Raw genomic sequence first — 144,179 nt, forward strand, 5'->3', positions numbered from 1 at the left:
TTTAATCCAGGGGGTCAATGTGGACATTGTTGAGGACTATAAATACCTCGGAGTTAAAAACACCACTGCACTTTACAGGAAGGGCCAGACTCGTCTCTATTTTCTGAGGCGGCTGAGGTCTTTCAACAGTCGGACAATGCTTAGGACTCTATATGAGTCTGTTGTGGCCAGTGCTGTCCTCTATGCTGTTGCATGCATTTTTGTAGCATTTGTGTCACGTATTAATTACATCGTGGGACGAGTCGTGGAGATCCATGGCGAGTCGATCCAAGTAGGTACTAATGGAAAAGGGGCTATAGTTACATACTTTTGCGCATGCTCTACAGTGAAAATAGCAAATAACAAAATTTTACATTTTAGATTTAAATGTCAATCATATAATTTTTTTCTCTGTAATAATCTGGATAGTTATAATTGAGCTCTTTGTATATTTTAGAGCTACTTCTTATATTTTGGAAACTTTTTAATATATTGTATTCTTTAATTCAGTTTAGTCTGTTACTTAGGCTTACTTATGTAGAACTGTTATTGTTATTGTGTTATTGTTACTTTTATTGTATTGGAGGAACTGTACTACATATTTTTTAGGGATTAATAAAGTATTCTGATTTTGATTCTGATTCAAATGGCATTGACCTTATTTCTTCCTCTCAAAATCTAAGCAGGTAAAACCCAAATAATCAACATGGTCACAAACTATTATAAGTAAGGGAAATACAGGGAGTATTGTAGTTTAAATGAAACAACACTTTGAGAAATGAGAATTGATACTCACTACACTTTCACTTCAATGTTCAGGCACTTCTTGAAAGTAGTAAAATTAAGTCAATTCTCTGGCTTCTCAAAGAACAGAAAATCCAAATTTTGCATTCACAGCCATAAATAGAGAGACAAACCAGAATCTTTGAGGGGGGTGGGTTGTTTTTTGTTTTACCTCAACTATAGTAATATCACCAAAATGTGTTTCTAATTATTAGTGCTCCTGTGGAAGCTGTAAAGGTTTAGAAATAGAGACTAAATGCCAGAAACAGAAATCAACGTTAGATGTCACAATGTCTGTTCTGCGTCACACCACATTATTAACAAACGATTGCTTTCCACTTTTTGAAAATTTATTTCAGAAATCACTCATGAATCAGAATGAAATGTATATTGAAAAATTACAAGCTTTTTGAAGGACATTCATATTGATTTATGCTATTAGATTCAAGAGTCATTTCATTGTCAATCAGCACAAACTCAAGGGCGCAATGCAGAATGAAATTACGATGCACAAGCTCAGATTAAAACATATAGAAAAAACCTCAGCACAAGGTTTATAAAGAAGTAATAAATACATAAATATAAAATATAAAAACAATGGTACATATTTAAAAACACAAATAAAAAATGAATCAAACATTGCTCGAGAGATGTTGCAGTGCTGATTGCAAAAATTTTTTTTTTTTTTTTTTGGGGGGGGGGGCAGATTTGCAGAGTATAATAATCTACCAAACCTTTTCTAATCACAAAGCTGCTCCGCTGACAAGTCTATAAGGAAAGGACAAGTAAAGTGGGACACTCGTGGGACTAGGGACACTAGGTCACATGACCACACTGTTTGCTAGGCAAACAAACTATCCAGTGCTTATCTAGAGCCCGCCTACAAGCCCCGCAGTGATTGGTGGGGAGATCGAATGTCACTTTCTCAATGGGTTGACTTCCTGTCAATCAGGACACTTCTAACAAGTTTGTATGGACGCATTAAACGCTCTGAGTTGGTTGTTATGGGTTGAGTTGAACCACTAAAAGTATGTTAAAGTTGTTGTTCTTTTGTTATTTTTTATTAAGCAGCTATGTAGAAACATGTCAGATTATTTAAGTTAGCTTTTCCCGCTGATGTCAGGGTCATTTTCAAAATACCCGTTAAATGTGTCGAAGCGAAAGTAACGTCACCGTGACAAAAACACAAAGGAACGTGATTAAGAGTTTCATATACCAGCTGTGTGTCCTAAGGTATGGTTATAAGGGGTTTGGAGAAGCGATAGTGAAGAGTTAGTTACAACTGTTACCAGCGTTTTGAACGTTGTTACCAACAGACTCCCATTACCTGGTCAGGTAGCATACAAATGTAACATTAAACCAAAACGTACGTTGACGACACCACAAATGCTCGTCGTGCTATCATAATGGGTGTTATCTTACATTCCCAAGTTTTAGACACATACAATACTAATTACAAACCAATTACGAAATGCCTGCTGTAACTAATACCCCTGACAGGATTATCACGTTATGTATTAACTTCCTTTGGTTGTGGTTTTCATGTATTTATATACAGCTCAACAATTTTAATAAATACTATAAGCCGATATGCGTCGTTTTCCAGCATACCACCCCAACGAGGTTTACTCTGTGTGTGAGCAACAATCTTGAATTTGCCTTTACAGTTGATCCTTCAAATGTTTGTGCCTTACTGTTTCAATGATCTGAGGCCTGCACTATAAAATAGGATTTTTTTATTCAGATAACTTCACTACTGCTGGATGGTTCCTCTGACCTCTGTCCTCAGATCGTAAGAGGCTCTGAAGTTTTTTAATAGCTTCTAAAGTTTTTGTGTTTGATTTTTTTTTAACCTGATGGCTTCAAACAGTTTGAAAAAAACAATTTAATTTTCCTGTATGATCCTAAAACAGAGCAGCCGTTTGAACTTGCTGACCAAATTTGCACATAGCCTGAACATATTCTTGAATTTTTTAAAATATATTTATTTTTTACTCTCAGACTGTTAAACACCACCTTTGCTGTAGGTTAAAGAATAAGAACTAAAACTGTACTTTGAACATTAATTTAATAAAATTCTCAGTTAAAATCCATCAGATTCTCGTGTCTGTAATGACAGAGACCTGATTTTGATAAGACTGTTAACTTACACAGTCAACAATCTTTCCTGACTTCAGCTAGGTTAAATGTTATTAATATAGCACCTCTTTTCTTCTATTCTTTCAGTCTGTGCTGTGTATTAATGTATTTTCTCATAGTACAGTTTCATCTTACTTTTAATAATCAGCAGCTCTGTTGCCAGTACACGTATCAACAGTTGTAACTGATTAGATGAGCTAACTTAGTGAATTAATAACCAGCTTTGTGTGACTGCTTATCCTGATTGCTAATGTTAGGAGAAGTGAATCCAGATAACAGAAAGATACCGTCCGCGCATTAAACTTGCTTTGTAGTAGAGACCTATGAGGATGTATTTATGTTTAGCCTTTTGTTGAAGTCTGATATCCACAGTATATACCGTGCTCTGTCACAAACTATTGTACCTGTTAGATTGAATTTCTGGCCTAAACTGCATTTGGTGCAAAGATTTTGAGAAGTGTTCTCATCATCACACACGTTTGTGTGGATCATATGTGGCCATAAGAGAATAAAGAGGGAGCTGTGATCCTCCTTTTGTTCCTAACTGGTTCTGATTTTCTGATTCAGCAGACTTTATACGACCCTGTGACCCCTGGTTGCCAGGGAGCGAGAGGTGGGGCCATGGCTGCGGGGACTAGGGTCGAGGAGAACCAGCTCCAGAGGATTATCCGAGATTTGCATGGTTCGTCAGCTTTGTGTGTGTGTGTGTGTGTGTGTGCAATTACACTGGCAGACGTCAGTTGTTAACTGACATGGCCTGACTGCAAATAAGAGAAAGAGTTAGCAAGCTGTGATTTCAGGATGTCTGCCTTAGAGTCAAGACTGAGTACAGTTTAGCAGAGGGAGACTGACTGACTTGCCCTTGCCAACAAACCATTTGGAAGCACAGGCATCTGACCTCATGTTTGTGTCGTAAGGGCGTGGTGGCAGCCTCTGTCAGCATGCAGCGAGACAGAGAATGTGTGCTCAGAGTGCATCCATCACGGGTGTCTTTCCAGTTTTTACGATGGATAAGAGGCAAGTTTTTATGTAAAAATCAGCTTTACTGGAAGAGAGTGACAGTAGAAGTGGTTAGAGTTATCGGTACCAGGACTATTTGAGTTTGTGTGTTACCAAAATGTACACTTTGTATTCACTCAGTTTCCTGTCTTAATAAATTAGCTGAATGAAGACATGCTGCTTCTTTCTGTTTTTAAGTTTGCTTTATATAAAATGTATGAACATTTCCCATTAGATACTTGTGGTTTATGTAATTCTGCATTTTCCAACATAATCTACCTGCTTTGTCAGTGATCGGTTTGGAATTATTTTTGTGTCTATTTCAGAGTCTGTTGCAGAGCTTGCAAAGGAATACAGAGAAACTGGGGAGCCAATCACAGATGACAGCACCAATCTCCATAAATTTGCCAACAAACTGGAGTACCTGCTGCAGGTGAGGTTACACAGCTAGCTAAGGAACAACACGTAGTTTCTTAGATGAAACATAATAAGAAAATTTAAAAAATGGACAGGAAGCTCATTAACTGGAGAAACACAGCATTTCACATGACACATTACTCAATGATCTTATTTGTCCTTAACTAGTGTCTGTAAATACTTACCTTCCCATTTGACTTCTCCAGGCACTAAATTGAATCAAGAGTCAAAAACGCTAAAAAATTCTGCTGCCTTGATATAAAATTTTAAAAAAGTCTTCTTCAACAGGAAGTTTAGGTCCAAAGGGTTTTTTGACAGTGACAACTTTTTGTAATTTTCCCTCTCTGTATTTCTTGAAGTGCAACCTTTCACCTTTAATTTATGGGATTTAACAGAAAATTTGCATTAACTGTTTATCATCATAGACCCCATTTTCAGAAGCTTAAAATTAACTGGACAGACTAACATAATTTTAAATATAAGGATTGTTTGTACTCTGATCAAATGCTTTCCCTGCCTAAAGTCTAGAACCCATGGACATCACTAAAAGCTGTGTTTCCTCCCTTCAGATGCTCTTCTAAGCTTTTATTGCAGCTATCCTACATTTGTTGACGTTTGTGGATTTCTCTGCCTTCAGTTTTGTCTTCAGTTGGATATTGCATGCTCTATTTCAGGGGTTGGGAACTCCAGGCCTCAAAGGCCGGTGTCCTGCAGGTTTTAGATCTCACCCTGGGTCAACACACCTGAATCAAATGATTAGTTCATTACCAGGCCTCTGGAGAACTTCATGACGTGCTGAGGAGGTAATTTAGCCATTTAAATTAGCTGTGTTGGATCAAGAACACATCTAAAACCTGCAGGACACCGGCCCTTGGGTTCCCCCACCCCTGCTCTATTGGGTTGAGATCAGGTGACTTGACTTGACCTTTTAAGAGTATTTCTCGACCTTGAGGAAACCCTTGGGTTGCTTTTGCAGTGTCCTTTTGGTTATTATCCATTTGTACTGTGAAGCTCTGATCAGTTTTGGAGCATTTGGCTGAATCTGCGCATAGAGCACGGCCTTGTACACTTTCTTTCATTCTGCTACTTCTGTCAGCCATCACATCAACAAACATCAGTGTCCTGGTTCCACTGGCAGCCATACAAACCCATGCCATAACTCTGCCTCCTCCATGTTTGACATGTGATGTTGTATGCTCTGGATGGTGAGCTATTCATTTCTTTCTCCATTCTCCATCTTGCCATTATTCTGGTATAAGTTAAATGTTTCATCTGACCAAAGACTTTTTTCCTGTTCCCTAGAACTGGACAGACCGTTTCAGATGTTTTCTGTCAAAGTCCAATCTAGGTTCTGTTCTTGAGTGCAGCTAGTGGTTTGCTCCTTGTTGTGAACGGTCTGTATTAACATTTATAAAGGCATCTCCTGATTGCAGACTTTGACAGGGATACACCTACCTGTTCGAGATTGCTCTTGACTTGGTTAGATGTTATGAAGGTGTTTATCTTATTTGTAATTCATTCATCATCCGCTTTAGTTGTCTTCTGTGGCCATTCAGGCCTTTTGGTGTTAGTGAGCTGGCAAATGCATTCGCATGTATTGGCAACTGTTTCGACCTCAAAGTTGGACAATTTGAATCAACTCCAGAACTTTTATGTCTAATACAGGCTTCATCTGGCTGTAAAACTATTTATCAGTCAGGCGTTCAATTACTTTTGAGCCTTGGAAACTATACACACAATACTTAAAAGTGGCTTTAATTTCTTAATAGTTAATAAAATGCTTTTCAATTAAAGCTGAAAGTCTGCACTTTAATCACATCTTGATTGTTTGATTTAAAATTCCAGGGTTTTATAGTCAAACCGCAAAAGATGTCTTACAGCCTGTGGACCTAACTTTATACTTCTTTCACCATTTTTGCTGCTGTGGAAATCTCATATAGACTTCAATTCAGGATAGTTTGGGTGTCATGTCTCTTTCTTACAGTTTCTGATACCTTTCTTTCAGTTTGACCAGAAGGAGAAGACCACATTTCTTGGCACAAAGAAAGACTACTGGGATTACTTCAGTGAATGCCTGGCTAAGATCAAAGGAGCCAATGACGGTATCCGCTTTGTCAAATCCATCACTGAGGTGAGATTTGTTAATAATGACACCACTAAAGCCACTTTCCACAAATGCACTGAAGCTCTGAACTTTCCTAGACATCACCAGATTGAGGTGTCCAGCACTGTCGGGTCAGACCTTAAACCCCTATAACCCTTACAGTGCACCCGAGTGAGAATAGAGCAGGTAATAGTCAAGTGAATTCATGAAAATGAGTGGGCATCATGTGTCCTCATGCGGCACATTAATCTCAACCATCTGAAGTTGACTATTTACGATTTTGTGCCAGGTGTGAGAAACAGTAATGAGATGTGTGGAAACAGAGTAACATAGTTCTGCTTGCATGGTGACAATATCAGACAGGCCCTTTAAACATTCATGTTAGTTACATACTTTAATTTTTGCCTTGCTACTTAGAATCTGAAGAATCTAAGAACTGTGTTTATCCCGAGGGAAATTCTTTTGTCATAAACATGTTCACTGCAGCAAGAGAGGAAAAAAATGATTATACAAGAATAGAATAAAATAAAATAAAATAACTACGAGTACAAGTGGCATAATGTCAGTGCAATGAATGAAAATAGAGTACCAGCATATAATGGGAGAATGGGAAAAACATTCAGTAACAAACATTCAATAACATACAGATGAATAACGATAATAATAATAATGCACAATCTGAGTAAAAAGATAAAAATTACATTAATATTAATCCTAAAAAAGAGTGAGAAAGAGTTGTACAGTCTTATTGCCACAGGTAAGAAGGATTTCCTGTGGGGGTCAGTTCTGCATTTAACAGCGATCAGTCTTTTGCTGTGTGTACTCTGTATATATATAAATATATAAAACTCAGGACACATTTTAGTAGTTTAAGTATTGTTCATCCCCGTGCCTTTAATTAACAACATATTGTGAATTTTCTTGTTTTCTTGTTTGCTGTTTCTTGTTGTCAATTTTATATTATTTATGCCTGTATTTCAGTTAGACAGATTTTGTATGGTTATTTAGATCATTACTTCACAAACTGAGACTAGAGTTGTTCATTTTGTTTTCGGAAAGGCTAAACAGAAAGATATTTTTCTTTGTAGTCTTTGACTCCCTGCAATGTCAGTACGTATGTTTTTTTTAATGACCATGTGTAATAATCTCTGATTTGCTTTGATAGCTAAAAACATCTCTGGGGAAAGGAAGAGCATTTATTCGCTACTCCCTCGTACATCAGCGACTGGCTGACACGCTGCAGCAGTGCCTAATGAACCAGAGAGTCACCAGGTAAGCCTGTCACAGCCCGATTATTTCTATGCTGACATTAAAAAACAAGAGAACACACACATTTGATTTAAATCGACAAGATTGTTAAAATTGAATAGAGCCCATGAAACACTGGCAGAAGTGAGCCAGCTGTTTATGGCTGACAATCATGGAAACTGAATCAGATGTTGATTTTTCTGTTTGACGTCATTGTTTTCTGTTCTCTCAATGAACATCCTAGAAGTAGCTTTCCTAGGAAATAATAGTAGAGTATGTATAACAGTCCAGTTATTATGAAGTAAGACATTTTCAGTTCAGTCACTTACTTGAGTGAAATGAGTGTGTTTAGTGCGGTAGACTTATTTTAATGAATGGAAAAATGCAAAATTCTCAATCTTAATTTTAAAGAGAAATATGGTTGCTTTTTGATGCTACAGACTATTTACTACAGCCTAAGAAGCTTAACGTGTGTGTGTGTGTGTGTGTGTGTGTGTGTGTGTGTGTGTGTGTGTGTGTGTGTGTGTGTGTGTGTGTGTTTTTTCTAGGTGACATTTCCTTTCTTTAGTGTTTACTTTCAAAAGTATATTATTAAAGTTCAATTTTTAAACTTAATTCGTTTTTAGTGGTTTTGCTGTGTGCTGTCACGATGTCTTTCTCACCTCTGTCTCCACAGTGACTGGTACTATGCAAGAAGTCCCTTCTTGAAGCCCCACCTTAGTGTGGACATCATCAGTCACCTGTATGAGCTCAATGAAGTCCAGTTTGACGTAGCATCAAGAGGTTATGACCTTGATGCCTCCTGGCCGACTTTTGCAAGGTAACAAAATAACTAATGTAAAATTAAAAGAACATTAAAAGGTGATATATCTCTGCCTTTGAACCCACTTAGTCAGGTTGTCTGGCATTAATCAGTATTTATCAATATCTGAATTGTTTTATAATTAACAGGAGGACACTGGGAAGTGCAAACTCACCTGGCCATATGTGGAAACCACCCAGTCGCAGTTCCAGTATTAACAGTCTGGCCAGCTCTTACTCCCAGGTAACTGATGTCTGTCTCTAATAACATCATTTAATTTTTTATTAACTTTCAAATGATTGCAAGATTTTCATTATTCCTTTTCTTCTTCCTTTGTTTCCCTTGAAACCATAAAGCAAGCATCTGAGTTCCTTTCCAGCCCTGACTATGGTCAGGGTCTGCTGAATGACCTGAATGAGTCGCTGCCTGCCTGCAGAGAAGATGTCAGTGACATTGAAGAACTTCGACTTGAGCTTGACCGTTCAGAATTAAAGCACCGAGAACTCCAAGATAAGATGCAGCAGCTTGGCGAGGAGAGTGAAGAGCTGAGAGGAGTTGTTGTAGATCTGCAGAGACAGCTGGATGCATCGCTTACACTTAATGAGCAACAAAAAGGCTTGCAAGAAAACTTTTATGCTCTGCAGCAGAGAGAGACGGCTTTATCCAGAGAGGTAGAAGCACTCAGAACTGGGGAACAAGCCAAGGAGGCTGAGCAGCTGCTGCTTCAGGAAAAGCTGGCTGTTGCTGACGGGAAGAACATAGAGCTCATGGCCAAGTTGGACGGGTTTCTGAATGAGAAGGACCAGCAGACGGCCAAGTCCTTTGATTCTGCACAAAAGATACATGAGTTGCTGGACAGGTTGAAAGAAGCAGAGAAAGGGAAGTTAGAAGCAGTAGCTGAGGTTGAGAAGAAGAGGAGGCAAACAGAAAGGCTAGAGGAAGAGCTTAGAGTCAAAGAGACATCTGCAAAGGATGCTGAAACAAAACTCGGAGCATTACTTTCGTCTGTGTCTGAGGAGAAAGTCAAGTTGGAGGAAAAAGTGGAGGAGCAGTGCTTTACAGTTGACAACTTGCAGGGGGCCTTGGTAGTGAAAGAGAAGGAGGCTAGCAACCTACAGAGGCAACTGCAAGACCTCCAACGATCTCTAGAGGAGAAAGAGAAAGAGGTAGTAGAGGTGAAGAAGAGCGCACAAGAAGATAAAGATGAGATGCAGAAAAATATTGGTGACTTGAAAGAGTCTTTAGAAGCAGAAGTTGCTTCCCTTATAGAACAGCTTAAAGGAAAAGAGGTGGAGCTAGCCTCCAGCCTTGAGACACTGCAACAGCTGCAAAGCAAGAACCAGGGTCTGATCACAGAGAGAGACAAACTGAATACTAGGATTGCTGAGCTGGAGGGGAATGTCAAAGAACAAGCTACAAAGATAGAAAGCTGCAACACAGAGTACTCCGAGCTAGAAAAGGAGATGGCAGAAAACAGGTCGGTGCTTGAGGCTGAATTAGCAGCTTTAAGAGCTTCTGAGAAACAACTTAGAAGCCAGCTGGATGACACCAAGATGACAGTAGATGAAAAAGAAAAGCGACTGCGTGAAGAGAACTGTAAGCTGGATGAAAGTCTGCAGCGAGCCACCATGGCTGCAAAGCTCTCAGAGACCACATTGAAGCGTCTGGAGCAGGAGAATCAGAGTCTGAGGGAGGAGCAGAACACTGGGAAAGCAGCTCTTAACCTCATCCAGGCAGACTTGAAGAATGCTCATGGACAAATTGGAGAATTGGAACAAAACTTAGGAGCTTCACGCAATAATGAAGCCAGTCTTCAGGAACAGCTCCAAGTCAAAGAGGCCCAGCTCGAGAGTAAAGAGACTGATCTTGTTAAGTTGCAGTCCAGGCTAAAAGATTTGGAGACCAAGGAGAAGGAACTTGAGATTGCCAAAGCTGATGCTGAAGCCACCTGTGCTAAACAGAGTGAAATGCTTAAAAGTGTGACCTCTGAGAAACAGGTGATGGAGATGGCGCAGTTGGAGAGGAGTGCTGTCGAAGCCAAGGAAAATCAGGAAATAATCAGAAAACTAGCTGTGGTTGAAGGCCAGTTGGAAGTCAGGATGAAAGAAGTGTCCAGACTCCAGGCAGAAGTCCTGGACCTTAGGGTGCAGGTGCAGAGATCTGAGGAGGAAAACTTAAAATTAAAAGCACAGCTGGAGGTGACAGAAGCCCAAAGAAATGAGCTCAGGACCCTGACTGAGCAACTTAAATCCCAGACAGAGGCGCTGAATCAGAAGCATGTTGCAGAGCTCGTGGAGTGCAAAAAGAAGGAAGAGGCGCTCATTGAAAAGCATGATCACGAAGTCGCTGCTCATGCCGAGCTAGCCATAGCTGCAGCTGCCATGCGAGAAGAGTTGTCTACCCTGAAGGCAGACAATAGTAAGCTAGCTTTAGAGAACAACGAGATCCGTGAGGGTTTGCACAGGGCAAACACTGAGATGGCAGAGCTGGGGATGACCATCTGTAAACTCAGTGCAGAAAAAGAGGAGGTCAGAGGGCACTGGGAAGGTGATTCTGGGAAGATTATAGAGCTGGAGGAAGGGGTTGAGCGACTAGAGAAGTGTATGGAAGAACTACAACTGGAGAATAACAGTTTAAGAAAGGAGCTTACACAGAAAGAGGCACTTCCGCAGACTATCGTGGAGCTCCAAGAAGAACTGGAAAAGACTAAAAACCAAGTGCAAACCATTAAGGACTCAAACAGAGAGGAGATGGAGGCCATCAAGTTCCAGATGAGCTCAGAGAGCATGAACTATCAAGTGCAGATAAAGGTGAGATGAATAAACTTGTTAATCATGACTTGTCTTAAACCAGCAGTAATTAATTTTAATAACTGAACTCGGGGATAGACATGTCAGTCGGTTCATTGCTTTCACCAGAATATCTCAGAAAAAATGCTCAGAAAACCGTTCTGAACCTGTTGTCATTGTTAATTCAGATGAAACAACTTCAGAATATTTGGTGTACATGTTTCCTTCAGGCGTCCTCTGGCTTTTTCATCTAGAGCCATGACTAGATAAAATTTCAGTTGGTCTCAGAGCTTTTGATTTATGATCAAAAACATTCAGCTCCAGCTGTACTTTGCGTTTAGCACTAATGAGCACATTAAGCTTTTTTTTTAGGTAACACCCTAGAATAAAATGACGATCAGTAACAGCATGTTGACATTGTTATTCTAATCTGTTAGCTCATTATTGTTTAGTTCAAAGACACAAGCGCTGCTGTGAAACCCTTCTCTTACGCTCACATTTCAGAGTTTGAACGAACAGTTGGACAAGGTGACGGCCAAGCTGCAGGAGGAGCAGAGGAACAAGTCCAGCTTGCAGGCTAAAGTTCCTGAACTAGAGGTTTGTATTTTTCAAATGGCAGTCTAATCCAGCCATTTATGGCAACAACACAAGTAGATACAAAGTCATGTTGGAAAAATACTAGTTAGATCACCAAGAAGTCTAATATTTAATATATAGCCTGGAGCAGACATCAACATATCTGCATATATCTGCATCAACATATTTGCATAATGATTGGAGCAAAGGAAGCTAAACATTACATAAAATATGACAAATTCTATAATTTGTTTTGTTCCTCAGCAGATTTTTTTAAAGTCTCTTTTACTTTTATTCTTTTCACAGGTAATGACATGTTCATTGTAAGACCAATTTTTCTTTAGTTGTAAAAGTGGAGTAGATACACAAGCTCTGTGATCCTCATCAGATAAATGGCTTACCTAAGTGTGCTTGAGGTCATATGTTTGTGCATGAGGTTAGGTGTTTTAATGCAGTTGTGGCCTTATATTATCAAATATTGGTTTAACACAGGTTTCTGTTGTTGCTCCCATTTGTTTTTCTATACCCTCCTATAGAGCAAGAGGGCTTTGAAAAACAATAAATTATAAATAGGGTTGTTTTTATATGGAAAATCCTTCTATAAATAACGCAAAAATTGCTAATGGATACACTGCATGCATTTGTTTTACGAAGGCTGAGAATGAGGAATACTTGCACCTAACTAGAGAGAAAGATGCTCACATCACCAAGACAGAAGCAACCATTCGTGAGAATGAAAGCGAGATTCAGCAACTCAAAGACGCAGCAACCAGGTACATTCATAATCAGTAATACTTGTGAATTCCAACTTTTAATGGAAAAAGGGATCTCAACTAATTTTCTTGTGTCTAAAGGGCTGAAGAAGCACTCCTGGCTGCACAAAAGACCTGCGAGGAGTTAAAGGAGAAATTGAAGACGACGGAAGCTGACAAACAAAGCAGTCATCTGAAGATGACTGCAGAGATCGATGACCTCAACAGAACCAAGACAAACCTTGAAGAGCGGCTCATCGAACTCTTAAAGTATGACCATTGTCTCTTGTAGTTCTTTGCAAGACTGTCAGTTGCAACAAGGAGAGAAAATTTTAGTGAGGAAAGGTGTCATTAGGTCTGAGGAGCAGGGAGAGGGGAAAAGGCTTCTCTAAATGCTGAGCTAAATTACTAAGGTTGGATTTGACAGAAAGACTTTGATGGAGACAAGAGCAGAAAATGTTGGTGAGAGACTCTACTGACATAAACAACAGCTTTTTGTGTACCATTATTCACTGTATTCAGAAACCTCAAACACTTTCATACTCTGCATAGAATGAAACACAAAAACAGTGATTCATTCAACTTTCATGAGATGTGCCCACGTTATTTCTTCCATTTGTGCTCTTTTATGATGCACGTCTTCATTATTTGTCTTAGTTGCATCATTTCAGAAATGGGGAGATATTCCATGTTTCAGTTTGTATGCATTCTTTTGCATAAAAGCAGTGAAGTCCAACTAAATGACAAATTTTGTTCAGCGAGTAATTGTTCACGATACTTCAATTGCTTTGAATATTGAGTTGCAATTGAGCCAAATCCATCCCACACAAAACAAAATTTAAAGGCTAGACTGAAGACAAGACTGAAATCTGACATTTCATTGTCATTTTTGTGCTTTACATCAGGGACAAAGATGCTCTGTGGCAGAAGTCTGATGCTCTGGAATTTGAGCAGAAACTGCGAGCAGAGGAGCGTTGGTGGCTGGTGGATCAGGAGGCCACCAACTGTCTCGATTGCAAAGGCCAGTTCACCTGGTGGCTGCGCAGACATCATTGCAGGTTTGGTTCTGCACCAAGGCCTACTCTCCTTTTCATGTTTGTGCATACCCTGATTTGATTTTCACACTGCATGTCACGTAGAATCAAATCCACTTTCACACTCGAGTGACAATCAAAATGTGGATTATGGGTAAAAATATTTATATGCATGTATGTTTAATTATTTATTTGTAATGTTGTAGGCTCTGTGGCCGCATCTTCTGCTACTACTGCAGCAACAACTATGTTGTGACCAAGCAAAGTGGGAAAAAGGAGCGTTGCTGCAGGCACTGCTACACCCAACATAGTGCAGTGGTGGAGAGGTTCACGGCAGCAGAGTTAAGCCCCTCGGATGTGCAGCCTCCTCCACCTGGAGCTGGACCTCAACCACCTCCCGAACCAGCTCCATACATACCAACTCCCAGGGTCACAGGTGAGAAGAAGAAACATGTGTTACTCACTAATTTCACAAATGTACACATGGACCGATGGTTTATTGGTGTACGTATCTGACCCTCACTTTTCTTTTTTGTGTAAACAGTAAACATGTAAGCAGAAGTGAAAGTTTAGTTGAGGAAGGAGGACAGAAACCTTTACTGTGAATTCCTGTGCAATAGACAAATGGGGAAGATGATGACATTTTCATTCAGAGAAAAACGCAGTTTGGCTCAAATTCAGAAAAACAAACAAACTGCGTCATTAGTCTCAATTCAGTCCTGTTACATTTTTCCTTTTTAATACTTGCATGATTTTTTATTTATTCCAAACTGCACATTGTTCTTTGTTGCATTTCAGTCATTTAATCTGCTATATTTACCTGTTCGTTCTCAGTGTCAGATCCTAGTAACACATCTGAAGCTTTTGACATCATCACAGAAGAGGAGGTAAATGGTGTGTACGACAGTGATACCACCTCTCAGACCACTGCAGGGTCCCTGGAGGGAGAACAAGACCGCAGGCATCCAGGAGCGCTGGATTTGTGAGTGCAGCGTCTATGGGCAGACAAAGCGGAGCGGACGCCGATGAGTCATTGCTCTGCGTGTTGTTTTCAGAGTCAGCGTGTCACTCTGTCATTAACTGATCAGGGTCCTCAGGTGAAGCTCAGCTGGAGAGATCAGTCAGAAAAAACACAAGATACCACAGTGCTGAGCACCAGTAATTAAGCAGCTTTTAACTTATATTATTAACAGTAACATCATCGTTATCTGTTTAAAACACATAACTGTTGTGAGTGTCTCGCTTTGCTCTTAGAAAAGACTATAAACGTGGCACCAGCCGGCTTGTTAATGTCGAGTTGATACAAAACTCTTCACACACTTCAAAGCAAGCATTTCAGTGTTGAATAAGCATCGGATGGCGTTTTTGTCAACGTCCAGTCCTGGTTTAAAAAACCCCACTGACATCATTTTGAGAGGCCTCATGAGAAAGAGGCATTCAGTAATTATTTTCTAATAATCTTAGTTGATTAGAATAAAACAAAATAAAACATTGTCCACAGCAAGAATAAAAAGAACAAACATTTACCTCAGTGGCGATGAACAAGCCCAGTTCTTATCCTACTGAGCTAATCGAGTTGTTGCTCAACTAGTTTATGTTCCCTGGATTTATTATGGTGACATCACAGATAGAAAAGTTAAATCCAACATGCAACAAATGAAACAGCATTTAGATGGCTGCAAACATAAATAACTTAAAACTGTTTTTGTTTTTTTTTAAAGAGGAGACTCTGATAATGCTTGTTTTTGTGCACAGAGATGTGTCCATCTGTTCACAATCCTGCACTAACCAAATTAGCTGTCAGTTTCTAAAAAAAACAAAGAAAGACAGTTGCATTTAATTCCTTCATTGCAATAATCTGAATAAATGTATCACTTTGTTAAAAACACTCTGTTCTACATGGAAACAGCAACAACATGCTTCCGTCTGTGGTTCGGTGTTTGCAGGCCTACCACGACCGGTTTTGACCAGGGATATTATGTTGGGGTTTCGATCATGTTTGCTGGGTTGTGTTTACAGATAAGAGAAAAGAAATAAAGGAAGCGGTACCACCAGATTACTTTCATTTTTTGGAGAACACGTGTGTGTGTACTGCTCTTAATAGTTCTTAAAATAAAGAAACTTTTATAGCAAAAAAAGTGCTTTATTAGTGTAAAACAGGTTACTTAACCAGCATCATCATAACATTTATGCAGCAAAGATGTGAGCTTGCTGAAAATCATTGTAATTGGCAGTGTTAACATTAAGCATTTGTGTTTGGGTGAAATGAGGTAAAACATGCAGAAATGATCCATTAAAATGCAAAAGTACTGAACCGTGGGTACAAATCTGAGTCCACTTCAAATGCATATGGTGTGTGAGCATGTCCCAGCAATATTTCAAATACAGATTAAAATTAGCTACTCTCTGTGTAGATGCTGTGGAGTTTTATGTTGATGCGAGTTATTTTGTTTAATAGGTCTTTGCCACTGAAGTGTTGCACAACAGTTTTCATAACTATTGTTCTCTGCGTCTCGTTTCGGATTTTGTAGAAGCACAGGAGAAGTGACCCCTGATGACGAGCAAGTTCCCACTGTTCAGGATTCAGAGATCAACCTTCTCAAATCAGGAGAAGTCACGTAAGTTTTCATATGGTCTAAATATATATCATGCCTAAACTTAGCACAAAACGTAAGGAAATTTGATTATTTCTTTGCTGTAACAATCCTTCTTGGCAGTAAATCTTATATGACAGGAAAGCCTGAAGTGAGAAGTTTGCTATTAAAAGGTATCCTTTAAATATCTATGGGTTCTGGTTCTGGTCTCATCCCTAATCATAAACCTTCATTATCATTACAGGGTGGCTGTCCCTCTCAGCATTGACGATATCTCTAAGTTTGGTGAGAGTTCCCGGGAGCTCTTCATTAAGTCCAGTAGCTACAGTGTTATTACTGTTGCTGTGATTGATTCTGGGCCAACTATAAGCTGGATGTTTTCCTCCGAGCCCAAGAGCATCTCCTTCAGCGTGGTTTACCGGGAGTCCACTGACACTCCGGTGCAACAGTCAAAGGTACAGTTAAATTACTGTGAGCTCAGGAAATCTCTGTCTACCTTTTTTTTTTATATAGCTTCTTGTGGGCCCTCAGAGTACACGGTGTAGAGGCCTAAACACTGTGAGCATGTGTTGATGTGCACATCTTGTAAGTCTGCCACTGGAAACGTCCAAAAAAGCAACTGTTGCAGATGACATCATTTTAAATGGAAGGAAATCACAAACCTGAATGAAAGGCTTTCCGGTTGTTGTAAAACTCAAATACCCCACACTCACAGGTGATGATTTAAAAGCAGAAGTTATCACCAGACCCAGTGTGTGCTTTCATGGTCACCCCCTACAGAGAGCGCGGTCTTTTTGCTTTATTTTTCAAACATTATTGACTGAAGAAAACCACTGCAGGAAGCCATTGTTGCTCAGCAGGTTGAGGTGCACATTCTTTACTTAAAATGTCAGAGGTTTTAAATGAGTTGTGACCTTTCATCTGGCGTTCTATCAACTCCCTCCCTTGTCGGTGTATCCTGATGTTTGTTTGTTTGTTTGTTTTTTTAATTTGATTTGGTTCAAATTTGATGACCGTCGTATTCATTATTTATATTTGTTATGAAAACCTGCGGCAAATCTTTCACCTGTGCACTGAGATTATTTTTAAAGGCCTGTTTCTGTTCTGTTCTCAGGTCCTGATTCCTCTCACTCGCTGCGTTTCCCATAAAGAAACCATTCAAGGACAGTTGAAAGTTCGGCATCCTGGTCTCTACACCCTTATCTTTGACAACTCTTTCTCTCGGTAGGTCACGATAGTTTAGAACAGTTTGTTCCTCTTTTTTTTGCAGAAGCGTGTAAATTACAGAAATGCCATTATGTGTGCCAGCATTTGTGTTTGGCTTTTATGTAAATTTTTGAATTTCTTTTCAACCAAAACTATTTTTTAACAGCTTTATCTCCAAGAAGGTTTTCTACCATCTGACCATGGAGAAGTCCATAATCTACGATGGCAGCGACTGCCCATGAAACTCTCACTCTCACTCTGCCCCCAGAGACGTCATCCTGATGCCACTGTCAAACCTAAAGGAGAACTGACATTATGGCTAATCACTGACCACTTCCTCTTTTGTTTCCAAAACCAAGTATATTATTCCAAAAAATGCTCTTTACCACTTTAACAGTGCGGTGTTGGTGTTTTGAGGTATGTTTATTGGTAAACTGTGGCCTATGCAAAATATTGTCAAGAAAGGTTTTAGAAGGAAAAATATCTATGCAACTTTTAGGGTATTTAAAAAAAATACATGCAACAAGTAATATTCATGCCTTTACTTCCAAGTATATTTAGTTCATTAAGCTGTTTTTGGGGGGGGGGGGGTTTGCCAAGTTTGGTAGTCTAAGGTGTAGTTTTAGTTTTGCTTCTGTTTTAGCAAAAATGTTGTTATGTTAAGGAATGAAGGTCACCACAAGTAACACTAATATGACATTTGATAAGACTGTTCAGAAGCAACACATACTTTACTATAAAAGTTGTCTATGAAGACACAGAATGATTTACTTTTTTTTTTTAAATACAATTTGTGGTTATTTTTAAATGTTTCGTGCAATCTTTATGGTGCAAACCACTGGTTTGCTTTTTCACTTTTTTGAACACTGTAGCAAGAAAGAAGTGAAGCAGAAATGTGTTTAGGGGGCCTGGAAAAAGCAGTTACTGCTCCACAACATGCCATAAGCACTTTGTGCAAATCTCAGGAGTTAGAAATGCAATTGTCCTTTAGGGGATGCGTGCCCCATTTTATGTTTTTGGAAAATGTATTTTTAAAAAATAGAAGACTGCCATTTTGCTCTCTGTGTATCCAGGTTATGGAATAAGATGAAGTATATCTTCCTAATTAGTTTGTTTTATAAATTACTTGCAAATTTTATTTGAATTGTGTTGCTTTTATGAGTGAACTGCAGCATGGGGATGGGTAAGTCTTATGAGGTACAAAAGAAAAAAAGATTGAACTAAATTTATGCTGTTTCTTCTTTGTATCAGTATCCAGACTGAGTCTTTGCATGACTCTAACTTTAAATATATTGCTGACTAGTAACAGGCTACTGTACTTTCAAAGTGCCTTGTAATTCTAACTGCCAGGGATGTTTGATGTTCAAATTACACATTTTTAGTTTTGTTGTCAACTTAGAACACATCATCTGGTATGAATTGATATCACTCTGTTAACTGACACTTAACTAACTTTCTGTGTGAAATGGCATCTAAGTCATGTTCTGCACATTATACTATATTTTTTATTTTATCGGTGTAAATGTCTTTTTGCTTTTTTTCCCCTTATGAATCTCTGGAATCCTTTCATCTTAGCTCTGGATGATACATTTTTTCTTGTGATGAAGTAGGATGTTCATTTCTGGGTTTTTTTTGTTTTTTTGTTTGTTTGTTTCTGAGCAAGGCAATAAGAAATAGCAACGTTGGTCACTTTTGAACACAGCCCTACGGTCTGGGTCAAGCAAGTATGCTGCTTTTTGTAGAGGCCTGTTTCCACTATAGTCAGGTCTCTTTTTATCAGCTTTGATGGGTGTAATTGATGCAAAAACTATGCAAAGAAGGTGTTTTCTTTCCAAAGCTGCACTTTGTGAAAAATATATTTAATTTGTTACAAAGTAAATGAAAATCTGTTTTTATTATCTTTTTCAACAGGGACAGATTTTTCTACTAGCTGGTTTTGAATGATTACTCTGGGGGAATAAATTGTGTGGTAACCAATGCTACAGAGACTTGAGTGTAACTAAGAGACCTGTCAAACAGCCTACAAACATGAATAAAATGAGAGAAATGATGTCTCTGACTGCACTAATCTGTGTCTGATTTAGCATTTCAAGGGAACAAGATGAGCCCTTTACCGTGTTTCTTAACATTACATCCATGTACATTTGCTTTCTGTTGGATGACCTCTCTCTAAAGATAAGAAAGTTTTTTTCTGTGTTTGATGAGTAACTGAGTTCAAAAGCTGCTAGTTAGTTCCTCTGTTGTTAATCCTATATCCTCTATTCTGATATGGCTTTGCAAAAAAAAAAAAAAAACCACAGAGAGTGTTTTTCTCTGTTAAAGATGAAATACATAGCTCAAAAAAATTAAAGGAACTCTGAGTCATCACAGTTTTAATTCAATTTAATTTTATTTATATAGCGCCAAATCACAACAGCAGTCGCCTCAAGGCGCTTTATATTGTACAGTAGATTGTACAATAATAAATGTTAGGAAGCAGATACCTATGCAGCTTTAGTCCTTATCTCTCTTGACTGTTTTTTTCTCTAGTTTTGTCTTTTGATAATGTCACAGTGTAATTACTGGCTGCGTGAGATGGCACGGGCAGCCCATTCAGATTGCACAGGTATTTCAGATCCCACAGGATGGCCCGTCAATATGTGCCATCACAAGAAGCTTTGCTGAGTCTTCTAGCAGATCCTCAAGAGTGTGGAGGAGATATGAGGAGACAGGCTGTTACACTAGGAAAGCTGGGCAGGATGGTAGAAGGACATCAGCTAAGCAGTACAACCAATATCGACTCCTTTGTTAGAGAAGGAACATGAAGGGCAATGCCAGAGCCCTGCAAAGTTATTTCCAGCAGATTACACATGTCCATATTTCTGACCAAACTGTCAGAAATAGACTCTGAGGTATGACTTCCCATCCTTTACTGGGACCTGTATTACAGATGACAGCGAGTTCACACTGAGCATATGTGACAGGCATGAAATAGTCTTGTGAAACGATGGCATCTCAAGACTCCCTGTAGAGGACCTTGGGCCCTCATACCTCCCTCAGAGATTCTGCGTCTGACAGTTTAGCCAGAAACATGTACAAGTGCCCCACTGGCAAACTCCTGTGCTAGTAGTCAGAGAAAGCCTTGCAATGGCACGTATGGATGTGCTATACTGAAGAAGTTGGATTTCCTGTGCAATGTAAATGGGCTGCAAGTACTATCTCATGCTAAATCTAGAGAAAAGATCAGGGGGGATGAGGAGAGATTGTCTTCTCGTTTCTTTTCTTTTCTTTTTTGGCAAGAAAACGTGATACAAATTATCAAGAAAACTTGAATAGAATAACCTTGAAGTTTAACTGACTTTGTGTTTATACTGTAAATATTAGAGCTTCCCTTAATTTTTTTTAATTAATTTAATTTAAATTTTTTTAGCAATGTACAATTGCAATGTACTAAGTTTTTTCTCTCTCAAAACAAAAAACCTTAAGACAGCTTGATATGAGACACGCTGTCCAACTACAGTACGCAAGTGATATTATCAAAGCACATATTTATGCGTATTTGGCGACCCAGCCTGGCTCTGGAAGGCAGAGGAGCACAGCTCTAACTGCATCTGAGCTGTAAAGCTTGCAGCTGAAGCTAGGAACTGATGCTGTTTTTCAAAATAAAAGACAAGAACGATATGGTCCAAATTCGCCACACGTACCTGAGACAGGTCAGTCTCCCCTATTCCTGCGTTATTGGCGTTGTTGTTGTTTTCGTGGAGATGTGTGAAAAGTTGTTTATCCACAAGCATTACATAAGAGAAGCCCAGGGGGCGAGGCTTTTATTGTGAAAATGCATCCCGGAATCCCTACATTTATATTGTTGCCATATTGATAAAAGTATTTACACCTGGAAAGAGCGCAGCATCCCGTCCTCTTGCTGGAGAGTGTCTCAGGAAAGCAGTTTGGACTCAGCGGAGAGAAACCTACTGACTGGACGACATGTACAGTGTCCGAGGGATTTTCCTCACTCTGTGTTTGGCTCCAGCTGTGAGTGTCTTTACTTTGACTGCATGCTTTTTTTTTCTTTTTTTTTTCTTTTTTTAAAGAAAAGTCATGATGAACTATTTTTATTAAGTAATAATGAGCTGAAAAGCTTATCAGTCGCCGAATTTCCAGAGATAATTCTATTATTAAATAAATGTGTCTGAAGCAAAGCAGCAAGAAAACAGTGTAATTACCCCTTGTGTTGTCCTCGAGTCAAAAATGACCCGTAGGTGAATGGCAAACAAGTATATGGGAATCCCGAGGACAGCACAAGGGTTACACATCTGAAGCGCATCAGCTCCAGGTCATGTTTTTAAACATTTTCTCTGACTGTGTAGACTGCATGATTTGGACTGCATTACTTAAAAGAAAAGCACATCGGTAACAAATCAATCCGCCTTTTTGAGCTTCTGTGTCTGTTTCCAGACACTTGCTCTTCACAGAGGTTTAAAGTATTCATTTCTTTTGACGTGAATGTACACACTGATATACTGCGTTTCAGCTGCACACTGAAGGAGTTGAAATAATGTCACAATGTTAATGTACTGCTGTTGCTATAAGACTATAGATTACAGAGAGCATCACGGATTACAGTCAGGTACAGTTTTAGGTGCCTGATGCAAATATCATAGCAGTTCATTGTATTTAGGCATGTAGACATGGTCAAGATGACCTGCTGAAGTTAAAGCCCAGCTTTAGAATGAGGAGCAAAGGTAATTTAAGTGTCTGAGGAAGCAGGGTTGTTGGTGCCTGATGGCTGGGTATGTCAGAAGCTGCTGATCTGCTGGTATTTTCTCACATATCAGTCTCTAGGGTTTACAGAAAATGGTCCAAAAATGAGAAAATATCCAGTGAGCAGCAGCTCCCTGGGTGAAAGATTCTTGTCAATGCCAAAGGTCAGATGAGAATGGTCAGTTGAAGAAGAGGAAACTGAGGCTACAATTCGACAGCCTGTTTAAAATTGGACAACGGAAGATTGGAAAAACATTGGCTGGTCTGATGATTCTCGATTTCTGCAGCAGCATTTGGCATAAACAACATGAGAGCATCCAGCCTTGTATCAAACAGTACAGGCTCATGGTGATGATGGAATGGTGTGGCACACTTGGGGCCCCTACATAGCCTACCTGAGTATTGTTGCTGACCATGTCCATCCCCTTCTTGTTGCTTCCAGCAGGATAAAGCACTGTGTCGCAAAGCTCAACTCAGAATGGTCTCCTGAACATGACAGTGAGTTCATTGCACTCAAATGGTCTCCACAGTCACCAGATCTCAATGCAGTAGAGAACCTTTGGGATATGGTGGAATGGGAGATTGTCATTGTAGATGTGCAGCTAACAAATCTGCAGCATATGTGCGATGCTATCATGACATCACACATTTTTGCCTCAACACAGAACTAGCAAGGTGTAACTACTGAAGTAGCCAGTGAGTTTATATGTGCTGATGTGCGATTATGGGTTTAATATGGATAAGATGGAGGATTTCTGTGTGTCTTTGTATATGAGTGGATGTTGTACATGTATTTATGGGCGAGAAAGTCAAACCTTTTCTTTTTACAAATGTGAATATTTGCCAGTTTTCTTAGTTTTCTCTGTCTTTGGTCTGCCACAAAATGCCATATTCTAGACTTGCTCAGCTTTTCCAAACTATATTGAACAATATAACTTTCTTTACATTCTGTATATTCAGCATAAAACAATTCAGTCTTAATTTGATTAAAGAAAAAATAGATTGATGATGATAATGAAAACAATAGTGTACCATTGCACTGAACACTTGTCGTTTTTGGTGCTATAGTAAGTATAACAAACAGTCAGGTAGTAATTGATGGAAACATGTATATATTGTGTTGCTGGTGTATTTAAGGGATGAGGTACAGTATATTATCTGATTTATCATAGTCACCACTAAAATTATCTAGTGAGATCAAAATAACTGAGTGACTTTTGTTTGCCAGTATTATTATAAATTATTTACTCTGTGTTTAGTGCTCAATTTATTTTGTCTGGTCAACTGTGAAGGAGCAATACAGGCAACAAACCATACACACATCTGCGCACATTCATATGCCGACACTTTTTCTTTCCTAATCAACAGATTTTATGGGGATATTATTATACGGCCACCTCGCTAATTTCCATAACGGACTAGAAATATGAAAAGCAGACAAACGGGTGGTGTGATGATCAGTGTGGCAAAGAGAGAATGGGAACAGGGCAAACACTCATCCCCGTGTACCTCTTCATTCTCTTTCGCTACTCAGGACTGCTGAGAATCATAATGAACTACAGACACACACAGACGCACACAATCACGACAAACAAGACCAGTGCTACAGTACTGTAAGGGAGGTCTGTAGTCTGCTGAAAGCTCAGATATGATTGAAAATTTGCACTTTAATCAGGACGTGAGTGAAAAACAAATAGAAAGACAAAAGGGTGGAAAGGAACTCTAGTTTTGGCTGCATAGTTACATACACACATAAAAAATGCATGGCACCCCTTCTGAGGTAAACCATGTTCATTCTGCTATTAGATCGTTTGCTTACGTGTAGATTTACATTCTATAAAAGAAAAGAGAAAATCTAGAACAGACTTTGTTTGATCCAATTATGCTAAACTACACCAGCTCTTTCGTTCATATCCATCTTACCTGCAAGAAAGCAAAAAGGGAAAAAAAAGTCAAACTGTTCCTTTCTGTTGACATAATCTGAACTTTAGAGGCTGACCTTGTTTGTTCTATCTTTCTGATTGAATGACCATGTTATGTTTTTGCACTGTGCCTGAGTACTGCGTAAAGCAGCATAAAAGTGCACCCCATTTGCTTTTCAAAATAGATGGCAGCATCTGCAAAGTGAGCCCATTCCTATGGCCCCTTTTTGGGTAGTTAGTGGATAATAGGCTTCACCTCTCAGAGAACATTTTTTATGGCAGGCAGCATGCTAACCTGGCAACGCAAATGGGCCACTGGCTTTGCATTTAGTTTCAAGGCTCATATTGTTCAGACTTACCTTGTGCAGCCACCCACCCATCTTTAAATCTCCCACTGTTTCTGTCTTTTAACTGCAGCATACTCTCTCCATCATGCTCTTGAAATGCATGAGCACGACATGCACCCTTGGTGCCTGTAACCATCCAGTCTTGACTTGCTGTATTCCTCACCCCCTGCCATTCAAAACGGGTCTTACTTCCCCTAACCTGCACGCTACTCCTATAGAATAAATGTCATCACAGCACCCTTTTGCATGAGAAACAGCTATTTAGTCATATTTATGATTTTTCAACAATGAATATAAATGCCCTAGAACTAATTTTACAATGAATTACCCCTGGTTTAGAAGGAAACAATTTAGCGCTATACAAACTGAAGCGCGACACACTGCACAGTCTTTCTGTTTGCATTCATTATATCTGCAGAAGACAAGGGAAGCCTTTTTTAAAAAAAATCCCCTGCCAGCCTTTGAACAAGAAGAGTAGTAATTGTTGGGTAAAATTCACCATAACACCTCTCATTATATTATTAGCATTGCATTAGGAACAAAGAGGACTGGCAGGGATATGTATGCTCGGGTTGTTTCTAACATTTCCACGTATCATTGATGGAGGGGAGATAGTACTGAGTGCTTGCATGTTTGTTTCCACTTACTTAAAGAAAATGAAGAGGAAACACTTTTTGTGTCCAACAGTTGTCAGTGAGGTTGTGTTAATTTCCTGCGAGTTTCCTGTATGTGTTTATTCTGTAGGTGGTTTTGGCATACATACTAAAGCGGTCTGTTATTTTCCACAGGCATAAGCTCTGGCTTTTTTTGTAAGACTATCATTATCTGTGTGTGTGTGTGTGTGTGTGTGTGTGTGTGTGTGTGTGTGTGTGTGTGTGTGTGTGTGTGTGTGTGTGTGTGTATGTGTGTGTGTGTGTGTGTGTGTGTGATGATGAACTTGTTCACAGTGAGATGAAAATGGCTGAGATGAGTAATAGAAATGAACAGTTTCATTCCCCAAGTTTAGATATCTGTTTTTAAATAAATCCTTATGAATTCTAAGGTACAAGTTTCTTCTTGTTTGGATAAACAACCTTCTGTTTGCCTTTGATAAGAATCTCAAAGGCAGACCTGATCATAAATATCTTATCTAACATGTAAAACTGACACTTATTTAGTGTTTGATAGTGAGGAGATTCATAACAGCACCATTTCACCATTTCTTTAAATGACAACTTTAGAATAACACGTATATATTTGATTTTTCTTTTTTTAAATCAGGTCTTTTGCTACTCATTCATCATTTTATTTTCCATTTCCAAACCAATTTTCATATCTTTCAGCAGAATTGGTGCAACAACCCTGAAAGTCAACCAATATTTTTCAGTAGAATTAAACTGCGTGTTTTTTCCCCCGATAATTTTACACTTCACTGAATTCAAATCAAAGCACAGGTTTATGATATTAAAAACACTGTATTTGTGCAAGACTATGCGCATTTAATTTCATGAAATCACTCCTGGTGGCCTTTCAAATGAGGCTGTTTCCCCTACAGAAAAACTCGTCTTTTTAAAGGCAAATGCTTGTGGCGCACAAACAGTTCATCCTATTGGATGGCACTCAGAAAGGTGGTGACTAATCAGGGTTCTCCACAGGAAGTCTTTGTCGTCCCACAGGAATTTAGCCTCTGAGGGTTTGTTTCATTAAGAGCTTGGTAGCATCTTGTCAGGAAGACACTTGTTTTCCCCTCAAGGATTAAACTGAGATGGAAATGAGCTGAAACAAGGACAAAAGTCTTAGCAATATGTGTGTATCTGTAACACATGTTTTGTGTTTTAGGGCTGTGTGACCTGCTGTCTTTATCTGTGGAGGTTAAATGGATTAAAAGTAAAGAAACAGCTCAAAAAGCTGCCCTGTAACTACTCAGCATTGGGAAGCAAATTGCAAGATAGCCTCAAAATGTTAAAATTAGAGGGGCGTTATGATATATTTGCCTCCATTTTCTGGTTTTGTCCTTGTGCAATGTTTTAAACATACACACGTTTGTTTGATTATCTTTATGAGGGCATTCATTGACACAATACATTTCCTAATGCCTTATCTTGAAGTTAACTACTAAATAAGTGCTGCTCCCATCCTCTATCCTAACTCTAATATAAAACTAATTCTAGAATAAACTAAAAACGAGTCTTCATCTTCAACCAGTGCTTTAAAGCGGGTGTGAGGAAGTGAGGATAGGCCAAAATACCCTCACTCTGATGATTTAAGACTCAAACCAGCCCTCATAAAGATAGTTCTACTACTATAATCCGCACACACACGAGTTGTATATCCATTAATTCAGAGAACATGCTTTTATCCCCATAAGGAAAACACATCCTCATAAAGTTAAGATTAAGGTCAGCAAAACAAGAGCGGTACCTTGACCACACACGTGTAAGTCGCACAGTGTTATTCCTGTGGACATCATCACGTACAGTGTCTTCAAGCGCCACACGGTCAGTGACCTTATGCTTATTAAAAGGGGAGGAGGACTGACTCATTATCTCTTCCATCTGTGATATTTCTGCTTTAATGTTTTTCTTCTTTTATGGCAGATGCTGCAGATAATTTCCATTTCTAAATGGAAGTAACCATATTGCTATGGAATTAGTAGAGAGATTATTAAACTGAGGAATGTAGTAACTGACGTCAAGGAAGCTTTTACAGTAAGAGATTCTGTTGCCTTCATATGGTGAGGCACCATATTGAGCTATCTATATACAGGTGGGTAGCAATAATATGAAGCACACTGTTGCAGTATCTTGTAACGGCTCAACAAGACCCCCTCTGCTGCTCTGACCTTTAGATTGAGACCACATAAGTTTGCTGGCAGGATAAAATAATAATATATATAGATTTTTTGATTTAACCCATAGCTGTCACTGTAGCCCACCCAAATCTACCTCAGTCACTGCCGACCATTTGCATTCCTGTAGAGGGAGAAATTGTTGTGCAGTATATTAAAAAAAAAATGTTCAGTTAAATTTACGTGTGCTTGTTTTGTAAGATAGATTACATAAAAAACATTAATGTTGACCCTAACTGGAGGGTCGGATGTTAGGCTATAAAATAATAGTGGATGTTTTTCACCCAGTATTGCCTATCTAACCCTTTTCTTCTGCATTTACCTGTATGTTACCCATATCACAGAGAATGGTTTATTGTATATGTAGTGCGTTCTCATTCCAAGGGGGTCGCATGTTGCATTTGTTCTTTGGAGTCTTTGCCCTGACTTACAGGTTTATGGCTCCCATTTTTCATTTTCCAATGTGCAGGGTTACTGATATTAAAGAGTACTGCTATAAAGCAAAATGTAACCAAAATTCTAAACCTAACCAATCAGCATTTAGTGCCTAAACCATCCATCCATCCATCCATTTACGTCCGATTATCCAATTCAGGGTCACAGTCCATTCATCGATCTATTTTCCTAACTGCTTATCCAATTCAAGGTTGTGGGAAGCTGGAGCCTATCCCGGTTGTCATAGGGCGAGAGGCGGGGTAAGAGCAAAGTAAGGTGCAAAACGCAAAGCTCGAAAGCTCAAAGCAGCATGGGAACCACAATCCCCTGATGGATAAACAGTGACTTACCTCTTAAGCTGACCTTTGCAGGACTCAGCTGGACCCAGACAGCATCTGACAAAAGGATATTATTTGATGTGCTGGCATGAGAGCGCATTGACCTTTTTTTTTTTTTAAATAAAAAAAACCCAACAACAACAACAATGTATTTTTTATAAAAAATATCTTTTAGTGCAACAGATTGCAGCAATACACACAAATTCATGCACTTTAAGTTTACAGTTTCATGCCACTCTGTTGCTTTCTTCCTGCACTCTCTACCATCCAACACTTACCTTACATCGACCCTTTACCCCCTTATTTGTTGGGCTCCAAAAAACATTACAGTGAAAAATTAGGACACAGATAAAAAGAAGAATGTCTGAGTCGGAGCATGGATGGAGGCCATAGTTGCTCATTTTCAAACGTCTTCTGTGTGATGTATTAAAATATATTTTTGGTAAACGCCATCAATGGAAATAAGTATGTTTTTTTGTTTTGTTTTTTAGCTAGAAAGTAAAATGAGTCACTGCTCTTTTAAAAGAAGGCGTCATTTTTTTCACATACACGGAGAGCCTTTTTCATGTAATGAGACACTAACTTAGCACAGCTTATACCTCTCAGTGTACTAAACATCTCTCCCCTTGCCTTGTTTTGTACCTCTAGGCGTTATCAAGTCTGCATCCTGAATGTGAATACATTTTTCAGCTGGAGAAAGAAGAGCGTCACTGCCTTCAGTACATTGCAGAACAGGAGAACAGAAGCACAGAAGGTGTGTTTTCCTTTTTGAAATCAAACCATCCTGTTCTCATCATTGCAACTGCTCGTATGAATTCATGGGTGGTTGCAGCTGTGTTATGAAATATAGTAATGCTCACATTAAGTGCAGGGGTCTGAGCTGGAATAGAAGCTTCACAGAAAACCATCCATTATCGGGAAATATTCTTGATGGCGTTCTAACTGCAGAATGAAAACAAACTAGGTGATATATCACTTTGATGCATCAGTAAATGAGACCAATAAGGATAGCAACATAAGGATTTATGTATGTAATCTATCACAAGATAAGGCTCTTGCTTGGGGAGCTACAGTACTTTTTTTGTCCTTATGAAATGTACAAGGAGGTGGGCGCTAGGCCGTTGAAGATTGCAGTTGGAAGCAAGCTCATGATATACACCACTTGCTTTTACACTCTATCTATATATTTTTAACTGTGTATTTCAGATATGATTTATGGAATCTCACTCTCTTTCCTTCTGATTCAGCACTCTGGTACTCACCTTTTCTAACCTTCTTTCTCCTCCTAAACCTTTGTCGAAAAGGTTGTTGGCCCTTCTGGGATGCGGTCACCTGCTGGCCTCATGCAGTTGTTGGGGAAACTGTGCACAGAGCTTGTCCTGCAGTCTTCTCCCTCTTCAGAAATAGCACAGGTGACTGCCAGATCACATGGTGGAAATGGGCCATCATTAAGCTAAATTATTAATCCTCTGACGTCAAAGGGTGTTTTTTGTAATACTGATGTCTTCATAAAGTGGTTGTTTTTTTTCATTCGGTGATTAAATTGATCTTTTGGGCAGGCTATGAATTTGTGTTGTCACAGGAGAATGCAATCCAATTAAACTTTCACTAACAGATAAATAAGCAAGTTTGAAAGTGTGCACAGATAGTCAAACCCAAAATGAGCAAACAAGATGTACATACTCAACAGACTCTGACCACCACTAAGAGGCAGCAGCTCAGTGAAGCCATACTTAAGTACATTGATGCCCTGGGTAAAATTCAAGCACCATATTTATGTCAAGTTGGTGAGGAGGACTTTAACTTGCGAGCAAAATCTAACAACTGAAAAAGGTTAATACAATGACAGACATGAGGTTTAAAAGGATTGAAAACATCAGAATTTTCAGACATACAGTAGCAATATCTCAAATTTGATTTATTAGGGCCCGAGCACTCACAGTGTGAAAGCCCTGCTCTAACCCAAACAAGCAAATTCCTGCTACGGATTTAGTAGGATCAACCACGTATTTGGTCAGTCCCAGCTACAGACGCTGCTGGTGCTAAACTGTGAAACCATTTTGTTTCCATTAAAGGAGGCGTCTGTGGCGACAGTCATGGTGAATGAATTTGGATCATTCTGCATGAAATTTGAACACATTTGATACGTCCCCCCCAGAAAATGACATTTTTTTAATAATAGTCATGTTTAACGCTAACAAATACTTAAGGAATTGATGTTACTTTATTTTGAAAATGTAATCAATATATATGATATGATATAAACATAACAGTTTCGTTCTGTTCTTCACACTGTACAACAACATGTGAACTGTGATCATTGTTAGCTGCATGAGCCACTATGTCATTAATGCACTGGTTTTCTTTAAAGGGGATTAATAGCAAAAGATAGGGAATTTTTTTTACCACTATTAAACTTATTTTCAGCTCACCAATTTCTTGAATGATTTTTAAATTTGACTGATTTCAACAGATTAGCATGCTTTAACTAGGCTTAACAGAACTACGCACGTATCAGGATATGGTCAAATGAAACTGCGATACAATAATGCAGATGTTTGTATTGCAGTTTTGGTGTTGGTTTTCAGAATTGTCATGCTCCTGATTACCACTACACACAAGCTACAGTTGAGAATGTCAGTTTTGCAGATGAAGTCTAGATGATGAGTCAGGGGGTCAGCACTAAAGTAAGAAATTTTATGACAATCCACGAGAACTTTTTCTGACATTTCAGTCTGCATCAAAATATCACACATAAATATGTAACCCTGATTATTACTAAAGTCAGTCTCAGCATTGCACAACTGACTCTTGATCTCACATCTTTCGTCTTTAGGGTCAGTGAGCCGAAACTGTACAAGTGGAGGTTGGTCGAGGCCGTTCCCACCATACCATGTTGCCTGCAATGTGGATGATGACATTCCTGAGGTGAGAGTTGCTGAAGCGAGGCAGCTAGGGATGTCAGACTGAGGAATGTGAGACTAGATTGGGAGCACAGAGGTCAGGCAGAAAATTAGAAACAGGAGGAGAAGCACCAGGAACAAAGAGGCAACCAACAGCAATAAAGGGGAAACAAAACAGAAGGACAGAAATGCACCTGTTCCAATTGTGGAAATAAACAAAAAAAAGCTAGCAAAATTATTAACGTATTCCATGTTTCAGGACATATTTGGGACTGTAGTTGAACTACTGTGCATGTTCCTATTTTCGCTTCTTTGGAGATTCAGGTACAGCTAACACATGATAGTTGGCTGTCTGTCAAGAGATGAAAAATCATACAAATATAAACACTTTTGCACAATGAGTGGATCTAATTTGACCTGTTGCATAATAGCTCACATTATCTGGAGTCACAAAGAGAAAATGAAGTCTTTTCTTTTGGAAAGATTCCATATTTGATGCTAAAAAGAGCATCATTTTGTAATATTTTTATTATTATTGTTATTTAAAAAAGACGTCTTAAATGTTCCAAATAGCTGAAGTAGAACATTAGTAATTAAATGTGACAGTGTATTGTAATTAAGTAGCTTTTTTCATAGTTAGTAGATTTAGCTATGTGCTTAGCCCACTCTCTTTCCGCCATTAGGCTAAGACACAAAATATGGAAAGCTTTCTTGCAGTTATTCCACAGTCATCTCCTCAGTGCAGTTTAGTCTCAATCTTGCCTGTAATTTGGACTCATTTTAAGACATTACATTCATTTTGATGCCTGACATCATTTTGAAAAGCTTTGATATTTGAGTATAATTTCCTTTCATTCAAAATCTTCATTTTCATCCTGCTTCCAGACAGAGGAGTCTTACTTTGCCTCAGTGAAGCTCATATACACCATTGGCTACAGCATCTCTCTAGTGGTGTTGGCTGTTGCTGTGTTGATCCTGCTACTCTTCAGGTATAAACCGAAAATACTGATTTTTATTTCGCTTTTTGTCAGTAAAAAGCACATTTTGGGTGACATAAGCAATGGAAATAACAGCTCGAAATTCAGATGAACTGCTTTACAAAGGATGCAACTCAGGGGTGGGGGTTCACAGAACAATAAAGTGGGATTGCTGATGAGTTCAAGGCACTCTCTTCAAGTCTGGGTTTATGCAAAACTTTTAACAGTGCCTGATACTCATCGACACTCACACAGCACATGGCAGTTTTGCAACTCTGCCAACGTCTTTGTGTCCCCATTTGGAATTAGATCTGATGGAATGTGTAAGAGATAAGGGAGTTGGGAAATTTACACTCTTTGTAGGATTTAGATTACACAGCTGATAACACTGTGATGTCTGTACAGTACATGTGGTGCCATAAAAGGCTCATGTTGCATGAAAACTGGAAATAGATGAAATAACCTTCCTGGCTCTTTCCACATTTAAATAAGCCCACCGACCAACACCTATCTGTTTTGTAGGCCTGACACGTCCCTTAGTCTCCTCACAAAGTCTGTAACCAAATGCCAAGACAGCGTTTTGAAAACTTATGCACCAGTTCTGTGGGTTACAGTTTGTTTTTTCCTCTTTCCCGCTGATTGTTTATGAATCTAATCTGATTGCCAGTAAATTGCTTCACGAACAAGATCACTGGCATCAGTTACATCTCTGTCTCTTTTTTATTTTTGTTCTCTGCCACTCACATTTTTGCTTGTTCACTGATCAAAGCTATGAACTAAAACCACAGACCGTGCCAGTTTGCACAGTTGTAGAAATGTGATGTTTTTGCATTTGCTGTTCATGATACAGTACAATGCAAAATCTCGTATTGGTTATAAATGTATTCCTGCTCTTTTACAGGAAACTGCGTTGTGCCAGGAACTTTATTCACATCCAGCTCTTTCTTACGTTCATCCTGAAAGCTGTGGCGGTGTTTATAAAGGATGCTACTCTGTTCTCGAGCGACGACACCAACCACTGCACCCTTTCCACAGTAAGATAATGATGCTCGGGACAAGTGCTTCTTGTTTGTATTAAGAAATTCCTCTGGGTACATTTCCCTGATCTCATATATTTATGCATAATCACATATTGCTTATGCACGACTTACCATACTAATTCCTCCTTACACTTTGCTCTCTGTCCTTTCCCCTCTTCTTGTTCTTTCTGGTCAGTTTGCCTGTAAAGCCTCTGTGGTCTTCTGTCACTACTGTGTAATGGCAAACTTTTTTTGGCTCCTGGTGGAGGCACTTTACCTCAGTTCCCTGCTGCTCTCCTCTTTCTATCATAGCCGCCGATGCCTGTGGGGCTTCAGCTTGCTGGGATGGGGTGAGGACCTTGACATACAATTTCCCCAACATTTGCTACGTTGAGCTGCCTACCAAATTAAAGAACGTGGCCCTACTTTGCAATATCTCAGATTTAACAATAGTGAGAAGACATGTATGATAACATTAGAATTTTCCAAAAATTACAGTTTTATAACTCATCTTTTTTAGAGATACTGTAATACACTTTAGAGAAAGAATCAGGTTAAAAAAAAGTTTTACAATACTGTGCAAAAGTCTTGAGCAATAAGTCTTCAAAAGGCTTGAAGATACCAAATATTAACTTTCGAGCTTGTTAGAACTCAGATTTTGCCTGAATTACCTTTTGTTCCATTTGTGTTTGCACATGTTTCAGTAAATTACTCCACCTGTTTGTACTGTTGTATGTGTGTTTTTAAACGAAGAAAATACATGAATACATACAGGAATCTGAAAAGAATCCCTGTTTTTTGTTGTTCTTTTTGGATTGAACAAATACTGGCAGTGGGGATTTTCAATTTTTAACTCCATCAAACTTGCAGGTAGTTTGGAGCATTTATTTCATTTTGGAAAACTTCTGCCTCGTGCTGTCATTTTTTTCAGTTAACATTCAAGTGTCTGTAAATATAGCATAGCAAATACCAAAATAACATTTTTACCTTTTACTTTCCCATTGGGATTTTATTTGGATCGCACCTAAAGTGCTGATTAGCAGTTTAGGTGTTCATTACACATGAAGATGTGTCATCCTCAGAATCGAAGGAGTAATTTGAAGCCATTTCCAGCCTACTAATAAAAATTTCACAGCAGCCTTCAAGGTCAAAAAGAACCAGAAATGGTAACATCAGCCAACATGTGCATATTATTATAACAGCTAAAAAGTTTCCTGGTTCAGTGGCATGTGCAGCATTGAACTATATTAGCCTCCTAGTACCTGGCGTCCACATATGTGGACATCACATTTTGGGTTATTTAGACCAAAATACTCAATTTTGCTCTACAAGGGCCTCATATCCACTTACGAGGACATTGTACTGCTACTGTTCTATCGAAATTTTAAATGAATATCCTCATAAGTGGCTCTCATTTTTCTTAGAAACAAAAATTAGGTAAAAAAAAAAAAATCTGGTAATTCTTTGGGACCTGATGAATGTAAATACAATCAGCCCAAATATCAAAGAGAAATTAAAAATGCATGCTGTGGAAGAGTCTTAGGAGGTTAAAGTTTATATTGATAATTTATTAGATCTGCTATAGATTGAATGTACCTACGTCTCACACTATGAGATCTTGGATAGAATTTTGTGGGTTCATTGTACTTACCGTAAGATGTACACTGTAGTGCACACAACCTTTAAAATAATTCATTTACATTTTATTCCTTCTGCATGGTGCAGATATTAGGAAAATTGATACTCGTCCAATCAGTTCACACACTGGTAGCTTCCTAACTCTGATTCAGCCATTTTCGTGTGTAATGATTACATCTCACTGACGCTAGTTTTGATTTCTGTAACAGGTGTGCCGGTGCTCTTCATAGTCCTGTGGATTGGATCCAGGGTGTATTTTGAGGACACAGAGTTTGTATAAACTTGAATTACAGCTTCTATAGCCACAATCATTATTATTTCTCATATACACTTCAAGCAGCAATAGGAACTAAGGTGAAATGCTAAATTGTGCTAAATTAATGAAAAATGATGCATATAAACGCATTAGAGGGGAATGTGAACGTGAGTCTGCTGTACATAATATTGTAAGTGCATTTACATGGATAATTTGCACTCACTTTGTACTCAGCAGTAATTGTGGGGGTGTTATTTTTAGGACGTCGATTAAATTTACTGCATGCGATGCTTGAAGAAATCTTCTAAAGTGCACATTTCTTGCACAGATGTTGGGACATCAATGAGGACTCGCCCTATTGGTGGATCATCAAGGGGCCGATTGTTGTCTCTATAGCGGTAAATGCCCCCATTCTTCTAAAACAAACAATAATGATGAATTTTTAATTATGCACTGATTAGAGATTATTACGTAGATGATTTGTTTACCTTCTTTTTAGAGACAGCCTCTGAGAAAGGACTGGGATGAACTTCTTTTGTGCTATTAGAGTAGAGTGCAAAAATTGGCACCACACCAGTCTAAGTTAATTATACGCTTGGCTGCTCATATTGTTGCCATGACATTCAATAATCATGTTGCTGAAAGCAGCATTTGGTGTAATACTGGTCACAGTTTTTAAAATGTTTATTATTATTATTATTATTATTCTTGATTTTGCATTCTTGCTTTTTCTTTCAACAGGTCAATTTTATGCTCTTCATGAATATCATCAGAATTCTAATACAAAAGCTCAATCCACGTCTGATCCAGTTCAATAACTCCTCTCAGTACAGGTAATCCTTTAGGTGCAGACACAGTTGTAGACAAAGGGAACTCAGCCGTGACACAGAATCTCATATTTTAGTCATTATTGCATTTTGAACACAGAAACGATTGGAGAAGTGAGATCAAATTCATCTCGTTTCTGATACAAGACGTGTTTATCTTCAATTGGTAAACTTTTTCAGACATTTTGAAATACTTTTCTTCACTCGCTGGTACTTTTTTACTCTGATAGTTACCCTTTGATGCTGAGAACATTGCAAGTTGTGCCAAAAAAAATAAAAACTATTGTAGGCCATGAATAATTCAGTAATTCAGTCTGGCCACGTCTGCAGTTCCGCTTACCAAGAGGCTCATTAGAATTTCTAATTGAAATAGACTCACTAATTGACTGAAAATGTTCAGGCACATCACGTAAATCCGGATCTCATAAAAGAAATACCATAGGTACAGTAAGTTAAATGATGCTTGACTTAATTGCACCAGTTATGTTCACATGTTCCCCGACACATAAAGACATTATCTCTGCAGCTACATTTTAATAGCCCTATTTGAAATCATGCCCCCGCTGCTTACCTTTCCTCTCGTAAAGAGAGGCTGCATACAGAATGACACACACAAAGACGAAGATCATTTTGATTGGCATCTGATCATTACTGTGTCTGCATGCATGATGACATCAGGTGCAGCATTCAAATGAGGTACGTACAAGCAGACTCGCTCGGATAGCTTCACTCACCTCCTGCATCTTTTTTCTTTGCTTTTGTGCAACAGGCGCCTGACTAAATCCACCCTCCTCCTCATCCCTTTGTTTGGAACTCACTACATGTTCTTCAATTTTCTGCCCGACTACTTCAATGTTAACCTGCGCCTTTGTATCGAGCTCTGTATGGGGTCCTTCCAGGTACACACATGGATTGCATCAACACTAATGGCACATGCTGTACCATAGTCTCTTCAGCGTCCTTTGATAAGCCTTCATGTTAACTTGGCTTCCACTGTTTGAACATTATGGGTGTGAGACAGCATCTCGACGAGATTAGATCTTCGTGTTGCAAGCCTAGAATTGAAAGTCAGTTTGGTTATTAGATCTGCTTCACTTTCTGTGCTTTTAGGCAGCATATTCCATTTATTAATGAAAGTGTCACTTATTATTATCATAAATATTAATGATTAAACCCATCTCTTTCACAGGGGCTTCTTGTAGCCATTCTTTATTGCTTTCTAAATCAAGAGGTCAGTACACAAACCACACTACTCTAAAGTGTTCAGAAAATTGCACACACAATTTACACACACTGTGGTGCATAATTAGCCTTCACATGAGACTCATACACATCAGCCACAATGCCCCAAACTGTCCCATGGTGTCTTAGAAGCATAGTATTATTATTATTCTAGAAGCATGGGTCTCACTTGTTCCTTAGTGCAACCTCAAAGAGGCTCAGTTATACTGAGATGAGGAAATTTTGGAGGCCAAGTCAGCACCTTGAACTCTCTCATGTTCCTGAAACGATTCCTGAACAGTTTTTTGCACTGCGACAGAGCATTTTCACTGGTTGAAAGAGCCCAATGCCATCAGGGAATAGTGCTGCCATGGAGAAGTGTGACAGATGGTCTGCCACAATATTTAGGTATGTCATGCATGACAAAGGAACATGGGTAGTTTCCCAGCAGAACATTGCTTATCTGGTTCTCACAATGTATCTGGCAGGCCATGGTCATGGCCATATATTCAGCAAGCTGTTATGTGCTATGTATCCACTAGACCTCTATCATACCCATCATTAAGATTTTGAGCAGTTTGTGCTAAAGTAGCTGCTGTGTGGCTTTGCTCCCCAGGCGCTTCAGTGAGCATTTTAATATTGTTGCTAATCTGTATTCCAACAGGAGGTAACTGGTTTCGAGTTGTCAGTGCTAAAAATGCAAAAAATATTTTCCACTTCTCTTCCCATCATTGCATAAGGAAAGGACCCAGCACACTTATGTAACTGGCAAGATTAATGTAAGGCCAGCCTCCAAAAAGCTGGGGGCAGAAGCAGACAGTGTACACTATATGACTCAGGGGCTTTAGAGACACGAGAAACACGTTAACGTCACCGAATGGTCATGAGAATTATTTCATTTAAAGTACTATTTGTATGATTGTATGATTACCTACGCTTTAATTGTTTCACTGATACGCAGAATGAATGCGTTGATTCTCAGCTAGAAATATAATATATATACATATATAAAACACTGTGTTTAGCTTTCATCTGCCAACAGTGAGGTGATTTTTGTTTCACTTTTAAAGTATTAAAGAAATAGTCTGACATTTTGCTAAATATAGATCTTTGTCTTCTACAACTTTTTTCTTCATTGGTTACTAAACAAATTGATACAAGTTGCAGCTCTGTTATATAAAACTACTGCAACCCTATCTTATCCTTGCACTAATTTAAAAACGTAATTTAAAATTGTATTTCATTTAACTTTCTTTAGTTCTGCAAAAATGTAAGTGTAGAAGCGAAAAATCCAGAATTATTTTTACTCCAAGCAGTTTGGTTACCTGCCTCTCCTTGCCAGCAGTAGGTTGGCATATAACTCTTCATAATGATGCAAACTTCAATCAGACTTGTGGTTTTTTTGTTAACCATTAAACACATGGGATATAAAAAAAAATGCTGTAGGCAGGGTTTTCCAAGCTAGCTGGTACCTAGTCACTGTGGCTCAGCGATTGCTGGTTGTAGACATATATTTAACCAGAATAAACAGATATCTTTATATGAATATGCAGAACCTGTAGGCACTGAACATGATTTACATTTGTAGTGCACATGCCATCAAAGCTTGCAGGTAAAAGGCTTGATGGAGACTAAATGAGGGATTGCTTTTGCCAAAATGCACTCAAGCCATCGGCATTGTCTGATGTCAATTAAGCTTTTGTCTTGGCTGGGATATTCATGGACACTGCCAACCCCAAAAATGGTTGTTGTAATAAGAGGCTAAGTCAAAATACCAGATTATGGGTTCCCAGTTTGCTTTATAGTGCTTAACAAATTTATTACACCAACTGTCATAAAAAAAAATAAAGGAAAATATTTTATAAATATGTGAAAAACTTGCGTAAAACAAGACATTATGTTATAACAAATTAAATGCACATTTTTATACCCAAATGTGGACTTCTATGAGAGACCAAGCACAACAGTCAAACACTAAAACTTATTTTCCCAATCAGGAATGCAAGTAATTAACTGTAATTTGGCATCTCAATAAAAAAAAAAGATAGTGTGCTTTACTTTTTTCCAACTATTTTTTTTTGTTGTTGTTGTAAAGCTGTAAATTTGAAAATTCATGGTTAACTAAAATGAAACTACAATGAAAAACTTTTAAAGAGCTTGCAGATACTTGTGATTAACCTTTACAGAAACATAAAAGATGATTTTGGTTATCACCATTACTATTAGTTTAGGGCGGCTTTGGCATAAACCTTACATTGAGTGGTGGTCTAAGCACTGCACATGTATCAAAAGGCTATGAAAACAAATAAATGAATTTCCCAAAATGTCAAGCTATTGCTCTTACCATAATATACTGCAGTTGTTTTAATGATACAATCTAAACACTGATTTAAACAGATATTTATGCCTATGTGTTTGCTTGATAGGTCCAGAAAGAGGTCCACATGCAGTGGTTGAGGTGGCAGGAAAGGAGTTACGGGGTAGTGTCTCCCGCTCCGAAAGGCAGTCAGATGGACACGCCTTTCTAGAAGCCCGAGATGCTTTTTGCTCCTTCCTGCAGGACCGTTGCTGAATATTTGCAGAGAATTGCTTCTGTGCACATCATAATTTCTAACGAGCTATACGTAGCACACACAATAACAGAGGTTGTCGAACATGCATCAGTGAAGCCGGGGCCTGGAAGTCATTTCAAACTGATTCACTGACTGTTCTCCTTCAGTCAGATTGAATGAACTGGGGTGAACTATCAAAAGGAGAATAATTCTGAAATCCCTTGACATTTTACACATCCTACAAGCGAGCCTCTGTCAGTTTCCATCTGCATTTCCCAAAGGGCACTATGACAACTGAATTAGAATTTGAAACATCCCTGGAGGCATCAAAGGTCAAATTAAAGAATTAATAATTTTGCATAGCCCATCAATTACGTAACCATCAGTTAGCAAGTCATTAGGTGTTGTTGTTGTTGTTTTTTAACCAGGAAGCTACATATTATGATTAGCATTTGCATTTTAGATGCTTAAATAAGACCAAGTATATTGAAATCTGATAGCCTGCAGGACACTACATATGAAGCTGTAGCCTACTGCCTGCTGACGCACACATGACTCACCTCTTTAATCACTCAAATTACAATTAAAATGTCTTATTCTTAATGGCTTTCTTATTGTTCATTGGTATTTAAATATTATTCAGCACATGGGGGAGAGGTATTGTACAAACTTTGATTATTTCTTTGGTTTTTTGCCTCTTTCTTTTATGTATTCACTCGGCCTGTTTTTATTTAAGAATGAAAACCTGCACACTCAACCTTAAATGGCACATCGTTGAAATGCACTACTCTGCAGACTTTGAAGGTTAAAGCTAATGCAGCATGTTGTGTTCTGTCAAGTTGTTTAGTCAGCCAAAGTGAACAAATGATCTGCATCTCCACTGCCATCTGCTATCAGCACAAAAATGTGAAAAAAAGCCTTTTTTTTAATATAATATTTAACTTTACATGCTAATGTATTGTCGAGTGCTTTCACCTACATGGTAAAAGAATAATAATAATACTGCACAAATAAATATGCTTTTTGCATCTTGAAAAAAAAGATCAAATGTAAGATAAAAACATAATAATTACCGCTACTTTTCAGGCCTGCAATGTGTACATTTTATTTTACGTAAATTAGCTTTTATCCTTGAAGTGAATGTATAAACTGTGAGACTGTTCCTTTATCACCACCTCTTACGCTTCTCTTACTTACTGTTTCAACTGATCCTCTTTCTGTGATCTTTTAAAACCTTGTACCATGTCCTGTAAGTTACAGCATAAACACCTTTACTCTGTGTAATTATGACTCTGCAATTTCTTTCATAATGACAGAAAACATCTGCTGCCAGCTACAAAATGTTTTAACACTTTTACGCCACTGCAAAGATGATGGGGTATCCACTTGCTTAAATACACATTTTAGATCTGGTTTGCAGTGTAGCTTGTATGTTATGTCCTCACCTTTATTATAATATAGCCATTAAAATGTGTAGGAGTATGTGCTCAGTTCACATGCGGGTGGAGAAGTGAATCAACAGAAACCATTAGAAAAATTCTGATGGTTTCCAGTTGGGAGAAACAATTCAAATAATCATGACCCATTAGAGGCTTCACATTATCACAGGCTGTATTGTGGTTGCTTTGATGGTTTCCATTATTTCAACTACATACAAAAGATGCAGTCCTTTCTACGCTGTGGGAGTGGGTGAGGAGGATCCCAGATAATGTTCTTTGATCCAAATACAGTTACGGCATCCTTGAGCAACATCCATTAGAGCTGCTCACTAGCCAGCAGAAGAGGACTAGACTTCCTCCGGTTAACTCACAATAGAAAAATGTAATTTCACTAGTCGGGACTACATCCTCACTTGGCAGCATTTCCTGTAGATAATGTATTGTGAATTAAGGCTGCAGTGTAGTAATGGCTTTAGAGAAGACTTGACTGGGCAGATCCCTATGGGCTAATGAAAGGTGAATGAACAGAAAAGGGGAGGGACGGTGGGACACAAAAAAAGAGAACAAACCTATGTAGACAGAGAACCAGAAGGGGGGTGTAGGAGGGGTGGTCCAGATAAGTTATCTCCAATTATCGATACAGAGATATTTCTTTTAATAGAAAACACAACCGTTTTCTTTTTTTTTAAAAAAGTTAAAATATTACTTTAAAGTAGCACCAAGAACGAACAAAGTAAGAAACTAGGAGACGATTTCTGTGATATGTTAGATTCACCCTTTAATAAAGTGACTACTGAAGCAGAAACATAAAGGTTTTCTTTATCATGTCTGCCTGCCATTTAGTCACTCACAGCAGAGAGATTAAAGTAGTAGGTCTGACGTGAGCTACAAGATGAGCTCTGTAAAAATACATTTTTTTAAAGCTGTGACTGAAATGTGCACAGAAAAAAAGAAAAGGAAAAAAGCTTTATGGGAAAAATAACAATGAGTCAGTGAAATTCAGAGAACTGTGATTTGTGAGGGTTTTTTCACTCAATATCCTGAAGGAAAAGATTTTTTTTAAGGGGGAGACTGTGCTTCACTCTCCTGTGAGATGCAGGGTGCAGTGGCCTATGTGGAATGCCCTGTAGGGGGTATTTCTTACAGTTAAGCCAAATGATTAGACCCCTTGTCGAGAACCCCACTTATCACAGTCCCAAGTTATCACAGAACTATTTCTAAACCATCTGATATTTGCATAAGGTGAGCTGTAGCGGTTGAGCTTTCATCTTTCGCTCTGATTGATTCTACTTTGGCGTGTTTGTATGAACCGCCCAGGGAAGCTGAGCTGAAAGGATTTGGCCTCCCGTGTTCCGGGGCTCGTTTATGACATCCACGCCAGGGTTTAAAGCAGGGCCACCTAGACACAGCCTCCAGGCCAGCCTTTTGCTGCCTGTTTGCGGTGATTTGGGATTTGTGGAATGGGAAGTGCAGAGCTCCGGGACAGGATGTGGAGTCACTGCAGGATCGTACAGCCCCCCTATTCTTGACAGAGCTGCGTGCGTCTGCATGAGCACCTCGTCTCTGGAGAAGATACACTGTCGAACCGGATCGCTTTGTGGCATCTGGAAATCTCAGTGTTCCCGAGCCCTCTACTTGAGAGTAAATCTAAACCCAGGTACGTCGATTTATGCGACTTCTACGCAAAAGATGCGTAGTTTGTTTTTTTCGCCTTCTATTAGCTGTTCTCGCAAAGAGTTTCGTGATAATACAGATGCTGCCAAAACTTATCTTCTCAGTTATATTAGACACATTTCAGTGTGATCTATAGGTGAAACTGCAGTTGATGTAAGTCTCTTTTGTTCAGTGCAGACAGCCTTGGGGGTTAACTTAATAACAGAGTGCTCTTTTCCCCCCTCGTGCTGTTGTTTTGCCTGCCCGGACACGCACTGTGTGTCTGTGTGCCTCTGTGTTTTCAGTAGGTGAGCACCTTTACAGTAACTATGAAATGCTCTGTGTCATTTTATCTATTTTTAAACTCTGGTTTGTTGATGGCTGAGTAACCTCATCTTCTCCTCTTCCTCTCCACACAGATTCAGGTGATGGCTCACCTCTGGACTCTCCTGTCAGCAGGCCTGCTGCTGATGCCCATGGCTGAACCTCTGAGCAGCCCTGAGGAAAATGACAACAAGTTAGTGAAACACACAGTGTTCACTAAGAGCCAGGCGAGTGGTTTAGGAAAGCTTCTTACATGTATGTTAGTCTGACAGCATCAGACTAAATAAATCTCAGTTTGTTGCCTTTTCCTGCTGCAGACCCACGTGAACGAGAGTGCACTCAGAAATGTCAGTGAACCAACACCAAGCCACGCACCTACAACCTGTGAGTTTTTTGGGGTTTTTTGGTCATTTTGACTTTTGTTGTGTTTATTTTTTCTCTCTTTTGTTGTGCTGTGTCTTACATTTCAGCATTTTGCACCTTCCTTTCAGCAGCTCCCTCTTTTTCTTTGCATTAGCAGCTCCTTTGACTACCACAACTTCCCCAAACTCTAGCCTTGCTCCACAGTGTCCAGGAAACCAGCTGATGCATGAGAGCAGCAATGTCTGCATCTGTCCATCCATCATGGTAAAGGATGGTGACAACTGTACTTGCCCCAAGGGCTTCACCTTGGAAGGAGCAGCCGAGTGTAAAGGTGAGAAGTGATCAAAACTGGGAAAGTGCTTTTTGTAGAATTGGAAAATCACAAAAAAAATAAAAATGCTCCATTAAGTTTGAAGAAAACCATGTGAGCTCACCTTTGAGTTTTTAACATTTACAGCAATGCAACACAACATGAAGGTACGCTACGTTACATGAGCCCAGTGAACAAAATTGCACGCAGGCTCATTTAGCCTCTCTTGGAAAATATTAATCTGTGTCACGGTTGTGTTTAAACTTTTAACTGTACTGCGCAAATTTTCAGAAGTAAGAGTGAGTGACGAGAAACAAGCTACCAGTTGATCTAACTGCAGTATAATTTATTTACAAAACTTTAGCATTTAATATTTCAGTGCTGTGTTATATATTATTCATATATTTTTGTCAGCTTGACAGCACCGTGTAAAACTGCAGGTGTCTGAGTTAGATTAAGCGTATTATCTCTGTTGGACAGATGTTGATGAGTGCGAAGGAGAGAGACCAGGACCATGTGGCCTCCATGCCAGCTGCATTAATAACCCCGGCTCTTACTCGTGTAGCTGTCTCCGTGGTTACCTGATGGGTTCTGAGGGGTGCCAGGGTTCGTCAACCTCTGTGTGTGTGTCTATCTATTTGTGTGTGTGTTTGTGGGGAAAAAAGAAATGTCCGATGCAGGTTTTCAGAAATTTTTCACAGCGCCTCTTTAGTATGATCATAATTTACGTGTTTCTTATGGGTCTTGCAGATGTTGACGAGTGCGCTTTGGCCGCTGTGACAGGCCTGCAAGCCTGTCAAGGCGAGGCTGAGTGCAAAAACACACCTGGCTCCTTCACCTGTTCGTGCCCTGAGGGATATGTAATGGCTACAAATGGGCGAGGCTGTGTAGGTGAGGTTAATGTTGAAGTCTGGTGTGCGTTTTGATAAAATATGCATGTACATCCAAACGTATATCAGCATAAAATACAGGCTGACACGCTACATCATAACCCGGGATGACTTAAATGTTTGCATCTGTTAAACTTAGCCATTTATCTTACAATTTATTGGTGTTACTCCTCTGTAGATGTGGATGAGTGCGGCTTTGAGGAGCTGTGTCGCCGCGAGCTGGGAAATGTGTGCGTTAACACTCCTGGCAGCTTTTCATGCCAGTGCCAGCTGGGCTTCAGAGCAGAGACTCCTGCCTGTGTCGGTAAATCATTAAACATCACCACGACTGAAAAAGGCTGATGTCCAGATTTGTTCTGGTGTTTTGAATTTTTAACATACTTCATTTGAGTTTCTGCAAAGTAAGAATTTTGTCTGACAGAAAGAAATGCTTTGCAGCAAGATACAGCTTCAATCTGCTGCTTTGCCTGCTTATATATGCTCCTGTCCCTCTTTCACCCTTACGTTAAGGGCTGATTTCCTCTTTTGTTCTGTAAAAGAAAAAAAGAAAAGAAGAAGTCTGTTCACTTTCTTTTCGACTTCTTTGCGCCCCTGGTCCTCCAGCACATCCTGTGTGCCCAGGCTACTCTGTGTGCCAAGGCACGATGTGCTTTCTGTGCCTGCTTTTCATGGCTTAAATTTTCATAGTAACATCTGCGCTGTGTTTGATTATGTACTATGATTTTACCACTACTGTCAGAAAGTAACAATGTTAAATGGACTAAAGGGGAATTAAAAGAAGAAAAAGAAAAAAAAATCTATTACCACAGCTTCCCAAAGTGGTTCAGTGACAGTTATTTAAAACGAGGTTGTTGACATGAAAATGACTTCGTACCTTTATTGCTTGCCAGTAAATTAAGGGAGTGCTTTGCAGGAATTAAATTTCCTTTTCTCTAGATGATATAATTTTTAATTGCAAATTGTGTCAACAATGCATAGAAGAAGAAGTCATATGTTGTATCCATATGTCACTAAATTATTCTGTCCTTTTGTCTCTGTCCCAGATGTGGATGAATGTATAGAGAGTCCCGTGGTGTGTGATGGTCGGAGCGTATGTGAGAACACGCTTGGGAGCTACAAGTGTGTTTGTCGACCGGGTTACCGGGGAAACGGCACACACTGTGAAGGTAAGCAATTAGCGCTGACGTCCCTCCGTGGAAAACTCTGTTTCCTGTGGACGGGGTCAGCTTCCTTGTGTGCGCGTGTTTTAATGCTCGCTGTTATCCCTTCCATTAAAATTATCCCAAGTGGTAGTATAAGCTTCACTGAATAGAAATGAACTGGCGCTCTGTCTGTCTTCAGATGAGAATGAGTGTGTATCTGGTGGTCACACGTGTGACGCCAACGCTCGGTGCGGTAACATCATCGGGTCGTATTTCTGTCAGTGTTACCAGGGCTTCAACGGCGATGGACACTCTTGTTTTGGTGGGTAAGGGGTGCGTGTGCGTGCGTGTGTGTGTTTGTTGTTACCCACTTGTTTCATGCAAGCATTACTTTCTCTGTACGAGCATTACATGTGTTTGTTTACAGACATTGATGAGTGCATTGTGAACAATGGTCACTGTGAACACAACTGCACCAATGAGCCAGGAAGCTACAGCTGCCAGTGTGCCTCGGGTTACCAGCTGGACCCGGACGGACACAGCTGCACAGGTAAAAGGCAGGCTGTAGTAGGATGTTATTAAAGTAGGCATGAGTGAGCATGACTTTTCTTATGTTCCTTTAAAAAAAAAAAAAGTAGTTTGACATTTTAGAAAATAGGCTTCTTAATTCTTGCTGTGGGTTAACAGTTGTACAACTTTTATTTTGTGGATCTACTGAAAAAGTAAGCACACCCTTAATGTAAATACTAGCCAGTTCCTGAGATGTTACTCCGTAATGCACAGTGCCACATTTGGTAAAAATCAAACACAGCATGTGTGCAAATGGCTAATACAAACTGTCAAGCACCATGGTGGATGGTGCTTGACAGTTGGTATACGTGAGTTGATGATTTAGGCTTGTTTTGCAGCCGCAGGACCTGGGCACCTTTCAGTCATCGAGTCAACCTCACAGCTAAAGCTTGGCCCAAATTAGGTCATGAAACAGGGCAATGATTCCAAGCAGAACAGCAAACCTACAACAATGGAGAGAAAAGGAGAGAATCGAGGTGCTGAAATCAAGTTATTGCTGCTAACAGTGGTTCTACAAGCTGCTGAATAATGGGGTTTGCTTACTTTTTCATTTGACTGCATAGAGTCATGTGAAAATTTTATTTGTCACATGATTGTGTCTACCTGTTCCCCTCTGCTTATTCTCTAAAGCTCCATATAATCCAAGTATTGGGTATATTGTTTGCATTAACTCTAAAATGTGGGCTTTGCTACTGTCAGAGGAGTTTATTTTAATGTTATTGTGACCAAATGTAGTCCAGGACAAAATTCAGAAATTTAGGATGACCTCTGGCTCATTCAATAACACCGTCCAAACGGTGAACAAACGGGAATGACAGCAGAAGCATGAAAATAAATAGATAAGGAACTACAGCTATGGATCAAGACCTCTGTTATTATTATTATTATTATTATTATTATTATTATTATTATTATTATTATTATCATTATTGTACAGTCTGTATACGTCAAATCTGATGTCATACACATTTTTATTAGATCCTTGCATCATAGTTTTGCTTGCAGTAAATGTTTAAAATTGCTAAAATCTCACATTGCATGGCTGTGAGACCTTTAAACGGCCTTTATTATTGATGAGTGAAGTAAAACAAACTGCAGTCTAAAATGCACTGCACCACCCACCATACCAGCCAATCAGATGGGCAGTACAGTAGTTAAAATGTAACTGTCCTCTTCATTTTAATTAATTACACACAGTAACCAGTTAAATTGAAACCTAAACACAGTCGCTGTATTTCTTCCTTCTAATAATCCCAAATTTGCATTGAAATAGAGACGAGGTTCTAAGGTCAAGTCATAGTGCAGCTAGTCAACAGAGGGCAGCAGAGATCATCTCTGTGGGCTTCTGCATCATTCTCAAAAGACATAGCCATCGTTGCTCTCTCCATTCAGTCACTCTGCACTTAGCTGGTATTCCAGGTTTGTGCAATTTTGTGCTAATAGAATTGCAAATGTTTATTTCAAGTCTAAATGAGTCCTTGTGCTGAATGTATTTCATGTTTTGCCATGGCACAAGAGTAATCTAAATGTTGCTGATCTCTCCAGATGTGGATGAGTGTGTGGGACTAAATGGGACTTGCGAGCACATTTGCATCAATACTCAGGGCTCTTTCCACTGCTCCTGCAGACCCGGCTACCAGCTGCACATTGATGGCCACACCTGCGTGGGTCAGTCCCTCTTAAACACTCACTGCTGTTTACCCAATCATTTTCAGTCATTTAAACATGCCAAGCATCAGTAGTAATCTGCCATGAATATGTCTTATCTCTTGCTAATTATTTTGGTGCATGTGATTCTGGGGTTTTTTGTGCATATTTTCTGTGCAGACATTCTGGAAGTAGTTGTCCTGAGGGCACATTTTGGAGAATTAGTGAGATGAGAAAACCAGACTGTGAGGAATCTGTTGCATGCATAAGAGAGAGATGTCCAAACATGATGTTTATGATCTGTGTGTTTCTGTGTGTGGGTTTGTATACATAGACATCGATGAATGTAAACTCCAGAATGGCGGCTGTTCCCACACCTGCACTAATTCTCCAGGGGGACATATTTGCCACTGCCCCCCTCCTCTGCTGTTAGACATAGACAACCTAAACTGCAGGAGTAAGTTTGATTACAGAGTTGACATTACAGTCTTTTGTGTACAAAAATATATAATTATTAAAAAAAAAAAACAGAAGGTAGGCACTTCTTTCAAATCTGAATAAAAAAGTCTTATTAAGAACTCCTGTCCTGGGGTTTTATCACAGATTTTTCATCAAGATCAAATCTTTCAGTGTGACATGACACAGCTAAATATGTTTTTTCCTTCTGATCAGCAGGCCAAAACCTGGAAACATTGCTTCTTCTATCAAAAAGAAGAAGCATAACACCAAATTTCACAATTTAAAAGCTGAAATAGCGAGTTCACTCATTTTATGAGTCTTCTTTAGTGTTCAGTATTTCCGTGTACCAAGCTAAAAATTATTTTATTTTTTTTTTACCCAAAAAGATGCTACATCCTGTAAGCTGAGAAATGGTGGTTGTGACCATATGTGCACTGTAAGGGCTGAGGGCCATGTTCAGTGCAGCTGTCAAGCTGGCTGGCAACTGGACAGAGACGCGAGGAGCTGTGTGGGTGAGAGTTCATGTTCACTACCAGCACTTTATTGCTACATTACTTTTTGTTTACTCTAGTTTCGCTCTGTAAATTAAGCAGAATATTTAATATTTCTGTATGTCTTGGTCTTCTTTGTTTGATGGCAAAGCTACTGTTATGTATGGAAGCCTGTTTCCGCCACCAAAAAAAAAAGTATCCATAACTCGAAACTTCAACTTATCTTTCTCAAAATTTCGACTTCTTTTCTTGAAATTTCAAGAAAAGTAACTTGAAATTTTGACTTTTAACTCAAAATTTGACTTTTAACTCAAAATTTTGAGAAAAGTAACTTGAAATTTCGAGTTAGCGCTGCCAATCAGTAATCTACGTGAAAGACGTCATTTCTTTGTTATCCGGAAGCTGAAGCCCTCAGCTTCAAATGCTACAGCTAAGCTACCAGTATTACAGCCAGTCATGAATGCACAAATTGCTGAGTATTTTCAGCGTGGCTTCACAAATTATGAAATCCTTGTGTTATTAGCTGAATCACATGGCGTTACTATCAGCAAACGTACTCTCGAAAGCACCAATTTGTTGCGATCTGGTTTTGCGTGCACATTCCTCTGCGCCATATCCTTCCGGGTAACAAGAAAATTATGTCATTCACATAGATTAGAATTTCAAGTTACTTTTTTCAAAATTTTGAGCTTATTAGTCGAAATTTTGAGAAAGATAACTCAAAATTTCGAGTTATGGATACTTTTTTTTTTTGTGGCGGAAACGGGCTTCCATAGTTATGAGATCGTATCAGTGCAACAAGCCCTGATAGTCTAAGGAGCTTGGAAAGAAAAGTGTCTGGACTTCTTTAAGTTGCTTGAAGACGTTTCACCTCTCATCCAAGAAGCTTCTTCAGTTCTAAGGTCACATGGTGGAGAGTCCCATATTTAAACCCCGTGGGAGTATCCCCCCAAAGAGGGACAAATGGACACCCTGATGATCCTCTACCTAATCACATGAGCCAAGGTGTGAAAGCGGGTGTGGGTCACAATCAGCCAGGGTTTCGGGTGAGCTCATTGTGAAACCTAACCCCACCCTATCATGTGATTTCCTGAGGTCAGATGGCCCAGGATGTGAGTGGGCGTTAAGGCGTCTGGGAAGGATCTCAAAACTGGATTATAGATGGCAGACAGTTGGTGTCGTAAACCACCGCCTCTGTTCAAAGATGGTCGCTCACAGTGGACATAGATGGCCTCTTTCACTCCTCTTTCAAACCATCTGTCCTCTCTGTCCAAAATGTGAACATTGGCATCCTCAAAGAGTGACCTTTGACCTTTAGATGCAGATGGACTGCTGAGTCTTGTCCTGTGGAGGTGGCTCTTCTGTGTTGTGCCATGCGCTTGTGAAGTGGCTGTTTGGTCTCTCCAATGTAGAGGTCTGGGCATTCCTCGCTGCACTGTACAGCATACACCACGTTGTTAAGTCTGTGTTTTGGAGTTTTGTCTTTCGGGTGAACCAGTTTGTGTCTGAGTGTGTTGCTGGGTCTGAAGTACACTGGGATGTCGTGCTTGGAGAAAACTCTCCTGAGTTTCTCTGATACACCGGCTACATAGGGGATGACAACGTTGTTGCGTCTGTCTTTCTTATCCTCCTTCGCTGGTGTCTGATCTTCTTTTCTGTGCATCTTTGCTGACTTTATAAACGCCCAATTAGGATAACCACATGTTTTAAGTGCTTCCTTTACATGTGTGTGTTCCTTCTTTTTTCCCTCAGGCTTAGAGGGAACATGTTCTGCCCGGTGGTGTAGGGTCCTAATTACTCCAAGTTTGTGTTCCAGAGGGTGATGGGAGTCAAAGAGGAGGTACTGGTCCGTGTGTGTCTTCAAGAAGTCCAGACGCTTTTCTTTCCAAGCTCCTTAGACTATGATGACCTGGATGACTGAGAACCTTCACAGACATAAGCCCTGATAGACTTTTTCATATAACACTTAATATCAAAACAATAATTAAAATGACTTCACCATCTCTTGAATCCAGCAGAAATACACTCACCAGCCACTTTATTGGGTACACCTGTTTAACTGCCCATTAATGCAAATATCTAAGTGCTTCTAGGCATGTAGATCAAAGGCTGTATAAGACATTTTTTACATCCACGGATGCAGACGTGGTCAAGACAACCTGCTAAAGTTCAAACTGAGCATCAGAATGAGGATGAAAGGTGATTTAAATTACTTTGAACATGGCATGGTTGTTGGTGCTAGACAGACTGGTCTGAGGGTTTCTTAAGCACATCCATCTCTGGGGTTTGCAGAGAATGGTCTGAAAAAGAGAAAGAGGGTGACAGTTCTCTTGGCAGTAAAAATGCCATGTTGATAACAAAGGTCAGAGGAGAATGGCCAGACGGCTTTAAACTAATTGAAAGACACCAGTAACTCAAATAACCGCTTGTTACAACCAAAGTATGCAGACGAGCATCTTTGAACAAACAACGTGTAACCTTGAAGCAGATGGGCTACGACAGCAGAGGATCACTCTGCCACTCCTGTCAGCTAACAACAGGAAACTGAAGCTAGAATTTCCACAGACCACCCATCTGATAAATCTTGATTTCTGCTGTGAGTAATTTAGCATAAACAAGAGGAAAGCAATGGATCCATCCTTGTATCGGTAATTCAGGCTGGTGATGGTGCAGTGGTGTAGAAGATGTTTCCTTGGCACATTTTGGACCCCTTAGTATAAGCTGAGCATTGTTTTGTATACCTGAGTATTTTTGACCATGTCCATCCCGTTCTGACTACAGGCTTACCATTTTCCGATGGCTGCTTCTGATAGGATGATGCACTATGTGAGAAAGCTCAGATTATGTCATGATACATAATCATAGTGAATAGAGCACCTTTGGGATGTCGTGGAATAGGCCCTTCACATCAAAGATGTGCAGCGGACAATTCTTCAGCAACTGTGCAATGCAGTCATGCCAGTTGAAACCCAAAATCTCTGAGGAATGTTTTCAGCACCTTGTTGAATCTGTGCTTTGAAGAATTAAGGCAAAACCCAGTACTAGCAAAAGTGGCTGATGACTGTAGATTATCCAGACAGCAATTTATTGTTGTAGTCTTTAAGATTGATTTTTTTTAAAAAAGGCTAAAGATCCAGAGAGGCTTTCAGAGATTAGATCGACTTCTCATTTGCGTTGCATTCACCATGTGATTTCTTTTCATGAAGCTATTCATAAAAAAGGAAATTTGATAGTTTGATAGTCTGTTATGGACTAATGACTCCCTTGAATGAATACAGAGGCGGGCATGCCTTGTCACTTAGCCAACCATAAATTAAGCAACTGTCACGTAGGTTTAATGTTTAATTGCCCTCCTTCTGTCTTCTGTTATGAGATGTGAACGAGTGTGAGGACTTCACTAATGGAGGCTGCGAGCAGCTGTGTGTGAACCATCCTGGTGGGTTTAACTGCACCTGCAAGGAGGGCTATATAATTAGAAAAGATGACCCCACCAAGTGCCAGCGTGAGTCAAACATAATACATCTTATGTAGTGTTAAGGACTTTTTAAAAATCTAAAAATAGATTTATTTCAATTCCTTCACTTATCTTTATTAGCCTCTCTGCCTTTCCAGCTGTGTGCGACCCCCCTTGTCAGAACTATGGAGTGTGTGTTGGCCCGAACATTTGCGACTGTCCTCCAGGCTATCCTGGAGTGGGCTGCTCAGGTACAATAAACGTTACACATAATATATAAATAATTAAAATGTTTTTTTCACAGGAATATAGACTGTGCAGATTAAATTAAGGTTAATTTGTGTCTCTTTTTTGTGCACTTTTCGGTGTCCTTTGAGGTTAGTATAAGGTTTTAATGCAAAGAGGAGTATTATAGCCCTTTTTGTTGCATGTTTCAGCCATGTGCTCCCCTCCCTGCGCTCATGGAGGTACCTGTATGCGCTGGAACGAGTGTTTGTGTCCTCGTGGCTGGACAGGAGCAGGCTGCCACACAGGTACACTGCCTTTGGGGATCATTAAATACTGCCACTTGGGTGAGGCATGACTATGAAGAGAGAGGGACAAGTGCTACATCAAATAAATAGAGTGGACAGTGTTTAGAGAAGCACTGTTTACATCAGTAGTGTTGCCCAGAAAATGCTTTTATAAGATGTTCTGCACTCACCTAAGACAAAGAGGCACTCGTACATATATCCATGCATGTATAAATGCACGTGCACAGGTGACGTGTGTGTCACAATGCCATTTTCTTCTGGATTTGACATCTGATTGTTAGCTTTGACTTTTCTTCGTGTCTCTTCCCCTTTCTCAGCTGTGTGTGAGTTGCCTTGTGCTAACGGTGGTCGCTGTGTGGGACCTGATACCTGCCAGTGTCCCTCTGACTACACTGGCCCCCAGTGCCTCTTGCGTGAGTAACATAATACAATAAATGAGTTATCCCAGTTGTGTAGGCACCACTGAGATTTACCCATCCACCTGCCTCCAAACTGTTTCTGGTAAAATATGGGCTATAGTATGGCAGAAAAACAAAAAAAGCATGAACACATTTTTCTGCACAGACTGCATGTTACTATATTATTTTGCGTTTTGTAGCCCTTTGCACTCCTGCCTGTCAAAATGGGGGAAGATGTGTGGACGTCAACAAATGCACATGTGTTGGAGGATGGCAAGGAGCTCGATGCCAGATAGGTGAGATCAGTCATTCTCTGTTACTGTATCTCTGTGTAGCTTTTCCTGCATAATTAAAATATATTCGGACTAAAATATGATTAAACTATGTTTACACAAGTTACAAATTATCATGGATGTAATTTTAACAACCACTTATGTTTATTTAAAAAAAAAGTAATATAAAGCTTCTCATGTCTTCGGATTACTTTACTCTATGCAGTGAGTTTGATTTGCTTCTGTGCAGCTGGAGGCTTTAGTGTGATATTGGATGTGAAATTAGATGTTGACACCAGTGGATGCAGCATGGTTTCCCGTGGTTTCTTCTTCTCCCCGTTGCTTGCTGTTTGTTTCCATTGTTGCACTACTCTGTTGTTGTTGTTGTCGTTGACCAAATAAGATGAGATAATGTTTTTCATTCTAATGTGCTTATGGGTGGAGAGAAGCAATCATGTGACATATTTCTGGACTCTTTCTCTTATATTTGAAACCAGACACCGACAAATATGCACTGTTTATTGTTCCATCCTGTTTTGTCACCTGGCATTTCATTTTCTTCTGTGTCAGTGGTGTAAAGCTAAGCCCTTCAATCATAACATGCTACGGTGTCTGTCAGTGCATAGCTTCATAATCAACATGTTTCTAATGTCCAGACTTTCATCTGGAGCTTTTATTTCTCCAATCAGTTACAGTGTTTTTAAGTGGAAAGAGAATTAATGTCATTACTGTCATGGTCCCTGTGTCTACCCGGCCGGCCCTGCAAGGCTACATGTGTTTTGGTTTTGCTCTCTCTCTCTCTCATCGCTCTGCCTGGGTGGAGCTCACTGAGAGCTTCTGCGCACCTGCTTCTAATCACGCACCGGTGATTCATCATCATGTTCCCTGGCCACTTCTTAAGGCTGTGGCTCTGAGCTCCTCGTCGCTGGGCTATTGAGTTTGACACGTTAGTGTAAAATCCGGTTTTGTGGGTTCTAGTTTCTTCGTGTGTTTTCCTATTCGTGACTTTTGTCTTCCTGTAAATAGATTCTCCGGACCTGCCCTGTTACCCCGAACCTTGGAACATTGAGTGTGGATGTTGGCAGTTTGGAGTGGCGTGTGTGCGGGATTTTGAGCAGAGCGAGTTGAGCGTGTGGAGCAGTGATTTGGTGTACGAGTGAGAAGGACCTGTTTCCCTTCCCCGAACCTTCCCGTGGACCCCTGGCTTATCCCCACCTGTATATATTCTGCACCTGGTGTTTTTGTGTGAATGAAGAACTGTTAACTTGTGACTTTCAGTCTGCGCCTGATTCCGGTCCGCTTCCCGTGACAATTACATCCCTTTGGCTATAGTCACATATTCATTCCTACAAGAAAACACAGAATAAGTTGCTCCATACTTATAAGCGGAAACACCGTCCAGCCTTTTGTTCTTACACTGTTGTTGATTAATGTATGTTCTGCTCATTGTGTAATTTATAACTGTCCAAATACTCTAAATAATCTATGCTCCAAGTTTAATAAAAAGACTTAAAGTGTTTGGATTTATGCATTCTTTTTTTCTGTCTTGATCAGAGCCTGTTGTGTGCCAGAAACCTTGCAAAAATGGTGGCGTGTGTGTGGGCCTCAACCGGTGCCGCTGTACCAAAGGTTTCACTGGAGAGCTCTGTGAACAAGGTTAGTCCATGAGTGTGGAATAATGTGTACATATACAGTATGTGTACAAAAGATCATGCTGTGTGCTGTGTCTGCAGCGGTGACTACACCCTGTGTGCCACCCTGTCAACATGGAGGCACATGCAGCCCTCACAACACTTGTACCTGTCCAGAGGGCACTGCAGGCCTGCGCTGTGAGAGACTGTGAGTATCAATAACTTCTACAGCATCCATACATAACAGATCTCACAGAGTGAAGTGCTCTAATGGGGTGATATGGTACTATTAGGTCTTTAGGTAAGATAAGGTCTGATTATTCAAGACCTTGTATTTTATGAGAAGGATTTTAAATTGAATTCTGGATTTAACAGGAAGCCAATGAAGAGAAGCCATATGAGAGAAATTTGGTTTCTCTTTCTAGTCCCTGTCAGTACTCTTGCTACAGAGTATTGTATCAACTGAAGGCTTTTCAGAGAGTTAATAAATCCATGATCAGATGCGTGTCTACTGCAAGAAACTCAGACACAAAAAGTACAGCATTAAAGTCACTGCAGTTTCCCCACATATTCACAGCTAATTGTAACACCGGATAGAGAAGCTGCTATTTTGATTAATAACAGAATTAATTTCTCTCACAACACTACAATCACAGAAAGACCCAGAAAGAAGATGTGCACTTATCAGCATTTATATTGAAAACATTCCCCTCACAATTGCTTATTTAATTGACCCCAATAAACATGACTCCTCATTTAATCTACCCAGCACAGAACTCATCATACAATAGGAAGTGACTTTAATTCTGTGCTGGACTTAAAAAATAAATAATGATAAATAAAATACCTGAGGCAATACTCAAACCTTGCCATTAACTTGGTCGGGTGGGGGCCCCGTGGGGCTGGGTCATCCTGTGCTGCTGGGGGTGCGCCCTGGTTGTGCTGGCCAGTGTCCTCCCTGGGGTTTGGGTCTGTTTGCTGTCACGAGGATCCTCCAGTGTTATGGGGTCCTCTTCCAGCTTGTCTGTGCTACAACCTTGATGCCACCAAATCACCTTCACACAGGCAATATTAAATATCTCGGATTAACATTTCCCCCAAACTGTAAGCGTTGTTTAGCTTCAGTTAAACTCTGTCATTTAAAGTGGTACAAGATGATTTACATTGTTGGTCGAACCTCCCTATTTTCCTTTACAAACAAAATATTAATCTTACCTAAAATTAATTATTTTCAGTGGACCTAATTTGTCCAAACAGAACCTGGTGCAAATTTCATAATTCGACATTATCAATATTCTTTTTGGAAAAACAAACCTCCCCATAAAAAACTCAGCATTACAAAAAAATCGAAATCTCATCGAGGATTTGAAATCCCAAAATTTGAGTTTTACTAGTTTGCAAATTTGCCCTAAAACATCAATCAGTGCCTCGAAGTAATTAAACAATAATAAACTCAACAAACCAACAGGACAAAACTAAAATCATATGCAAAAGAAAGTTTTCACAGGACTCTGTGGACACAGAAATCAAAAAAAAAAAGTAGTAGCCTGGTCCTGTTAATCAAATGCATTTGATTAACTGTTAATCAGCAAGCATTACCAACTCTATAAGAGCTGAAGATTTGGCAGTTTGCTTGTCTGGAGCATTCAGGCATGTGTTAACACATTGCCACAATCTTCCCAGGAGTTATAGAAATTCATACCGAGGTCAGTCTGTGCATTTCTCCGAGCTTTAATGGGTTGATACGGTACTATAAGGTCTTTAAATAAGATGGGGCCTGATTATTCAAGCCCTTAAAATTTATGAGAAGAATTTCTCACATAGAGAGAAATGTAACCCTCTTTATGTTTATGTTTCTTCAAAAAGTACATGGCAGCACGGCTTAGGTTTGCAAAGTTGCATCTGAAAAAAACAGAAAACTTTTGGAACAATGTCCTTTTGACAGACGATTTCAAAGTGGAAATATTTGGTGATAATGCACCACTTTTGACATAACAATCACAGTATATCAGAGCAAACACCTGATACTGTCAAGCACAGTGGTGGAGAGGTGACGATTTCACCATAAACTTCCCTGTGTACCAAAGTGTTCTAGGGTCAAATGTGAGGTCATCTGTTGTTCTCAAGTTTTTCAGGTACAGCACCTTACTGCAATACGTCTTGTGTTTGTTTGTGTCCTAGGACGTGCCCAGTGGTCACTACAGTAGTGAGTATGGCTCGAGGGGTGAGGAAAGCATTTAGGGAAAGCTACGTTGACCGCTGTGGACCCTTCGGAGTTCAGCTTTGTACTAAATACAGGTTAGCTGTTTTTCCTCCTGCATTCTCCAACACTAATTCATGAAGTATCTGGCAGCAGTTGCAGTTTTTCCTAATCACAACATGGTTTAATTTCCTGTCAAAGAAATGAACTTTCAAGAACTTAAGTGTCAGCTATTCTTTATGTAATTACTTTCAACCTTAACTGGATTAAGTATGCCATGAAAGTATTTTTAAAGCGTTTCCAATAAAGCAATGAAGCGAGGCATGACTGAATTTAAGATGTGCAAATTATTTAACATATGTTAAAGGTTGTGTTAATCCAGTTTGATTAGAGTACAATATCACACAGTTGTGAGATTGTGGTTGTGTTTTCAGGATAAACCAGGCACGTGTATACCTGCAGGCCTACAGGGTGGGCTACAAAATCCAGTGTCCACAGTGGAAGAGCAGATAAGCAGCGCTGGATACAGTGAAAGTGGTTTGTCATAAGAAAATGTCATCCTCCAGACAATCTTTTGGCCAACAGAGGAAGATAGAAGTGGGCTGATGTAACATCATATGTAAAGTGCTGAGGGTGTTGCAGCTTCTCTGGGAGAAGTCTTACCTGATTATCAGCCTCTGTGTTGAAATTAAATTACACTTCTGTCATAAAGGTTTATAATGTCTATGAAATCATGTCAGCGATTGAATAAAAATGAGTTCACATCAAGAAGTATTTGAAGATTTCAAGCACGCTAAGTAGATGTTCGAACGGGACAGTTTTTGAGTATTTCTGTTGTCATCTCAGAGTAGATCTCATAACAGCAGCAGTTTTATTGTAAGCCATGTTATCACTGTAGTACTGATAATCAGCCTTTTATGAAATAAGCACAAGTTCAGTGTTTAGTTTGAAATTCCCGTAAAACATTAATCAGCTTGAAAAAGTGAAAATCATGATTTTCCCAACATGTTTGTTTTGAACGTATATTCAAACAAACCCAGTCACCTCCATGGATCGGTTACTACTCAGTTAAAATCCTGCCTGTTTTTTTGTTTTGAGCTCTACTCATGTTTTTTCTCTAGATCAGGGGTAGGCAACCTTTCTGATGATGAGTGCCATCAAAAATTTCCTCAGAAGTCAATGTGCCATATAATTGCATTAGCAATAGATTTAATAACGCTTTATATTAACAGTTAAACACTATATAGAAGAACTTTATAGAATTATATTTGTTCGCAGATGTTGGCAGCTGTCAGCGAATAGTTATCAGCTATTTTGAAACAAACAAAAAAGACACTTTTCATCCATAACAAGAACTCCATAACAGCAAATGAACTGTAACAACAGAAAATGCAAATGCTATCTATGGTCTCCTCACAACAATTATAAGAAAAATAAACTGGGCCAATATGGCATGTTTGTTAATACAGAGATACACATGTTAATGGGATCTCTGGTCTCCCACTCAGAGACACAGGTCTCCAAGTGTCCAGCATTTAGACGGCTACCTGAGGACACTCTTCGTGTGATAGAAAATCTGCTCACACAGATATGTAGAGCCAAATACTGTCAATAATACCTCTGCAATGTTCTGAAGACAGTTAAACTTGTCAGGTAGTGACGTCCAGCAGGTGAAAAAGCAACCTCCATGAACACGCACAGCTGTGGATTCCAGCTGCATCTGTAGTTCTGCAAACTTTGACCCCCACAGACTCAAGGTTTTCAGTAAAATCAGCTGCATTTCAATGTCCTCTGTGTCCAGCCACTTAATGCGAGACAAATCCAGCTGCTCATTAAAGCTTTCTGGTTTGATCAGAAAAGAAAACATTGGTCCATACACCTGAAAGTCCCAAACACCCATTGTGAATTCTGTCTCGAGTCTACGGATGTATCCGTGTATTTCCGTGGTGCTGATGCCGCGCTGAGCGGACAGCTGCTGAAGCTTTTGAAGTGACAGCATGTGGAAATTTCAACATCGCTTGAAAAAACTGCCATCTAGCAACGTCCCTCTCACTCTCACCGGTAGGTAGGCTAAGTGAGTTTTAGCCAATTACAAGTTGAATCTGATAGTTGGGGTTGTTAGTTAAGATACCGTCATTAAGAAGCGGCACAACTAATGTGTCTATGCGAGCTAATTTTCGATGTGCACCGCTGGCCCGGCCATTTATTTTTTAATGCACCTTCTCAGATTAATTCACTGCGTGTTGTGCCCAGGGCTGGACTGGGACAAAAAATCAGCCCGGGCATTCTGACTAGAGACCGGCCCACCAGGTATTACAGGAAAATCCATAAAGCCTTTGAATGAAAACAGACGCTGTTGTGTCAGTGATGTCAGTATGTCTTGTTGGTATATATATATATATATATATGTATATATGTGTGTATATATATATATATATGTGTATATATATATGTATATATATATATATGTGTGTGTGTATATACATACACATACATATATGACCTCTGCGAATATTGAACTGGACCCATTGACTGTGGTCTTGGTGCCTTTTAGTGTCTATTAGGGCAAATAATAAGGCCTTCTGCAAGGAACAGCTCATCCAAGAAGTCTGTGCTCTATTTTGTTCCATGCAGATTCAGATTCAGTTTGCTAACAAAAGCAAGCTGAAGCTGCTTTAAATATGGTATGGCACTAAATATGGCATTAAATATGGGCAATGTTTGTGGTTTTTTTTTTAAATATATTTTTTATATTGTTTTTTATATTTGATCAAATCTTACAAAAATCTTGCAAAAAACAAACAAAAAAAAAGATTTGTTTTGGAAGTTTACACACAGATGCAAGTAATGATTATTGAAATATTCCATTAAAAGTAGTTAACATTTGACATTATCCACAAGAACTTCAACTGGATCAGCATTTGTGAGAGCATTTATGAATTTAGCAAGGACTTTTTCTATGCAATAGAAAAGAATAGAATAGAATGCCTTTTATTGTCACCATACATACACATGTACAATGAGATTCAGAGCAACTCCTACCCAGTACAGACATGTAGAAAAAAAGAGGGGGGAAGGTGCACAGTTCTGCAGCACTATATACACATCAACCGTTTCTGTGGCGCTAACCCTATTTATTTATTTCATATTTGTATACAAATATGAAAGAAATAAATAGGGTTATGTATTTACAGTATGGGGCATTGCATGTAAATTAAATATTGCACAATAATGATGGTAGTTTGCATAGTCTGTGTATAGAGGGAAGTCCTTGGGGGGTGAAACTGTGTTGTCAGTGCATGTGAGTTGAGGGCGGTTATGGCTTTTGGAAAGAAACTGTTCTTGAGTCTGTAAGTCTTTGTACTGATGCACCTGCATCGCTTCCCTGAGGGAAGCAGGTTGAACAGGTCAAAATCAGGGTGGGAGCTGTCCTTGATGATGTCTGTTGCTCTGCTGAGGCAGCGGGAGGTATAAATGTCCATCAGGAAGGGGAGAGGGCAGCTGATGATCTTCTGAGCTGCCTTAACTACTCTCTGAAGTCTCACCCTGCTCTCTTGGTGCAACGTCCGCACCATGCTGTGATGCAGTATGTCAGCAGGCTCTCAATGGACAAGCAGTAGAACGTCAGCAGCAGGTTGGGGTCCAGTTTGTGCTTCCTGGGGCCCCTCAGGAAGGACAGCTACTGCTGGGCCTTCTTGACAATTGCTATGATGTTGTCAGTCCAGTAGATGTCAGCAGAGATGAGGATGCAGAGGAACTGGAAGGTGTGGACCCTCTCCACACACTCACTGTTGATGTACAGGGGGACTAAGTCAGTGCTGTGCCTCCTGAAGTCAATGACAATCTTTTTGGTTTTCTTGGTGTTCAGTGCCAGGTTGTTCTCAGAACACCATGCTGCCAACTTCAGGACTTCCTCTCTGCAGGCTGCCTCGTCTCCCTTTGAGATTAGTTTGACTACTGTGGTGTCATCAACAAACCTGATGATAAGGTTGTTGTTGTGGGTCGGACTGCAGTCATGGGTGTAGAGACAATACAGGAAGGGGCTCAACACATAGCCCTGTGGGGAGCTGGTGCTTGGCATGCAAGTGGAGGAAAGATGAGGGCCAAGTTTTACAGTTATTTATCCAGGCACATGTGAGAGGGAGGGGGGCAAGAGTGACCAGTTTGGTGATGAGGATATCCGGAATGATTGCATTGACAGCTGAGCTGTAATCCATAAGAGTATTTGAATGTAGCTTTGTCGCTGCTCAAGGTGGATCAGCACAAAGTGGAGAGCTACGGTGATGGCGTCTTCTGTGGATCTGTTTGCGTGGTATGTGGTATCTCCCCATGTTTGCGTGGGTTCTTTCGAGGTAGTGGGGATAGGTTAATTCTTGCCGCCCTAAGACAGCTGGGATAGGCTCCAGCCCCTATTGTTTGGGTTGTTCATCAACCTCAGTATCTACGGACACATTAGGATAAGATAAGATAACTCTTTATCTTTGTCATTGCACAGTCATACATAGTACAATAGTACAATGAAATTGGAAAACTGTCCCACGGCACTACGAACAACACAAAACAACACAGTAACTTAACTTAGTAATAAAATGAAGAATACGTGTATGTGCACACTGTTAGTATTGCACATTAGTTATTATTGCACCTTGTTATAAATATTATTATTGTTATTGTATTCCCCCCCCCCCCCCCCCAAAAAAAAAAGTCCAGAGAGGTAGCCAATCAGGGCAGCAGCATTAACAAGCATTAACATTACAATTAACAAGTGGCTTGCATCAAAGCAAGGATTATCTTTTATAGTAATTCTTGTTCTAAAAAAATAAATATATAATATGTCAATTTCTTCAATAGTTACTGAAGGACAGTCTATCATCAAATGAAATTGCTTGTTAATTTATTTGTTGTTTTTTCTGCCATCACAAACTTAATCAACTGCTTGTAAATCCCTGCACTCAGAAGACTCCTGCTATTTATGCTAACTGATTTTCTTAAGTGATTTTCACCATCTTCATGAAGAGTGTGGTTTTATTTAATGCAGATGAGATTTTTACAGACTAGTTTCATTAACTCTATAATTAGCTTTATAATAAGCAATTTCTTGATGCATGTAAATTATGGGTTAGTATTTCCATTCTAAGTAGAATAAATTATCTTTGCTAAGTCAATAAACACAATTCATGATGTGAAACTGGAATTTAACATTACAAATAAACAAAAAAGAATGGTGCATTTTCTGTTTTTTAGCACTTTAATTGGAACTGTATGATACCTGATGTTCTTTTTAGATCAGGCCAATCATCACCACTATGCCATGTAGACTCATTTTGGTGAGTTTGATCATTTGGCTTAGTTCAGGACAGACTACCTCTTTCCAATCTGCTACACTGATATCTGGAATATCCATTCTCTCTGTTTGGAAGTTAAAATAGCAAGTTCTTAATATAATATGCAGTTATGAGCAACAAACTTGTGAAATCCCAGGAAATATCAGATCCAATCACAGAAAAAGATTGAAACCATATTGCAAATACAGTTACGCTAAATGAATACTGAGTTTCCAAAAAGTTGATTCTGTTCATCTGGACGTTGTGTTTTCAGTGGGAGAAACATTTTGTTGCTCATCCAAGTGACTGAAGAAGTCACTTGGATGAGCAACAAAACTGAAAATGCTACTTCCAGATAAACAGAATCAACTTTTGGGATTACCTGGATGACTGAGCATGCATCAAGACACGAATACTGAGGTTCTACAGTAAAACAGAGAAAACAAATTGTGTATGCAGGAGGCAATTTCAGTCTTTGTGGGAACACTTCTTGGAAGTTCCATAATTCCTAAATAAAATGACCTATAATATTTGAAAAATGGATCCTAAAAATATTTATTCCCATTTACACCAGGAATTATAATTGGTTGTACGACGTGACTAAAGTAGGATGAAGTGTAAAGTTGCAAAATGTAATCATCAGACATATGGTGTATAGTTTCAAACACCATCTTATTACTTCAACTTTAAAGATGTGGCATAACCCATCTTTGTCAGGGTTTTCTTTCTATATGAGATCCTACTGTACATTAGGATCTACAGTCATGATTTTGGCGTGATGATCATGTAAAGAGGTTAGATGCTGTCATGCTGCTACATCATCTGTTATTTCATAAGTGGACCATAATATCCTTACAGAAAATGGATCAAATAATGTCACTTGAAGGCTTTCTTTCCTCTCTCCACTGGTTCTGGCAAGAGTTTAAATTACCAGCTATCTGACTGATAGTGTTTGTTTGCTTGGGTTTGCTGGTGATCGACATATGGCTCACTCAGTCACCTGCCAAGTATGCTTAGGTCAGTAAGTTTTTGGATATTGACACTTTTTTTACAATGTCGTCTACACATCACCACAGTGATTTGAAATTTGCTGTGGTGATGTATGGAGGCAAAATTGTAAAATTGTGTCACTGACTAATTATATTTTTTGAAAGCACTGTCTTTTTCCAAATGGGAGAGATATCGAAATGGATTTTTTTGGGTACAGTCCCGTGATAAGATTTTTACAGGACTGTATGCAGAGTGAAAAGATATGGTTTGTTTGGTTTGGTTGCCAGATGAAGCCATTTTTCTCTAAGAAGAACATGGCTGCACAGCTTAAGGTTTGCAAAGTTACATCTGAACATACCACAGAGCAAAGTCCTTTGGACAGACAATACCAAAATTGCAATGTTTGGCAAAAACAGCATCAGCACCTCGTACCAACTATCAAGCATGGGGGTAGAGGGGCAGTGGGTCCAGTAAAATTCTAGACCTCAACCTGAGTGACAAGCTGTGACAGAACCTAAAGAAAGCTGTACATAAACATTAACAAAAACAAAACAAAAAAACCAACCCAAAATCTCAATGAATTCCAGCAAAATTGCAAAGTAGAGCAGGCCTAAAATTTCTTGTCAATCATGTGAGAGACAGATGGAGTAATAACTTTCTGTATGACTTTAAATTATTGCTGCTAAAGGTGCTTCTATAAGCTACTGAATCATTCCCTATCCTATTAATCCTGGCAATTAAGACTTGAATTTCCACCCTGTAAAATAAATGTTTCACACAATCAGTTACAGTGTAATAAATTCCAGTGGAAAAGGAAACTACACTGTCTTCAGTGTAACTCAAGAGAACTGCTTCACTCAAGTCATGGTTACAAGTTCAGTCAAGATCAGAAGAACCTGAATATAAATTTTCATGCCAAATGTTGTGTTATGTACACTGTCCACTGGTAATCTAATAGCTAGGTAATCTGGTATCCAACTTAGTTTCCATACTGAAATAGGATCAATATCTAATGATCTGTCTTTCACTTGTAGATTCTAGACTATGTGTTGAAGACATCCACTGTGAACTGCCATTTTCTCTTCTCTGTGTCAAGCCGACACCATTGAGTGTCAGAAGCCCACATAGTGTCGGAGCCCTTTGTCAGACAGATAACTGATAGCATTGCAAAATATATTTTGATTTTATGCTGTTACCAATGGGTTTTCACAATATGAATATCAAAACCAAGAAACTTCCCTGAAACCGTTGTAACTATATAATAGTCATGTGATTGTGATGTGGCTTCTCTGAGTTCAGTTTCACTTTAGTGTGAAAAAATACTGTAAGTCAAACAGAGCAGAAGTGTGTGTGGCTGCATATCATTCTCTTATCACTGTAGTGCCCATAGCTGCCCGTTTATCATGACCTTGTTTAACTACTTTGAAACTGTAATTAGTTTAAGAAAGTAAAATGATATTTGACCATTACTATGCAGACTTTTCAATCCAACCCCAATGCATCTTTCTTAAGACACAGTAAGCCAGTTTAATTTGTGTTATCACTTTAAAGCTCCACTCCTTATTTCTTTAGATTAGAAAGGTTAGAAAGGTGGCATTTCTTTTTTTTCAATCAAACTACTTTCTGATTTCAAATTCTGCTTCAAAACCTTGTGTCCATTTTTAATGTAGATGTTACTTTGATATGTACTACTCTCCACTATTGTACTGATGTGTCAGCACAAAACGCCACACAGTAATCCAGTACTTTCTTCTTTTGTTGTTATTACATTAAAGCTCCAACTATTGTTTTGTTATTTTGGAATAAAAGTAATTACGGCATAAAAGCTCTTTATTATTTCTTTCACAGAAAATTAAAACAAAGTTCATGGTGGTCACATACCACACTGCAGAGCTCTAACCCCTCCGCAGTTAAAAGGGTGTGTGTGCAATCACATCCCATCGCCAACTATCTCCCAGACACTTTTGTTGTCTTTTGCTGTTGTTTGAAATAAGGTGTTCCAGTATTTAATTGTGACATTTCTCCTCTTGTTTTTAACTTTTGAAAAATTATATCACTCTAAAACTCTCTAACTGCTCTAATCTTCAGAACTCTAGAACTTCAGAGGCAGGGAGAAGGTCAGAGACTTCATGAAAGACATAAAGTGGTGGAATAGTTTCTGGACAAACATTTCTCAGGCTTCACACATAGACTCTATAAGAAAAGATGGATGGACTGTTAATTCCTGGTCTGAAAAGCTGAACCAATTCAGACATGTCTTTAACCTGCATTCCTTCTAATGATTTGTAGATGAGAGTCCTGTGGTTCTAAAAAGACTGTATAGAAATCTAAGGGAAAATACCCACCAAAACAGAGATGGAGCAGTTACCACTGACGCATCACATCACAAAAGTCTTGAGTTTGCATTTGGCCTGGGGCACTGTGTGTTGGGCCTGTGTGGATTTCTTTTGGATACACAGTCTTCCACCAAAGAAAGGGTGAGATTAAATTACTTTTCAGTGATGTCCATGTCATCACATCTAATTTTAAAACAGCAACATGTATACATCAAAAAAGCTCGCCTTGAGCCTTCAAGATTAACCAGTAACAAGTAACAAGGTGGCTACACGTTGCACACAACAAACATACTTAGCTCCAGTTGGAGCAGGTAGATTTACTTAAAGATGAATATAAACACTACCATTGTCAAACATCAAAGCTATAATATACATGGACTCTTTTTCCTGTCTTCTCAATAAATCTAATACAGTTTTTAAGAAGTGAATTGGAGTCTGACAAATAACCTTGAGCATGTTCATAATTCATTTATTCATATTAAATTAGGTCTTATTTATTAGTACTTACTATCTATGTTTATAATTATGTTCTGTTTACCAGAACAAATACTAGCGCTCTTTGTGAAAGTTGGTTAGGTCCTGTATTAGCATTCAATAGAGAGGGACCAAAGAGTCCACCAGAAGGCAAATCTTTCATTTCCTTCCACAAACCGTGATTGTGCTGAACATATAGATGGTACCAGCATACAAACTTACAGTAACAGCTCAGACCTCCATTCTATGTACAGTATATTGACTTTGAAAGCACAGCTAAAATTTTCAATCTTTTCTTTTGCTTAAAGGCTGTTTTTTGTTGTATGTTTATGTGTCAAAGTCAAGATGCAGTTAACTGAACTCAGGTGAGTTCAGTTAACTGGTGAGTGTTAAATTGAATGGCATTCATCAGCTTGTGTCTTTCTAGAGCTTTTTCTTATTGACCGCTCAAAGCACTCTTCCACTAAAAGCAAAATTCCTCCAATGATCCTCACATTCATACTGTGCCTTTTACTCTGTGCTGTCTGCTAGCATACTATTAGCAGCAGACAGCTGAGGACACAAAAGCCTTGGGCTCCATGTATTACAGTTTGGTTTTTGATTTAACTGAGAGAGCTTTGAGAATTTGCACCAAAGTGCAGATAACAAAGAAGGTACCAGAATGATTACCTAGTTTTGTCTGATGTACTGAGGACAGTGTGTTTTAGAGAGTTAGTATTTTAATTTACATTGTGTTATAAAATCCAGTTAAATTAGTACAAACTAAGAAAAAAACAAGCTGAAGTTGGAGGTACAGCGGGCATTTTTGTTGTTGTTGTTGATTTTCACGATGCTGAATAGCAGAAAGTAAAAATAACATTGGCTTACGCATAATATTTATGTACTCCTTCACTGTTTTTCTTGTATATCACTTGTACAAGACTACATTTTAGATGCAAATATTTTATCTTTTATTTTAATCTTTTTTTATTTTGATCATTTTTGTTTGATATTTTTGATGGGACTCTTATCTCCTCTCATCCAGAGATGGGTGTACCATGAGTAGTGTATATCAGTTCAGTCCAGCTCCAGGTGCTATATAAAACTATTATTAATTGCAGTTATATCTTGAATGACCTGGATTTCTTTTTATTGTGTAATATAGATGAAAATCTACCCCCAGTCTTAGACAGGCAAATAAAAATGTGTACTGATGAATACAACACACCTGCCCCTGATGGAAGAAGTTCAATCTTCACAATGCAGAATATATTCTCCTACAAAGTCCTTCTCCAAGATGATCCTGGAAACAATAACTGCATCCAGCCTACAGTTCTATCAAACCACAATTACTGCTTAACTTCACAATAATTTAACTTTATTGGTCTCTGACCATTTAATGAGCTCTAAAAGATATGACCCTTCAGGGGCATAGCAAATATTACCGGACAGCAGGAGAACCAGAGATCTGAAGCGGTATAATGATGACTGCGCAGATGACCAGATATCAAGGTGGAGAGGAAATGGCGTGTCACAAATTTAGAGGATCATCATTTAGCCTGGAGAAATAGTTTGCTGCTTTATAAGAAAGCCCTCCGCAAAGCCAGAACATCTTACTATTTGTCACTGATTGAAGAAAATAAGAACAACCCCAGGTTTCTCTTCAGCACTGTAGCCAGGCTGACAAAAAGTCAGAGCTCTACTGAGCCAACCATCCCTTTAACGTTAACTAGTAATGACTTCATGAACTTCTTCAGAAATAAAATTTTTATCATTAGAGAAAAAATTACCAATAATCATCCCACAGATGTAATATTATCTACAGCTACTTTCAGTACCATTGATGTTAAGTTAGACTCTTTTTCTCCAATCGATCTTTCTGAGTTAACTTCAATTATTAATTCCTCCAAACCATCAACGTGTCTTTTAGACCCCATTCCTACAACACTGCTTAAAGAAGTCCTGCCATTAATTAATTCTTCAATCTTAAATATAATCAACCTATCTCTAATAATCGGCTATGTACCACAGGCCTTCAAGCTGGCTGTAGTTAAACCTTTACTTAAAAAGCATCTCTAGACCCAGCTGTCTTAGCTAATTATAGGCCAATCTCCAACCTTCCTTTCATATCAAACATCCTTGAAAGAGTAGTTGTCAAAGAGCTAACAGATCATCTGCAGAGGAATGGCTTATTTGAAGAGTTTCAGTCAGGTTTCAGAGCTCATCACAGCACAGAAACAGCTTTAGTGAAGGTTACAAATGATCTTCTTATGGCCTCTGACAGTGGACTCATCTCTGTGCTTGTCCTGCTAGACCTCAGTGCAGCGTTCGATACTGTTGATCATAATATCCTATTAGAGCGATTGGAACATGCTGTAGGTATTACAGGTACTGCGCTGCAGTGGTTTGTATCATATCTATCTAATAGACTCCAATTTGTTCAAGTAAATGAAGAGTCCTCTTCACACACTAAGGTCTATTATGGTGTTCCACAGGGTTCAGTGCTAGGACCAATTCTATTTACATTATACATGCTTCCCCTAGGCAGCATCATTAGAAGACATAGCATAAATTTTCACTGCTATGCAGATGATACGCAGCTCTATCTATCCATGAAGCCAGGTAACACACACCAATTAGTTAAACTGCAGGAATGTCTTAAAGACATAAAGACCTGGATGGCCGCTAACTTCCTGCTTCTTAATTCAGATAAAACTGAGGTTATTGTACTCGGCCCTGAAAATCTTAGAAATATGGTATCTAACCAGATTCTTACTCTGGATGGCATTACCTTGGCCTCCAGTAATGCTGTGAGGAACCTTGGAGTCATTTTTGACCAGGACATGTCCTTCAACGCACATATTAAACAAATATGTAAGACTGCTTTCTTCCATTTGCGCAACATCTCTAAAGTTAGAAATATCCTGTCTCAGAGTGATGCTGAAAAACTAGTTCATGCCTTCATTACTTCCAGGCTGGACTACTGTAATTCTTTATTATCAGGATGTCCTAAAAACTCGCTGAAAAGTCTTCAGCTAATCCAAAATGCTGCAGCAAGAGTACTGACAGGGACTAGAAAGAGAGAGCAGATTTCTCCTGTTTTGGCTTCCCTTCATTGGCTTCCTGTTAAATCCAGAATTGAATTCAAAATCCTGCTCCTCACTTACAAGGTCTTAAATAATCAGGCCCCATCTTATCTTAATGACCTTGTAGTACCATATCACCCTATTAGAGCACTTCGCTCTCGCTCTGCAGGCTTACTTGTTGTCCCTAGGGTATTTAAAAGTAGAATGGGAGGCAGAGCCTTCAGTTTTCAGGCACCTCTTCTGTGGAACCAGCTTCCAGTTTGGATTCGGGAGACAGACACTATCTCTACTTTCAAGATTAGGCTTAAAACTTTCCTTTTTGCTAAAGCATATAGTTAGGGCTGGACCAGGTGACCCTGAATCCTCCCTTAGTTATGCTGCAATAGACGTAGGCTGCCGGGGATTCCCATGATGCATCGAGTTTTTCCTTTCCAGTCACCTTCTCACTCACTATGTGTTAATAGACCTCTCTGCATCGAATCATATCTGTTATTAATCTCTGTCTCTCTTCCACAGCATGTCTTTATCCTGTTTTCCTTCTTTCACCCCAACCAGTCGCAGCAGATGGCCGCCCCTCCCTGAGCCTGGTTCTGTTGGAGGTTTCTTCCTGTTAAAAGGGAGTTTTTCCTTCCCACTGTCGCCAAAGTGTTTGCTCATAGGGGGTCATATGATATGATTGTTGGGTTTTTCTCTGTATTTAATATTGTGCTATCTACTGTACAATATAAAGTGCCTTGAGGCGACTTTTGTTGTGATTTGGCGCTATATAAATAAAATTGAATTGAATTGAATTGAATCAAGGCAGGGCTCCTGAGGCAAACTGTCTTTAAAGAAAGGACCAGACCATAAACTCCTCTGTATACCAAAGTAAGGCATTCTGCCCAACAGGTAAAGTTTGGCTGAAGCTGGGTTTGGAAACAGGACAGTGATCCCAACCACAGCAGCAAATCTACCACAGAATGGTTGAAAAAGTAAATGCGTGAAATGCTGTATTTATGCACAGGACTTAAGAAACCTGTGCATAAACAAAGGCCTGCCAACTTTAAGCACTGTAAATTATATATAAGAAATGATTTCTCAGATGTTAATTAGTTACTGTTGCTAAAGATGGTTCTACAAGTTCCTAAATGATAGGGTACGCTTAGTTTTCCACAGGTCTGCAGCAAATTCTGTGAAAATGTTCTTTTTCACACAACTGTATATATACAAACAGAAATATTTAGAAGAGTAGGGTACATAAACATTATAAACTAGGAAGAACAGATGTGCAAAGTCTGTGAACATAATGTGCAAAGTACACAGCTCAGTGTTATGGTAATATCACACACTTTCAAACATTCTGTTCTCATTTCCAGGGGTACTGGTCTTGATGGGCTACAGCTCCTAGTACAGGGGAGTTTATGTCCATGGTGAAAGGTTCATCTCCTGTATTTCTTACCCACCACATGGTCCTGGCGTTGTACAGGTTTTGAATTGTAGGCAGAAGGCAACTAATGACAAGCAAGGTATGCAGAAGAGCATCTCTGAACACACAGCATGGTGAACCTTGAAGTGGATCGGCTACAGTAGTAGAAGACCACACCATGTGCCATTCCACTCAGCTAAGAACAGAAAACCAAGACTCCAACTTCCATGGGCTCACCAAAATTAAATGTAATTGGATGTAGTCTGCTATGACAATGACAACTGTAGTAAAGAGCAGCAGACTACTGAAATCCCAGGAAAGACAGGGTCTGATTACAGAAAATACTGAATCTATACAACAAATACAGCAAGTCAAAGTAAATACTACATCTCATCTAGGTCAAGTAAGCTGATTTTTATTGGAGGAATAAACAGCACTCCTATCACGCAGTGAGTAAAATTTCCATTTTAATATACAGTGGCTTGCAAAAGTATTCGGCCCCCTTGAACTTTCCCACATTACACATTACATTACAGCCACAAACATGAATGAATTTTATTGGAATTCCACGTGAAAGACCAATACAAAGTGGTGTACACGTGAGAAGTGGAATGAAAATCATACATGATTCCAAACATTTTTTATTAATAAATAACTGCAAAGTGGGGTGTGCGTAATTATTCAGCCCCCTTTGGTCTGAGTGCAGTCAGTTGCCCATAGACATTGCCTGATGAGTGCTAATGACTAAATAGAGTGCACCTGTGTGTAATCTAATGTCAGTACAAATACAGCTGCTCTGTGACGGCCTCAGAGGTTGTCTAAGAGAATATTGGGAGCAACAACACCATGAAGTCCAAAGAACACACCAGACAGGTCAGGGATAAAGTTATTGAGCAATTTAAAGCAGGCTTAGGCTAAAAAAAGATTTCCCAAGCCTTGAACATCCCACGGAGCACTGTTCAAGCCATCATTCAGAAATGGAAGGAGTATGGCACAACTGTAAACCTACCAAGACAAGGCCGTCCACCTAAACTCACAGGCCGAACAAGGAGAGCGCTGATCAGAAATGCAGCCAAGAGGCCCATGGTGACTCTGGACGAGCTGCAGAGATCTACAGCTCAGGTGGGGGAATCTGTCCATAGGACAGCTATTAGTCGTGCACTGCACAAAGTTGGCCTTTATGGAAGAGTGGCAAGAAGAAAGCCATTGTTAACAGAAAACCATAAGAAGTCCCGTTTGCAGTTTGCCACAAGCCATGTGGGGGACACAGCAAACATGTGGAAGAAGGTGCTCTGGTCAGATGAGACCAAAATGGAACTTTTTGGCCAAAATGCAAAACGCTATGTGTGGCGGAAAACTAACACTGCACATCACTCTGAACACACCATCCCCACTGTCAAATATGGTGGTGGCAGCATCATGCTCTGGGGGTGCTTCTCTTCAGCAGGGACAGGGAAGCTGGTCAGACTTGATGGGAAGATGGATGGAGCCAAATACAGGGCAATCTTGGAAGAAAACCTCTTGGAGTCTGCAAAAGACTTGAGACTGGGGCGGAGGTTCACCTTCCAGCAGGACAACGACCCTAAACATAAAGCCAGGGCAGCAATGGAATGGTTTAAAACAAAACATATCCATGTGTTAGAATGGCCCAGTCAAAGTCCAGATCTAAATCCAATCCAGAATCTGTGGCAAGATCTGAAAACTGCTGTTCACAAACGCTGTCCATCTAATCTGACTGAGCTGGAGCTGTTTTGCAAAGAAGAATGGGCAAGGATTTCAGTCTCTAGATGTACAAAGCTGGTAGAGACATACCATAAAAGACTGGCAGCTGGAATTGCAGCAAAAGGTGGTTCTACAAAGTATTGACTCAGGGGGCTGAATAATTACGCACACCCCACTTTGCAGTTATTTATTTGTAAAAAATGTTTGGAATCATGTATGATTTTCGTTCCACTTCTCACGTGTACACCACTTTGTATTGGTCTTTCACGTGGAATTCCAATAAAACTGATTCATGTTTGTGGCTGTAATGTGACAAAATGTGGAAAAGTTTGCAAGCCACTGTAACTTAGGAACTACTGTTCACTCTGAACTCTTTCTAAAAGAATGACAAAATCAGTCATCCTAAAATTAAGAAGATCTTGCTTAACGTGAAAGAATCTAACTTGCTACTGGGTGTGACTGAATTAAAGTGCAATCTCATCAGATAAAAGAAATAGCCAAACTTCAAATGACCAAATGCCAAACATGTTCTCATTTTTCTCAGTATGTACGACAGTAGTAATGCACACATACAGACTGTTTGACAGAGTCTTGAAAACCAATGGACAATTTAGAATCACCAGTTCACCTAACCCCACTAACTGCATGTCTTTGGACTGTGAGAGGAAGCAGGAGCTCCTGGACAGAACCCACACAAAGACTGAGAACATGCAGCTAACCACTGTGCATGCTGCCCTATTTAGCTGCCAATTTGGTTCCTATTTAAAATTTATAGTTTTGGTGCTTGTTGAAACCTTCAAATTCTGGATTTTTAGTGCTTCTGTGTTTCCTCATGTGTAGATAAGGTTTTATTATACAGTACTTTTTGTTTTCTGGTTTTGCTTTCAGGCTATTAAAGGACACCCAGTCTACCTGTTTGTCCTCTCTTCAGCTGCATAATATATATCTAAGTCCAGCAAAAAGAAAAAGGTAAAAAAAAAAAAAAGGACTGACATAAAAAATGGACCAAAAACAAAGAAGGTATGGAGACAATGATGTTGATGTAACTAACAAAAACAACTAAAGGAAATAATGCACTTACTATTAAAGAAAGCAGAGAGATTTCACTGGTGCGTAGTGAAATTCAGATCAAAATATGTGATCAACTATTAAACTTGTCATATTATCTAAACTCTGAACTATATCAGAGTTTCTAATGACGTGGGGTTACGCAGATTTCATAATTCTTCGGTGTCAGAGTGAGCCCAAAGCGGTAGTCCATATCAGGCTTCACCCCGGCAGGCATGGAGAATGTGAAGTGCTGCATGAAGGAGGTGAAGAAGAGGAAAAGCTCCATCTTGGCCAGGCTCTCTCCAAGACACACCCGCTTACCTGAGACAAGACACTGACATTAGTCCTAGATTTCCTTTGGATCACTGTGCACAGACCAGTTACTGATTCAATAGAATTACTTAGGATCCTTTTTTGTCCTTCACTAACCATCTCTTAAACAGCACATTTTACAGTGCATGTTTGGAGAGGCTGCTGAAAAATCTTGCACAGATATTAATAAAATATCTACAGAGTCGTTCCTTACCAAGAGAGAAAGGCAGAAAAGCTGCTCGTTTCACAAACTTGCCCTCCTCATTCAGAAAGTGATTTGGATTGAAGGTGTGGGGCGTCTCCCACTCTTGCTTGTCGAACAGCACAGATGTCAAATTGGGAATTACTATAACTCCCTGGCAATTGGAATAATAAATAAATAAAACACACAAAATGAAATATGACATAAATCGTGTTTGTCTTTTACTTGAAACTGGTTTAAGCAATGACCTTTGGGACTGTGTAGCCTCCCAGTTGGATATGTCTGGTAGTGACATGCGGCACACTAAGAGGAGCTATGTTTCCAATCCTCTGGATCTCATGGATAACAGCATCAGTGTAAGGCAGGTTTGCACGGTCCTCCATTGATGGCTGTCTGGACTCTCCAATCTCTCTGTCTATCTCAGCCTGTACCTTTTCTGTGCAAAAGACAAAAGAAAACAGTATTTCAGCAATGAAATTTACAGCATAGTGCAACAGCGCTAATTATTAAAGAGATTTGTGCACCATTGCACAATACATTATACATCTAAAAACCTGAGTGTAACCTGGAAATAGTAAAGTTTACACTAATGAAAACAGAGAGCTTTCCAGGCCTGGTCAATACTCTTACCCTGAATCTCAGGATATTTTGCCATGTAGAGGAAAGCCCAGCGCAGGGTGGTGGATGTGGTTTCAGATCCAGCCACAAAAAGATCCAAAACACAAATAACCAGATTTTCCTCATCAAAAGTGCTGTCGTCCTGCCCCTTATTCTGAAAATACATGCAAACACACATTTTAAAACATTATTATTGGCAGTGTTACCTGAAATACATGGCAATTTATGATGGCAAATTAAGTCTAATCTCCTACCATTTGAATCTCACTGAGGTAACAATCAATGTAGTCACGTGTTTCTGAGGGATCCCAGGTCTTCTTGTGCTCATTTAACTCTACTCGTATGAAATCCTTCACTTCATTCCACATCTGCTTGCCAGTCTGATGTGGACCTGGTAAACGTCTCATCAGGACAGGAAATGCATTGTAGAGCTACACAAGGAAACAGATTGGAACAATACATTCATGTTAGTGCAAATGCCATGCCTCAGTCTAAATCAACTGTCTGAAAACCAGACAGACAGAACCAGTCAAAAGTTTGGTTAATACTACAGAAGGAGGCTCAGGGAGGGGCAGCCATCTACCGTAACCGGTTGGGGGTCTAAACTAAAGCAATCTGTTTATGTCTAAGAGTAAAGTAATTAAAAAACAAAGGTGTAGCCTCTGACAAGGTAGCAAGTGGAAAATGTGCCCTAAGCTGTTAACTATGAAACAATTTGGCTTTTGGCAAGTATGATATACAGTCAGGTCCATAAATATTGGGACATCGACACAATTCTAACATTTTTGGCTCTATACACCACCACAATGGATTCCAAATGAAACGAACAAGACATGCTTTAACTGCAGAGTGTCAGCTTTTATTTGAGGGTATTTACATCCAAATCAGGTGAACGGTGTAGGAATTACAACAGTTTGCAAATGTGCCTCCCACTTCTTGAGGGACCAAAAGTAATGGGACAGAATAAGAACCATAAATCAAACATTCATTTTTTAATACTTGGTTGCAAATCCTTTACAGTCAATCACAGCCTGAAGTCTGGAACACATAGACATGGTGTAAGGATAATAACCTTCTCTTAAACACGAAAAAGACTAAAGAACTCATAATCGACTACAGAAGACATAAGACAGAAATTCAACCACTAATCATCAACGACGACTGTGTGGAGAGGGTGGCAGACTTCCGCTTCTTGGGAGTCAGCATAGAGGGAAACTTATCATGGAGTGTGAACACCTCTGAGCTACTGAAAAAGACACAACAGAGACTGTACTTTTTGAGAGTACTCAGAAAGAACAACATCACACAGAGACCGCTGGTGTCTTTTTACAGAGCCTCCATCGAAAGCATACTAACGTACTGCATAAGCATCTGGTACGCTAGCTGCACAGTGGCTCAGAAGAAAGCACTACAGGGAGTAATCAACGCTGCTCAAAGGACAATCGGCTGCCCTCTCCTCAAACTGGAAGACCTACACAGTTCTCGCTGCCTCAAAAGAGCCCATAACATTATAAAAGACATCTCACACCCTGGACACTCCATGTTTGAACTGTTGCCTTCAGGTAAACGGTATAGAACAATATACACAAGGACTAACAGACTCAAACACAGTTTCTACCCAATTGCAATATCCTGTCTCAATGCTACTAAAAGTAGATGACGTTCACTGCCCCTGCTGTTATTTATGCCCTGCTGTTGGAATGTTTTAGACATGTCTTGTTGGATACGCTAACATAATTGACTGAGTGTTTGATTGTTGAGTGATATATCAACTAGGACGTATGTTGAATGACTGTATGTGGCATTAGGCCTGGATTACTTGGGTGCATTTACTGTATGAGAAGATTGTACTTTATTTTATTCCATTTTCTACAGTATTTACAACATAGTTTTTAATATTTACAACATAGTTTTTAAGTATTTATTTTCGTGAATGTTGCATTGACCAGAGACATCTCTCAATTTCATTGTACTTATGACAATGACAATAAAGAATATTCTATTCTATCACCAGACGCCGGGTTTCATCCCTGGTGATGCTCTGCCAGGCCTCTACTGCAGCAGTCTTCAGTTCCTGCTTGTTCTTGGGGCATTTTCCCTTCAGTTTTGTCTTCAGCAAGTGAAATACATGCTCAATCGGATTCAGGTCAGGTGATTGACTTGGCCATTGCAAAACAGTCCACTTCTTTCCCTTCAAAAACTCTTTGGTTGCTTTTGCAGTATGCTTTGGGTCGTTGTCCACCTGCACTGTGAAGCGCCGTCCAATGAGTTTTGAAGCATTTGTCTGAATATGAGCAGATAATATTGCCCGAAACACTTCAGAATTCATTGTGCTGCTTTTGTCAGCAGTCACATCATCAATAAATACAAGAGAACCAGTTCCACTGGCAGCCATACATGCCCACGCCATGACACTTCCACCACAATGCTTCACTAATGAGGTGGTATGCTTAGGATCATGAGCAGTTCCTTTCCTTCTCCATACTCTTCTCTTCCCATCACTCTGGTACAAGTTGATGTTGGTCTCATCTGTCCATAGGATGTTGTTCCAGAACTGCGACGGCTTTTTCAGATGTCGTTTGGCAAACTCTAATCTGGCCTGCCTGTTTTTGGGGCTCACCAAAGGTTTACATCTTGTGGTGAACCCTCTGTATTCACACTGGTGGAGTCTTCACTTGATTGTTGACTCTGACACACATACACCTGCCTCCTAGAGAGTGTTCTTGATCTGGCCAACTGTTGTGAAGGGTGTTTTCTTCACCAGGGAAAGGATTCTTTGGTCATCCACCACAGTTGTTTTCCGTGGTCTTCCGGGTCTTTTGGTGTTGCTGAGCTCACCAGTGCGTTCCTTCTTTTTGGGAATGTTCTAAACAGTTGTTTTGGCCACGCCTGATGTTTTTGCAATCTCTCTGATGGGTTTGTTTTGTTTTTTCAGCCTAATGATGGCTTGCTTCACTGGTAGTGACAGCTCTTTGGATCTCATCCTGGCAGTTGACAGCAACAGGTTCAAAAAGCAAACAGCACACTTGAAATGAACTCTGGACCTTTTATTTGTTCATTGTAATTGGGGTAATGAGGGAATAACACACACCTGGCCATGGAACAGCTGAGAAGCCAATTGTCCCATTACTTTTGGTCCCTTAAGAAGTGGGAGGCACATATACAAACTGTCATAATTCCTATACTGTTCACCTGATTTGGATGTAAATACCCTCAAATAAAAGCTGGCAGTCTGCAGTTAAAGCACATCTTGTTCGTTTCATTCGGAATCCATTGTGGTAGTGTATAGAGCCAAAAATGTTAGAATTGTGTCGATGTCCCAATATTTATGGACCTGACTGTATATTGGTTTGTTGGCACAGTGGCATTTTGAATTATGTTTACCAAGCAAAGCAAAACAGTGCTCAAGGGAAACAGGAGAGAAGACTGCAGGATCATGACTTTGAATTTCATCATTGCTGTCAATGATTTTGCTGAGTATAAAGCCCAAAAGGTGAAGTTCTGATTGGGAAAATCATTTGTCTTTGTGTTTTTGTAAATGACTGAAACACTGTTACAACTTATATGTCAAAAACATTCACTCATACTGTAATATGTGTGTGTAATATGTCTAGAAGATGATCAGAATATCTCCAGACTCTGCCCTTATTTTGATCCCTACACTCTTGTAAAGCATTGTGACTTCATCGCATGTTTTGTTTTGTTTGTCCAATTGGAAAAATATGTCCATTAACATAAACCATCTACAGTTACCTCCACACCTCTCTATGGTGACTGGTCTTTATTATGACAGACACTTAGATCATCTTCAAGTAGTGAGAGGACAATATTAATAAACTTTACAAACCTGTGTCAAAAAAACATCATTCACTGACATTACTATAAATTGTATCACAGTAACGAATACATTTCACAGTTGCGGCACATGAATTTAGGATGTGATCAGTATTTTTAAATGCCGTACCTGTCCCCAAATGGAGCCTTCAATCTGGAGCGCTTTGTCAAACAGTTGCATCATTTTAATGAACTTCTCTTCACCGTACTCAAAGCGATGGCCGAACACCAGAGAGCAGATGATGTTGGAGACAGCATTGTTGAGAATAAGGTGTGGATCGAATGGCTTACCTCCACAATAGAAGAGAAACTTTTATGTAAACTGTGAACTTGTTCATTATAAAATCTCACTGTGTAATGAGCACATACATTTATAGCTTCTGATGTTTTTTGCACAATATGTAAATTCATCCAGGATGACAGATTCAAGTGACTTCTTGCCAAATCCAAACTGTCTAAGGGTTGAAAGCGCAAAGCGTCTCTGCTGCTTCCAGAGGTTTCCACTACTGGTAATGACACCTGATCAGAAATAGAGAGGGGGAAGCAAACAAAAAAGAACCTTAAAACTTTGAAGTTTCAAGCTTTGGGTCTGTTTTGATCTATAGTAGTCTTACCTAATCCATGTGCTATATCAGTCTGAAAAGGAAGCTCCGGGCGGTCCACCAGGCTGTCTCCCTGCGTCACTAGAGCTTCTTTCAGAATATCAAACCCGTTTAAAACCACCATCCGTTCCTGTCCCATCCGTAGACTGTACACATTTCCATATCTCTCTGCTAACTGGGAAAGGATTTATCAAAGAAGATACACACAAGGCTTGAGATGAGAATATGAGTTAATATGTAAAATTTTAAGACTGACAGGTACCTGTGTCATACTCTCATGGGCCCTGTTCTGATCTATAGTGAATAGGTTGCCCATAATTGGAAGACCCCGGGGTCCTGGAGGATAGCCTGCTGGCCGACGATTCTTAATATAGTCTGCAGTGATGATGAAAACTGCAGCGAAGAGCAGCAGACTCTTGAGATCCCAGGAAACATAGGTTCCAATTACAGAAATGATTGAATCCATTCTGTAAATACAGTCCCTGTACGTGGGTACGATTTTTCCTGTGAGACAGATGACTCAGTCTGAGAGTAGGCAACAAGTGCTATTACTGCAGTGAGGGCAAAGCTCAGTATTACTATCACTTGGTAAAGCAAATAAAGTTTACTCTGAACTCTGGACTCATTTCATGGAGAAAAAAAGACGTGAAAAACATTTTTAATTTAGGATGCTAAAATCAAGTATTGTTGCTCAACAGTAAAGAATCTTTTTGGCTTGAGGGCGTGATTAGATTTAAGAAATATCCAAACTTTATTACTTCAGTTCTTATTTTTACCACTTTAAAACTGCTATCTTTGGTGCAACACTAACATACACAGAAAAGAACTGCTCATTGGAGTCTTGAAAATGAGTTTGTAGTTTTGCCATTTGACAGAGTGGAAGATGTGAGATTTTTAAAGCCTTACATGATCATAAAAAGACATGTTTTCACAACCAACCATGGTCAAAACTGCATTTCTTCAAGGCTGACTTTTAAATGCACCAAAACTAAAATCCTGTTCCCACTTCTGAGAACTTTGGTGATATTGGCCACTGAAATCTGGCAGTGTAACCTGGTTTGTATTTGCCACTGAGCCTTCATTTCAGGCAATAGTGTGCGTAGGGGTGAGGTAAGAGATCTGGGAAAGCCAGTGGTGTTCTTTTAACCTTATTTAACAAACTAACTCTGTTGTGAATTTCATGCCATGTTGTTTAAACAGAAAAGCAACTCAGATTAATTTAAGCAGCAGGCTAATTTGAGGAAAACAACTCTAAAGAGAACAAAAGTAGGACAAGTACAAAAACAGTAGCTTTAAGAACATGGCCAAATTCATTTTCCTTAATGTAGCAACACTTTTCAGCACAAGGTGGTAGCATAGAGTATTAAAAGTAAAGTTCCAAATAGCAATGCATTAAAATTTTGATTAATGTTGCAAATGAATCAATTGCACGATCTGTTATATTAGGATAATATGCAAAATTCTTTGTTGTCCATAATGAGCGACCCGGATTGGTATGAAAGGTTATAGTAACCTAATCCTGATAGAAAGTGAGATAAAGCGATGCGTATTAAAATAAAATACAGTGTCTTTGTAACGTCGACGTTGCTTTCACGCCTCATTATGATTACAGGACATCAGATTACTTGTTCTTATCACTTAATAATGCAGAGTTCATCATATAGAAATAAAAAAACTGAAGTTGTGCGCTATTTGAACACCTTGCCTGTCTGCAGCACTAAAGGACTCCGTGAGAGACGTCTGTCTCGCCCTAGCAGCACCTGTCCCTGTCCTCCTCTTCAGTTCGTCTCAACATACGCTCGTCATATTCTGTGATATGATTTACTCTGAGGTGTTTGACAAGGTTAGTGATGTTGCCACAACCATACATGCCAACCCTCCCGATTTTTCCGGGAGAATCCCGAATTTCAGTGCCCCTCCCGAAAATCTCCCGGAGCCACAATTCTCCCGATTTTCCACCCGGACAACAAAACTGAAAAACCATATCGCAGATATGGGCTGCCCAGCCAATTCCAGTTTCCAACAATGGCGGCAGCTGCTTAGTTTTAATATTACTCTTATTTCTCTTTCTGGGTCGCAAAAAAACTTTTAACATATTTTCAGGTGAGAATGTAGCTGTGGAGACTTCAAATATCTGAGCCGATCGACGCATCGTTTTCAAACCCCCGCGGTCTTTCATTACTCGGGTTAAACATGATATATAAGTCACTTTGATAACTTAAAAATTTGATTGTTTGGCTTTTTCAGTGTTTTATTTGTTCGTGAGTGTTGTATGTTCACCAGTATGATAATGATGAAGCAGTAGATTTAGTTAACGTGGTTTTATTAACCAGCAGAGCAGCAGACAACTTACATGCTTGGACTCAATAACGGAATGCCGCCTATACCACTCAAAACATACACAGACCTACACGGAGGTATGGCAAGCAGATTAGGACAAAATACCAAACTAACAGCAGGTTATCTACATCCCCCTTCTTTAGTACATCCATAACCGGATAAAAAGTTTAATGCAAGCTAAATAATAATAATCAAAGCATTAAAGGTGAAATACGCTGATCCTTAAGAACATTTAAATTTGCAACCACATGGAAGAAACAAACATGACAAAATATCATTTTGCTGTATAAAGTGAAATATGATTGCTACTGAAAATTACCTCAAACAGAATTTAACTTGAGACGTGGACATCAGTTACGGTTGGATCAAATATCAAACCTGAACAAGTTCTGTGTTTTAACTAGTACCCGATTAATCCCTATATCTTGGATTTGGTTTGCATACACGACCAAAGCGTGTCCTGTAAACACCATCGTTCCTGGAAGGTTTTGGAGAATGCAAAACATCAGAAGAGCTCTCAGCATGAGTGCTGTCTTTAAACTGTTCTACATCATTGTTTTCACCCACAACCTGCAGTCCATCATAATGATGATGATTAGTGTCTTTCTGAACAGTAACAGGCTCAGACACAGGCAATATGTGTCTGCGATTTCTCCTGTAAATGTTCCCATCTGACTGTACCAGGTAGGATCTAGGTTCTTTACAAAGTTCCTTTACCACACCTGTGCGGTCATAACCCTGTGGGGTCTGTAACCTCACTACCTGTCCTTCTTCAAGAGGTGGAAGTGGTCGGCTGGATCTGTCATAACAGACCTTCTGAGTCAGTCTCTTGTTGAGTAGTTGGGCTTTCACTCTCTCAGATTCACGGTGTTGTGGTTCGAGCAGTTTGGTTGTGATTGGGAGCGTAGTTCGAGTCTGTCTGGATAGAAGTCGTTCTGCAGGGGAACCCAGGTTAATATCACGTGGAACATTCCTGAGATTCAGCAGGTTGAGAAACACATCAGTGCCATCTCTGTGAGATTTCTCCATCAGCTGTTTAGCACTGCGCACTGCTCTCTCAGCAAGCCCATTGGATTGAGGATACTCTGGACTGCTGGTGACATGTTGAAAGTCCCACTGTGAAGCGAAGTCTTTGAAACGCTGGCTCGTAAACTGCCTTCCATTGTCTGAGATCAGAGTGTGTGGAGCACCATGAACTGAGAAGTGTCTTTTCAGCTTCTTGATGACTGTCGCTGATGTCAAATCCTTTAGCAGGTCAATCTCAAACCAGCCTGAGTATGAGTCGACTACTACTAAATAGTGCTGACAGTGCCACTCAAAGATATCTGTAGCCACAGTTGACCAAGGAAGATCTGGAACTTCATGCAGATGAAGGGGCTCTTTTTGTTGATGAGGTTTAATGCTATTACACACCGAGCAGGAAGTAACTGTTTGTTCAATATCTCTTGACATGAACGGCCAGAAGACGATCCCCCGTGCTCTCCGCTTGGTAGCTTCTACGCCGGGATGTCCTCTGTGCATGATGGTGATGTAGTCTCCTTGCAGTGATTTTGGGATCACGGCTTTGCAACCTTTAAGAATGATGCCATCATCCACAGTCAGCTCATCCCTGAAAGGAAAATAGGGATGAACTGCCGTGGGAAGGTTGTGGAGTCGTTGTGGCCAACCATGTTTGATGAACGAGCTGAGCGCTTGCAGTGTCTCATCCTCAGCCGTGTGTCCTTTAAGTTCCTCCAGGCGTGAAGAAGAGATGCAGCTCACCGTCATGACATCAAAGTTGTCCTCTTCTTCAGACTGCTGGAAAGTGGATCTGCTGGGAGCACGAGACAGCGTGTCAGCCAGATACATTTGTTTCCCACATTTATATGTGAGCGTGATGTTGTAGCCTTTGGAGCCTTAACAACATCTTCTGCAATCTGGCTGGTGCGGCGTGAATAGGTTTCTTCAGTATGGTGACCAGTGGCTGATGGTCTGTTTCTACGACCACAGGCTTGCCATAAATGTAGTCATGAAACTTTGTACATGCGAAAACAACAGCCAGCAGCTCTTTTTCTATCTGAGCATATCTGGTTTCAGTGTCTGTCAGAGTGCGTGAAGCATATGCCACAGGTCGCCCTTCCTGTAAGCAAGCTGCATCAAGACCATACTGTGATGCGTCGCATGTTAGTGTCACAGGTGTGCTGACATCATAATATGACAGAACAGGAGGATTAGACATGTGCTCTTTAAGTGCTTCGAACGCAGTCTGATGCTGTGTGTCCCACATCCACTCGCTGTCCTTGTGTGTGAGCTGTCGCAGAGGAGCTGACAGATGGCTGAAGTTTGGAATGAATTTTCCAAGATAATTGACCATCCCCAGGAACCTCTGCAGGGCTTGGACATCCGTTGGAACTGGCATCTCTTTGATTGCGGCTGTTTTGGAAGGGTCTGCTTTAAGTCCCTCGCTTGTGAAAATGTGTCCGACATAACTGACCTGATTCAGCTGGAATTTGCACTTTAATGGGTTTAGTCGCAGGTTTACTTCTCTGGCACGATCAAGGACTTTTCTCAGGTTGCCGTCATGTTCTTTCATGGTTCTTCCGCCGATGAGTATATCATCAACAATGATGGCACATGGATACCCAGCGAATATCTGCTCCATGGCTCGCTGAAACACCTCGCTGGCAGCGTTAAGACCAAAAGGCATTCTGAGGAACCTGTAACGACCAAAACAAGTGCTGAAGGTGGTTAGCATGGATGACTTCTGATCCAAAGACACCTGCCAAAAAGAGTTCTTAGCATCCAAAACAGAGAACACAGTAGCATGTGACATTAATGCAGCCACTTCTTCTACTGTGCGCATGGGATGGTGTGGTCTTTTCAGAGCGGTGTTTAAATCTCGAGGATTTATGCATATCCTGATTTCGTCTTTGCCCTTCTTGTTGGTGGCTACCATAGAAGACACCCAGTCTGTCGGCTCTGAGACGGGAGTAATGACGCCTAATTTCTCCATCCTGTCCAGCTCTGCCTTGACTCTGTCTTTCATGGCCAAAGGGATGCGATGTGCTGGGCGAACAACTGGTTTCACATCTGGGTTCAGTGTCATGCGATAGGTGACTGGCAACCTGCCAAGCTCATCAGAAAATAAGTCGCTATATCCTGTGATAAGCTGTTGTGACAGGTCATCTGCAGACGTGCTCAATTGGTGGACGTCATTGCTGAATGATACAAGTCCCATTTCTCTGCACGCACATAGTCCCAGTATTGGCTGAACATCTTCATTAATAACAAAGAATGATAGCACATGTGACTGTCCATGCAGAAAACACTGCAGCTTAATTACACCTGAGGTTTGAATCTTGCTGCCTCCAAATGCTACTAAGTTAACGGACTTGGGATGTGCTTTCATTTGTTTATCTGCTCTTATACTGTTAACCGTTTTCTTGGGAAGCACATTACATTTAGCACCTGTGTCCACTTTCATCTCAACAGGAATCCCATTAATCTGCACGGTGACAAAAACTTCCTCTTTGTGTTCCACATGCACATCAGTCGCATGGATTGCATATTGCAGGTTTATTCCATCAACGTAGAATGTGTCATCTCCACTGTCATCAGCTTGGTCTGGTTCCACATGATGAACTGACTTTCTGTGTCTTGCTACATTTTGGGTAGGCTGAATGGCTCTGCACCGTTTCTTAAAATGATTCCACTTTTTGCATGCATGACACTGCTGCCCAAAAGCCGGACATTTACTCTTTTTTGCAGCATGAGCACCCCCACAGTTAGTACAGTTAGTGATATGCTGTGTATCAGACCTGTCTCCTTGTATTTTCATTTTATCTCCTCTGTGCTTTCTTGTAAATTTGGGCTGGAGCACATCAACATTTGTTGCAGATTGTTGAGGAAAAGCAAGTGTTTTATTATGCTCTTCAGTCATCTCATGAATCTGGCAGACAGATATGGCTTTTGCTAGCGTTAAATCACTGTCACGCAGTAGCACTTTCCTTAAATTGTCATTGTTGATGCCACAAACTAGTCTGTCTCTTATTAGTTCTTCGCTCAGATCACCAAATCTGCAGCTTTTTGCTTTAATCCGTAAATCACTTACATAGGATTCAACAGTCTCACCAGTCCTCTGATTCCGCGTGTTGAACTTGTGTCTTTCCATCGTGACGTTAGTTTGTGGGCTGCACGTTTCTCTGAATTTCCTTTTGAGGCACTCAGGGTCCTCCTTCGATTCCGCAGGAATGAGGACTCGTCCTCCATCCCCGGGCTCTCTCACTTCTGGCGCGTAAACAAACGACCGCTCCCGTTCTATAGCTTCGGGGCCTGCTAAGTTGAGCAATATGTAGGCTTGTGTGCGCGCTGGCTTGTCAGAGTGTGCCGCCGCTATAAAAATGTCATACTCTTGCTCAAAAATGCGCCAATTTTCAGCAACATTACCATCGAAAACAAGCGGGTCGGGCCTCCTGAATCCTTCCGCCATGTCGGCTGTAGTCCGGATACAAAAAAAATGCACCCACAAAATAGACTTGAGACGAAAAAAAAAATACCGTCAACTACGAAGAACGTGTTCCGTCGCTTCTGACACCATGTTGTATGTTCACCAGTATGATAATGATGAAGCAGTAGATTTAGTTAACGTGGTTTTATTAACCAGCAGAGCAGCAGACAACTTACATGCTTGGACGGAATGCCGCCTATACCACTCAAAACATACACAGACCTACACGGAGGTATGGCAAGCAGATTAGGACAAAATACCAAACTAACAGCAGGTTATCTACAGTGAGTAAATCGGTTTGGCTGAGATTAAAGTTATTAGATTAGATCAAATTAAATTTAACTTTATTAATCCCTCGGGAGGGTTCCTCCGGGGTTTTCACACAGCTGAATAAACGTCAAACAGAAAACTAATTAAACAAAGTGTGAGACGGTCGAGAGTTTACGCCAGCGCCCGGTTATATTTTAGATAACAAGGAGCGGACGGAAGATTTCACTCCACCGAGGGAGCTCGTGACTACTACCCGGCTTTCTTTAGACCGCGAAGGCCGGGTCCTCAGGTGGAAGCAGCCTCTGAATTTGGACACCCCCGGTGTTTCCGGGCCGGCCAATAATAACGGTGACATTTAACGTATTTTATCCGATAAATAAACACTGTAAAATGCATTCTGTAAGTACGAAACAGGACAGTGATCCCAACCACAGCAGCAAATCTACAACAGAATGGTTAAAGAAGTAAATGTGTGAAATGCTGTGTTTATGCACAGGACTTAAGAATTCTGTGCATAAACAAATGCCTGCCAACCTCAGTGAACTAAACACTGTAAATTATATATAAGAAATGATTTCTCAGATGTTAATTAGTTACTGCTGCTAAAGATGGTTCTACAAGTTCCTGAATGATAGGGTTTGTCAAAGAGTGGAAAACAGAACCTATCCTGGCTGCCATAGCGTGAGAGGCGGGGTACACTGTGGACAGATTGCCAGTCTGTTTAAGGGCTAACACAGAGAGACAGACAATCATTCACACCTACGGACAATTTAGAATCGCCATTTCACCTAACCCAAGTAATTGTAAGAAAAGAATCTATGTAAAAACTGTGAGAACATGCAAACTCAGATGGTGGATTTGAACTCAGTGCCTTCTTGCTGTGAGGCATTTCCCTCAGTCCTATATTTTGGTATTTCCCGTTTTGATTTTTTTTTTCTTTCATGGCTTCCATGAGTTTTATGCCCTCTTTTATAGTCCTGCCTTCTCTGTGTCAAGATGCCCGTGGAACCTGCCCTTTTTCTAGTGTTTAGCTGTTGGAGTCTATTCTGTTTGCTTTTGTATATGTGTGTGTGCTTCATTGTGTGTAGTTTAATTTTTAATCTTCTGTACTTTGTGTTTCCTGGTTTTGCTTTTAGGCCATTAAAGCTGCATAACATATATGTAAGTCCAACGATAGGAAACAGAAAAAAGGATTGACTTAAAAAATGGACCAAAAACAAAGAACGTATGGAGATTGATGGTGAGACATGAACTGGTTATCTCAAAAGCAGTATTACATAGACAACAAACTGGGGGGCAAAAAGGTGAGAAAAACACAAAGTACACAAAAGGTAACTTCAAATCATGCAGGCAAATCTTAGAAATATACAGTGGCTTGCAAAAGTATTCGGCCCCCTTGAGCTTTTCCACATTTTGTCACATTACAGCCACAAACATGAATCAATTTTATTGGAATTCCACGTGAAAGACTAATACAAAGTGGTGTACACGTGAGAAGTGGAATGAAAATCATACATGATTCCAAACATTTTTTACAAATAAATAACTGAAAAGTGGGGTGTGCGTAATTATTCAGCCCCCTGAGTCAATACTTTGTAGAACCACCTTTTGCTGCAATTACAGCTGCCAGTCTTTTAGGATATGTCTCTACCAGCTTTGCACATCTAGAGACTGAAATCCTTGCCCATTCTTCTTTGCAAAACAGCTCCACAACTGCCCTGTGACGGCCTCTGAGGTTGTCTAAGAGAATATTGGGAGCAACAACACCATGAAGTCCAAAGAACACACCAGACAGGTCAGGGATAAAGTTATTGAGAAATTTAAAGCGGGCTTAGGCTACAAAAAGATTTCCCAAGCCTTGAACATCCCACGGAGCACTGTTCAAGCGATCATTCAGAAATGGAAGGAGTATGGCACAACTGTAAACCTACCAAGACAAGGCCGTCCACCTAAACTCACAGGCCGAACAAGGAGAGCGCTGATCAGAAATGCAGCCAAGAGGCCCATGGTGACTCTGGACGAGCTGCAGAGATCTACAGCTCAGGTGGGGGAATCTGTCCATAGGACAACTATTAGTCGTGCACTGCACAAAGTTGGCCTTTATGGAAGAGTGGCAAGAAGAAAGCCATTGTTAACAGAAAACCATAAGAAGTCCCGTTTGCAGTTTGCCACAAGCCATGTGGGGGACACAGCAAACATGTGGAAGAAGGTGCTCTGGTCAGATGAGACCAAAATGGAACTTTTTGGCCAAAATGCAAAATGCTATGTGTGGCGGAAAACTAACACTGCACATCACTCTGAACACACCATCCCCACTGTCAAATATGGTGGTGGCAGATTCATGCTCTGGGGGTGCTTCTCTTCAGCAGGGACAGGGAAGCTGGTCAGAGTTGATGGGAAGATGGATGGAGCCAAATACAGGGCAATCTTGGAAGAAAACCTCTTGGAGTCTGCAAAAGACTTGAGACTGGGGCGGAGGTTCACCTTCCAGCAGGACAACGACCCTAAACATAAAGCCAGGACAACAATGGAATGGTTTAAAACAAAACATATCCATGTGTTAGAATGGCCCAGTCAAAGTCCAGATCTAAATCCAATCGAGAATCTGTGGCAAGATCTGAAAACTGCTGTTCACGAACGCTGTCCATCTAATCTGACTGAGCTGGAGCTGTTTTGCAAAGAAGAATGGGAAAGGATTTCAGTCTCTGGATGTGCAACGCTGGTAGAGACATACCCTAAAAGACTGGCAGCTGTAATTGCAGCAAAAGGTGGTTCTACAAAGTATTGACTCAGGGGGCTGAATAATTATGCACACCCCACTTTGCAGTTATTTATTTGTAAAAAATGTTTGGAATCATGTATGATTTTCGTTCCACTTCTCACGTGTACACCACTTTGTATTGGTCTTTCACGTGGAATTCCAATAAAACTGATTCATGTTTGTGGCTGTAATGTGACAAAATGTGGAAAAGTTCAAGGGGGCCGAATACTTTTGCAAGCCACTGTACAACACTTTTACAGATTTGATGAGAACTCCTGTTAATAAAATTGACAGGAGTTCTGTAACTGCTGCTGCAAACTGTCAAGTCCTTCTAAAAGCATGTACGAAAGATATGTCTGTGAAGGTTCTCAGTCATCCAGGTTATCGTAGTCTAACGAGCTTGGAAAGTAAAGCATCTGGACTTCATTAAGTTGCTTGAAGACGTTTCACCTCTGATCCAAGAAGCTTCTTCAATTCTAGGTTCAAATGGTGGAGAGTCCCAGATTTAAGCCCTTAGGGAGTGTCCCCCCCCCAAGACGGACAATGGACCCCCTAATGATCCTCTACCTAATCACACAAGCCAAGGTGTGAAAACGGGTGTAGGTCACAATAAGCCAAGGTTTCGGGTGAGCTCATTGTGAAACCTGGCCCCGACCTATCATGTGATTTCCTGAGGTCAAATGGCCCAGGATGTGAGTGGGCGTTAAGGCGTCTGGGAAGGATCTCAAAACTGGATTATAGATGGCAGACAGTTGGTGTCATAAGCCACCACCTCTGTTCAAAGATGGCCGTTCTTAACTTAACAATGTAGTGTATGCTGTACAGTTTAGCGAGGAATGCCCAGACCTCTACATTGGAGAGACCAAACAGCCACTTCATAAACGCATGGCACAACATAGAAGAGCCACCTCCACGGGATAAGACTCAGCTGTCCATCTGCATCTAAAGGACAAAGGATACTCTTTCGAGGATGCCAATGTTCACATTTTGGACAGAGGAGATGGTTTGAAAGAGGAGTGAAAGAAGCCATCTAATGATGATGATGTATACTTTATTGATCCCCTGTGGGGAAATTCCTCTCTGTATTTAACCCATTCACTCAGTGAAGCAGTGGGCAGCCATTGGGCGCCCGGGGAGCAGTGTATAGGGACGGTACCTTGCTCAGGGGTACCTCAGGGTAGCCGTTGAATGGATTTGAACCCTAAACCTTCCGATCATGGGGTCACCACCCTACCTACTGAGATATCCCTGCCCCCATCTATGCCCACTGTGAGCGACCATCTTTGAACAGAGACGGTGACTTACGACACCAACTGTTTGCCATCTATAATCCAGTTTTGAGGTCCCTGGGGGGGACACTCCTACAGGGGTTAAATTTGGGACTCTCCACCATTTGACCCTAGAGTTGAAGAAGCTTCTCAGATGAGAGGTGAAACATCTTCAAGCAACTTAACGAAGTCCAGACGCTTTTCTTTCCAAGCTCCTTAGACCATTCATGAAAGACAAAAACGCTCCATTTATGTCCCACTTAAAATAGTGTTTGAGCTGAAGTCTAGTTGAGTTTATCTTGCAATAGGAATTTTACTGTCTCTGACTGTTGGAGTGGTTGATTTGATTGATAAATTTGTCCTTCAGATGTAACTAACAGAAATAACTGAAGGAAATAATACACTTATTATTAAAGCGGTAAGAGAAATTTCACTGGTGTGTAGTGAAATTCAAATCAAAACATGTGATCAACTATTAATCTTGTCATTTTTTCCTTAAACCTTGAACTGGTAATAAGATCACAAGTGCTGGCAGCTTCTAATGACGTGGGATTACGCAGATTTCATAATTCTTCGGTGTCAGAGTGAGCCCAAAGCGGTAGTCCATATCAGGCTTCACCCCGGCAGGCATGGAGAATGTGAAGTGCTGCATGAAGGAGGTGAAGAAGAGGAAAAGCTCCATCTTGGCCAGGCTCTCTCCAAGACACACCCGCTTACCTGAGACAAGACATTGGCATTGACAAAGGATGACTGTGCACAGACCAGTTGCAGATTAATAGAAGGACCTATGATCTCTTTTTGTCCTTCACTAATCATCTCTGCAACAGCACAGTGTATACTTAAAGAGGCTGCTGAAAAATCTTGCACAGATATTAATAAAATATCTACAGAGTCGTTCCTTACCAAGAGAGAAAGGCAGAAAAGCTGCTTGTTTCACAAACTTGCCCTCCTCATTCAGAAAGTGATTTGGATTGAAGGTGTGGGGCGTCTCCCACTCTTGCTTGTCGAACAGCACAGATGTCAAATTGGGAATTACTATAACTCCCTGGCAATTGGAATAATAATAAATAAAAAATACACAAAATGAAATATGACATAAACCGTGTTTGTCTTTTACTTAAAATTGATTTGAGAAAAACAAAAATTGGTTTGAGCAATGACCTTTGGGACTGCGTAGCCCCCCAGCTCGACGTCTCTGTTGGTGACATGCGGCACGCTAAGAGGAGCTATGTTTCCAATCCTCTGGATCTCATGGATAACAGCATCAGTGTAAGGCAGGTTTGCACGGTCCTCCATTGATGGCTGTCTGGACTCTCCAATCTCTCTGTCTATCTCAGCCTGTACCTTTTCTGTGCAAAAGACAAAAGAAAACAGTATTTCAGCAATGAAATTTACAGCATAGTGCAACAGCGCTAATTATTAAAGAGATTTGTGCACCTTCGCACAATACATTATACATCTAAAAACCTGAGTGAAAAACCTGGAAATACTAAAGTTTACAATTAAGAAATTATGACCAGAATGTTCCTTTAGTGCCACACATGTCCAGATTTTTTAATGAAAACAGGGAGCTTTCCAGGCCTGGTCAATACTCTTACCCTGAATCTCAGGATATTTTGCCATGTAGAGGAAAGCCCAGCGCAGGGTGGTGGATGTGGTTTCAGATCCAGCCACAAAAAGATCCAAAACACAAATAACCAGATTTTCCTCATCAAAAGTGCTGTCGTCCTGCCCCTTATTCTGAAAATACATGCAAACACACATTTTAAAACATTATTATTGGCAGTGTTACCTGAAATACATGGCAATTTATGATGGCAAATTAAGTCTAATCTCCTACCATTTGAATCTCACTGAGGTAACAATCAATGTAGTCACGTGTTTCTGAGGGATTCCAGGTCTTCTTGTGCTCATTTAGTTCTACCCGTATGAAATCCTTCACTCGCTTCCAGATCTGCCTGACACTCTGATGTGGACCTGGTAAACGTCTCATCAGGACAGGAAATGCATTGTAGAGCTACACAAGGAAACAGATTGGAACAATACATTCATGTTAGTGCAAATGCCATGCCTCAGTCTAAATCAACTGTCTGAAAACCAGACAAACAGCACCAGTCAAAAGTTTGGTTAATACTACAGAACCAGGCTCAGGGTGGGGCAGCCAACAAAGTGGACATATTATAAGAGTTTTATTAAGTCATATTTCCACTTTGTGATCCAAAGATTCCCAAATTTTGTATGCTATAAATTTTTCTTATGAATTGAATATTAACTGCAAACTCAAACTCAATCATTTTATAGGTTACTGAATAAAATGCATGTTTTTTCTTAAAGTTCTGATGGTGGAGAGACATGCTGGGAAAAAGATTACTTGTTCTTTCTAACCTTTTGTGGAAAATGTGTGCTAAGCTGTTAACTAAGCAACAATTTGGTTTTTGGCAACGGTGTTGCAGGATTTCTAATCATGCTTCCCAGCAAAATAAAACAGTGGTGGTCAAAAGAAAGAGAAAGAGACAAGGCTCCAGGATGAATATAGCATCATGACTTTGGATTTGAGCATTGCTGTCAGTGATTTTGCTGAGTACAAAACCTAAAAGATAAAGTTCTGATTGGGGGAATCGTTTGTCTTTGTGTGTGTGTTTTATTTTAAAGCATTGCAACTTCAGCTCATTGTTTTTCTTTATTGCTATTGTAAAAATGTGTCCATCAACGTAAAACCTCTATAGTTTCATATATACATTTTGGATATTCACTCCTACTCTGCATGTCACTGCTCAGTGTTAATTTCCTGTTCGTTATCACCTCTTTTCTGTGAACATTATTACTCGCCTAAAAGGTGACTGTTTTTTTGTTTTTTTTTTACTATGTCAGACACTTCAGTACGTATGCTTCTAGTAGTGAGGAGACTTAATATTGATAAACTTCACATATCTGTGTTGAAAAAGATCATTCACTGACATTTAAAAAAAAATATTCCTGTAAGGAATAAATGGCAGAGCTGTGGCACGTGAATTTAGGATGTGATCAGTATTTTTAAATGCCGTACCTGTCCCCAAATAGAGCCTTCAATCTGGAGCGCTTTGTCAAACAGTTGCATCATTTTAATGAACTTCTCTTCACCGTACTCAAAGCGATGGCCGAACACCAGAGAGCAGATGATGTTGGAGACAGCATTGTTGAGAATAAGGTGTGGATCGACTGGCTTACCTCCACAACAGAAGAGAAACTTTTATGTAAATTTATGTGAATCTGTTCATTCTAAAAGTCTTACCGTGAAATAAGCATGTACCTTTATAGCTTCTGATGTTTTCTGCACAATATGTAAATTCATCCAGGATGACAGATTCAAGTGACTTCTTGCCAAATCCAAACTGTCTAAGGGTCGAAAGTGCAAAGCGCCTCTGCTGCTTCCAGAGGTTTCCACTACTGGCAATGACACCTGATCAGAAAAAGAGCAGGGACAGCAAACTTCTCAACTATAAAAAAGAAGGTTGTGTTTTAGGACTATATAACCACTTCTCTATTCTTATCCCTAACTCCTTTCTTAAAGTTAAATTTGAACCAATCACAGCTGAGAGTCTTTGGGCAAAACAGAATAATACAACTGGTTCTGGGCAAGGCAAAAAACCTTAAAAGTTTAAACTTTCAAACTTTGGGTCTGTGTTGATCTTTAGTACCCTTACCTAGTCTGTGTGCTCTATCAATCTGTAAAGGAAGCTCCGGGCGGTCCACCAGGCTGTCTCCCTGCGTCACTAGAGCTTCTTTCAGAATATCAAACCCGTTTAAAACCACCATCCGTTCCTGTCCCATCCGTAGACTGTACACATTTCCATATCTCTCTGCTAACTGGGAAAGGATTTATCAAAGAAGATACACACAATGCTTGAGATTAGAATATGAGTTAATATGTAAAATTTTAAGACTGACAGGTACCTGTGTCATACTCTCATGGGCCCTGTTCTGATCTATAGTGAATAGGTTGCCCATAATTGGAAGACCCCGGGGTCCTGGAGGATAGCCTGCTGGCCGACGATTCTTAATATAGTCTGCAGTGATGATGAAAACTGCAGCGAAGAGCAGCAGACTCTTGAGATCCCAGGAAACATAGGTTCCAATTACAGAAATGATTGAATCCATTCTGTAAATACAGTCCCTGTACGTGGGTACGATTTCTCCTGTGAGACAGATGACTCAGTCTGAGAGTAGGCAACAAGTGCTATTACTGCAGTGAGGGCAAAGCTCAGTATTACTATCACTTGGTAAAGCAAATAAAGTTTACTCTGAACTCTGACCTCATTTCATAGAGAAAAAAAGACGTGAAAAACATTTTTAATTTAGGATGCTAAAATCAAGTATTGTTGCTCAACAGTAAAGAATCTTTTTGGCTTGAGGGCGTGATTAGATTTAAGAAATATCCAAACTTTATTACTTCAGTTCTTATTTTTACCACTTTAAAACTGCTATCTTTGGTGCAACACTAACATACACAGAAAAGAACTGCTCATTGGAGTCTTGAAAATGAGTTTGTAGTTTTGCCATTTGACAGAGTGGAAGATGTGAGATTTTTAAAGCCTTACATGATCATAAAAAGACATTCAAGGCTGACTTTTAAATGTACCAAAACTAAAATCCTGTTCCCACTTCTGAGAACTTTGATAAGTCTGGCCAATGAGTGTAGCCTGGTTTGTATTTGCCATTAACCTTTCATTTCAGAAGAGTTCTGGGAAAGCCAGTGGTGTTCTTTTCACCTTATTTAACAAACTAACTCTGTTTCATGTTGTTGAAACAGGAAAGCAACTCAGATGACTCATTTGAAGCAAAAAACTCTAAAGGGAACAACGGAAGAACAAAGTACTCAAAAAAGGGCTTTAAGAACGTGGCCAAATTCATAATGTAGTACCACTTCCCAACACACGATGGTAGCATAGAGTGTAACAATTTTTAAATCGCCGTGCATTAAAATTTTGGCTCATGTTGCAAATGAATGAATTGAATTATCTGTTATATTGGGTTTAAAAGCAAATAAGTGTCTTTGTAATGTGCACCTTGCGTTCACAACTTAAAACTGATAAACACCGTCCCAACTCGGATATCCGACCCTCGCGGGAAGTAGATGATTGACTTCAAAATAAAACATAGGTCGTTTAAATAAAATTCTTGGAACTTTCAATGTAAAACGTCTGTGAGTCGAGGTGAAACTTTGCCATGTTTGCGTATCGAGCAAGTTTTGTCCTGCCTCTGAAGTAAAAAACCAAATAATCCGCTTGGATTCGAGGTGGCCTAAAATAATATGTTAAACGTGCAATATGTTTAAAATTTGCAATACTTATGTTCACCTTTCCCCAGGCAATGAACGAAGAGCAGTTTGATTTTGAAAGTTAAGTAACCGGAAGTGTTTGCCTTCGCTAGCTTATTAGCTCGTATGACCTGGTGTGTCCTCCAATATCTGAGATTTGACAGCTAGCTGATTCAAGGATAAGACCACCGAAATCATGGTTTTCGAGGAGAAAATGATCACGAACGGAGAGCCAGAGGTTCTTAGTATTTGTTACAGATATGATTTCGTAAGCTAGTGACGTTTGACGTTCAGCTTATAGGCTAATACGCTGAGGCTAACTACGATGCATCTTGACTTAGTTAACATTAGCATTAGCCAACCTCTCTAAACATCTCTGTTCAGAATAAAATTAAAGGTCAATTAACGCAGCAGAATCAAATCGCAGTCAGTGATAATAATGACGGACTAACTGGTGAAGATGAATGAATACAAAAGCAATTGATAGCAATTTCTCGAGGGTGGTGGTTTATTGATGTTATTAATTTGGTCTTGTGTATTTCAGGAGGAGGAAGAAGAGGAGGAAGAGGAAGAGATGGTGGTATGTTAATTAAATAACTTTAACAGAATCAAAGTATGCCAAAATATCCCATTATGACTGATGGTTTTATTTTGGTCTTTACTGAACTAAACCAATTAAAAAAAAAAAAAAAACAGAAAAATGAATAGGACAGTAATTGTCAGGTGTGGAGAGGCTTCTTGAAGTGATAATTTACTTTCTCATTTGATATTTGAAAAAAATGTGTGGCAGTTTTCCCGCATATAAAAAGAAAACAAAAATAACCCACCCACTTCATGGATTTTTTTTTTTTCTTTCCAAGTGGACTTTCCTTTTTTCCTCAGCTATATTGCATTGCACTCATTTGCACACTGATGCTGGCATATGTGTCTCTTATTGAACGCCAGTTGCTTTGAGTGCTAAACTTTCTCTTTCAGGATCCTATTGAATCACTGCGGCAGAAGTGTGCGGAGACAGAACACTGCATTCACACCTGGGAACGTCTGGAGCAATGTGAGACCAGAGTTGGCTCCCGGTCTTCAACGGAGGAGGATTGTACCGAGGAGCTGTTTGACTTCCTACATGCTCGAGACCACTGTGTAAGTGTGCCGTTAGCCAACTGTACCAGGCAGAAAGACTAAAAAAACACTGACAAAAGAGCAGGTGTTCTCAGTCCCTCGTTTCTTTATATTTTGTTTTCAAAGAGTCAATGTCAAGTCAAGTGGCTTTATTGTCATGTCAACCATGTGCTGTGGTACAGTACACAGTGAAGTGAGACAACATTCCTCCAAGACCATGGTGCTACGTGTAACATATAACAGACAATCAACAGAGGACTACATAAAGTGCACGTGTATAAAAATTGCAACTAAACAAAACAAAAACAGTGCAATAGAAAAGTGCAACAATGACAGTGGGTTGTGCAAAAAGACTGAGCATTGTACAAACAGTAACTTGAGGAACGTATATGTGTATGAGATTGTGCAGATAAGTGCTTGATGTAGTGAGGTGTATGAAAGTGTGTGTGTGTGTGTCAGTCAGTGCAGTCACTGAGTGTTCAGGAGTCTGATAAATCGAAGTGGGGGTGTCAGAATCTTTCAAGTGGTTTTGAGCAGTAGTTCTCAAAGCCCTTTCAATAAGTATTGGGAGTTATTAAAAATTACTTAGGCAAGGTTTTCTATAATTTCTTTAACAGAGTTCAGGCTGTGTTGAATAATAAAGGTGGGCATACCAAAGTTTGACTTTGAAGCTTGTTAGAATTGTAAAAACTGTTCTTTTATCATAATAAATGCTAATAGCTACTTAGGCTGTCTTATATTTAACAGAAAATAAATAACAACCCTCAAAGTTGTTGTTACTTTAAGAATGCTCTTGGAGGAATTTTTAAATCTTTAGACAGTGTCTCCACCTCCACTGTCTGTCTCAAGAACTGCTGTTCTCCAGGGTCAAGTTGATCTATAACCAGTCGTAGTTGATTGAGCAATCTGGATTGTGATAATAAACTAAACTAATAAATACACCTGGCCTTCCGTTTTATGATTGAGCTCTGTGTTTTGCTCTGTATGAGTGCAAACCTGAAAGTGAGTGGTATTATGATGTGTAAAGTAAAACTGCTTTTACTCTTAAAGACATCTTTGATCTCCTGAAGGCTTAGATAAATGTGACTGAAGGAAGATTTTTATCAGAAATCATAGAGGTAATCATCATTACATTTTTAATCAACATTTGCAAGCAAAGCTGCAGTCCCTCATACATGAAGTTAACTTTAGCTTACCATGGCAATAGGACACACCTTTATCTGGCAATTGCTGACATAAGAGCAACATATACAAGAAACTATCCATTTGTATGGCCTACATGTAAGAGCAGTAACTTAAGTGATATGAAATGTCTGTGTTGTTTGTTTGCACTGATGAATTATTTGTTGTATCTTCTCTACAGGTGGCACATAAATTGTTCCATTCTGTCAAATGAAGCTCTCAGTAATTGACCACTGGCTAATGGCATTCTTCACATATTGTATCGTAAGAAGAACTTGGAGTAAAATACATCCATTTGTGGATCTACTGTATGTTGTAACTTGAAGTGTATACATTATCTGCTCATGTAAAAAAGTATTTAACATGTCTGAGTCAACATTTCATTAAAGATGATGGCTTAAACATCTTACCATCTGCCCCATGATGATTTTTTTTACAGTCACTGGTAAATACTAGTGTCTATGTTCTTTCAGCAAGCCAGCTCCACCAACAAGTCAACTACTGATATTCCAACTATGATGGTCACATCAGTTCTGTTTCACACAAACAGTGGTGCCGCCACAGCTCTATGCCATTCATACCACTTTTGAGAGCACAAGTACTTGCTGCAGTATTCTCCACCAGTTAGACAAAACCAAGGAGAAGTCAACACCAGAAGCAAAGAAATCACTTTTTTTCTCCAGGTCTCATTTTTTCAAACTATATTATATACTCAGTAACTTTATCTGCGTTGCCTTTGAATGTCTGAGCTTCTGTATTGTTATATCATCCAAATCCTGGTAAAAAATGTAAGGAACCTACAGTACAGTAAAGGTTAATGATTAAACCTTTACTTAAAAAGCATCTCTAGACCCAGCTGTCTTAGCTAATTATAGGCCAATCTCCAACCTTCCTTTCATATCAAAAATCCTTGAAAGAGTAGTTGTCAAACAGCTAACAGATCATCTGCAGAGGAATGGCTTATTTGAAGAGTTTCAGTCAGGTTTCAGAGCTCATCACAGCACAGAAACAGCTTTAGTGAAGGTTACAAATGATCTTCTTATGGCCTCTGACAGTGGACTCAACTGCTTGTCCTGCTAGACCTTAGTACAGCGTTCAATACTGTTGACCATAATAATCTATCTAATAGACTCCAATTTGTGCATGTAAATGGAGAGTCCTCTTCACACACTAAGGTCAATTATGGTGTTCCACAGGGTTCAGTGCTAGGACCAATTCTGTTTACATTATACATGCTTCCCTTAGGCAGTATCATTAGAAGACATAGCATACATTTTCACTGCTATGCAGATGACACGCAGCTCTATCTATCCATGAAGCCAGATAACACACACCAATTAGTTAAACTGCAGGAATGTCTTAAAGACATAAAGACCTGGATGGCCGCTAACTTTCTGCTTCTTAATTCAGATCAAACTGAGGTTATTTTACTCGGCTCTGAAAATCTTAGAAATATGGTATCTAACCAGATTCTTACTCTGGATGGCATTACCTTGGCCTCCAGTAACACTGTGAGGAACCTTGGAGTCATTTTTGACCAGGACATGTCCTTCAATGCACATATTAAACAAATATGTAAGACTGCTTTCTTCCATTTGTGCAACATCTCTAAAATGAGAAATATCCTGTCTCAGAGTGACGCTGAAAAACTAGTTCATGCATTTATTACTTCCAGACTGGTCTACTGTAATTTATTATTATCAGGATGTCCTAAAAACTCACTGAAAAGCCTTCAGCTAATCCAAAATGCTGCAGCAAGAGTCCTGACAGGGACTAGAAAGAGAGAGCAGATTTCTCCTGTATTGGCTTCCCTTCATTGGCTTCCTGTTAAATCCAGAATTCAAAATCCTGCTCCTCACATACAAGGTCTTAAATAAGCAGGCCCCATCTTATCTTAATGACCTTGTAGTACCATATCACCCTATTAGAGCACTTCGCTCTCACGCTGCAGGCTTACTTGTTGTTCCTAGAGTATTTAAAAGTAGAATGGGAGGCAGAGCCTTCAGTTTTCAGGCCCCTCTTCTGTGGAACCAGCTTCCAGTTTGGATTCAGGAGACAGACACTATCTCTACTTTCAAGATTAGGCTTAAAACTTTCCTTTTTGCTAAAGCATATACAGTCAGGTCCATAAATATTGGGACATCGACACAATTCTAACATTTTTGGCTCTATACACAACCACAATGGATTCCAAATGAAACGAACAAGACATGCTTTAACTGCAGAGTGTCAGCTTTTATTTGAGGGTATTTACATCCAAATCAGGTGAACGGTGTAGGAATTACAACAGTTTGCAAATGTGCCTCCCACTTCCTGAGGGACCAAAAGTAATGGGACAGAATAAGAACCATAAATCAAACATTCATTTTTTAATACTTGGTTGCAAATCCTTTACAGTCAATCACAGCCTGAAGTCTGGAACACATAGACATCACCAGACGCCGGGTTTCATCCCTGGTGATGCTCTGCCAGGCCTCTACTGCAACAGTCTTCAGTTCCTGCTTGTTCTTGGGGCATTTTCCCTTCAGTTTTGTCTTCAGCAAGTGAAATACATGCTCAATCGGATTCAGGTCAGGTGATTGACTTGGCCATTGCAAAACAGTCCACTTCTTTCCCTTCAAAAACTCTTTGGTTGCTTTTGCAGTATGCTTTGGGTCGTTGTCCACCTGCACTGTGAAGCGCCGTCCAATGAGTTCTGAAGCATTTGTCTGAATATGAGCAGATAATATTGCACGAAACACTTCAGAATTCATTGTGCTGCTTTTGTCAGCAGTCACATCATCAATAAATACAAGAGAACAAGTTCCACTGGCAGCCATACATGCCCACGCCATGACACTTCCACCACAATGCTTCACTGATGAGGTGGTATGCTTAGGATCATGAGCAGTTCCTTTCCTTCTCCATACTCTTCTCTTCCCATCACTCTGGTACAAGTTGATGTTGGTCTCATCTGTCCATAGGATGTTGTTCCAGAACTGCGACGGCTTTTTCAGATGTCGTTTGGCAAACTCTAATCTGGCCTGCCTGTTTTTGGGGCTCACCAAAGGTTTACATCTTGTGGTGAACCCTCTGTATTCACACTGGTGGAGTCTTCTCTTGATTGTTGACTCTGACGCACATACACCTGCCTCCTAGAGAGTGTTCTTGATCTGGCCAACTGTTGTGAAGGGTGTTTTCTTCACCAGGGAAAGGATTCTTTGGTCATCCACCACAGTTGTGTCCCGTGGTCTTCCTAGTTTTTTGGTGTTGCTGAGCTCACCAGTGCGTTCCTTCTTTTTGGGAATGTTCTAAACAGCTGTTTTGGCCACGCCTGATGTTTTTGCAATCTCTCTGATGGGTTTGTTTTGTTTTTTCAGCCTAATGATGGCTTGCTTCACTGGTAGTGACAGCTCTTTGGATCTCATCCTGGCAGTTGACAGCAACAGGTTCAAAAAGCAAACAGCACACTTGAAATGAACTCTGGACCTTTTATTTGTTCATTGTAATTGGGGTAATGAGGGAATAACACACACCTGGCCATGGAACAGCTGAGAAGCCAATTGTCCCATTACTTTTGGTCCCTTAAGAAGTGGGAGGCACATATACAAACTGTCATAATTCCTATACTGTTCACCTGATTTGGATGTAAATACCCTCAAATAAAAGCTGGCAGTCTGCAGTTAAAGCACATCTTGTTCGTTTCATTTGGAATCCATTGTGGTTGTGTATAGAGCCAAAAATGTTAGAATTGTGTCGATGTCCCAATATTTATGGACCTGACTGTAGTTAGGGCTAGACCAGGAGACCTCTTTATCCTGTCTTTCTTCTCTCACCCCAACCGGTCACAGCAGATGGCCGCCCCTCCCTGAGCCTGGTTCTGCTGGAGGTTTCTTCCTGTTAAAAGGGAGTTTTTCCTTCCCACTGTCGCCAAAGTGCTTGCTCATAGGGGGTCATATGATTGTTGTGTTTTTCTCTGTATCTATTATTATAGGATATATTGTACAATATAAAGCGCCTTGAGGCAACTGTTGTTGTGATTTGGCGCTATATAAATAAAATTGAATTGAATGATTGTACACTCGTGTCTTCAGCTTCTATATTACCTTATAAAAATTTAGAGGTGCATTGCTGCTTGAAATGGCAGCAAAACATATCTTGGACCAGCGGATGCCGAGCCACTTTTGGTATCCAGCAGATAAGAAACATGTAGTCATGTGGACATCTGCATGAACCCCCATGCTCACCAGCTGATGACAAAATTTATGTCACTCTGATCCAGTCAATGTCATATCCACCGAGGCAGTTATGGTGGAAGACTAATGTAAGATTTGAACCCAAAAGTATATTTTGAATAATTTGATTGGTTTGAAGAGAGGAAGTGTTAAATATCCCAATTCTTTGATCTTTGGGCTGAAGGAAGAACAACACTCGGTGTATAAATGCTCAACCAACAATCTCTTTATTCCATACAATTCTCATTATTCCATACAACACTTTGAGCATAAACGTCCGGACGGGAGATGTGGACAGGAGGGTGTCCGCCAGATCTCAAAGTGTCTGACCGTTTCTCACATTCTTATAGCTTCAGCCCCCCTCCAAAGTCATAAAACCTAAACATCCACATTCTTTCTCTCTCAGTGAGCCTAAGTTATGTCCTTGGCTTCCTGTGCAGTATGTTCTGTTCTTTTTTAATCAGACAAATAAGGCCATGATTCTCTGAAAACAGGATTTCTTATAAATCAGCAGTATAATGCATCATAAAACAGTGTAATGATTTCACAATCTTTAATCCAAGGCATAATGTGGCCTATAGCCGTATAATGATTCAACAATTCTTTGATTAGAAATATAAGGTGGCATAAGATAGTATAATAATCTCACAGAAGCCTTAATGTGCTGATTGGATTAGATTCTTACTTGATTTTTTCCAGGAGGAAGGCAGCAAAGGGAGTGACTGTTTAGAGTTCCTCAAGTAGGCAGAGACAGCAGGGGCTTAACATGCAGGTGATTATGACTGGTAAATATTTAGCAATTCCTTTCCAAAGAACGTGGACCATAAAAACCTGTCTTTGATGGTATGATGAGAATCAGGTGTGAAGGCTAAAGGGCAGGAACCCAAAAGACTACATTAGCAGGTGCAGACCAAGGCAAGGCACATGCTATCTTTGTTGTAAGCGATCGCCACAGTGATTCTACTTCAGAAACACAAGAAACAACAAGGCTGCAGTCTCACTGCTCATCAGTTTGTTACCTGTTGATGTTCAGAGCCTGGCTGCTGGGCTGAGGTTGGCATTTACTCAGCTTTAACATCAGTCAGAGCTTTTGGCTTGCTTATTGTTAGCATGTTGTCTGATATACAGATATATACACGCACAAACATACATGATCTTCAAATCAATCTTTTTTTGTAGTCAAACACCTATCAGCACTATTTGGGGACTGTGCTCTTTTGCCCTGTTTAGTAAATCTTTAGTGAAGCTGGTGTTATGGAATCACTGTGAGACAAGCTTTTCATGCAGCAACAGCATTTCAGTGCAAACAGACTTGTAAATGCGTACCCGTGTACTTTAATGTGGTTTCAGCCAGCTGCTGTAGCACATCTGTCCTAGGCTTTGTAGATCTCATGGCTGGATGTTTCCTATTACTTCTCTGTGCATATTGTTGGAAGTCAGCCTTCTTATGTTTCCTTAAAAAGTGGAGTCATTTCTGAACTTTCTTAAGAAATGTGATAGTCATGTGATACCAGGGAACCTACAGTATAGCTGTTCGCCTGCTGCATTTCAGTTTCAATAATATAAAAAAATATAAAGAATGTCCAATAACCGGTGACCCACCAAAGGTGTCAGAGAATATCCCAGTTTTCTTTATCAGCCAGCTGCATGTTTACTTTATGTCATTCCCCACATTCCCTGTCACGTTCAACTGCTTGTATTTGATTTTCCCTTAAGAAATCACTAGGGTGTATCAAAAAGAATCTGAGTTAATGAATATTATTGTTAAATATTTTTAATAAAATGCCATTTTCTCTGGAATGTTAATAAACATTCATTTACAAACACAACAAAAGTCTAACTTAAGTTTAACATTTAGATTTAGAAAAAATCAAATTGTTACGTACTTAAATTTACACAAAATGTCAGAAATCTGCACTGTCATGAACAAAAATTCAAACCTAATTTTTCATGATTTATTGGGTTAACCCTCTGAGGTCCAAAATATAATTGGCCATTTTTGACTACTTTTGACTTTAGATTTGTATCTCACCTTCAAATTGTTTTATTTATTTATTTGTACAACCATTTCAAAAAATACTACTATAACTAAAATGAGAGAAGAATCAAGTGTCACAATAAGATGCCCCACAAATTACTTGTGTCGGTAAATAAAAATTACTTGTCTGCCACAAGACAGAGGAGAACACCACAGGCATAAACCTGCAGGCCTGACAGCAGGAGGTGTATCACTCCTCTGATTTTCCACCTGGAGACAGTGTTTACCAATCTGTCTGTGTGACATTCATTAGTACCCTCACTGACACACAAAACAGAACAAGGAATACACTACACACTAACTACAACACAACACACTAACTATACACTCCACGCTAAATGTCACAAATCTCTCACATCTCAAAACTCGCTATCGATCTCTCTCTCTCTCTCTCTCTCTTGCTGCTGTCACTCCCAAAACTTTCCCCTAAACAACCAAATCATGTGTTGCAATTTTTTTTATTGGTCAACATCGTACTTTTCCACCAATAGGAAAGAGGTGGCTTTTTACCTTTCTTTAATTTTTTTATTTTATTTTTTATTATAACTCTGGATTTTGTGGCCTATCATTAAAATTTAAAAACTGATGTATACTTTGAAATCCGAACTTTCAACACGAGCTGAAATAGAGACTCAGCGTGACTGCAGCTTGTTGTCATGTCAGCTTAAATCAGTCATGTGATTTGGAGGTGCGGCGTGTCCTGTGACCCCAGACAATTAATGACACTCACCTTCATTCCATTTCCAGGGTGTAACAACCAACCACCTGTGTCAAATCTGAAATGCCCATGGTGTTGATTCAAATGTGCTCTGGCACAATCATAGGCATCAGTTGCTACCAAAAACATAAAATAAAGCCGGTCCGCGCTATGGGCTGAACCATTTGTCAATTGGGGGGGCGGGGTAACACCATGTAATATATTCAGTTTTAGAATTTATATTCAGTGTTACAATTTATATTCAATTTTAATTGCTGCTAGGCTAAGTGTTAATGCTATCTTATTTTAATGAACAACACTGTCATATGCAAAAAGAGGGTGGCACTAAGGAGGTAAGAGATCATTTTAGAGTGGCACATGCACCCCCATACCACCCCTCTAGATCCGCCAAAGACTCCAGGGTATGTACAGGCTGTACAAACCCTGGGCCTGTTCCTGTTTACCTTCCCTGGATTCCTGAGTTTGGCAGCGAGAGTGTGTTTTGGCAGAAGAGGAGTGTGGCGTGATTGTCTGAAGAGGAGTGTGGTGTGTGTGATCGTGACTGTGTGTACGGACCTTCTCCCCTCCTTCCCGTTGATCCCTGGAAATCTCGACCCCGCACTTTGTATATATTTCACCTGGTGATTGTAAATAAACTTTTCTGCAGACTTCAAAGGAAACATGTTAACTTGAGTTATCCTGTAATAATGAGCTAACCAGCTCATAAATGGTGGAGTACACTACAAGCACTACAAGCTCAATTTAAACACGTTGTTTTTTGTCTATTTGCTAAAGGTTAAATGAAAGTTAAGGGCTTCACAGGCAATGTTTAAAAAATAAGGTCACTAACATATCAAAACAGACATAAACTATGTGAGTGTTTGTGTGTGTGTTTTAGTTAATCAGTGGCAGTGAGCCGTCTGTGTTTCAATATCTCCGTTTGCAGATAGATATTAATCTTCTGAAAAAAGGTTTTGAGGAAGCTGGTGCCAATTATTTAAATTTTTTAAATATCATTAACATACTGTGATATTTACCTGACTGTACATGTTTCAACAAAGTATTTTGGGTGAAATTGTGTTATAAAACAATCAATTACTCTTTTTGGACTTTAAAGTACACTAATTACCTGCTGACAGCTCCCTTCTGATAGGTAACATGTGTCCTAACAGCACTCACTGAATTACTTTGAAAATAAATACATTTTTTAATAATAATTAAAAAAAAAAGTATTTTCATTGATAATGATGTTCACTTTGTTCCTCATGAGCAATTACTGCATGTGGAAGTAAGTCTCAATGATTAACATTGTATGCATATATGAATTAGTACATAGTACATTTGCTTTTGTCACCTTGCTGTTGAATTGTGCTATATAAATAAACTTGCCTTGCCTTGCCTTTGTTTAGTATCCCATTCATCATATAAACTCTTTGAGAGAAATCTTTTTTTATTTGATCATAAATAAGTGATCAAATTATTGAGTTGATTTAGGACCGGCACTATCTTTCCTGCAAATCTCATTGTTTTAGAAAATTAGGAGCATAGGTGTAATCTGTGAGACCTCTGCTTCCTCTGCTCCATCCCCCCTTTTTTGTTCTAACAAGTGAAATAGTGACATTAATGAATATGTGAGTTCACAATCAGTTAATCTGGTTAAAATTCAAATGCCACAAAAGTATATTTCATTAATGAAAATCAGTAAACCAAACTGAGTGGTTAAAGCTAAAACTGAGGTTATTTTGGAGTTTTCTGTTCAAAGTGCAACATTTGGGATTTTACTGTGTGGCAAGAATTGGGTAGACCAAAGTACAATTGGTAAATTTTTAACTTTTTCCTTTACCACACAAAAGCTAGTCACTGAAAATAAGTTATTTCATATTATTTTTTCTTTAACTGGGTTTCTCAGTTGGTTTATAACATAGAATGTATATGTTCATAACAGAGTTTAGTTTCAACTGTACCCATGCTGGGTACAGTTGAAAAAGTATCACAATACAGTTTTACAGCTGTAAAAGTGCCTAACCAATTCATTGCAAATGGTAACATTTAAAAAATATCAACAAAAATATTTAATTCCAAGAAATCATGAAACTTATTGATGAACAATAAATAGTAGATAATTAGTAAAATATTGCAAAGCAATTGCAAAGGGCTAAAAATATTTTAATGAGATTTTTCATAGAGAGTGTTGAGAGCAATTGCAAACAGCAGTAACAACATTGGCGGTTAAAAAATGTAACACCTGCAGCTGTAGAGATTGCGACATAACCAAATACAAGTCATCAAATTGAACAAACACTAAATTGTGTTTTTCTTTGCCTTAAACCTTCACCAAACATGTCTCCTAACCAATAATGTTCAACCACTGCAAATCAATAATGGTCTAACATTATTGGTTGCAATTTATTATGCAATTTAATTGGATTCTACAATGGGTACAACTGCTCTCATCTCTACCCTATTGACCACCTTGCACATTTCTCTTGATTGTCTGACAACCTTGAAAGACAATACTTCACAATATATGTAAGAGCAGAGAATGAAGACTGCAACGAGCTAAGCTGCAGCACAGTGAGTTATTGCAACGGGTACGGTGAGGTGAGTTTTACCTTTGAAAAATCAACGTTACCAATATCTTTGTATCGGAGATGCTATTGCATTTCTCATGATCAGAGAGCATGTTAATGCCAATGTTCAGAAGAGAAACAAGAGCTCTGACTTGTTGTACACAGGTTATTTTAGGTGTTTCGACTGCACACACAAAGCCTGAGTTCTCACACTACAGTAAATGTTTAGCCAAAACCCTAAACTAGTCTTAAGTAATACTGGTGATAGAACTTGACCAAATTTAATGTGGAGCATTGGAGGAAGAAGTCCTGATACAAGGCACGCAAGGATGATCATTGCAAATAGCCAAGTTACATTTTACACTGAAGTTTGCAGTGTTTCAGGGTTTTAGTTGCATTTCTACTCAGAGATCGGTCCATCATGAAAACATTAATGAAATACAGTATATATCTGGGATTTAGCTGCATTCAATTTGTAAGAAAAATTCAAAATAGTGAGCTACTCCAAACCAGTGGCGGAGCGGGGGGGTGGCTTACTGGGCTTAAGCCCGGGTTGTTTTTTCAGAAGCCCGGGGTCTTTTGGAGTGTAATTTTTTCATAGTTAGATGCCTGGCTGACAACTCTATAAAACAAAAACTACACACAATATTCAAAGCACATAGTGCACACTGTGGGAATTTACGACTGTGCGTAAATCCCCCCTAATATTGGTATGATCTGAGCTCAGACACTAAGCGACTGAGCGAGAGGGCGGGTGGAGCTGCTGCCTGCGAGTGCGCTGTTGGAGAAACGCAGCCAGGCAGACAGAGGAGAACTGAAGTTCGACCAGGTACCAAAGCAAATCATTCGTACTGTACAAATAATGTAAATATGACGGTGTATCACAAAAGATTGATATCAAACTGATCACTTGACCCATATTACATTACTTGCTCTTCAAGTGAATCAACAAATGGCGAAATGAAAAGCCGAACAACAACAACGCTGTTTCTTTAGAGAGTCTTAGCTTACATGTGTGTTATTTTCAGTTGTTACCCTCCACGGCTAAATAAATCGGTTTCAGTAATGTACTGATATACAAGAATGGACATAAGGGGCTTCTTTCAAAGAAAAAACTCAGGTAGATGTTATTTTATATATTATGCTTTGTATGTTGTTCAGTATATTTCTATGCAAAACAAGAGGAATTTCAATACACAGCAGTATATTCACAGCTGAAACCAGATATTTACATACACAACACAAGAACATTTTTTTTTACTGTACAACATCAATTTAGAGTAAACTTGTTTTGTTTTGGATAAATAAATATTGAATTAAATTTGAATTAGTTAAATGTCAGAATAAAGAGAGAGCTGTCTATTTTTTATCACTTTCATCAAATTTAGGAGTACAGATACACTAAGTTTATTGTTAATTAATAAGAAAACTCCAGACGATTCCATTCTGAGCTGAAGAAGCTTCTGATAGGTTAGTAGAGTCCATGTGAGTAAATTGGTGGCACACCTGTGGATGTATATAAGGCAAAACACAGAGCCTGTTTCTTTGAAATGGGAAAATCAAGAGATATCAACCAAAACACCAGGAAAAAAAATTGTGGAGCTCCATAAGTGTGGCTCAATTTTGAATACAATTTGGTGCCATTTACAATTAAGAAATACAGACAATTTCTCTCTTTACTCTTAAAGTTAACAAATATGTTTTTTATATTTATCAATCTAAAAAAAATAAACATTTAGTCTGATTTGATGTTACAATTAAAAAAGTGTTTGTGGTTTTATCTGAAGAGTTTGTAAATATCTGGTTTCCACTGTATATTTGATGATGTTGGTGTTTGGCTTTATTGTCAGCACAAAGAGGGAGAGAGAGGACCAGAGAGAGAGAGAGAGAGGGAGGGAACAGAGAGGGAGAGAGAGGGAACAAGAGCAGGTGAGACACACATGTTAGTCAAATGGTTGTTTACCAAAAGTATCACCGTATCATAGGTACTCATGTATCTCGTACCTAGTGTTTCTTTTTAGGTTTGTTATTTTTCAAATTCTACATTTATTAAGTTTTGCAGCTTGTTTGCACAACAAGGCTAAATAATTATATAAACCTTTCAGAATCTAAATAGTGTACTTTGGTAGAATTAAAAAATAAGTGTAGTGCAGGTCTATGATGATTTTAGTGCTACTATCATCTAGTTTTGATTCTGGTTCTGTCTTGGTTAAGTCCTAAGTAGTCCTGATTTTGAACTGTTGTAGTCCTGTTTTAATTCCGGATCAGTTCTGGGTCTGGTTGAATTGGGGTTTAGTCCTCGTGTCTTGATACAGCCCCGACTTTGTTCTGCCTTGCTGCTTAATTAAAAAACTAGTTTAAGGTGTCCTGCATATGTGATACATATTTTTCCCTATATGAAGTCATTCTTTTTTGAACAAAACTCAAAACAGAGCCGATTAATCTTTCAGTCATTTCTAATTTAGCTGAACTTGAAATGTTTATGTCAGTGGATGACTATTTAGTATTGCTCACTCAGAAAAACTGAATTATTCTTAGTACTGTCATGGCTGGGAGGCCAAACTGGGTGAATGGACCCAATAGCAGACAAAGACGGAGGCACTGATAAATGTGATAACAGAACTTTATTTACAGACTGTGGAATATATATACTAAGAAGCAGTTTAAACTTGAAACTCCGTGACGTGGGGCTAAAAGGGGTAGACAGACTGAAGGGTTGGACTGGGAAGCTCTGGGTCACTGTAATGAAAGGAGACAGAGGATCAGAAGGGGTTCCAGTGAAGCTCAGGTAAGTAACAATGAGGATGTTAACTGTCTTACTCGTTGCAGGTGGGGTAACGGTGTAGAGGGGGTAACCGCGGTCAAGTGAGCCCTCACATACAAAGTCACAGTCAAGCTAGCCGCACTGCCAGCCACACCTAAAATGTTGTTGCACTGTTCTTACGCATATTACGGTGCCGAGTGGCTTAGACACACGAGAGTCTTCTGTATACTGGCATTTTTCACTGTTTTACTTCTCAATCCACTCCGAGTTTTGAAATATTAGCTATATATACTCTCTATATATACTCTTCCTCCTCCAGCTCACAGCCCTCTACGGTTTCAGAGAAAATTAATACTAAACTCAACCCAAATTGCAGTACTGTAATTTTCTCTGAAACAGTACAGTACGTTGGGCTGTGAGGTGGAGGAGGAGAACTAAGGGTCACCCAGAGTAAGAATCTAGTGAAATATTAGCGTCACCTCTTACAGTTTCCCTGTAATATGAGCTCAAAGATGGGTGGAGTGGGTAGAGTTTAGTATTAATTTTCTCTGAAACCATACAGTGCTTTGGGACGTGAGGCAGAGGGTGAAGAGTGGGGATGACCCAGAGTAAGAATCCAGTGAAATATTAGAAGAAGTTTCTCTAATTCAGCAATCTTAAGTAAGCTGTACTTAGTTTTCTTCAAGGCAGCAAGTTTGCATAATTTCTTTTAATTCTAGGAACTAATTAGATTTTACAGTGTAGAATGAAGTTTATTTTTCAAATGAATGACTATGCTTTTGTGCATATAGGCTAAATTAGTACTGTGTTGGGCTGTTAATTACATAGCAGAGTGATTTTTGTTAGTGGTGTACTCACTCTGTATTGTACTCATTTTCTGATGTTGGTGGCTGCTGGTTAATGAGTAAATAAAAAAAGGCATTTTAGAGCAGCTCAAACTGTGAACATTAATAAGAAATAAGGAACCAACTAAAACTGTGTTCTTTTTACGCCTTTGTTCACATAGAACATTCTTTTGCCATGGGTCCAGGCGAAGATAGCACTAGTTTAATAGGAAACCTAAAGCAGTAAACAAAATGTTCGTGACCATGTATGCAATATTGCGAGACAGTGGTTATGGAATGTTGTATTTTACTTTGTTTGGTAAGTAGATATGTCACTTACCTGACTTTTGCCCTCTATAAATTGGATGAACTACTCATGAACTAATCATTACACAAAAGGTGTTAACAAAGATAAAAGTTCTACCCAGCAATGTGCAATAATTTTCCAGGAAACTGACTGAATAAGACCCACCTGAACTGTTGGTTTGAAACCACAGATCCCACAGAAGGACGCAGGTATACAGATACTGCCACCTATATCAGTGCCTAAACCCAGCAGGGAGCCCCCTCCCCACCAGATGAACCTCCAGAGGTCTTCTGGGGGTTATGAAGGTTCACAGTTTGCTCATAAATAGGATTACTGCAGTCATAGCTGAAGGTGAGCAAAGACAGATAGCTAATGACTCTTTGCATACTATGTACACTTGGAATTGGCAAAGACCACGGAATGAGTCCACATAGTGTTTAAATGTGCTCTATATTTATGCCAATCATTGATAAAAGATTTACCTCAAAAGGGCTTGAGGCAAGTTGGTTTTCACAAAGGGAATAGCTTCTTTTTCCTAAGGACTTCAACAAGCACACTGTCCTTTTCAACGGGCTGGTCCGGGTTAATGAAAACACTACAAGAACACTCATGATTCTATGATTTATCACTGAAACCAGAAGATGGTAATGGCATGTTAATGACCTTAGCGATAATGTTCATATATAACATACTTACAAATACTGATTAGAAATTAGAAAGTAACTGGAACTGCATACAAGAGACCATCGTTGTTGGAGCCAACAGTTTTCAGCTGGTCCAAACTCTCCAGCAAAACTTCAGTGCAGCAGTTCAGCTTTTTGTTTACAGCCAGAGTCTGTTGGAAAGGAAACACGCACAGACAGATTCAAATTAACATACAGTTAGGTCCATATATATTTGGACACTGACACCAGTTTTGTTTTATTTAACCATATACTACAACATACTACAATTATAGTTATATAACTAGAAAGCGAAAATTTCAGAAGAAATTTTAAGTGTGCCTATGCCGCTGGTAAACAGTGTAGTTTGCCATTCATACAGCTACAGAGAGCAAAACTCAGCAGAGCAGCCATTCTCCACCATGAACTATGGTAAAAACAAACACCGCTCGCACCTCACAGATGACAGCTTACAATTTTGGGTAAAGATGAAGTGACTTTGTACAGCCCCGATTTGCAGACGCTGTGCACATAGTTTCATGAGCAGAAGTCCCATTGTACCACGGCAGACCCGACAATGTTTGCATGAACACGCTTTGAAGCATTACGTTATGGACCACTTTTCACACATGGTTGGTGTACCCACACAGCCGGCTGTAGCTTTTCAACTCACAGCCTGACACACACCCAAAAAACAGCCGAGAGAGCACAGACTACGCCAGAGAGGCGTGATTGCAGATGCCGCTCAGGTGGGTCCACCTCCCCTGCAGCGGCACTGCAGACCACGCCCCGCCACACACATCAATCACGTAAAATAAATATTTATGCACTTTTGCATTCACTTTTTGTTTTTTGTTATTTTTACACAGTGTTCTGAATGATTAACAATGGTCTACAGCCAATCTTGTGTATTATTATACAAACTTTGGTTGTAAGATGCCCTACCTGGCCCCCTGGCAAAAGCTTTGCTAGATCCGCCCCTGCACAGTTACCAGCTGTCAGCTAAATAAAAAAGGAGCTTGGTGTTTATTTCTCTCAGAAACAGTTCATAACTTCCCTTCAACTCATTCATGTCACCTAAAAAAAAGGTAAACCTGTTTCTCCATCACCAGTTCAGCTCTGATGATTCGGTAAGGTCATCTCCTGGTTTCCACCAAACTACACCTAAACTCGGTTTATATCTGACCCAAATAGAGTGCAGTTCATAACTTCTTACCTGAAATTCAGTTCACCTCACGCTCTGACCGGCAGCCGTCTGCTTCTCCTGCCTTCGGTTTCCCTGATCCACGATCTACCACCGGTTGATCGGCGGTCGCCTCGCCGCCTCGTTCCCTGCATGCTCTGTCTGACACACACCGGTGGATAGCTGCCCTCGGTTGTAGCTCCGCGTCAGCGACCACCAAACAACTCAGTTATTTTTTCCACATCGACCAGCATCTGGACAATCCACCGCCTTTCACTGTTTGTACCGTTACTAAAAAAAAACCCTCATCGGCTCATAAAAACGAAAAATAAGTCCAGCTATGACCCTGAGTCAAAAAGACAGCCAGTTAGCTAGCTAGCTGTCTAGCTCTTTGCAGGCACCGAAACCATCAGAGCTAATATGGGATGTCTTGGTAACACGAGCACATATTTGAAGTTTACATCTGGCCAATCCACCACCTTTCACTGTTTATACCGTTACTAAAATGAATAAATAAATAAATCATTTATAAGTCCAGCTGTGACCACGAGACTTTACGAAGGACCGGGTGTGAAACCAGAGTAAGCCGCTCTCACTGTCATCCAGGCCGGCTGTAGCTTGTTAGCAAAGCCGCGCTAGCCACACTAGCCAGCTAGCCTCAAGCAGAAACGACATCGTCAGAACATTGTCGCTAATATGGGATGTTTTGACAAAATGAGCAGATATTTGAAGTTTACACACCTATATTCTCGCCTGAAAATATCTTAAAAGTTTATTTTGTGACCTAGAAACAGTATTAAGAGGAAAATAAAAACTAAGTGATGGCCGCCATTGTTTGACTCGGCAGAGGCGTGCTATGAATTGTGGGATATTGAGTTTTCCACCAAGCATTACCGTAACTTTTGAATGATTTGCGCAACCTTAAAAATTCCAATGGCTCCTGAAAGCAGCGACGCTGTGCGCACCGTTGATATTGTCATCATTACGGTAATCCAAATAAGGGTAGACAGGCCGTACTACTCCCGGCATACCACTAGAGAGAGCCAACACACCACAAATGAAGTTTGAAATTTGTATCAGTGGGACCAAAAGATGGAGCCAACACACCACAAATGAAGTCTGTTTCTATGGCGCCAAAAGAAGAATCTTTCTAAATTTGCACTAAAATATTAATATTTAAAAAACTATAAAAGTCATAAACACCAAAAGTGTATACCATACTAGTCCAGCTCCAGCCGCACAAAATGATCTAACATATGTAACCCTATTGTCAAAACTGTTTGGCAGAGAAGCGCGGGAAAATTTTCACTAAAATATTAATATTTAAAAAACTATAATAGTCATAAACACCAAAAGTCATAGCACACCATTCCTGATCCAGCCGCACAAAATGAGGTAACATATATGAAGCTTGTCTCAAAACTGCGAGGCGAGATTCGCTGCAAAATTTCAGGCGGAAACTGAAGAATAATAATAATAATAATAACTAGAAAAATTTGCATTTCCTGCGAAAATGCTGTGCGGATGCCTTAACGCTGAAGCTGTCTGCTGAAAAGCTGAAAAAGATGAAAAGTAGCAAAAGTTGTATGGTGGTGAAAAAACACATTGCCCTGAGCAGGATTCGAACCTGGTCCTCCAGGTCTCAAGGTAGCTATTTATCTCACTGAGCTAAACTCATTTACACAAAGAAGAGGTGGAAAGACGGACAATTCTGCTGAAATGAGCAGAAGCTGCTGAGAATTGTGTTGATAAGAGGTGAAAAGGCTGAAAATTTTGCAGAAAAGAAGTGAATCAGCAGAATCTCTGCTCAAAAGAGTTTTTTCTGAAAACAGCTGAGATTTGAGCTAATAAGAGGTGAAAAGGCTGAAAATTTTGCAGAGGAGGTGAATAGGCAGAATTTAGGCTGAAAAGAGTTCTGCAGAACTCTTTTCAGAATTCAGCTGAAAAGAGGTTTTTGCTGAAAATAGCTGAAAAAGCTGGGATTTGTGCTGAAAAGTGGTGAAAAAACTGAAAACTTTGCTGAAAAGGGGTGAAAAAGCTGAAATTGAGTTAAAAAGAGTTAAAAAAAAGTTTAATTGTTAACTGAAAGAAATGTTGCCATAAGCGGGATTTGAACCCAGGCCTCCCAGTCTGAGAACGGCTGCTCATCTCACTGAACTAAAACACAGCTCAGCCCAGCGAGCAGAAACAAGTGACCACATTGATAATGTGTTCCATTCATTTCAATGGGCAAAAATATTGCAAAAAATATTCAATATCTCAAAAAGTATAGAAGCTATGAGCACCAAAAGTCATAGCACACATTAGCAGAAAGAGCAGAATTTTTTAAAGTTTGAACTGAGAAAATCGGCTGAAAACTGAGGGAGTAGTTAATCGGCAAAGAACGGAGCAACTAGAGGAATAATAAAGACTAGAAAAATTTGCATTTCCTGCGAAAATGCTGTGTGGATGCCTTAACGCTGAAGCTGTCTGCTGAAAAGCTGAAAAAGATGAAAAGTTGCAAAAAGTTGTATGGTGGTGAAGCAAAAATGTTGCCCAGAACAGGATTTGAACCTGGCCCTCTTGGTCTCAAGGTAGCTATTCATCTCACTGAGCTAAACTCATACTCACAAAGAAGAGGTGGAGAGAACGACAATTCTGCTGAAATGCGCAGAATCTGCTGAGAATTGTGCTGATAAGAGGTGAAAAGGCTAAAATTTTTGCAGAAAAGAGGTGAATCAGCAGAATTTCTGCTTAAAAGAGGTAAAGAAACAGAACGTTGTGCTGAAAAGAAATGAATCAGCAGAATTTCTGCTCAAAAGTGTTTTTTCTGAAAACACTTGAGATCTGTGCTAATAACAGGTGAAAAGGCTGAAAATTTTGCAGAAGAAGTGAATAAGCAGAATTTGGGCTGAAAAGAGGTGAAAATTCTGCTGAAAAGAGTTCAATCAGCAGAATTTCTGCTGATAAAAGGTGAATGAGCAGAATTCTGCTGAAAAGAGTTTTTTGCTGAAAACAGCTGAAAAAGCTGGGATTTTGTGCTGAAAAGTGGTGAAAAAACTGAAAATTTTGCTGAAAAGGGGTGAAAAAGCTGAAATTGAGTTAAAAAAAAGTTTAACTGTTAACTGAAAGAAATGTTGCCATAAGCGGGATTTGAACCCGGGCCTCCCAGTCTGAGAACAGATCCTCATCTCACTGAGCTAAAACACAGCTCAGCCCGGCGAGCAGAAACAAGTGACCACATTGATAATGTGTTCCATTCATTTCAATGGGCAAAAATATTCCATAAAAAGCTTAATATTTTAAAAAGTATAATACTTAAAAGTACAAAAAGTCATAGCAGGAATGAGCAGAAATAGCAGAATCCAGTGGAATTTGAATGGTGAAAATTGCACAAAAACTGTGGAAGTAGTTAAGCGGCAAAGAACGGAGCAACTTGAAGAATAAAGTATAAAGAATAAAGAGAAACAGGAACTCAATAGTGTGGAAGCCCTTTTAGGGCATCCACACAACTAGAAAAATTTGCATTTCCTGCGAAAATGCTGTGTGGATGCCGGAACGCTGAAGCTGTCTGCTGAAAATGACTGAAAAAGATGAAAAGCTGCAAAAATTGTATGGCAGTAAAGAAATTGAAAAATTATGCTGAAAACAAGTGAAAAAAACAGAAACTTTTGCTGAAAAGAGGTGAAAAGGCAAAGATTGTGCTTCAAAGGGGTACAGAAGTTCAAATTTGTACTGAAAAGAGGTGAAAGGGTTTCCTCTGAAATGAGCAGATGATACTGAGATTTGTATTGATAAGAGGTGAAAGGCTGAAAATTCTGCTTAAAATAGGTGAATCAGCAGAATTTCTACTGAAAAGAGGTAAAAAAGTAGTTGCACTGAAAACAGGTGAGTCAGCAGAATGTCTGTAAAAAAGAGATTTCTGTTGAAAACACCTGAAAAATCTGGGATTTGTGCTGAAAAGGGGTGAAGAAGAGGTGTTGGGCTGTTGAGAAGAGTTAAATAAGTTGAACTGACAAATGCGATGATATGGCACAAATACTATGATTGGGTAGAAATACTATAATTTGGCACAAATAATATGAATTGGTTCAAATGCTATGATTTGAAAGAAATACTATGATTTGGCAGAAATACTATTATTTAGTCGAAATACTATGATTTACCAGAAATACTATGCCTTAGTAGTAATACTATAACATAACAGATATATGATGATTTTGCAGACATTCTGGTTTTACACAAATACTATAATGTGGCAGAAATACTATGTTTTAGCACAAATACTATGATTTGCTATAAATACTATGATTTGGCACATATACTGTATTCAGCATATAACAAAATAAACTATAACAAAGTAGAGAGTCTACGACTTAGAAGTAATACTAGAACATAATAGTTATACTATGATTTTGCAGACAGTCTATGTTTTGGGACAACTAGCACAATGTGGCAGAAATACTATGATTTGGCACAAATACTATGATTTAGTAGAAATACTCTTATTGGCAGAAAAACTATGTCTCAGTACAAATACTATGATTTGGCAATAATACTGCGTTTCAGCACAACTACTGAGAATTGATTGAAATACTATGATTTAGAAGAAAAACTATGACTTCATACAAATACTATGTTTTGGTTCGAATACTATGATTTGCAAAAAATACTATGATTTACCACAAGTACCATGATTAGGTACAAATACTACGAATTGGCAGAAATACTGTGACTTAGTAGTAATACTTTAACATAACAGATATACGGTGATTTAACAGACAATATGTTTTTGCACATATACTACAATTTTGCTCAAATACTACTAAATTGCAGTAATACTATGATTTTGAAGGAATACTATGATTAGGTAGAAATACTATGCCTTAGTAGTAATACTATAACATAACAGATATACTGTGATTTTGCAGACATAGTATGTTTTAGCACAAATACTACAATTTTGCTCAAATACTATGAAACTGCAGTAATACGATGATTTTGAAGGAATACTATGATTAGGTAGAAATACTATGCCTTAGTAGTAATACTATAACATAACAGATATACTGTGATTTTGCAGACATAGTACGTTTTTGCACAAATACTACGATTTTGCTCAAATACTATGAAATTGCAGTAATACTATGATTTTGAAGGAATACTATGATTTGGTAGAAATACTATGCCTTAGTAGTAATACTATAACATAGCAGATATAATGTGATTTTGCAGACAATGTATGTTTTTGCACAAATACTACAATTTGGCAGAAATACTATGTTTGGGCACAAATACTATGATTTGCTATAAATACTATGATTTGGCACAAGTACTATAATCAGCATATAACAAAATAAACTATAACAAAGTAGAGAGTCTACGACTTAGTAGTAATAGTAGTAATAGTAGTAACACAAATACCATGATTTGGCAAAAAAAATACCATGATTTGGCACAAATACGATGATATGGCAGAAATACTATGATTGGGTAGAAATACTTCGATTTGGCACAAGTACTATAACTTAGTACAAATACTATGACTTGTATGTTTTTGCACAAATACTACAATTTGGCAGAAATACTATGTTTGGGCACAAAAACTATGATTTGCTATAAATACTATGATTTGGCACATATACTATAATCAGCAGATATATTATAACATAACAGAAATTCTACGACTTAGTAGTAATACTATAACATAACAGAAATTTTAATTGGGTACAAATAACATGATTTGGCACAAATACCATGATTTGGCAAAAAAAATACCATGATTTGGCACAAATACGATGATATGGCAGAAATACTATGATTGGGTACAAATACTTCGATTTGGCACAAGTACTATAACTTAGTACAAATACTATGACTTGGCACAAATACTATGATTTAGCAGAAATACTATGTTTTAACATAAATAATATCTTTTGACAGAAAATTCTGCTAAAAGGTACTATTTCTGCTATTTAGCAGAAATACTGTAATTTTGCACAAATACCATGATTTGCTATAAATACTATGATTTGCCACATATACTATAATCAGCAGATATATTATAACATAACAGAAATTCTACAACTTAGTAGTAATATTATAACATAACAGAAATTTTAATTGGGCACAAATATCATGATTTGGCACAAATACCATGATTTGGCAAAAAAATACCATGATTTGGCACAAATACGATAATATGGCAGAAATACTATGATTGGGTACAAATACTTTGATTTGTCACAAGTACTATAACTTAGTACAAATACTATGATTTAGCAGAAATACTATGTTTTAACAAAAGTAATAATATCTTTTGACAGAAATTTCTGCTAAAAGGTACTATTTCTGCTATTTAGCAGAAATACTGTAATTTTGCATAAATACTATGATTTGGGATAAATACTATGATTTGGCAGATATAATATATTCAGCACATATACTATAACATAACAGACACTCCTCCACTTAGTAGTAATACTATAACATAAAGTAAATATTATGGTTTGGCCCCAAAACCATGATTTGGCACAAATACTATGATTTAGCAGAAATACTATGATTTAGCAGAAATACTATGATTGAGCAGAAGTACTAAGATGTACTAGAAGTACTTTGATTTAGCACAAATACTATTATGGAGGAGTAATACTTTAACATAGGAGAAATATTGATACACACACACACATACACAGAGATCAAAGTGTACAGGGGCTGTGAAGAGTCTGGGCTTGGTATATCTAGGTCAGCTAAATTGGCTGCACCTGCTGTAATCAGCCCTTACACACACAGACACAGAGAGAGCTCTGAGTTTTCTTCAGTGTATTTCTCACATTCAGGATTCAACTCAAACAAATGGCCATAATTTCCTAACCGTAGGGGCTAGAATGCTCATTCTGACACCGTTTTGTTCAGAAGAGATGGGGGAATCTGCAGGTCTTCATAATTCAGAGATAAAATATAGATTCTTGAAGATATATGACTTGTAATACACTGTAACTGAGTAGAGGCAAAGCAAAACTGCCTTGACTTGCCCTCAAACAACGTTTTGTAACTCTAAATCTATATGGAGCATCAAAATCATTCTTTCACCGTAAGAAACAGCAGGCTTTGGTGAACAGTCATGGGAATTTTCAGGTCTCTGTGGAAATCCATCAAAAAGATATGACGAGAGAAAAAAGTGCCTCATTTCCAGAGTTTGAAATCTGAAGAGATCTGAGCGAGAGACAAATTTCCTATCCTCAAACAAGTGTAATTCATGGCCAAACGGTAATAGGTGAGGAACAAATTCTTGAATTGTGAGCATCAGGGATGTCTGAAGATATATTGGCACAAGCGTCATGTCTCAACTTTGTTTCGTTAAGGAGATATGACGATTTGAAAATGCCTCTCATTAGAGAAATCCAGCGCTGATTTTGAACAAACTCTCCATTGACTTTCTATGGAGCATTTTAAGACCTTGTGTTGCTCTGAGGAGATTTGCAAAAATTCTATAAATCCCACAACAATGATAGTCACATTTTCTGAAAGCCAGCAAAAAGTCCTACGTTTTGATGTATAATTTGTGGGGGTTGAGTGGAAATTGAGCGAGTAGCAAGAAGTTGTTCAGACATGAAGAGAAAATTCAGAAAGGACAAGTGCACACTCTGAGTTAATTGCATAGCAACCATAACAACGCATGTATTTTCTAATAAATCACAATTTTGCAACTGAAAACTTAAAGAGGTATAAGATTAAAATGGTAGAAGATCTGAAAAAGCTGAATCATACAGGAATAGCCCAATAATCTGAGAACATTTTAAAGTTTGAATGGAGTTTCTAGGTGAAAGTATGAGGAAGTAGTTAAGTTTCAAAAACAAGCAAGTTTTAGTAGAATTTCTGAAGATTTCCATTCATTTCAATGGGACAAATTAAAGGAAAAAAGTGTAATATTTTAAAAAGTATAATAGTAATAAACACCAAAAGTCATAGCACACATTAGCAGAAATAGCAGAACAGTTTAGAGTTTGAACTGAGAAAATCGGCTGAAAACTGAGGAAGTAGTTAAACGGCAAAAAACGTACGGAAGCAACCAGAATAAAGTATAAAGAATAAAGAGAAACAGGAACTCAATAGTGTGGAAGCCCTTTGAGGGCATCCACACAATAATAACTAGAAAGCGAAAATTTCAGAAGAAATTTTAAGTGTGCCTATGCCGCTGGTAAACAGTGTAGTTTGCCATTCATACAGCTACAGAGAGCAAAACTCAGCAGAGCAGCCATTCTCCACCATGAACTATGGTAAAAACAAACACCGCTCGCACCTCACAGATGACAGCTTACAATTTTGGGTAAAGATGAAGTGACTTTGTACAGCCCCAATTTGCAGACGCTGTGCACATAGTTTCATGAGCAGAAGTCCCATTGTACCACGGCAGACCCGACAATGTTTGCATGAACACGCTTTGAAGCATTACGTTATGGACCACTTTTCACACATGGTTGGTGTACCCACACAGCCGGCTGTAGCTTTTCAACTCACAGCCTGACACACACCCAAAAAACAGCCGAGAGAGCACAGACTACGCCAGAGAGGCGTGATTGCAGATGCCGCTCAGGTGGGTCCACCTCCCCTGCAGCGGCACTGCAGACCACGCCCCGCCACACACATCAATCACGTAAAATAAATATTTATGCACTTTTGCATTCACTTTTTGTTTTTTGTTATTTTTACACAGTGTTCTGAATGATTAACAATGGTCTACAGCCAATCTTGTGTATTATTATACAAACTTTGGTTGTAAGATGCCCTACCTGGCCCCCTGGCAAAAGCTTTGCTAGATCCGCCCCTGCACAGTTACCAGCTGTCAGCTAAATAAAAAAGGAGCTTGGTGTTTATTTCTCTCAGAAACAGTTCATAACTTCCCTTCAACTCATTCATGTCACCTAAAAAAAAGGTAAACCTGTTTCTCCATCACCAGTTCAGCTCTGATGATTCGGTAAGGTCATCTCCTGGTTTCCACCAAACTACACCTAAACTCGGTTTATATCTGACCCAAATAGAGTGCAGTTCATAACTTCTTACCTGAAATTCAGTTCACCTCACGCTCTGACCGGCAGCCGCCTGCTTCTCCTGCCTTCGGTTTCCCTGATCCATGATCTACCACCGGTTGATCGGCGGTCGCCTCGCCGCCTCGTTCCCTGCATGCTCTGTCTGACACACACCGGTGGATAGCTGCCCTCGGTTGTAGCTCCGCGTCAGCGACCACCAAACAACTCAGTTATTTTTTCCACATCGACCAGCATCTGGACAATCCACCGCCTTTCACTGTTTGTACCGTTACTAAAAAAAACCCCTCATCGGCTCATAAAAACGAAAAATAAGTCCAGCTATGACCCTGAGTCAAAAAGACAGCCAGTTAGCTAGCTAGCTGTCTAGCTCTTTGCAGGCACCGAAACCATCAGAGCTAATATGGGATGTCTTGGTAACACGAGCACATATTTGAAGTTTACATCTGGCCAATCCACCACCTTTCACTGTTTATACCGTTACTAAAATGAATAAATAAATAAATCATTTATTTATTTAAAATAAGTCCAGCTGTGACCACGAGACTTTACGAAGGACCGGGTGTGAAACCAGAGTAAGCCGCTCTCACTGTCATCCAGGCCGGCTGTAGCTTGTTAGCAAAGCCGCGCTAGCCACACTAGCCAGCTAGCCTCAAGCAGAAACGACATCGTCAGAACATTGTCGCTAATATGGGATGTTTTGACAAAATGAGCAGATATTTGAAGTTTACACACCTATATTCTCGCCTGAAAATATCTTAAAAGTTTATTTTGTGACCTAGAAACAGTATTAAGAGGAAAGTAAAAACTAAGTGATGGCCGCCATTGTTTGACTCGGCAGAGGCGTGCTATGAATTGTGGGATATTGAGTTTTCCACCAAGCATTACCGTAACTATTGAATGATTTGCGCAACCTTAAAAATTCCAATGGCTCCTGAAAGCAGCGACGCTGTGCGCACCGTTGATATTGTCATCATTACGGTAATCCAAATAAGGGTAGACAGGCCGTACTACTCCCGGCATACCACTAGAGAGAGCCAACACACCACAAATGAAGTTTGAAATTTGTATCAGTGGGACCAAAAGATGGAGCCAACACACCACAAATGAAGTCTGTTTCTATGGCGCCAAAAGAAGAATCTTTCTAAATTTGCACTAAAATATTAATATTTAAAAAACTATAAAAGTCATAAACACCAAAAGTGTATACCATACTAGTCCAGCTCCAGCCGCACAAAATGATCTAACATATGTAACCCTATTGTCAAAACTGTTTGGCAGAGAAGCGCGGGAAAATTTTCACTAAAATATTAATATTTAAAAAACTATAATAGTCATAAACACCAAAAGTCATAGCACACCATTCCTGATCCAGCCGCACAAAATGAGGTAACATATATGAAGCTTGTCTCAAAACTGCGAGGCGAGATTCGCTGCAAAATTTCAGGCGGAAACTGAAGAATAATAATAATAATAACTAGAAAAATTTGCATTTCCTGCGAAAATGCTGTGTGGATGCCTTAACGCTGAAGCTGCCTGCTGAAAAGCTGAAAACGATGAAAAGTTGCAAAAAGTTGTATGGTGGTGAAAAAAAACTTTGCCCTGAGCAGGATTCGAACCTGGCCCTCCTGGGCTAAAGGCAGCTACTCACCTCACTGACCCAAACTCATTCTCAAAAAGAACAGGTGGAGAGACGGACAATTCTGCTGAAATGAGAAGAAGCTGCTGAGAATTGTGCTGATAAGAGGAGAAAAGGCTGAAAATTTTGCAGAAAAGAGGTGAATCAGCAGAATTTTCTGCTGAAAAGAGGTAAAGAAGCAGAAAGTTGCGCTGAAAAGAGATGAATCAGCAGAATTTCTGCTCAAAAGTGTATTTTCTGAAAACAGCTGAGATTTGTGCTGATAAGAGGTGAAAAGGCTGAAAATTTTGCAGAAGAGGTGAATAAGCAGAATTTGGGCTGAAAAGAGGTGAAAATTCTCAAAATTCTGCTGAAAAGAGTTCAATCAGTAGAATTTCTGCTGAATAGAGTTATGCAGAACTCTTTTCAGAATTCTGCTGAAAAGATGTTTTTGCTGAAAATAGTTGAAAAAGCTGGGATTTGTGCTGAAAAGTGGTGAAAAAACTGAAAATTTTGCTGAAAAGGGGTGAAAAAGCTGAAATTGAGTTAAAAAAGTTTAACTGTTAACTGAAAAAAATGTTGCCACAAGCGGGATTTGAACCCGGGCCTCCCAGTCTGAGAACGGCTGCTCATCTCACTGAGCTAAAACACAGCTCAGCCTGGCGAGCAGAAATAAGTGACCCCATTGATAATGTGTTCCATTCATTTCAATGGGCAAAAATATTGCATAAAAAATTCAATATCTCAAAAAGTATAGAAGTTATGAGCACCAAAAGTCATAGCACACATTAGCAGAAAGAGCAGAATTTTTTAAAGTTTGAACGGTGAAAATCGGCTGAAAACTGAGGGAGTAGTTAATCGGCAAAGAACGGAGCAACTAGAGGAATAATAAAGACTAGAAAAAATTGCATTTCCTGCGAAAATGCTGTGTGGATGCCTTAACGCTGAAGCTGTCTGCTGAAAAGCTGAAAAAGATGAAAAGTAGCAAAAGTTGTATGGTTGTGAAAATAAATGTTGTCCTAAGCAGGATTTGAACCTGGCCCTCCTGGGTTCAAGGCAGCAACCATACTGATTGTGCCAAACTCACTCTGACAAACAAACAGATGGAGAGACTGACAATTATGGTGGAATGAGCAGAAGCTGCTGAGGATTGTCCTGATAACACATAAAAGCGCAGAAAATTTCGCAGAAAAGAGGTAAATAAGCAGAATTTCTGCAGAAAAGATGCAAAGAAGCAGAACATTGCGCTGAAAAGAGGTGAATCAGCACAATTTCTGCTGAAAAGAGGCAGAACAACCTGGTTCTGCTCAAATTCACCAATCAGAGGTACTGCTTCTGTCTGCTTCATCAGGCTGTGTACTTGTATATATTTCTACAAATTTATTGTGCTGATAAGAGGTGAAAAGGCTGAAAATTTTGCAGAAAAGAGATGAATCAGCAGAATTTATGCAGAAAAGAGGCAAAGAAGCAGAGCGTTATGCTGAAAAGAGGTGAATGAGCAGAATTTCTGCTGAAAAGTGGCAAAGAAGCAGAACGTTGCGCTGAAAAGAGGTGAATGAGCAGAATTTCTGCTGAAAAGAGGCAGAATTTCTGCTGAAAAGAGGCAGAAGCTTCTGTATGTAGAAAAAGAAACACGATGAACCATGTGTGAAATAAATAAAGAAATGAAATGAAAGAACAACCTGATTCTGCTCAAATTCACCAATCAGAGTTACTGCCTCTGTCTGCTGTCTGGGTACTTGTATGTATTTCGGTCCATATTAGAAAAGTTGCTAAAATTATAAAACTTTGCAAAATTGTAATAAATGATCAATATAAATTACAGGTCTGTGATAGTGTATCAATTTTTAGTGAAAAAAATTTTTTTGACCAAGGTGGGATTGAACCCACGACGTTTGAGCTGCAGAGCCGTGTCATTACTGATTGCGCCACCTGGGAAGGGAGCGCTCGGCTCAAAAACATAGACATGACCAGTCAGAAAATAGATCGCGGTGAGCGGCGAAAAGCGCCGTTTTTCGGCGTTACAAAACGTCGTGTAACTCAAAAACTAGGAGGGCTAGCAGCATAATTCTTGTACTGGGTGAATCAGCGGACTTTGGTGTATTTTGACTGCGAGTTTCATAGCTCTTTGTACCTCCGTCGCGGAGATATGACGAGAGAAGAAACGGCTTCATTTTCAGAGTGTGAAAACTGAGAGGAGGACAGATTTCCACCCCTCAAACAAACGTAATTTATGGCTCAACGGTAAGATGAATGAAAAAACGGCTTCCACTGTGAGTGTCAGGAGTGTCTGAAGATATATTGGCACAAGCCTCATGTCCTAACTTTGCTTTGTTAAGGAGATATGGCGATCTAAAAATGCCTCCCGTTACAGAATTTCAGCTCTGAATTTCAAAACCTCCCCATACACTTTGAATGGGGACTTGTCAGACTTTGTGTCACTTCGAGGCAAATTGCGAAAAAACGGTAAATCTCACAATAAAGATAGTAATATTGTCTGAAAGCCAGCAAAAATACCTATGTTTTGATGTATAATTTGTGGGGGTTGAGTGAAAATTGAGCGAGTAGCAAGAAGTTGTTCAGACATGAAGAGAAAATTCAGAACAGACCAGCACACACTCTGAGTTAATTGCACAGAATTGTGGAGGTTTCCCATTCATTTCAATGGGATGGGACAAATTAAAAGAAAAAAGTGTAATATTTTAAAAAGTATAATAGTAATAAACACCAAAAGTCATAGCAGGAATTAGCAGAAAGAGCAGAACAGTTTAGAGTTTGAACGGAGAAAATTGGCTGAAAACTGAGGGAGTAGTTAAGCGGCAAAGAAAGTGGCAACTTGAAGAATAAAGTATAAAGAATAAAGAGAAACAGGAACTCAATAGTGTGGAAGCCCTTTTAGGGCATCCACACAATAAAGAATAAAGAGAAACAGGAAAACAATAGTGTGGATGCCATGAGGCATCCACACAATAATAATAATAATAATAAATCCGACGAATAGTAATATGTGTGCCTCTTGGCATAGGCACACATAATAAATCCGACGAATAGTAATATGTGTGCCTCTTGGCATAGGCACACATAATTAACATGGACATAATGTGTAGACTCTCAGCTTTCACATTCAAATTGGATGAAGGATTTAGGAGTCTCAACTCCTTAACATGTGCCACACTTTTTAAACAGAGCAAAAGTAATTGGAAAATTGACTCAAAGGCTATTTGATGGTGTAGGCAATTCCTTTCTTACATTGTTATCAATTAAACAGGTAAAAGGTCAGGAGTTGATTTGAGGCGTAGTGCTTGTGTTTTGAACATTTTGCTGTGGATAGACCACATCTGATCAAAGGAGCTCTGCATGCAGCTAAAACAAGCCATTCCTAACCTGTAAAAACAGATCAAAGCCATCTGAGAAATTGCTGCAATATCCGGAGTGGCAAAATCTATGGCTTGGTACATCCTGAGAAATAAAGAAATCAATGATGAACTCAGCAATGCAAAAAGACTTCACTTCACTTCAGAGGCCGTAAGAAGATCATTTGTAACCTTCACTAAAGCTGTTTCTGTGCTGTGATGAGCTCTGAAACCTGACTGAAACTCTTCAAATAAGCCATTCCTCTGCAGATGATCTGTTAGCTCTTTGACAACTACTCTTTCAAGGATGTTTGATATGAAAGGAAGGTTGGAGATTGGCCTATAATTAGCTAAGACAGCTGGGTCTAAAGATGGCTTTTTGAGTAAAGGTTTAACTACAGCCAGCTTGAAGGCCTGTGGTACATAGCTGATTATTAGAGATGAGTTGATCATATTTAAGATTGAAGCATTTATTAATGGCAGGACTTTTTTGAGCAGTTTTGTAGGAATGGGGTCTAAAAGACACGTTGATGGTTTGGAGGAAGTAATTATTGAAGTTAACTCAGAAAGATCAATTGGAGAAAAAGAGTCTAAATGAATATCAATGGTACTAAAATTAGCTGTAGATAATATTACATCTGTGACATATTATTATTTTTTCTCTAATGTTTAAAATGTTATTTGTGAAGAAGTTCATGAAGTCATTACTAGTTAACGTTAAAGGGATGGTTGGCTCAGTAGAGCTCTGACTTTTTTCAGCCTGGCTACAGTGCTGAAGAGAAACCTGGGGTTGTTCTTATTTTCTTCAATCAGTGATGAATAGTAAGATGTTCTGGCTTTGCGGAGGGCTTTCTTATAAAGCAGCAAACTATTTCTCCAGGCTAAATGATGATCTTCTAAATTTGTGATACATAATTTCCTCTCTAACTTACGAGTTATCTGCTTTAAGGTGCGCGTTTGAGAATTATACCACGGAGTCAAATCCTTCTGATTTGAGGCCTTAGTTTTCACAGGAGCTACAGTATCCAGAGTCGTACGTAGTGAGGAGGTAAAATTATTAACAAGATAATTGACCTCTGTTGGAGTAGCGTTCAGATAGCTGCTCTGCTCTGTGTTGGTACAGGGCATTGAAGATGATAACAGTGGGTGGATTATATTCTTAAACTTAGTTACAGCACTTTCAGAAAGACATCTACTTTGATAAAGTCTACTCTCCATTGCTGTGTAATCAATTATTGTAAATGTAAATGTTATCAGGAAATGATCAGACAGCAGAGGGTTTTCAGGAAACACTGTTAAATGTTCAGTTTCTATGCCATATGTTAAAACAAGATCTAGAGTGTGATTAAAGTGGTGGGTGGGTTCTTTTACATTTGAGAGAAGCCAATTGAGTCTAATAACAGATTAAAAGCTGTGTTGAGGCTGTCATTTTTAGCATCTACATGGATGTTAAAATCACCCACAATAATTATTTTATCTGAGCTGAGCACTAAATCAGATAAAAAGTCTGAGAAATCAGACAGAAACTCTGTGTAAGGCCCAGGTGGACGATAGATGATAACAAGTAAGAGGAGTAAGGAGAGAAGCTGCAGAGAGGCGTGTAAGACTGCAACTCTGCTTCCTGGTCCCAACTCTGGATAGTCATATTTTGGGGGGTTTAATAAATTTGGCCAGATTTCACATTCACCCAATCACACCCATTCTCACAAGCACTAAGTCAACTTTTCTAATGACATTCACACACATTCACACTCCAATGGATGCATAACAACTTTGGGTTAGTATCTTGCCCAAGGATATTTGGCATGCAGACTGGAGGAAACAGGGATTGAACCACCGACCTTCCGATCAGTAGGTGACCTGAGCAGAAAAGCGCTATATAAGAATCAGTCCATTTAACATGTTGCCTCTCTACCTCCTGAGCTACAGCCACCCCTAAACTAAGCGTCTGCTGTAAATGTTAACTAAATGTGTCATAAATACTTCAGCATGTGCTGCAAGTATAATGTGCATATGGTTTAAAGGTTAAAGAAATGTTAACCAATAAAATTAACTTTCTTAATGCTGTAGAGAAAATATATATAATATAATATAATATGTTTCATGTCTGGATAGCGTAGTGGTTAGACTACACGCATTTGGAGCAGAGGATCGCAAGTTCGATTCCTGCCTGGGCCGTCTGTATCCAGTAAGGGTCCTAAGGCTAGACCCCCTATGCTAAGCAAGCCTACCGCAGACATGAGCGAGACAGATAAATATGAAGGCATGCCGGCTCGGACGTCGCCCGGATCAACAAGGTCCGTGTCAGGTGTTGAGGAACCAGGGCAACCTGATGACAAGTGGGCTACTGGAACAAGAAGGCATCGGTGGGCAAGAGACGAAAACAGGGCGTTGTTGGAATGCTACTACGCAAGTAACCCTGGCGGAAGGGGTTACATGAATAGGATGAGGGACGAGTCAGGACGCCAGGTCAGGGGGGGAGATATCATCACCCCCACCCGAGATTGGGTACATAGCCCCAAGTGCGATAGGAGAAGGATCGTTGAGTGCGAGAGGAACTGACCTGAAAGATAGGATCATGGCCAAGCTTGAAACCTGGATCCCCCGTAGCCGGTTACCAAGATTACGTGAAGTACCCTCAGAAGGTCTGCTAGATGATGTTAATGCAGCACTATGGACAATACCTACAACCATGATTACCAAGCTGATCTACACTACAGCAGCAGTGATCAGTGAGAATCAGTGAGATGCTTGGCTACAAGTTGAACAGCCACAAGGGGCAGTACCCTCCATGGAGAAGGAGGCTAGAGGGCAAGATCAAAGTAGCACGGAGGGAGGTTAGCCAACTAATGGAGTTGCAGAAAGGCGCGACAAAGAAGGTGCATAAGAAATACAGCAAGCTGTCCATATCTGAGGCCTTGGAAACTGCCAAACAACGACTCACAGCCTTGGCCAGCCGCTTGAGGAGGTACACCAGAGAGATAGAAGGCAGGAGAATAAACCAGCTGTTCTCCACAGAACCAGCAAAGGTGTACTCTCAGTGGCAAGGGAACAATAACAGAACAGCACCACCAAGGCTGGAGACGGAGCAATACTGGAAGAGCATATGGGAGAAGGACGCAACCCATAACGGCAATGCTCACTGGCTAGTGGATCTGAGGGCAGACCATAGCGACCTCCCTGAACAGGGTCCAGTAACCATCACAGTGGCAGACATCCAAGAAAGGGTCTCCAGTATGAAGAGTTGGACAGCACCAGGGCCCGACATGGTTCACGCCTACTGGCTGAAGAAGCTGACTGCACTCCACAAGCATCTGGCAGCACAAATGAACCAGCTGCTAGTTAACGAGAGACACCCGGAATGGCTAACCGAAGGTCGGACGGTCCTGATCCCCAAGGACCCCAAGAAGGGACCGGTCCCATCCAACTACCGACCAAAAACCTGCCTCAGTACTACATGGAAGCTCCTGTCAGGCATCATATCGGCTAAGATGAACAGGCACATGGGTCAATACATGAGCGGGGCACAGAAAGGGATTGGCAAGAATACCAGAGGCGCAAAACACCAGCTACTGGTAGACAGGACAGTCAGCCGAGACTGCAAGACCAGACTGACCAACCTGTGCACTGCCTGGATTGATTACAAGAAGGCCTATGACTCAATGCCCCACAGCTGGATACTGGAATGCCTAGAATTGTACAAGATCAACAGGACCCTAAGAGCCTTCATCAGGAACTCAATGGGGATGTGGCGTACAACACTAGAGGCCAACTCCAAGCCCATAGCACAAGTCACCATCAAGTGCGGGATCTACCAAGGAGATGCTCTGTCCCCACTGCTGTTCTGCATAGGCCTGAACCCCCTCAGTGAGATCATTAACAAGACTGGCTACGGATACCGACTACGAAACGGAGCGGTTGTCAGCCACCTCCTGTACATGGATGACATCAAGCTGTATGCCAAGAGTGAACGAGACATCGATTCACTGATACACACTACCAGGCTATACAGCAATGACATTGGGATGTCATTCGGGCTGGAGAAGTGTAGTCGGATGGTAACAAAGAGAGGGAAGGTAGTCAGAACTGAGGGGATTGAACTACCAGAAGGCAACATTGCAGACATAGAGGACAGTTACAAGTACCTTCTTACCAGCTGAACGGTAAGAACAAGATCCGGGCCATCAACACCTACGCCCTGCCCGTGATCAGGTACCCTGCTGGGGTAATAGGCTGGCCAAAGGAGGAGATAGAAGCCACTGACATAAAGACAAGAAAGCTCCTGACCATGCATGGAGGGTTTCACCCCAAGTCCAGCACCCTGAGGCTGTACGCTAAGCGGAAGGAAGGGGGCCGGGGACTGGTGAGTGTCAGCACCACAGTCCAGGATGAGACAAGAAACATCCACGAATACATCACGAAGATGGCCCCAACTGACAGCGTGCTCAGTGAATACCTCAGGCAGCAGAAACCCAAGAAAGAGGAGGAAGGCGAGGAACCATCATGGAAGGACAGGCCCCTGCACGGTATATACCACCGGCAGATAGAGGAGGTGGCTGATATCCAGAAATCCTACCAGTGGCTGGACAAAGCTGGACTGAAAGACAGCACAGAGGCACTAATCATGGCAGCACAGGAACAAGCTCTGAGTACAAGATCCATAGAGGCTGGGGTCTATCACACCAGGCAAGACCCCAGGTGCAGGCTGTGTAAAGATGCCCCAGAGACAATCCAGCACATAACAGCAGGGTGCAAGATGCTAGCAGGCAAGGCATACACGGAACGCCATAACCAAGTGGCCGGCATAGTGTACAGGAACATCTGTGCCGAGTATAACCTGGAAGTCCCGAGGTCAAAATGGGAGATGCCCCCAAGGGTGATGGAGAATGACCGAGCTAAGATCCTGTGGGACTTCCAGATACAGACGGACAAAATAGTGGTGGCTAACCAACCGGACATAGTGGTGGTAGACAAACAGGAGAAGACGGCCGTAGTGATCGATGTAGCGGTTCCGAATGACAGCAATATCAGGAAGAAGGAACACGAGAAGCTGGAGAAATACCAAGGGCTCAGAGAAGAGCTCGAGAGGATGTGGAGGGTGAAGGTAACAGTGGTCCCCGTGGTAATCGGAGCACTAGGTGCGGTGACTCCCAAGCTAGGCGAGTGGCTCCAGCAGATCCCGGGAACAACATCGGAGATCTCTGTCCAGAAGAGTGCAGTCCTGGGAACAGCTAAGATACTGCGCAGGACCCTCAAGCTCCCAGGCCTCTGGTAGACGACCCGAGCTTGAAGGATAAACCGCCCGCAGGGGCGAGATGGGTGTTGTTATATATATACACACACACACAGCTCCCTTATGACCTTATGATATGTCACTGTGTGCCCTGACAGCACTCGCTTTTTGTCTCAAGCTTTATTTAGGAAGCAATCAATTTATTCATATAGCACTTTCAGACAACTCCCAGCTGAAAACAAGGTGCAGTACACTTGACATAAAAAACCCTATACATTAAATTAAAAAAAAATAAATCAAAATTCAATTAAAACAATAAAATCAGTACATTAGATTAAATTAAAGCAGTTTGACCCTGTTTGCCTATGTTTTCTGGGACATCAGTAAGGATGCTCTTCATTAACTTCAGCTTGGCCTTCAATACCATCATCCCAGACATCCTTATAGCCAAGCTGGTAAACTTGGACTTCCAAAAACTTTCTCACAGACTGTTCACAATCAGTCGAGGTTGGCAACCTGAGATCATCCACCCTGAACATCCTGCACTCTGGAAAAAGGTTCAGATCCATCAGGTTCAAAACCAATAGACTAAAAAACTGCTTCTTCCCGTGGGCTGTCAGAACTCTTAATGCAAACTTAGGCTACGTTCACACTGCAGGCGAAAGCGCATCAAATCCGATTTTTTTGACCCTATGCGACCCATATCCGATCATGGTATGACAGTGTGAACGGCACAAATTCGATATTTTCAAATCCGATCTGGGTCACTTTCGTATGTGGTACTGAATCCGATACATATCCGATGTTTTAGAAAGCGACTGCTGTTTGAACGGTCATGTCGCATTAAATCCGTCTTTTACGTCACTGACACAAGTCAGACGCCAATTATCAGCTCCGGAGAAGCGCCTGATAAGACATCGCGAACGCTTCCTGGCCATCCAGTGTAGATGTCAGTGAAACTGTTGGGAAGACAACGTTGGAGAAACGTGAACATTTTATTTGTACTGTATAATCTGCAGATTCTGACAGGAATCTGCAACTATTCTTTGAACCACCGCTCCTCTAAAACAGCAATAAGGATAATTATTAGGTTATCTACATTATTATGTAAATAACAAAATAACTTAAAGCAAAAATTGAGAAACGTAAAGTCCGAAGTCTTTATATTAAGGCCATCAGTCAAACAATATTGTTTGCTCTGGGTCTAAACAGAGCGCGTTGTGTGTGACGTCTTCTTTTGCGCATGCGGGCGGCTTTGAGCGTTCACACTAGAGCACGTTTGCTGTCGTATTTTATTTGTAGTGTGAACAAGCAGACAAAAAAATCGGATTTGATCAAAAAATCAGAATTGAGCATTAAGACCTGCAGTGTGAACGTAGCCTTAGAGTGTGAACAGACTTACAACCCATACAACCACTCTGACGCTGCTATTGATAAACTATGTTGCTGCCATCCCATGTGCAATATTTAGGTCTCAGTGGAATTACCATCCCCACCCTAAATGAGCATAGCCCCTCCACCCTTATTTATTTATTATATTATATAACTGCCCTTATATACAGCCCCACAATGTTTTTGTTTCTATGTTTCTACACATACACCATGTATATAGTTTGCTCACATATGTATACATATATATTGCTTTTTCCTCATTGTATATTGTTTTCTTTACTTTTGCAACTTTTTTTTTTGCAACGCACAATGACAATAAAAGCTCTAAAGTCTAAAGTACTGCCTTAAATGATAAAAACTGGACTTGACAGTAGCCCTAATTTGAGTGTCCAGTTTAAAATCACTGTCCATCTTAAAATCCAAGTTAGTAACAACAAGTTTAAAATATTCTGCCAGGGCTCTGCTAGGACCAAACACAATCACCTCTGTTTTGCTTGAATTACATTTTAAAAAGTTTAGGGCCATACAAGTTTTAATATCTTCTAGACATGCCAGAAGCGGTTTAATGGAGAAAGCATCTTTTTGCTTCAGAGGCAGATAAATCTGGCAGTTGTTGGCAGTGGAAGGATATTCCATACCTTCTAAGGATGGTTCCCAAGGGCTGTAAATGTGTTGAAAAGGGCAGAGGCCCTAGAATTGCGAAGCCCAAACTGAAGAGCAGCAGAAAAGGATTCATACACTAAAAAGTTAACACAGTTCTGCACGAATGCCTGCAAGATGGCGTAAATGAGACAGTAAAATGTTGTGTGCACAGTGTCAAAAGCAGCTGTTAGGTCAAGGAGGACAAGAACAGCATGATTACCAGAATCACAGGTAAGGAAGATATCATTAAAAACCTTTAAGGGTGCTGACTCAGCACTATCAAGGTTTTTAAAACCTGATTGGAAGACCTCTAGGATAACATTCTCATTTTAAAAAAATCAATCAATTGGGAATACAGTATACAATTTTCTCCAGGATTTTAGACAGAAACAGCAGCTTGGAGACAGACCTGTAGTTAGCCAATACAGTGTGGTCCAGGGAAGGGTTCTTAAGCAGGGGTTGTAATACTGCATGCTTAAAATGAGCAGGGACTACACTAGATATTAAACTGCTGTTTATAATAGTAAGAACAGCCTGCCCTGGGCAATCTCCTTTAAAAATTGTCGAGGGACAGGATCATTTGGAGAACCAGAGGGCTGAACACAACATAAAAACCTGTGGTCACACAAGTTAAAATGTACAAAACCACATGTTACAAATTCCCACAGAAGAGAGCTTACCTCACCTCACACTCCCACTGACGTTTCAAGAGACCTCTGCCGATCACACAACAGAAGGCAGTCAATTGCATTTTGAACTGACCCAAAGTTAAAACAGGACTACAACAGTTCAAAATCTGGACTACTTTTAGGGCTTAACCAAAACAGAACCAAAATCAAAGAGGAAATCCATGCAGAACACTGAACTGTTTATTAAGAGAGTGAGGATGGACAACTGGACAGCGGCTCTGCTCACTGGTGTTGCCTGCATTGTGGGATACCTGGTTGTGCGGGTGAAAAAGATCAACAGCCTCCGACAGGCGGAGGAAAAGATCAAGAGAGCCAGAAACAGGAGAGATGAGAGCTTGCAGCGCGCAGAGCAGGCGGTGCTCCGGTACAAACAGTCGGTGAGAGTTCAGAGCTTTAAACACTGAGCTGTTTAACTTTTTCTTTAGATAGAAATCAAAACTAATTATGTGCTTTTATTTCAGACCTGGCGGAGGTTCAGTTATTAATTATCAAATTGCTGACACTTTTTTTTGTCGACATGCTTACTTGGGCTGTTATAGCGGACACAATTCCATACTGTCACCTTGTAATAAGGTCCGCCGGTCAGAGGGTTGGGATGATGTTACAATATTGGAGAACTTTATTTATCGTGACCCCACATCAAACACACACGCTAGCTGGCGAGTTAGGATGTGGTTTGGTTCTATGAACTCACCTAGACAGCATTAGTCCAATTCGGTCCAAAGTCCATCAACTTGCTTGCAGCTGCGTTACTCTCCGAGTACGCCACAGCAAGGAGAGGACGGACGAGCACTCTGATTGGCTAATGGATTGTTTCTATCGTCCCCTGTGGGGCTCATGCTCCTCCCATGCAGGTAACGCATGGTCTGGCAGGAGGGCTTTTAAACATGAGCATTAAAATAAAAGTTAAAAACACACCAATAATATGCGGCTGTTCTAGGTCGTTTGTTTGATTTTGGTCCATATTGACACTATAGCATCACCAGTTGCAGCTGATTTGTTGGTTGCACATCAGTGATGTAAATCTCCTGTTCCACCACATCCTAAGGGTGCTCTGTCAGATTGAAATCTGGTGACTGTGGAGACCATTTAAGCACTGTGAATTGCCATTGTCACGTTTGACAGAGTTTGTAAAGAAGTGGAAAATGGCCAAATGACGAATCCAGAATCTCTACATTCATATGCTTTTATTTGTTTGCTGCAGCTTTTTTTAATGACATAATGATTCTGTGTGGGTCTGTGTCTTTTAGCATCCGACAACTGACTCTGCTTTCATCCTGACGCTCTCCTTGTCTGAGCTGGCACAGCAACTGAAGGAAGGCTCACTGAGCCCTGAGGATGTGCTTTACTCTTACATGGAAAAGGTTCAATATCCAGCATGACAAAAAAGTTCACTGCCTAAGATAACGTAGATCTTTCACAATAACATATTTTAAAAGCCAGTATTTTTGGCCTATGATGAAATACAGTGATATAGATTACTTTGTGTATACACTAAGTAAACCATTTTATTTTCAGTCTTCCATGTTTCCAACAAGAGTTTAATATTTTACAGAGTGATTACAAAGATCAACGTCCCTTCAAGGTAAATAAGTTCATCTCAAACTGTCTGTGCTTGTTTCCTTTCCAACAGACTCTGGCTGTAAACAAAAAGCTGAACTGCTGCACTGAAATTTTGCTGGAGAGTTTGGACCAGCTGACAACTGTTGGCTCCAACAAGGATGGTCTCTTGTACGGAGTTCCAGTTAGCATCAAAGAAAATATTGCATTTAAGGTATTACAAAGGTTAAACGATGCAAATATCAATTGCAGGCCTTCTGGTCAGTATTTCTAACTAATTTCTATGTTATGTCTAACTTATAGCATTCCCAAGCATTATTATTCACATCTTTGAAGCACCATTATCATCTTTTTACTTCTTTCTTTCTCTTTTTTTTCCACAACACAAGAATCATGATTGTTCTTGTGGTGTGATCATAAACCTGGACCAGCCCGTTGAAAAGGACAGTGTGCTTGTTCAAGTCCTGAAGAAACAAGGAGCTATTCCCTTTGTGAAAACCAACTTGCCTCAAGCCCTTTTGAGGTAAATCTTTTATCGGTGATTGACATAAATATAGAGCACATTTAAAAATATGTCTGCCATTTCTGCCCACCAGCCTCCTAGATGCACCTATGGCATAACTTTGAAAATCCTGGTAATTTTTAGAAAAGCTGACCTATGACCTTAAGGTCGAAGTCATTGAGATTCATAGTCATCCAAGATTTTTAGAAGATACACCAATTCGAAATTCCTATGTCACCTCACTTAATTCTGGAGTTATCACATTCACAAACTTGGGTGTCAACGCTGCCCACCTGGAGGGGTGATAATACCCCATCAGCCTTTTATGTCTGATGTGGTTAAAACTCATTCAGTTGTCTTTGCTATTCCACATGTGCATAATATGCAAAGACTTCTCACCTTCTTGTCTGTTCACCTTCAGCTATGACTGCAGTAATCCTATCTACGGGCAGACTGTGAACCCTCATAACCCCCAGAAGACCTCTGGAGGTTCATCTGGTGGGGAGGGGGCTCTCATCGGGGGAGGGGGCTCCCTGCTTGGCATAGGCAGTGATCTAGGTGGCAGTATCCGTATTCCTGCGTCCTTCTGTGGAATCTGTGGTTTCAAACCAACAGCAGGTCGGCTCAGGTGGGTCTCATTCAGTCAGTTTCCTGGAAATTTATTATACATTCCTGAGAAAAACTTTTATCTCACCTTTTGTGTAATGATTAGTTCACAGGGAGTTTGTCCAATTTATAGAGGGCAAAAGTCAGGTAAGTGACATATCTTCTTAGCATATATACAGAGTTATATAACCACTGTCTATCAATATTGGGATACTGATAGACAGTCTGGGGAAAAACACTCGGGGAATTTTGTTTACTGCTTCTTGTTTCATGTTAAACTAGTGCTATCTTCACCTGGACCCATGGCAAGAGATGTGGACAGCCTGGCTCTGTGCATGCAGGCACTTCTTTGTGACCACATGTTTTCTTTGGACCCCACTGTTCCACCATTACCTTTTAACATGGAGGTGTGTCCTGTACTGTGGGATTCATGTCACTTGTTGATAATCCTTTTTTGTAATTGCCTGTGCATATATATGCATAAATGGTCTCATTTCATGCAAGCATTAAAAACAAAAAAATTATTGACCCTTAGATATACAGAACCTCCAAACCTCTGAGGATTGGTTGTTTGGAAAACGATGGCTACATGCAACCATGTCCAAGCATGGCCCGAGGCGTCAGAGAGGTCAAAGCTCTGTTAGAGCAAGCAGGGCACACAGTAAGAGACACACACACACACACACACACACACACACACACACACACACACACAAAAACATATAATAATCATTTTCAAGTCATGGTTTTTAATGTTGGCATTTGTTTCTCTAGTTGGTCCCTTACCATCCACTGAAGATGGATGAAATTTTCCCTGAACTAATGATAAAGGGTTTTTTAGCAGATGGAGGTACCAGCTTGTTAACCAAACTGTGAGTTTTTTCTTTTAACAGTTTAGTTAATAGGTTTTTAATACCTAGAGATGCTGCCATTGTCTTCTTGAGCACACGATGGTGTTGACTGGTTTTGAAACTATTCCATTAGTTAAGTATCTCAAAATAGGCTTTTTTCTTATGTGCCAATGAGCCCTTTCTTTTTAGGAAGGGGGGACCCGAGGACCCTTGTCTGAAGGGACAGTTTCATCGTTACCGTCTTCCTAAGTGGTATAAGACAATCCGTTCATTTCTGCTCAAACCTAAGGTAAGCCCTCCAATTCTGTGACAGACACATACAAAAAAAGTCACACAGATGGTCTATTTATTTAAATCACCGGATTCAGTGATTTAGCAGAATAATGCATATCTATCTATCTATCGATCTATCTATCTGTCTGTCTGTCTATCTGCAGTCTCCTCGTGTCTCTGCCAACATAAGGGCTCTTTGTGGAGTTCGGTGAGAAAGTATTCTTGAAATGTTTTATTTGTTCTTGATCCTTTGTTAGATTTTCATATTATACATGTTCTAGGAATGATATGCTTTATTCTTAGATCTGTTCCAGATCTGTGGAAGCAACATGCTGCTGTTGAGGTACTGTCAGCTGATGATGCATGGTCATGTATGAAAGTCTGAAGATGAAATTGAGATTTCCTGTGTTTTCTTTAGGACTACATTCGTGAGACAATAGCACATTGGAGGAGCTGCAACATCGATGTACTACTGTGCCCTGTGATTGGACCAGCCTACAACTTGTTTTACTGTAGCAAAATTCCAAGTATGATACACTAGTACAAGTGAAAACATAGTGTTCTGTTTATCACAGTTTGTCCAATTTCAGCCACAAAACACCTGTTGATAAACTCCCTGTTAGAGAATGGATTATTTTTTTGTGCTTTTGCATTGAATCACAACACAACTTTGATTCTTTGATTGTAACTGCTTTTTTTTTAACATCACTTTGGCAAGAGCAGCCTGACAGCCTGGACAAATAAATTTCAATATTAATTATTATATTGAATATTAATAAATATTCTACATAATAATATATTTATATTTTCTGTTATTTCAGCTGCTCTTAGTTACACAATTGTCTACAATCTCCTAAACTTTCCTGCGGGTGTAGTCACTGTTTCCACAGTGACCGCAAAAGATGAGGAGGAACTCAAGCACTATAAGGGCTGTTATCAGGACATGTGGGACAAACTCTTCAAAGAGGTAGGCAACATGTACCAGTGAGGTGAGACTGATTAAAAACATAGTCACTCGTCAGTTTATTTGGAATGCTACACAAAGATGTGATTAAAAACATACAGATTACCAAGTAGGGATGGGAATAGATAAGAATTTAGCGATTCCAATTGCAAATCAGTTCTCTGATCTCACTGGGTTCTCATTGGCTCCACTTTGAGAACCACCACCATTTCTAAGCAGTGTATCAAAGACATTACAGTCATGCAAATTAATTGCATTCTGTGAGGTCAAATGTTTCTGCCTGTTTGAGGTGTATCAAAGTTGGTGTCATTACTCAAAAAAGAGATAAAGAAAGAGGAAAGTAACACATGCCAGTGAGGGATGACTAATTGAACACATAGTGTAGTTTAAGCTACTGTGACAGCAGGTTTTCCTGCAGAAATAATCTTTTGGGAGACACAGATGTAAAGCTTAAACTATAGATACATTTATTATGGCTAGATGAGAGATATCATGTCTCCAATGTTTCCTGGGTCTGCCCCAGGACCTCCTCCCTGTAGCACATGCTTGGAATACCTCACCCAGAAGGTGTCCAGAAGGTATCCTAATCAGATGCCCGAACCACCTCAACCGGCTCCTTTCAATGTAGAGAAGTGACAGATCTACTCTGGCTTCTCTCGGATGGCTGAACACCTCACACTACTTCTAAGGGAGAGTCCAGTGATCCTTTGGAGAAGGCTTGGATCTGCGATCTTGATCTTTCGATCACAACCCAAAGCTCATGACCATATTCCTCCCTGACTCAAAGTAGGCACTCCGTCCTTTTCTGGCTGAAGACCACAGTCTCAGACTTGGAAGTGCAAATTCTTATACCCACCGCTCCAGTTAGAGCTGGATACCACAACCTCATGAAGCCAACAGGAGCACATCATCTGTCAAAAGCAGAGATGAGATTGAGATGAGTCATGCAGGAGTTGTTTAACTACATCAGTCAAGTGAGGGTACCAACCGTCTCAAACAGTCAGTGAGAACTCTAACATACAGGCAGTAAGACTGTAGCCACTGCCCATAAGTTTCATACATTACATTCCACCTCCTGCACGTGGGGGGCCTACAGGAGGGCTGCAAAGTAACTTAAATGTGAAAGTAAAGTTGAAGTGGACAGTCTTACTCTGTATCTGATTTATATAAATATGATAAATGAATGAATATTAGCAGATTATTTCAATTGTGCTGTTGTAGACACGGCCGTCAGAGTCATGTTCCTATTACACCTCTGCAAAGATTAAAAAAGGTTTGTTACTGCAATTTAGGCCTCTTGAAATATAAAAGAAAGAATATAAAGTACTAAATAGTTTTTGTTTTTCACAATCAGCCATTCTCCATTTTGCCAATTTTACATATATATATATATATATATATATATATATATACACACACATACATATATACATATATATATATATACATATATATATATATATATATATATACATTATATACATATATACATTATATATATATATATATATATATATATAATGTATATATGTATATATACATTATATATATATATATATACATTATATATATATATATACATATATATATATATACATATATATATATACATATATATACACATTATATATATATATATATATATATATATATATATATATATATATATATATATATATATATTATTTGGCTCTTGGCGAAGGCGGTCGCACTCTTCTCCTCTCCCCTTCCCTTATCTTCCCTGCTTAGATTCTTGTGTCCTTGTCTAGTCTCGTCTATTTTTTTACTCTTGCCCTGCACTCTCTCACAGTCTGTTCTCTAAAACCTAAAAGAGGAATTATGGATTTGATCAACTGGTCCCTGAATGCAATTGACACCCTCTTCTCAACGAGAAGCCTGGGCTCGGGTGAGCCTGAGTGTCCTGGAGGGACGTTCCCTGCCAGATACACGATGGACGGGTGGCATATCTGGAGGGTCGTGTGCCTGGCGGGACTGTCGATCGAGGACATCGAAGATATCTACCTTTTCGGAACCATGATGACAGGGTTCTTGCTGATCGGAGCTGGCTTGGGCCTGGCTTATCGAAGATTAAAGAAAGCGGAATCGGCTGTTCAAAACCCCACAAGGCTGCCCACTGTGATTGAAACGATGGGACGTGTCGCGACTTCTCAAAATGGGCTCATTGAAGTCAGCACGGATAAGATCTTGAAGAAGCTTGAGGCTGCCGTGAACACTCAGACTAAGACCTCTGAGCGAAAATTGGATAACAGCTCACGGCGGTCGTGATGCATTCATTGGAGTATGAATGTGTGTATGAATGTGTGTATGAATGTGTGTGAATGTTAGTTAGAAAGCACTTCACACTGGGTGTGAATGGGTGAATGCACAGTTGTATGAAGCGCTTTGAGTGCTCAGAAGAGTAGAAAAGCGCTATATAAGAAGTCCATTTACATGCAGATATACACTCATCCCCCCTCCCCTTCCAAATGCCTTCAATGCTTATCCCCTCCCAATGCAGACAGTGGATCACAGGGGACCAGTGCATATGCTGCAGGCCTGGATGCGCTGTCTACAGTGGCTGTCTCTCACCTTTTACCCATCCCTGTTGCTTGTCATGTGTTTCTATGGTGTATTAAGAGTTTTTCATGTGTTATGCGCTGAGGTGTTTTTTTTTTTTCTGTTCTCAAACTGATCTCCCTGTTGGAGCTCAGTCTGGGGGGAGTTCTTTTTTCTCCTTGTCTTTCCTGATGTTGTGCATTTTTCCATTGTTCGGTCCCGGGTCGCTGCTTGTGTAGCTGACTGGCCAGCTACCTAGCCTGACCTGTCTCCCCAACGTGATGTTTGTCTATTGTATGTACGGTCGGCAAGGTCAGTCTCTTAATCTCCCCTTGGGGATAAATAAAGTCTTCTGAATCTGAATCTCGGTTGTGGGTAACTGCAACTGACAAATAAAGGCTATCTCATCTCATCTCATAAAGAATGTCCAATAATGGGCAACCCTCCAGTGCTTTCGGAAAAGTCATTGCCCAAGTTGATCCATCCTACACAGAACCAAGAACTGAACCAGATCAGACTATTGTGACTCCAAAATTTGTCAGTGTTTTGTATCATTTCCTTGTGGTTCTGTGATTTATTGTCTCATCTTAGTCTTTTTGCAGGTCTTCTGGTCTTGCACTTATACACAATCTGTATCTGAAATTCCACAGTGTGTCAGTAGGTGAAGGCAAAAGGCTGTGGTGTGTTCAGCTGCTGAGCGTTAAGTGACAGGAGTGTGTTTTTGTGTTCAGGCAGTGACTGGAGGCGAGGGTCTGCCTGTGGCGGTCCAGTGTGTTGCTCTGCCGTGGCAGGATGAACTCTGCCTGCGCCTCATGAAGGAAGTGGAACAACTGGTCAAACAGAGCAAGAAGTAAAGCTGCTTTCTTTCTGAGTCTCACATGAAAGGCTGCAGACTTCAGAGGAGACATGTTAACTTGAGTTTTTCCCATAAATGCTATTTAAATGTGTCAAAGGGTTGAGCATCCTCTGCACTGCCAGTAGGGTTGACTGGGGTTGGTTGTCACACTGTTTCACTTGCATGCATTGTTGATGATTGAAACCCTTATATAGGATTGGTTGTCACAAGTTTTGGGCTTTGTTGTCACTTTGTTGTAATTATCAAGTTCCATATAGCTTTTAGAAGACAGGCTTTTTGTTCAAAATTTCCCAACAGGTAACCTGAGCAGTAGTGAGCAAGGCAGTTTAAACATGTGAGAATTAAAACTGACTCAACTGCTCCATGTTTTAAGTCTTGATGCACGCTAGATAATAAAGGTTTCTCCGTTTTAGGGTTGCTAGTCTTGATCTAGCAACCCTTTAACTTACTCAGCTACTCAAGTCAGTCATGACAAATGTATACCCCTTGATAAAAGTATGACCTCTATAAACATTTTTCAATTCAATTCAATTTTCAATTCAATTTTATTTATATAGCGCCAAATCACAACAGCAGTCAGTTGTACAGTAGATCGTACAATAATAGATACAGAGAAAAACCCAAGAATCATATGACCCCCTATGAGCAAGCACTTTGGCGACAGTGGGAAGGCAAAACTCCCTTTTAACAGGAAGAAACCTCCGGCAGAACCAGGCTCATGGAGGGGCGGGGCCATCTGCTGCGACCGGTTGGGGTGAGAGAAGGAAAACAGGATAAAGACATGCTGTGGAAGAGAGACAGAGATTAATAACAGGTATGATTCAATACAGAGAGGTCTATTAACACATAGTGAATGTTAATAGATCTAGCTAGCTAATCTAGCTACCACATGGCCTTAGCTTGGTAGTGAAAAAGCGATTCAAGTCAAAGCTATTACCTTCAG

The 144,179-nt window shown here is 39.8% G+C and overlaps 7 protein-coding genes across 10 annotated transcripts; 5 read left to right on the forward strand and 2 right to left on the reverse strand.

Moving 5' to 3' along the window:
• Positions 1–1,699: 1,699 nt before the first annotated feature.
• On the forward strand, positions 1,700–19,474 carry fyco1a (FYVE and coiled-coil domain autophagy adaptor 1a). Of its 3 annotated transcripts, none has more exons than XM_063466667.1 (18): positions 1,700–1,790; positions 3,472–3,583; positions 4,227–4,333; positions 6,323–6,448; positions 7,587–7,693; positions 8,346–8,489; positions 8,621–8,714; positions 8,828–11,281; positions 11,765–11,857; positions 12,491–12,609; positions 12,691–12,858; positions 13,494–13,646; positions 13,829–14,058; positions 14,457–14,604; positions 16,154–16,240; positions 16,461–16,671; positions 17,331–17,440; positions 17,589–19,474. In XM_063466667.1, exons 2-18 carry the CDS (start codon positions 3,523–3,525, stop codon positions 17,662–17,664), a joined length of 4,488 nt encoding a protein of 1,495 aa, XP_063322737.1. In that variant the 5' UTR covers positions 1,700–1,790; positions 3,472–3,522; the 3' UTR covers positions 17,665–19,474. The 3 variants fall into 3 exon arrangements, with proteins under 3 accessions (XP_063322737.1, XP_063322736.1, XP_063322735.1); XM_063466666.1 differs by having other exon boundaries at positions 1,722–1,790; positions 3,469–3,583; XM_063466665.1 differs by lacking the exon at positions 1,700–1,790 and adding an exon at positions 1,891–1,995 and having other exon boundaries at positions 3,469–3,583.
• A 1,836-nt stretch (positions 19,475–21,310) lies between these two features.
• ghrhrl (growth hormone releasing hormone receptor, like) lies at positions 21,311–40,688 on the forward strand. Its single transcript, XM_063467453.1, has 13 exons — positions 21,311–21,433; positions 28,680–28,785; positions 29,336–29,443; positions 30,868–30,959; positions 31,820–31,923; positions 32,813–32,945; positions 33,127–33,280; positions 34,778–34,838; positions 35,153–35,222; positions 35,566–35,657; positions 36,421–36,550; positions 36,841–36,882; positions 39,299–40,688. Exons 1-13 carry the CDS (start codon positions 21,386–21,388, stop codon positions 39,398–39,400), a joined length of 1,242 nt encoding a protein of 413 aa, XP_063323523.1. The 5' UTR covers positions 21,311–21,385; the 3' UTR covers positions 39,401–40,688.
• Positions 40,689–42,331: 1,643 nt separating this feature from the next.
• si:ch211-221n20.8 (uncharacterized protein LOC100034409 homolog) lies at positions 42,332–57,936 on the forward strand. Of its 2 annotated transcripts, none has more exons than XM_063467079.1 (22): positions 42,332–42,520; positions 42,936–43,067; positions 43,158–43,224; positions 43,358–43,534; positions 43,994–44,119; positions 44,264–44,404; positions 44,582–44,707; positions 45,447–45,569; positions 45,745–45,867; positions 45,973–46,095; positions 47,661–47,783; positions 48,097–48,219; positions 48,608–48,733; positions 52,086–52,214; positions 52,325–52,417; positions 52,604–52,699; positions 53,017–53,112; positions 53,298–53,393; positions 54,924–55,025; positions 55,103–55,208; positions 57,182–57,298; positions 57,635–57,936. In XM_063467079.1, the coding sequence occupies exons 2-22, from the start codon at positions 42,945–42,947 to the stop codon at positions 57,711–57,713; spliced, it is 2,415 nt and encodes an 804-aa protein (XP_063323149.1). In that variant the 5' UTR covers positions 42,332–42,520; positions 42,936–42,944; the 3' UTR covers positions 57,714–57,936. The 2 variants fall into 2 exon arrangements, with proteins under 2 accessions (XP_063323149.1, XP_063323150.1); XM_063467080.1 differs by having other exon boundaries at positions 43,361–43,534.
• A 15,772-nt stretch (positions 57,937–73,708) lies between these two features.
• Positions 73,709–79,600, reverse strand: LOC134620873 (cytochrome P450 2J4-like). The gene is made up of 9 exons (XM_063467199.1): positions 79,397–79,600; positions 79,147–79,309; positions 78,902–79,051; positions 78,663–78,823; positions 74,953–75,129; positions 74,711–74,852; positions 74,329–74,516; positions 74,093–74,234; positions 73,709–73,887 (listed from the first exon to the last, which is right to left on the reverse strand). The coding sequence occupies exons 1-9, from the start codon at positions 79,598–79,600 to the stop codon at positions 73,709–73,711; spliced, it is 1,506 nt and encodes a 501-aa protein (XP_063323269.1).
• An 11,197-nt stretch (positions 79,601–90,797) lies between these two features.
• Positions 90,798–94,396, reverse strand: LOC134621404 (cytochrome P450 2J6-like). The gene is made up of 9 exons (XM_063467881.1): positions 94,193–94,396; positions 93,943–94,105; positions 93,549–93,698; positions 93,306–93,466; positions 92,100–92,276; positions 91,858–91,999; positions 91,421–91,608; positions 91,163–91,304; positions 90,798–90,976 (listed from the first exon to the last, which is right to left on the reverse strand). The coding sequence occupies exons 1-9, from the start codon at positions 94,394–94,396 to the stop codon at positions 90,798–90,800; spliced, it is 1,506 nt and encodes a 501-aa protein (XP_063323951.1).
• Positions 94,397–95,648: 1,252 nt separating this feature from the next.
• LOC134620302 (cytochrome b-c1 complex subunit 6, mitochondrial) lies at positions 95,649–98,262 on the forward strand. Its single transcript, XM_063466382.1, has 4 exons — positions 95,649–95,793; positions 96,100–96,135; positions 96,531–96,692; positions 98,035–98,262. The coding sequence occupies exons 1-4, from the start codon at positions 95,752–95,754 to the stop codon at positions 98,065–98,067; spliced, it is 273 nt and encodes a 90-aa protein (XP_063322452.1). The 5' UTR covers positions 95,649–95,751; the 3' UTR covers positions 98,068–98,262.
• A 36,967-nt stretch (positions 98,263–135,229) lies between these two features.
• LOC134620688 (vitamin D3 hydroxylase-associated protein-like) lies at positions 135,230–143,234 on the forward strand. Its single transcript, XM_063466952.1, has 15 exons — positions 135,230–135,445; positions 136,319–136,432; positions 136,702–136,842; positions 137,018–137,151; positions 137,552–137,758; positions 137,843–137,883; positions 138,019–138,143; positions 138,272–138,397; positions 138,511–138,608; positions 138,777–138,876; positions 139,025–139,068; positions 139,164–139,203; positions 139,279–139,387; positions 139,682–139,827; positions 143,112–143,234. The coding sequence occupies exons 1-15, from the start codon at positions 135,230–135,232 to the stop codon at positions 143,232–143,234; spliced, it is 1,764 nt and encodes a 587-aa protein (XP_063323022.1).
• Positions 143,235–144,179: the final 945 nt, after the last annotated feature.

Source organism: Pelmatolapia mariae, linkage group LG23, assembly GCF_036321145.2.
Source record: "Pelmatolapia mariae isolate MD_Pm_ZW linkage group LG23, Pm_UMD_F_2, whole genome shotgun sequence".
NCBI classification, from domain to species: domain Eukaryota; kingdom Metazoa; phylum Chordata; class Actinopteri; order Cichliformes; family Cichlidae; genus Pelmatolapia; species Pelmatolapia mariae.

Coding starts and splice junctions, on each gene's coding strand:
- fyco1a (XM_063466667.1), top strand. CDS start 3,523: ATGGCTGCGGGGACTAGGGTCGAGGAGAACCAGCTCCAGAGGATTATC. Junction 11,282..11,764: donor ACTATCAAGTGCAGATAAAG/GTGAGATGAATA, acceptor CTCACATTTCAG/AGTTTGAACGAACAGTTGGA. Junction 14,059..14,456: donor ACCAACTCCCAGGGTCACAG/GTGAGAAGAAGA, acceptor GTTCGTTCTCAG/TGTCAGATCCTAGTAACACA.
- ghrhrl (XM_063467453.1), top strand. CDS start 21,386: ATGTACAGTGTCCGAGGGATTTTCCTCACTCTGTGTTTGGCTCCAGCT. Junction 29,444..30,867: donor CCTCTTCAGAAATAGCACAG/GTGACTGCCAGA, acceptor TTTCGTCTTTAG/GGTCAGTGAGCCGAAACTGT. Junction 30,960..31,819: donor TGGATGATGACATTCCTGAG/GTGAGAGTTGCT, acceptor TCCTGCTTCCAG/ACAGAGGAGTCTTACTTTGC.
- si:ch211-221n20.8 (XM_063467079.1), top strand. CDS start 42,945: ATGGCTCACCTCTGGACTCTCCTGTCAGCAGGCCTGCTGCTGATGCCC. Junction 46,096..47,660: donor GGACGGACACAGCTGCACAG/GTAAAAGGCAGG, acceptor TGATCTCTCCAG/ATGTGGATGAGTGTGTGGGA. Junction 47,784..48,096: donor TGATGGCCACACCTGCGTGG/GTCAGTCCCTCT, acceptor TTGTATACATAG/ACATCGATGAATGTAAACTC.
- LOC134620873 (XM_063467199.1), bottom strand. CDS start 79,600: ATGGATTCAATCATTTCTGTAATTGGAACCTATGTTTCCTGGGATCTC. Junction 78,824..78,901: donor AAACATCAGAAGCTATAAAT/GTATGTGCTCAT, acceptor TCTATTGTGGAG/GTAAGCCATTCGATCCACAC. Junction 73,888..74,092: donor TTTTCTGCCTTTCTCTCTTG/GTAAGGAACGAC, acceptor GTCTTGTCTCAG/GTAAGCGGGTGTGTCTTGGA.
- LOC134621404 (XM_063467881.1), bottom strand. CDS start 94,396: ATGGATTCAATCATTTCTGTAATTGGAACCTATGTTTCCTGGGATCTC. Junction 94,106..94,192: donor CCCATGAGAGTATGACACAG/GTACCTGTCAGT, acceptor ATCCTTTCCCAG/TTAGCAGAGAGATATGGAAA. Junction 90,977..91,162: donor TTTTCTGCCTTTCTCTCTTG/GTAAGGAACGAC, acceptor GTCTTGTCTCAG/GTAAGCGGGTGTGTCTTGGA.
- LOC134620302 (XM_063466382.1), top strand. CDS start 95,752: ATGGTTTTCGAGGAGAAAATGATCACGAACGGAGAGCCAGAG. Junction 95,794..96,099: donor TCACGAACGGAGAGCCAGAG/GTTCTTAGTATT, acceptor TGTGTATTTCAG/GAGGAGGAAGAAGAGGAGGA. Junction 96,693..98,034: donor TACATGCTCGAGACCACTGT/GTAAGTGTGCCG, acceptor TCTTCTCTACAG/GTGGCACATAAATTGTTCCA.
- LOC134620688 (XM_063466952.1), top strand. CDS start 135,230: ATGCAGAACACTGAACTGTTTATTAAGAGAGTGAGGATGGACAACTGG. Junction 138,877..139,024: donor CATTTCTGCTCAAACCTAAG/GTAAGCCCTCCA, acceptor GTCTATCTGCAG/TCTCCTCGTGTCTCTGCCAA. Junction 139,388..139,681: donor TTACTGTAGCAAAATTCCAA/GTATGATACACT, acceptor CTGTTATTTCAG/CTGCTCTTAGTTACACAATT.